General features: G+C 42.0%; 1 protein-coding gene across 1 annotated transcript; it reads left to right on the forward strand.

Moving 5' to 3' along the window:
- Window positions 1–15,420: 15,420 nt before the first annotated feature.
- fbxw4 (F-box and WD repeat domain containing 4) lies at window positions 15,421–116,641 on the forward strand. The gene is made up of 9 exons (XM_035172049.1): window positions 15,421–15,719; window positions 18,598–18,693; window positions 18,948–19,133; window positions 21,418–21,550; window positions 22,742–22,827; window positions 56,959–57,024; window positions 94,102–94,242; window positions 116,199–116,340; window positions 116,427–116,641. Exons 1-9 carry the CDS (start codon window positions 15,535–15,537, stop codon window positions 116,559–116,561), a joined length of 1,170 nt encoding a protein of 389 aa, XP_035027940.1. The 5' UTR covers window positions 15,421–15,534; the 3' UTR covers window positions 116,562–116,641.
- The last annotated feature ends 27,538 nt before the right edge of the window (window positions 116,642–144,179 follow it).

Raw genomic sequence — 144,179 nt, forward strand, 5'->3', positions numbered from 1 at the left:
CGTAGATATCCTAAACAAAGGTCGCTCCCGGTCTCCAGCCATTATGAAATTCCTGTGCAGACTCATCATTAATCTCAGCCCAATGCCAGTTCATCCTCAGGGCTTTTAATTATTTTACAATAAATACATTTTTACTACTTGCACCATGATGTATTACGTTTTACTGTCCTTTTGTTGTACCATTACACTTGTGAAGCACGTTGGTCAACAAAGTTGTTTTAAATGTGCTATATAAATACAATTGACATTGACATTTCAGAAATTCAGACTCTTGGCCCCAGAATCGGATACTCACGCCATACCAGTCCCACTGTTTTCAGCCACAGTTTATAGCTCCAAAGTAGGAAATCCATTTTCACACCTCCCAAGCCATCCTTAACTTCTTCACCCTAAGAACTCTCTCAGCCTACTTTACCAGCTGGAATTATTTCAAATGGTAAATGGTCTGTATATTCTAGTCTTGATGACCACCCAAAGCGCTTTACAGTACAGTTTTTTGCCATTCACCCATTCACACACACATTCATATTTCTATGAGGGGCCATTCGGGGCTCAGCATCTTGCCCAAGGACATTTGGGTATGCAGATGGGGAAGACTGGGATTAAGCTGCCAACCTACTCGTTGGAAGACGACTGCTTTACCCCTCAGCCACAGCAGCCCAAGGCATTCAAGGCATTTCACGCCTCATACCACCTGCCCTTCCGCTCTAGATGCCATGTCTATATGCAGTTTTATCACCCACGCTCATTCTATTCAAAAGATCCGGTCCTCAACCATCCAGACCTACTTGGCCGGAATCAACTTCTTTGTCAAATTGGCAATGTCAATCACGTGACAATGTCAATCAAAGGCCTGCGGAAACAGGAACTGGTCCTCACTGCTAAACACCTGCCACTCACTTCAGACCTTCTCAGCCTCTGCATCCGTTCTCTTCATTCAGGCTCTTTATCCCCACAGGCGACTTAAACCTTAGAGGTCATGTTTTAGTTAGCTTTTTTTGGCGTCTTGAGGTGCTCGGAATTTGCCCAAACTACATCTGTTTATAGCCCTTCTCGCCATCCCAGCCTATCAGACATCTCCATCCATACTCCTGACTCTCTCCTATTTACTCTCCGATGAAGTAAGACAGATCAAAGTTTCTTTCTCCATCTACATTTTTCGCCTTGATTCCTATCTCAGCCCATATGAGCCTCTGATCAAATACATCAGCTCCAGGTACACCACCATGGCATCGCCACAACACCCTCTCTTCGTCACTGAGACAAAAAAATGGACACCAGATTCTGGTTTCAAAAGCCCCTACTCTGCATTTCAGGCATATTGTCAGATCATTATTCCAGCCATTCCTTATGCATTAGATCGGCATCTACTTCCAATACAACCTGAATTTCCATTCCTGTGAATGTGATATTTTAGGACTGCCCGTTGGGGATTTCATTACGTCTTGCACAATTCACTTGGACTCATGGATGACCTGATTATATTTTGGTGGTCAAAGATCAAAAGGCAAGGTCCCTTTAACCTCTTAAAACACATATTTTGCTTTGTGAATTTTTTTAGTACATAGGAAAACATGGTGAATATCTTCCGCACTAGTTAAGATGTCAACCACCAGTGGATGATAGGGACATCTTCAGTTGGGTACCTTAGCGCCAACAGTTATTTTAATCACAAGACACCTTCTTCCAAGGCAGTTTCACCACAGGCTGATCACCACAGGACGAGTCGATGTTGGGCCGCATTGTAATGCAAGGCATTATTTTCTTCCTTTTCTCACCCATCTTATCAACACTTCCCTGTCAACTGGCTGTTTCCCTAACCCCCCGAAGGAGGCAAGAGTTAACCCTCTACTGAAGAAACCCACCCTCAACGCATCTGAAGTAAACAACTACAGACCTGTCTCTCTTCTTCCCTTTCTTTCCAAAACTCTCGAGCGAGCTATCTTTAATCAACTCTCCTCCTATCTCCACCATAACAACCTTCTTGACCCTCACCAGTCTGGTTTCAAGGCAAGCCACTCAACTGAGACTGCCCTCCTTGCTGTCTCTGAGCAACTTCACACTGCTAGAGCAGCCTCTCTCTCCTCTGTCCTTATCCTTCTAGACTGTTCTGCTGCATTTGACACAGTGAACCACCAGATTCTTATTTCCTCTCTTCAGGACCTGGGTGTCTTAGGCTCTGCTCTCTCCCTGCTCTCATCCTACCTCAACGACCGCACTTACCGGGTAACTTGGAGAGGATCTGTGTCTGAACCTTGTCCTCTCACTACTGGGGTCCCTCAAGGTTCCGTCCTGGGTCCCCTCCTCTTCTCTCTGTACACCAACTCTCACATGGCTTTTCCTACCACAGCTATGCTGATGACACTGAACTAATCCTCTCTTTTCCCCAATCTGAAACACAGGTAGCAGCACGTGCCGGTCTGACTGACATCTCTCAGTGGATGTCTGGACACCACCTGAAAATTAACCTTGACAAGAATGAAATAATTTCCTTCCAGGGAAAGGTTCACCCACCCACGACCTGACTATTACCTTTGACAACTCTGTGTTAGCCCCCACCCAGACTGCTAGGAACCTGGGTGTGACACTCGACAGTCAACTTTCCCTTACTGCCAACATTACTGCAACAACACGTTCCTGTACAACATCAGGAGAATACGTCCCCTTCTCACTCAGAAGGCGGCGCAGGTTCTGGTCCAGGCTCTGGTCATCTCACGCCTAGACTATTGCAACTCCCCCCTGGCAGGTCTACCTGCTAGTGCCATCCGACCTCTGCAGCTCATCCAGAATGCAGCAGCTCGACTGGTCTTTAACCTACCTAAATTCACTCACACTACTCCGCTCCTCCACTCCCTTCACTGGATACCAGTGGCTGCCCGCATCTGTTTCAAAACATTGGTACTTGCGTACCGTGATGCGAACGGATCGGGTCCAGTCTACATCCAGGACATGGTCAAACCTTACACCCCAGCCCATTCACTCCGCTCTGCATCTGCCAATCGGCTTGCTGCTCCCTCACTGCGAGCTAAACACTCAACAAAATCACGACTGTTTGCTGTCCTGGCTCCTAAATGGTGGAACGAGCTCCCCAAGGATATCAGGACAGCAGAAAGTCTACACATCTTCCACCGCAAACTAAAAACACACCTCTTCCGACTAAACCTTGAATAAAAAAACAAAACAAACAAAAAAAAAGTAGCGATTTAGTAGCACTTATATGGCACTTACCTATAGCACTTTGTAGTTTGGCTTTCTTGAAGAAAATTGTACTTTCTTGATTGTTGTTGTTCTGGGTTTGTACCCTCATGGTTGAATGCACTTATTCTAAGTCGCTTTGGATAAAAGCGTCAGCTAAATGAAATGAAATGTAAAACAGGCACATGCCTGTTTGAATGTACTCTGACACTTGTCTGCAGATATTCAGATGTACTGGTGCACAAGCAGTAAGGATAATTGAAATGCAAAGATGATCAGAGGGAAGCTTCAGTTTGACCCAGTATTTTGGACATGGTCTCCTGGAGAACAGAGCTTTCAAGAAGAGGGCATATCTTTAAAAAAGGAAAATGATCTGCATATTTCGATTATGTGGGATTGTGTTCAGCTGATCAAAGAGTTGCAGGAATGCCACTCGAAACTGAGGGACTCACAACCCTCATGATGTGAATGAGCACAAATTGATGCTTTTGATGTAAACAATTAGGCGCCTCATAAAATATCATATGGTCAATTAACCTTTTGGTAGTCATTTGACAGTGACACAACCTTGGCAGTTTAAGTGGCTAAATAGGGGCCAGTATAAACCTAATGATCAAAACCTGGATATTTATCTAACACTGTAAAAAAAAAATCATACTGGTATTTAATGGTGTCAACTAATCTTTTTTAGAAACTGATCAGAAAAACGTAGTTAAAGGGCCCATATTGTGTAAAATACATTTTTTGGGCTTTTACTATCCGGAATTACTTGAAGGGGGTCAGGGACCCTCAAAGTATGAAAACAGTCACTCCACAGACTTTTTCACTCAGTCCATTCGAAGAAATATGTTATTGAAATGAGGCGTTTCGTACTTCCTCCCCTGTATGAGTCATATGGGTTCGCACTCGTCTCTCAGCCCCTCCCAACCGGTACCAGTCCAGCCTCTGAGTCCTGAACCATCCCTTATTAATTCTGCTATAGGCCTAGACTGCTGGGGGAACTCTTATCATGCACTGAGCACTTCTCCAATTCTTTCTGTCTCTCTGGCCCCACATTTACTTATTTTACTACTACACTAACTTTGTGGGTTTTTTTCGTTTTTTTCTCTGTAGGTATCTCTCACTCCAGAGCTATAGGATTCAGACAAATATTATTATTATTAGTTAGTTTAGTTTTTTTTCTCCACAGTTGCCAAAGCTTGCTCATTGTGGGAACTGTTGGTTTTCTCTATGATTTTTAAGGTCTTGACCTTCTATGTGCCTTGAGATAATGTATTTTGTCATTTGGCACTATAAAAATAAAATTGAAATGAGTTGAATTGAATCTTATTTCTGGATCAGAAGGAGACAGCTGATCTCTCTCATCGCTTCAATAAGGAAAATAATAGAGCACTTGTTCTTCCCTGCTGCCATTGCCGTAACCGCCTGAGGAGTGAAATAGCGGTCCACCAGCATTTAGCCAAGGCTAAAACTACACTTTTTTAAAAAATTAAGGGAACACTTAAATCACACATCAGATCTTGATGAACAAAATATTCAAGTTGAAAATATTTACTGAGGTATATTGTATACTTTGTTGAGAGCAAAATGAAATGGAAACCAAAATCCTTAACCTATGCTGTATTCCCACAGCATAGGTAAATGCCTGTATGCACTCCCGACAACGCCTGGGTATGCTTCTGATTAGTTGGTGGAGGGTGTCTTGGGGGATCTCCTCCCAGACCTGGATCAGGGCATCAGTGAACTCTTCGACGGTCTGTGGCGGTACTTGGCGGCGTTGGATGCACCGATACATAATGTCCCATAGGTGCTCAATTGGATTTAGGTCGCAACAGACGAGTGCGGTTCAATTTAATGCCTTTTACCTTAGTACAGCCACAGTTACTGTTTTTATGGTCTGCCACACAGTGCCCACATCCTCTCCAGCACTTGGGTTGTAGTGTAAGTTTTGTATTATAAGCCCTAATAAACACCTGATACATATCTAGGCATAGATCCTTTAATGATCTTATCAAGATATTGCCAGAGTTGGAGATATCCATAGAAATCCTTTTGAACAAGGCCATATCTTTCTGACATGGTTTTAAAGTCTATACATTTCTGATCATCAACCAAGAGACACAGTGCTGTGGGTACTTGTCTCAACCATTGAATGAAGCCTCTGTCATTCACAATTGTCTTAAAATCTGGATCACGGTTGGGCCACGTTAGGATTTCTTTCTGAATGTTAAGTTGTTTCATTGACTCTGGATATCATATTGTTGGGCAACAAACTTTGTAGAGACCTGTCTAGCAACGACAGCTCCATGGCTTTCCATTTTGCAAAATAATCTTGATTGCACTAGAGCATCAATGGTCTTATCTGTGCAGCTATATAATAGTCTTTAAGATTCGCAAAGCCCATCCCACCACTGTGCTTTGGCAGCTGTAAGGTTTTGTATCTCACCCTAGGGACAGTGCCATTCCAAATGAATTGGGACATCATCGTATCCCATATTGATTATTAGGAATATGAATGGGTAGTGACTAAAAAAAGTAAAGTAATCTAGGTAAGATAGTTGTTTTTATCGTCATAATTCTGTTACCTAGATCCAGGGGTAAAGAGCCCCATCTATCAAGGTCCTCTGTTATCTGTTAATTAATACGTGCATAATTTTTATAGTACAGTCGAGATATGTCCTTTGTTAATTTAACACCTAAATACACTTAAATGTCCGCTACCAGAAGTAGCGAAGCTAGCGGACGTAGCCACATGATGGTGTGCCCGAGGGTCCGTGAACGCAACTCGTAGGAAGACATTAGGTATGAATGTCGGGCTTGCGGACACCTAGATGACACCACACGAGCAGTATGAAGGCATGTCATGTTTTTTCTGTAGTTTTATTACGTCTGAAGAAGCGGGCACAATTTACTTCAATTGTATTGGATTTGGCTGCAACTCTGTTTAGCCCTGAGACTCCAGAAGTGTAGGGTTAACCCACCAGTACTCTGGTGAGTAGATAATGAGTGAATTTTCATTTTATGGTGAACTATCCCTTTAAGCTGACCAAGACATCATCTGCATGAAGACATATTTTGTACTCTGTATCTCTCATTACTATTCCCTCTAGGCCTTGATCTTGTCTTATCGCTTGAGCAAGCGGTTCAATAAATAAATTGAAGAGCCCTAGACTGGCTGGACAGCCATATTACAGGTGAATAGTTTGAGACAGGCCTTCGTTGGCCATGTTTTGATGCTCTTAAATAACTTTTCACATTTTATGTATGAAATGGCATGGAGGCCCCCCCCCTTTACTGTCCTGAATTTGCCTACATCGAATAAATCCAGACTGGTCCTCATTGATCACGTAAGGCATCACTTCCTCCATTCTTTTGGATAAAATAGCTGCATATATTTTATAATCCTGATTCAAAACATGTATGCCCCACATTCTTTTAAGTCCTTACCCTTTTTAGGGATTACTGAGATGGTGGCCTTCCTCCAAGATGGGGGAAGGACTCCCTCCCTCAGAGTTTAATTGAAGCTCTTATATAGTATTGGTATTAATTGCTTCTTCAGTGACTTATACCATTCTCCTGGAAATCCGTCTGACCCTGGAGACTTGCAAGATTTTAAGGAGGGGATCACCCTATCAATTTCTTCAACTGATATTTATTTTATTAATTTGTCATTATGCATTTCCCCAAATGCGGGTCCAATTGGCTCAGAAAATCTTCAACCTTCTCTAAGGTTGAAGATTTGCTCTTAAATGCACTAAGAGCATCTTAGTTTCAGAATTGTCTCTGCTGAAAGTGACACAATAGTACTATCGATCCCTTTTTCTGAACCTAATGCCAAAATATATCGAGGGAAAGAAAAAAAAAATAGCTAACCCTTCGCAGACTTACTCTCTGGCTGCAACATGTGCAAATGTAACAGACCTTTTTAACAGCAGACATGTTGTCATTGTTTAGCAGGAAGAGTAAAGGTGTGATTAATAACAGTAACAACAGCTTCATCCCATCAGTTCGACATTTGTGTGTGAATCAGCCACTGTTGTGTCATTAGTTCTACCAATACTTTTACTGCTTGATCTATGTTTAAATGTCGTCCATGAAAAAGGTTTATAGACGTTAAAACAACTCACCATTACAATGGTGTAGACTTGCTATACAGAGCCTGGTAATATTTCTCAAATGCATTTTGTATTCACTGTAGTTCAAATGAAATAATTTAATAATTTTATTAACTGTGTTTCCAGATTGCTGTTTTCATAAACTCAAGGCTACAAAATGATATACTATCATCACAATATCTCTGTTTTGTGAATCTAAGCTTTTTCTTCACTTCGTCACAATAAATCACATCTATTTCTTGTTTAATTTTCAAGCAAAACCAGTTTCCCATATAATTTCCCCCCGCTAAACTGTTTTGTCTGTGCCACAGCATCACTGGAATCATATTGCCATCATCATTATCTTCCAAGTATGTTTTTAGTTATTTCTTTATTCTTTCCTTGAAGCCAGGGTTATTTAGCATACTTGCATTTAATCTCCACATTGTCATTTTAGGTCTGCTATCTAAATGTAGTTTTAAATGGACAGTGGAGTGATCTGATAAATCTCTCTGACTTATTTCACATTCCTTTAACCATTGCCTCTTAGAATTGGGCATGAATAAATAACCTTGAAAACGTATCATGGCGTTTTGAGTAGAATGTTTATCATGATTATGAAAATCTATCAAAACAGAGGTCTTAAATTCTTTTTTTAATCCATTTGTTAATGGAAGTGATTTTCCATTAAGATTAGTGGTTAAAAGCTTTGGATTAAAAATTATGTTTAGTACTCTCCTTGTCTTTAGTCTCAGATAGAAGTTCAAAATGAACCGAATTTGGCATCAACATAACTACACCCCTCTTGAGTCCTGTTTTAAAAAGATAAATAATAAAGATGCAGAAAAACTAGTCCATGCCTTTGTAACATCCAGACTTGATTATTGTAATTCCTTATTATCAGGCTCCAGCAGTAAATCGGTAAAGACTCTGCAGCTTGTCCAAAATGCTGCAGCAAGTATCCTGACAAGAACCAGGAAAAGAGACCACATTTCTCCAGTATTAGCTTCGCTACACTGTCTTCCGGTTAAATCTAGAATAGAATTTAAAATTCTCCTCCTCACCTTCAAGGCCCTTAATAATATGGCACCATTATACCTCAAAGAGCTGATAGTACCTTATCAACCCACTAGAGCACTGCGCTCCCAGAATTCAGGCTTACTTGTTGTCCCTAAAGTCTCTAAAAGTAGAGGAGGAGCCAGAGCTTTCAGCTATCAAGCTCCTCTCCTGTGGAATCATCTCCCACTTTCAGTTCGGGAGGCGGACACCATCTGTACTTTTAAGAGTAGGCTTAAGACCTTCCTTTTTGATAAAGCTTATAGTTAGAGCTGGTACAGGCTTGTCTTGAACCTGCTCTTAGTTATGCTGCTATAGGTCTAGAATGTCGGGGGACACATGACACACAGAGCTTCTCTTCCCAGCTTCTCCTTCCTCTTATCAATCGTTACCACATCAAAGAAATTCATATCTCATCAATAAATGTTACTGACGACTTCTTCCCCGGAGTCCCTTTGCCTTATCGTCCGCAGCTGCGGCCACATCGTGGATTATGATGGTGGATCGCGTATCAGAGATTGTAATGGTGGATCATGTATGGCAAATTCTGTATCGTGCTGGCTGACCTTGATAATAATGGCGGATCCTTTATCGTGTTGGCATCTGATAGTGGTGGTGGACCACGATTGAGGTGGCAGCTGATGGTGGAACCTGATGGCGGCAGTGGACAATGACTGTGGTCTATAGTGGCATCCGATCTTGATGGTGGATCATGATCGTGGTGGCTGCTGACCATGGACTATGATTACAACAAGACTGCTTGATATACAATATTTCTCCTCAGATACTCGACCATTACTGACAATAATCCATCAATTCATTGACCTTCCTTTATGCTACAAACTGTTTATTCTAATCAATGCTGCAAATACCCTTATCTTTCTGATGTTCTCCATTACACGTGGCATCTATTGCACTTCTGTCCGTCCTGGGAGAGGGATCCCTCACATGTGAGTTTTTTTTTTTGTAGTTTTTCCTGACTCTTGTTGAGGGTTAAGGGCAGAGGATGTCACACCTTGTTAAAGCCCTATGAGACAAATTGTGATTTGTGAATATGGGCTACACAAATAAAATTTGATTGATTGATTGAAATAATGAGTATAACTAAAGACCATTTTCTTTATTTTTTCATGTTCCTGACTTTTTGCCCAAAAAGTAATTTGCCCTTTTAAATTTTTTGCTTTTGACATCATTTTAGACCTATTGACGGGACTCGTCAACCCATGAATATTGAGGGTGATAACCTTAAATTCTTTATTATGCGTGTGTAAAGCAGAGGGTTTTTTTGACACTTGCATGTGGTCCCCAAAAACAAAGAGTAAGAACTATTAACAGTAAGCATAGAACAGCAATAGCAATGAATAATTAAAACTGGGCTTCCATCAAAGAGGTTGTCCCTAGACCACTTGTATAGGGGGATGTACCCGCCAAAAGGTAACGGTTATTTGTGTGTGTTGCTGTCATTTAAACTCTGCAGACTGACTACCTTATTCTAAAATTTCAAATAAAAACCTTGGCCAAAGAAAATCAATGAATGTCCACTATGGGCTGGTGGGGAGCTCGGTTGTAGTTCACAGTTTGGGAGAAAAAATGTATAAAAAGATTCAAGCATTTTGATAAAATGCAGTTTACAATCACTGTCCTGTTTCAGGTAATAAAGATGCAGATATCCTCAGGAGTTGGGAACACTAATATTACAGTGAATAAGTCAACAGTTCTCCATCGGCATAGTGGTGAGTAGGTAATAAGTGAATTAAAAATGTTATGCCATACTAAGGCCCCTTTCTTCTCCCCCTGGCATTGTTATGTGCTAATAAACACTTTCAAAGTAAATCTCCTAGATTGCAGGGGGGTTTATGGTAGTTCAGTTGGGAGCTGAATTTTCATGCGGCCATCTTCACCTTAGTGCCATCATAAGTTCCTCTCTAGTCCACACTCTTTATTCATGCCATCTTGAGTTTGCCAAGCCAACATCACTCATGTGATCCCACTGCCCTCTTTGCCCTCTACCTCTCTCTCTCTACGCACAAACACACACACATTACAGATACCACCTGCAGCAGCGGATTGGACTCAGATGGGACTGGTCTTTTTTGGTTGTGTTTTCTATCATTGATTGCTTTGGCATCCTTTGGTCTCTAAATCTGAATGTTTTTAATTACTTTTTAACATCCTATGTTGTATCAGTCACCTGTAAAGCACTTGATTTCATTGAGAGGTGCATTATAAATAGAGGTTGATTGATTTAATTACGGCTTGACTTCAAAAGTACAATGAAGAAAGCATGTTTGGACTCAGTTCAATTAAATGTATAGATGTGCACCTTACCAAAAATGGTCATCAGCTGCATTCTTCCCACTAACCACAATAATAGGGCAACATCAAACACAGTCATCTACAGAATACATCACATCTTGCAAACGAATTGTCAAAATGAGTGTCACTCTCTGAATAAAAAAAAATCCAAAGCCAAGGAAGCTGGCTGGTCCAGGAGGTGGGATGGTAGTTAGTCGCACACTGCAATGCAGTCTGTGGATGGTAACCAGGAAGAGAGACTGTTGCCCCCAATGACCGACAGAGAGCCTTTCATACCTTGGAGGTGAATTGTGGAACAGCCCTAATCTGGTTTGAATCCTACACTGTAACAAATTGCTGTAGTTTCTACAGTAAAATTTTACAGTAACTTCTTGTTCTGTCGTTTTACGATGTTTACCTGTATATCGCAATGCATCATGGGACAAATATAATTACAGTAGCTAACAGCATTTTTCCACAGTAACACATTGTAAAATTACAGGCAAGTTGTATTCTGACTGTAGATGGTGCATGTTACAGTTAAATACTGTTGATATCGATTGCGTTGCACGAGGCGGTTTGAAAGAGGACCTTGACATGAGAGCACGGGAGCAGAGGAGCAACAGCCGTGTCCAGCCACTACATAATACGTAAGTTGAATGTTAATTCCCTACAAAATTAATATGGGCTTCAACTTTGTTGGGATGTCATTGTAATAACATTGTTGAGATCTTAATTAAACCAATGCTATTGTTTGCAGTTACTAAAGTGACAACTTACTAAAGTGAATGACTTAAAGTGAATCAATGGCATTTGAAATTGAAAAGCAGTATGCAACCCTACCAGGATGCTTTGTTATGAGAGGAGCAGTTAAGCTCAGTAACATCGCGCTAAAACTAGCATGCTAACGCTAGCGCGCTAAAGCTAGCATGCTAGCGCGCTAGCTGGGTGAAATGGGATTGGGCCTAAATTGAAACTGCAGTTTCCCATTATAGTAGCTAAATCGTGTTTTGAACATAGAGACATTTGGCATTCATCTTGTCTACTTTATTGTGGGGGGGGGCAGTTGGCTGTGGAACTTGCTGATTTGGGTATTCACAGTTTAACAGAGGTGGTCCAGGGCTCAAACTACATGTGTGTTAAGCAAGAAGCTCTCCTTGATTATTGTCCATTAATGTGTACAAGCTGAATGGCACATCAGTGATTATATTTCACCACTCCCTCCCAGATATATACTGACATGTCAGTACTGGGGGAGGACATCAGACAAGCTGTGTTGGTGGTATTACCCAGCCTACCAGAGGACAAACTACAGTCCCAAGCATTGGAGTGGCATCCAGATCTGACCTGCAGTTCATCAGAGAGGAGGATCTCCCTGCCAACATCACACCTATCCAGTGTCGGAGGCTTCTCAGCGCTTGGCAAACCGAAGGTATGTCTTAGATTAATGTTTATAAAGCACTTAAAACAGAAAAGCTCATTTCATAAAATTAAAAGCTGTATATTGTGATCCACTATGCATGTTAATTTGCTAATTTATGTAGGCTAATGAATGCACAACAAATTATTTTACTGAAGGTTTTGGTTTTCATTTTTTGTAGTAGGAATGACCTGCTGTTTTTTCCCGCAGATCACTGATCATCTGTGAGCCAAATCGGCTGATACACTGCAATACCGTTTTTTTGTTTTGTTCTAGCAGGTATAACTTCAGGAAATCAGGAAATCTCCAACCAGAGGACCTGCTGCCTGAGGTTATGTTGATGCAACTATATCACTGCTGGTCAGCTCATGCAATCTTGTGAAGTTTTGCTTTTCATATTAAATGGGCAAATGATTATCTTGTCTTGAACAACCTGATGGATTCGGCTCCCTCTTTTAAAGGATCTGCCGCGCCGATTTTTCATGAAGTTTCTTTTCGTGTGATTTTGTGATTTCAGATGTTTCGTTGGAATCAATCCAACCAAAGGCACCAAGACGGCAAAGCTGGTCTGCCAAAGGTGGGAAGGTGCGTGAAAACAAGAACAACTCTGTCAGTCCTCACGTCTCTTCTCTCCTCAAGAGATTAATGGACTTTGAATGGCTTTGAGTGTAAGTCAAACATAAAGAATGAGGACTGTTCTCCTCCTCACTATGTGACTGGACATTGTTCTTCTCTTAACATTTTATTAGTATTTACATCTTTTGCTGATATATTAAGATTTCCAAACACACTGAAAAAAGGTCATCTTTTTTAGCTAGTTAGCTAAAAGTTAAATTATACCAAAAATTATGTGACCTTCTTCTTAATACATTTCTACCTCAGGTCCTGGTTTCAGATTGGGCCTTTAAGCCGAGTATGTTGTCAGTTTTAATAATGTTTGACTATGTTGAAACTCTGGTCAATGTGAATTCCAGGGTGTGCCGGTGTCCAAAGATGTATAATTTACGTTTAAGAGCTTTTCTGAAAAAAGGACACCATGTTCTTAAAACGTTGTGAAACTGTATTGAGTGTCAATAAAAGTTTTATTTTGTTGCAGCTCTGGCTCCGTTTTATTTAACAGGTGAAAAGACTTTAGTGCAATGTAGATGAATTTTGGATAAACAGTATGCCTGGTCTCATTCAAAATACCTCACAGTATGCATAATTTGCAAAACTGCTAATGTAAAAAAATAAAAAATAACTAAAACAATTATACAACATCATATTGTATTGTGAAGTATTAACAGCTATTTATTGGCAACTTTAGTTGCCAGGTAACTTCTGTAATCTGAATAGAATACAAGGTAATGTTGTAAACTAGATTACAGGTAATTGTGGTTTTCTGTAAAAAAAACAAACAAGAAATTGCTGTAATTTATATACAACAAAAAACTGTAAAACGTATCCTGTAATATACTGTAATTCTTTTTACAGTAATTTTACAGTACTTTATTGGCAACTTTTTTGCCAGGTATTTACTGTTAATTCTACAGTCAATTCTTTACAGTGTTTATCAGATCGATTCCAATTTGTACAAATTAATGATGAGTCATCTGTGCGCACCAAACTGAATCACTCTGATCCTCAGGGTTCTGTGCTCGGCCCAATTTTATTCACCTTATATATGCTTCCATTCTTAAACATTATCAGGACACACTGTAAATTTTCACTGCGATGCAGATGACAACCAGTTATACCTATCAATAAAACCAAAACAATGTTATCAACTAACTAAACTTCAAGGACATAAATACCTGGATGACCAACAATTTTGTCCTATTAAACTCAGATAAAACACAGGTCCTAATACTCGGCCCTAAACACCTTAGAGATGCATTATCTAATGACATAGCTATTCCAGATAGCACTTCACTTGCTTTCAGTGAAATCGTCAGGAATTTGCGTTATTTTTGATCCCGATTTATCCTTTGATTCGCATTCAAAACCAATTTCTAGGACGGCCTTCAATCACTTATGTAACATTTCAAAAATCAGACATGTCCTGTCTCAAAAAGATGCAGAAATGAGTCCCAGCCTTTCTTACATCCAGACTGGATTATTGTAATTCCTTATTATCAGGCTCCAGCAGTAAGTCGGTAAAGACTCTGCAGCTTGTCCAAAATGCTGCAGCACGTGTGCTGACAAGAACCAGGAAAAGAGACCACATTTCTCCTGTATTAGCTTCAAACTGGCTTCCGGTTAAATTTAGAATAGAATTTAAAATTCTCCTCCTCACCTTCAAGGGCCTTAATAATAGGGCACCATCATACCTTAAAGAGCTGATAGTACCTTATCAACCCACTAGAGCACTGCGCTCCCAGAATTCAGGCTTACTTGTTGTCCCTAAAGTCTCTATGCACACACACACATACGCACGCACGCACACGCACGCACGCACGCACGCACGCACGCACACACACACACACACACACACACACACACACACACACACACACACACACACACTTCGGCTGAGAACAATGACCTATCTCAAGTCTTTAAACACCTTATCTAAATATTAAATTATGTACTGAAACCTGTCTTTTTTACACACCGGCAAAAGATTATAGACGATAAAATATTAAGGTAATTTTAAACCTATTATTCGAATAGAAAATTTAAAAATTCAAGAACTGATTATTTTTGTGCAAGCATGTCAGTAGTCAAGTGTGCATAAGAGGGCTTTAGAGTGTGAGTAGACTCTGTTCTTAAATAAGAACAAATCCCAAACAAGAAAACCCTGGTGAATGTCAGAATTGTTCTAAAAACTGCACAAGCAGCTTTTACTGTAAGAAAAATATCTTTGAGAAGAAATGTTCTAAGGCCTTTTAAATTACAGTACCTAAAAATTAACCAGCAGAGGACCGGTGGGAACTGTATCTTAAGCAATAGCATATTGTTTGGTGTGACTGCTATACCAACAATTTTTTAAGTTACCCATAAAACAGCTATATAACTACTGGCAGTGTATCTGTTTCTATTATGATATTTAATGCGTGCCTTATTTTGTGTTTTTATTGTGATGATTAATACAATACACATGGTCCCTTTACACTATAGTTTTATAGTAATTGAAATTTAATTTTCAGCTGAAAGAAAGTTGTCAGTCAACTTCGTTGTTCATTGTATTATTTGTTGAAAAACACGAGGATGTCCTAAACATCCGTTTCATCTGAAACAATAAAAACAAACCCTGCTAGATCGGTCTTTGTTCTCGTCTCATTGACGGTGCGATAAGTAAAACGTGTCCGAGTTGACGGCAGATCAGGTCGGCGGATCGAGTCAGGCACAGTCAAACTACACGCTATACGTCAGGTCCCCAGTGACGATTCGCCGTCGTCCACGCTGTCAGCTGACTGCAAGAGCTGCTTCCGGTTTCCTCTGAATGATGGTGTTTATATTTTTTTGTGTAACTCCGTCTTGACTGGGCTCATTATGCTCATACTACAGTTACCAGAGGATGTCCTCTACCATATCTTGTCTTATTTGGACTGTAAATCTCTCGCCCGCCTCTCTCAAGTCTGTAAAAGCATTTACCGCTTTGTAAACCGCGACACTGTCTGGAGGAGCATCGCCAAAGAGTTTCTTAACACTGGGATCAGTCGGGACGGGACGGACATGTAAGATGTGCAGTAACAAGTGTGTTAGCTCAGTGTGTGTAAGCTTAGGCTGTCATTGTTAGTTGACACGCAGTATTTCTGTGTTGTGTAACCACGTGCTGCACCTGATTACCGAATATGTTGTGCTGACCACGGACAATTGAATACAAATTAAATGTAAATGTATTGGAGCTTTCAGACACAATAGGTTCTTCTTCTCTTGGTGTCAGTGAGACGAGAACAACAACCGATCTCGCAGCGTTTGCTTTTTTCGCTGCAGATGATACGGATGTTAGGAAATTGTCAAACAATTAAATTCTCCTCAGCTCTTCTCTCCAGTCATCTCTCCTCTCTATCCTCCTCAGCTCTTCTCTCCAGTCATCTCTTCTCTCTTTCCTCCTCAGCTCTTCTCTCCAGTCATCTCTCCTCTCTATCCTCCTCAGCTCTTCTCTCCAGTCATCTCTTCTCTCTTTCCTCCTCAGCTCTTCTCTCCAGTCATCTCTCCTCTCTTTCCTCCTCAGCTCTTCTCTCCAGTCATCTCTCCTCTCTATCCTCCTCAGCTCTTCTCTCCAGTCATCTCTCCTCTCTATCCTCCTCAGCTCTTCTCTCCAGTCATCTCTTCTCTCTTTCCTCCTCAGCTCTTCTCTCCAGTCATCTCTCCTCTTTTTCCTCCTCAGCTCTTCTCTCCAGTCATCTCTCCTCTTTTTCCTCCTCAGCTCTTCTCTCCAGTCATCTCTCCTCTCTTTCCTCCTCAGCTCTTCTCTCCAGTCATCTCTCCTCTTTTTTCTCTTCAGCTCTTCTCTCCAGTCATTTCTCTTCTCTTTTCTCCTCAGCTCAGAAAACTTCTTCCTTCTGTATTAATCACCACATTAGAAACAAAATAAGGCACACATGAAATTAGAAACAAACAGATACACTGCCAGTTGTTATATAGCATCACACAATCATATGTCATTGTTTTTTTTAAAAATGAGGTAAGTGTTAGTTATTGTTCCTGTATATTACCTTTCTTTAGGTACAAAAAGAGGTTTTGGCTTTTAACGCCTAACATTTATGGACATACGGAGCAGAAAACACATCTCAATTCTTAGAATAAAAACAAGACACGTCACTTTTTCAAGTAGGAGGTCAAGAAATTCCGACAACCGAGTTGTCTGGAATGCAGCAATAGACTGCATATAAAAAATGGACGTAGCTTCCCGGCTCCAAAAGATGAAGCCGATGCGGAAGTGCTTAAAAGTGTAATACCGCGGACATCTGGCAGGGGCTGGCTCATATTGGCTCCAAGAAATCTCTGGCTCCATGGACTACCATTCAGAAAACACCAACTTCCCACCAAATATTCCCACCAGTGAATTGTTAGCATGCTAGTTACTGTCCCAGTGAATGTCAATTACGATGCTAACCAAGCTAGCTAGTTAGCTGATAGCTTTGCAATGCTGGGCCTACCAGTTCTCTCAGGGCTGCTGACCTTAAGTAAAGCTTGATAAAAAGGTAAATTTAACCAACATTAACATGACACACGTTGGTTTTGTTTCTGCCACATGTGACTCAGTTTAAATGATGTGAGCTGCAATAATGTGAGTTATTAAAAGTCCATGAGGATTTGGTGATAGTTCAGTTTATCACAATATTTTGGTAACTACTTTTAATGCTCCTAAACAGTAGCATTAACTTTCTGTGTTTTGTTGTGATTACCTGCTGTATGTTTTAAGTTAATCAGGTAAAAAGTCGTGTGTAGGTTTATGTAGTTATGTAGTGAAGCTGTCAGAAGATACTGACTGTGTAGGAAAAATACACGGTAAATTAACTACATTAGATTCAGTTTTACGATTTCTTCTGGGCTTTAGATGTTGGATTTCTTGGTGTCAGGGTCTTTATTTCTATGCTGATCAAATTCGAAACTCGGCTTCAAAACAGCAGTTCACAAACCAATGGGTGACGTTACACTAGGTTGCCAATTGGGTGTTGCATGTGGGGGAGAGCAACTGCACGGTCTGACTGCAGCCGGTTCCCTCCCACGAGGCTTTAAGGTCACGTGACCTGGTGAGGTTTTGCAGCGTTGGATGAAGTCAGACAAACATTTTAACCAGCAGAAAATTCATTTTCATTATATGAAAAGTGTTGACTTTAAAATCTTCATCACAAATAAACCAAAGTTTACCAACTTCACTTTGAACCACAGACTGTATAAGCTCTACATATAATGTCCAGCACACAAACAATCAAAAGTGACTTTATATTATAGAACTGTTTGAGGAGGACTCACTAATGACAAGGAATAATACTAAAGTAGCTCCGAAGCATTAAACAGGCGGATTTAGAAGAGTCACTGCAATAGTGCAGGTTAATTTGGGATCCCAAAATGATTGTAGGTGTGAATGATTGTTTGTCTCTATATGTCTGTCCTGGCTAGACTGATAACAGACACAGTGACACAGTGTCTCTCACCCAATGTCATAAGATTAGCAGTCTAGCCAATGGACGGACAGACCTGGGGACTTTTTGCATTTTTAGTGTCAATTATCATTAATATGTTGTGGGACAATGATAATCCTCTGAGCTATTCTACTTTCTTTTCTTTTCCTACTTCATCTTCTGAGGGAACATTCATTTGCATAATATTGTCAAGGATGGATTTGCTTATTTTATATGAGTGTGTATTCAGTTCCTTCTGCCACTAGATAATGCCCTGATTATGTTTATTCTTTTGTGTTGTTAACAATATTGAGAAATAATTTAAAGTTAAAAAATTCCAGGTTTTTGCATACTATTGAATAGATATGATGGGTATGGTTTCAAAGGGTCAAATTGGCCTGTTAAAAATAACTCATACTATAAAATGTAGCCCCCAAAACCTACTGTAAATAGTAATGTTCAGTTCTCTCTGTTATTGCAGATATCCTCACATACCCCTGAAGGAGAGAGTGAAGATAGCACAAAACTGGTGTGATGGAGTCTGCAAAAGGGGAATTCCTCTCAAATGGAAAACAAAGTAAGTTAGTTATTGAGCTCGCTGTTTGAAGGCTGAAACACTGTCTTGATGTACTTCTGTGGGGGGATTCCTCATAGAGCTTGGCTAGGCTAACCTGATTCGAGCTCTGCATTTCCTTAAATGTTGAAATATTCCTTTAACAAAAATAAAATATTCTTTGCATACTTTACTTTAATATATCAGGGTGTTTATTTGGTAGTTATACTATACACATTTCTCCTAAATCTTGTAAATTTCTAATATCTTGTCTTCAGGCTGTTACCATGGTTGGAGTTGGATGGGGATGTACTCTTTCTATCTCAGGCTGCTGATATTGGAGCTTACCAGTTGCACCAAGACTCTGGGAGGTTGCAGCGTAACCCATTTGAAATCTACTCAGGCCACAATGCTGATGTGTGCCACTTTGTTCTGACGGACTCTCACCTGATAAGTGGTGGAAGGTAGATCATGTTCTCTTTGTTCTTCTTCTGATTTTATCTGGCATGGACAACATGCATTAGTCATTGCAGTACGTAACAATCAGACACTGAAGTAATCATTTGTTTGTTATTAAAGCATTTTGTGACTCATTAGTCATTTATCCATAAACCTATTGAGATTTAAAGAAAGCTTTTTCATTTGCTGTTTAAAAAAAACCCCACTTGTGCCTGTTTAGTAGGAAAAAAGTGACGTGTGCTGCTATGGCGATATGTTTTGAATAGAATTGAAAATCTCTGTAGTTCTTTTACAGTGGATGAAAAAGTAGTTGAAGCTGAAATAGGACAATGTACCGTGATTTGGGTATGCTTTGTGTTGGGGATTTTGTGCCATTCTTCTCTGCTGATTCTCTCAAGCTCTTTCATGTTGGATAGTGACTTTTCATGTCTCTTTCTTTTTGATTCACTTCAATTCACAGTTCTGGCTGGACCACTCATTCAATGAGTTGTCCCAAAAGCGAGTTGTCAGCTGTGCGCACAAGTCAAGTCAACTTAATTTATATAGCGCTAACCCCTAACCCTAATCATTGCTAACGTTATCTCAGACCACATTTTGTATACAGCAGGTCTAGGCTTAGTGATAGAGATGCAACAATTCCCACCATGAGCAAGCATTTGTCTGGTTGAAAAACCTTTTAAGAGGCAGAAACCACAAGCAGAACCAAGAGTGGGCAGTCATGTGCCTTGACCAGTTGCTTTGAGAGAGAGAGATTGGGAAAAAAGACCAGGAGGATTGTTTCATATAGAAACAAAGTAAAGGTCAAGGTTTATGATTATGGCGGTAATAATAATGATAATAGTAATAATAATGGGGGCATTAGTAGGCTTGCAATAACAGATCTAGACTGGACAGCATTGGAAGCGGAAAAAGAAGATGAGAGAGAAATGGAAGGATAAAAAAGATAAAGATTGGGGGGAGGACAGGACAGGAAGGAGAAAGAATGATCTTGAAGGAGCAAACAGGCAGAGTTACTGTTTAGTGGTTTTTAAAAAGATTATACTAATCTAATTGGCAGGACATGGACTATACTATGACTCAGACTCAGACCCATACGGCGCCCTATCCGGACACAGAGTTATGAGCTATTTTAACCAATGCAGCTACTCTAGCCTTTACAGCACTGCTTTAGTAGGGTTGGGTTCTTAACACTGTACCTATAAAGTTACCAACCAAATTACGTCGATACTACCGGGTAACGATTCATGTTAAATCAATCGGTGCCAAATTTCGGTACCTGTGAGCCCATCTGGGCGAGAGAGTATGTAAATGTGTGAGAGGGAACGAGAGAGTATATGTTAAATAAAGAGAGAGAGAGCCAGACCATGCGACTCACCCCTAGAGCGTGATCCAGCCAAGCGTATTTCTGATCAGTGCAGAATCCGAACAATGGCGAGTCAATGGAGCAGACACCCAGGGAGCCATGCATGGCACCAGGGCACAGACCCAGGGACCTTCTGCTCGCCCAAGGCAGACACCCAGGTAGCCATGCACAGCTCCACTATGTTCAACTACAATATTCATTTGGGTCTTTTCATACATGTTTGGATCTGTACCGGCTCTGTCAGCAATTTACTGCTCCTCTCTGTGTCTCCATCATTCACTCTGCGCACTGCACCGATCACACTGTTTGTGTGTCAGCGCGAGAGACGAGCTGAATTATGAATGAATGCGCAGCTATGAAGAAAGATTTGACTAACTGAAGAAAAGTGTTGATCATTATGTGTTGATATTGTTGCATTATCTCAAACAAATCAACCTTTCCTTCAAGTTCTGGGACTATAATGCTACTCTATGTATCTGTGAATCCCGTTGCAACAGCCCGTAACGGCCGTTACCTTACTTCTGTATGATAGTCCAGGCGTGCTCAGTTTGGCTCGATGCGTTTAGCAGTGTACAGAGTGACAGAGACACAGAGAGGAGCAGTAAATTAGGAGCAAGCCGGTAACAACTGTAGAAAAAAATAATGTTTACTGTCCAAACATGTATGAAAAGAACCAAAATGAACACTGTAATCGGACTTCGTGGAGCTGTGTATGTTTGCCTGGTTCCCCGGTACCTCTGCTTGGTAACCCCTAACCCTAACTTTTAAAAGTCTGAGTAAAGGTTGATGCCATGAGAACTAAGCCTGGAGAACTGATTTGAGCTGTGAATAGAAGAAAAATAAAAGAACCCAATAGATTGAAAACATCACAAATATCTTGAAATAAATACAAACCTGTGCCTTCTAAATGTCCTTTTTTCTGACAGTGATGGCAAGATCCTGGTCCACAGCAGGACAACTGACTGGTTGGTGGAGTTATCAGGTCATGACCAGGAAGTCAACTGCCTAGACTCGAAAGACGGACTCATCATCAGTGGTTCCAGAGACCAAACAACCCGGGTGAGCACACCTCAATTCAGATTTAGTCATGTGATGCTAGTGGTGTTTATAATCCACACTTGTTTCACAAAGAATACGACTGAAGGATATAAACTACATTGCTTTGAAACATTAGCAATTTTAATGTCACCTCAGATTCAGTTCATCATAAAATACACTAATCTCAGGTAGTATGTGCTAGGGGTGGGCAATATGACCAAAGATTTATATGACAGTATTCTTTTTTGAAGGTGGCCTATCATGTCATGGTATTACTAGATCAGGGGTGGGATTAACACCACTCAGTACCTACATGGACGACATGACAACCCTGACCAAAACAGCACCATGCACCAGACGGTTGCTAGGGACACTCAGAATCCATCAAAGTCAAGCATCAGCAGGAACAAGAGGTTTGGGACTAGGTCAGAGTAGACCCCTGTGGAACATGGCAACTCCTGCAGAGTGGTGAAAATTTGTAATCCTGGAAATCTAGCGTAAGGAAGAGACAGCAAGATGTGCAAATGCTGTCACTCAAGCAAGACGGGGGCAGAGGATGAAAAGGGAGAGCATGGAGAAAAGGAAGGTCAGCTGGAAGGACCTGTGGGGAATGGAAGCAAGCAGGATAAGCTTCCAGGAGTGGTCAGATGGAGCAAGCCCGAGACTGGGACATGTTGGTGGATGTGGGCAAGCAGCTTACAGTCCCATAACATATTGTCAATACCACCCTAAGACCAGACCTAATACTCTGGTCAAACACCCTGCGTGTCATCTACTTCATAGAATTGACAGTAACCTGGGAGGGTGCTGTTGATGAAGCTTATGAGAGGAAAAGGCTGCCCTATGCAGACATGGCATTTGAGGCAGAGCAACATGCTAGTTTGCCCTGTGGAGGTTGGCTGCAGACAAGCCCTGTGCCAGACCATAAAATAATCATTGCTCACTGCAGAATGCTGCAGGCAATGGCTCTCGATCAGGAGTAAAGATTCCAACTGGTCCCCGAGATGCTAGGGACATGCACCCAGGTCTGCAGACAGAAATTTTGATTTGCTATAAGATATGCTGTATAAGGTATTGCACAATCCATGTCTATCACACTATCACACCGGTGTTGACTAGGACACTGCTGCACCTCCCACCCCTAGTATGTGCCATGTACATATTATTTTATGTCTGCATATACATAATTATATATATATATAATTTCTCCAGATTTGGAACTTGACTTCCAACAGCCCCAGAGACACAATTCCCATGTATGACAGAGTGTGGTCTGTTGCTATTAGTCCCACATTGAGGTAAGTTTTTGCTCAGAATCAAGATTTTGATTATGACTGTGAATGCTATTTCTGATCTATCAAATATTGATTGTAATGGCTCGTCTCAAAATCAATTTAGTTATTAGAAGATGAAATTAATAGTAGCTTCACCCTTTAAATACTTGTGTATTTTATATTCAGATGGGTGAGAAAAGAAAAAGCAATGTAAAATGTCTCGACAAGGTTTTGGGCCCTCAGGGCCCCATGTCAAAGCAGCCTCAGTGCACCTGTGTATAGATTCTCGAAGTATTTGAACTAAACAGGGGTAATGAACACCAATCGTCCAAAAGATATTTCCTCATTTGTTCATTTGTTGTTTTGATAATTGTGATGGAGAGTACTGTCAAGCATGTCGATCCAAAATAATCCCCTGTAGAGTTTTAATCGGATTCAGTTCTGATGATTTAGAAGTCATAGCATATTCACATCTTTTACAACAAACCGTTTATGCCTCAGGTTTTTCCTTTGTGAGCTGTCTGTAGCACCTCTATGTTTTGTCCTCACACCCCTCTTCCCCGCTAGCCTGCGCTCATTTACACTTACTCACAATAAACAGAAACACTAATCAGAAGTTATTAGGACCTGAATAGTAGTGAAGTTTACTTTCTATTTGTTTGATTTGCCTGAGAGTTTATGAGACATGCAATCAAACACATTTTTAAAAAGTCCAACATTTTGTGTGCACCGGAACGATCTGGACGCATGATCTGACACCATCGATTAATAACTAAATAAACGTGACTGTCAGTTTGTGTGTGAAGAGCGACAAAGACGAGGCGACACGCACACAAGCGACACAAACAGCTGCACACAAACACAATTCTCGAGGAAACGCTGGAATAGTAACATAATACGATAGCTCATTTAATGAATATCCATCCTATCTTGTTTACATAGCTGGTCATTAATCTTGTGCCACGATTTTCTTCGATTTTTCAGAGAATAATTAATGGCTCTTGATGAAAAAAATCTTGCTTGTTTGAGGGATTGGTATTTATTAATTGTGTGTGCAATTCGGTGCAGATCCAAATAAATATCTGGATGTAGATAATATAAATGGTTTTATAAGGGGACTGTCTTTTCTGAGTGCCTTTGTAGTTATTGTTTATTCTCTGTTGCTACGACCCAATTTGATGTGAGAAATATGAAACTTGGCCAACTAACTGGAAATTGTGGAATGCCTCATCCCTCACACCAGATGTCCAATTGACTTAAAATTTGCTGACCTGCTTCGCCTGTCTCCTACTGTGGCTCAAAGCTGTGGTACTGGGGTCTAGGTGGGGGGGGCCCTAGCTTACCTCCTCAGTTGCCTGGTCGGGTACCACACCTGACCGCTGTAGAGATGTATGTTAATTACTATGATGTTTTTTATATATTATACATCATTATATTACATGGTATAAATTAATAACTATATATCATTAAATAATTAATATATATTTTTTCTTTTTTTGGTTTAATTTGAATTCATTTGATTTATTTGTTTATTTTCTGTTTTGCTAATATATATACAATAATGGTGATAGCAACAGTATTTATATCAGATCATATTGGTTTATTATTACTATTACGATGATGTCGATATTACATCATATTTATTATTACTATAGTATTAATATCTTATCCTTTAGTATCTCTGCTCTGCACTCTTACTTCAGATAACAACTAAACATGGACATGTACCATTGACTCATGCAGACATCGCTTGCATGCACACACTCGCATACACTCTACTCCAGAAAGCCTTTTTTTGTCATTGTCATACACATCACTTTAACTGCGTTATGTTTTGTCTGTATGTCCTTTCATTATGTACATATATCTGTGTAGATTATCTTGTATGTCACTTTTTTTTTGTCAATAGTTCACTAATAAAAAAAAAGAGAAAAAATGCTAATTTTGATATGATACTACAGGACCAAGATGCAAAATTCGATTAATTATTTTTAGTCTGACCAATAGTGAATGTGACAAATACCCAAAACATGTAGCTCAAATCCTGGTGGACAGAATTTCACTAAATGTGGTGGACACGCTGTGAGAGTATTAACTAAAATTTTAAGTGACTGACCCCGTTCAGACCTAGTATTAATATCTGTCTCAGCTCCAAGTACAGGTGTCAATACAAATGTGCATTGAGGACACATTTGAGATGTGATAGCTCAAAACACATGCACATGTGGGACACATGTGGACACATTCTAATAACAGTGTAAACACAAATGCACTCTGAGCCACATTGAAGGACCGCCTACTCACCGAAAGTCCTTTAACCCGCTACAGTTTCATAATGAACCAACCCAGTGTTACAACAATAACACCAAAACTCTGTTTAGAACTCTCAGCGTTTCTCAGTGTTTTCCTTCAACAATACCTGAGCCCTCTCCCCAGCTCATGCTGCCTGCTACTCCTTAGGGAGTTTGTGTTCGCCTGGCTTGACCGCTGCTGCCGTACTGGTCCAGTTGCATTGTGCTGCCCCTCCCTGCCCCCTGTTTTGGTAAAGTGAAATTCAGGCACCTACACCAACTCCACATCTGGATAAATGGTGTTAGATCCCAGTGTAACCCTGTACAGGAGTTACTGTCCAGCTCTCCGTTTAAAGGGTCAGAGTCTCAGGCTCCTAAGAGATTTACTCAAAAAGAGATTCACAAAAACTTGTTTAAGCTGGTGGCGAGGAGACACGCCTCTAACTGACTACATCCAAGTGTCTACCCTGCTTCCACTGTAATAGTCTAATTGTGAATAGCCTTATGAGAAAAATCGTATTTCAGTCACGCCTGTTAACGGCAGCTCTCCTCTCATAATCTGGGCACTCGTAAATTGCTAGGAATTGGTTGAGTGGCTTTGTTAAGCCCCAAGTAATTGTTCAATAGTGATTGGCAGAGTAACCTTTAAGAATCAGTAAGTTGTTAAAAATCACGAAAGAAATACATTTACTATCATACTGAGCATAATTCAATGTCCACAACTTCTCTTTCAATTAATCTATTTATTACAATTGTTTAGCACGGGCAAAGCTTACAGCAATGATTGAAATCCAATATTAAATGTTTAAAAAGTAAAGAGTAAAAATATAGAAGATACAAACTTCAGCATACTGTAATAAAATTGATAACATGATTAAAATTTGAATTACTCACCACTCTGGGTTAATTAGCCGACAGGTCTGTGTGTGATATGATTTACAGTACACTGTTTAATTTTTACCGTTCTTGTTAAAGCTCCTTTTGGAAAAAACTTGATTCTGTTAAATTTTATAGATTGGAAAAATTGCAACATCTGTGAATTCAATAATCCTGCAGTTTTGGATGATTAATATAAGTATAGGTGATACAACAAGTCAGCAGCAGCAACGTGTTATCACTCAGTGTATCTTCTTTTACCTCACTCACAGACACCTCAATGTCGGTGACAGAAGGTTGTTGGTGTTGTCCTTATTCTTCTCATCGCTTGATTCCATGATTCACCATAGAAACCCATTGGTTTGCAGGATAATTTAATATTATCCTATTAAATTAAAAGTTTCTTTGCATTGACCATTTATGGTTGAATGTGAGCTTGTAGAGGGCGGAATATGAGGCAGATCTATGTACGCACAATTCTAGGTAGAGTGTGATTTATAAAGGGAACAGAGCCTTCAGGTAGGCCATTTTGGGCTTTTGTGCGCATGCTCACTTTTTGTATGAATCCTACATGCACTTATAAATGAGGCCCCAGGTCACTGCATGAATTAACGAGTGATTTTAACCTGCACTGCTTCTCTAACAGCTCTAACAAATTACCAAAGAAAAAATCTATACCAGCATGATTAGGAAGGCTAAATTATTAGCTTATATTATTAAATGGATAGTTCACCGAAAATTGAAATGATAATTCACTCATTATCTACTCACCACAAACGCCGATGGAGGAGTGTGTGAAGTGTTTGAGTCCACAAAACAATTTTGGAGTTTCAAGGGTAAACAGCGTTGAAGCCAAATCCAATACAATTGAAGTAACTGGGGACCGATTCTTCAAACGTAAAAAAAATTATATTATTATATTAATCAATTAATTAATATATAATCAATACTGCTCCTGTTTTGCATTTTGCATTTTACTTTTTACTTTATTTTTTTATATCTTTTATATCTTTTTATTTTGTATTTGTTTGTGTAGTACTTATTGTGTTTTCATGTTTTATGTTCTTTGTATGCACCTATATACCAAGGCAAATTCCAGGTAGGTGTAAACCTACTTGGCAATAAATACTTCTGATTCTGTTGTGTCATCCAATTCTCCTTAAGCCTAAAAGGTCGGGGCTTACAGACACTTGGATGACAGGAGCAATATGGGGGCATTTTATGTTTTTTTATGTTGTTTTTTTAAGTTTGAAGAATCGGTCCCCCAGTTACTTTAACTGTATTGGATTAAGCTGCAACGCTGTTTACCCCTTAAACTCCAAAAGTGTTTTGTGGACTCAAACACTTCACCCAAAGTTAGATTAAAAGAATGCTAAAGCACTATTGCAGATAATCTCAACAGATATATCCTTTGTGAAAGTGTCCCAATTTAGCACAAATTTTAATCAAACCAGGCATGATTCTAGATTTATGGGGAAGTGATAAGAAAAAAATCGATGTCTCTGACTTCTACCATCCAGTATCTAAACTACCTTTTTGAGCAAAACTCTATCAATCATGAATTGAAAACTACACACTTTTATTGACTTGACTTTACTACAGCTATAACAGTGTGGTTTTCGTCCAGGTAATAGCACAATCACAGCTGTGGTTTCAGTAACTGATAATATTGTCTCCTTCTTGGATAAAAAACAATTCTGTACTTCCCTCCTCATTGATCTCTCTAAGGAATTTCATATAGTTGATCATAAAATCCTACTCCATAATCTACAATCTGTAGGTCTCTTTTACCTCACAGAGAGAACTCTGTTGTTGCTGAAAGTACACAGCTATTGTGCAGTCCACCGTCATGCAGCCCCATCAACACTTCAGCAGTGAAACTGTGTATTCAGAGATTCTTGTGATTGTTTTTTTATTAATTCCTATTGTTGTCAATCCTGTTTATGGAGCTGTTTTGAATATTCTTTGATTGTGGGGCTATTTTTGTTGTTTTGAATGTTTCCTTGTTCTTAAGTATCTCTTGAAAAAGAGATTGTAATATCAACGTTACTGCCTAATTAAATACTGACAAACACACACACACACACACATTGTCAACAACTTACCAATTATCATAATAGCTGGTAGATATGTTCATATTGTGTAGGGCAGTGGTCACCAACCTTTTCGAGCCCAAGATCACTTTTTAAATTCCAAACGTAAGCCGAGATCTACCACCCTGATATCTTCCAAACAAACCACTTAGCAGGGTCATATTTATTATTTTTTGCAATTTCTGTTAAAGGCTGAATGTACAAGAAAGAAATATACACATAGAAAGGCAGTTGTGCAACTTTTTCTATTCAATGGACAATATTCAAATTAATATCAATTTCATATTTACAATACACAATATGTAGCTACTCAGTTCCACATCATGTTCTGCAGAGGAGCTGCTACTGCAGCACAATGTTCTGTACATATAGGCTTTGATTTGAATATGGCCACAAATATGATTATTGCCTTGTATGAAAGAAGTCCCTTGCACTCAAATAAATACCAGTACTACACAGTGTGAAGCCGAACATCTTCCACTCCTGCAAATATTTCACAATAAAAAAACCTTTTTAAACAAGGGAATGGATTCCATCAACAGAAACGCTGGAGTGCTTTTATTTTGAAGAGGCATACAGAAAGTGTTGCAACCATTTGTTTGTGACATAAATTCATCAGATAAACATTAAAACTCAGGTGAAAGATCATTTTTATTCTGCTGTGAACCACAAAGTTTATCTGTTTATGACACAAATGTATTTACAACACTTTCCGAACCTGTTTCAGAGTAAAAGCACTCCAGCGTTTCACTTTCTGAATCCACTCATTTGTTCCAACGGGTCTTTGATTGTTATCGACAGACCGAAAGATGCGCGTCTTCATACCGTAGAGTCCTGACATTTAGTTTGGTACATAAACCAACTTGTTCTTGAAGGAAATGCAGGAGATAAACCTGCAACTCCACCGCCAGTAGCAGACACACAGCGTGTGTGAAAAACAGACAGCACACACAGCTGATCTGGCACGATGACAGCCAGTGAGTCCATAGAGTTTGGGGATCGACAGTGAAGACTGAGAGATCGACCGGTAGATCGCGATCGACGGGTTGGCGACCACTGGTGTAGGGGAATAGGCCTGTAAAAGCATTTTGAGTTTCGCTCATAGGGGTGCTAAACATACCCCAAAAAATGTAAGCACTAACCACTGGACAGGATTTCACCAAATTTGGTATCAATGCAAACCTTAAACCTGAACATGCTCACCAAGTTTTGTACAAACACGATGAAGCGTGGACGAATGGTGGAACCTCTAAGGGCGTAATTATTGCACTGCTCCATGCATTGAAATGATGCGACGAGTGACTGTTCTCACTTAGACTGAAGTAAACCAACTGAAGTGACTTTGCAATGTGAAGCCTGAAACCTGCTTTTATGTCTTCACCTGTATTTTTGCCAACTGAGCTGCTTCCATCTTCTGAACCCTCTCATTGCCGCTTGCGGCTATATTTTCCTTGAATGTTTTCATGATAATTATTTTTCTAGATGTTGCAGTAAAGGTATTAGAAGCAGCCCAGGTGCTTTTCATTTTCACATTAATTTAGCTGTATTTCAGTTTGTTGTTTGTTGTACATTTTTAAAGTTGAACTATTGAACTCAAAGGCATGGCAATATAGCTGTTTTCTGGTGATTTGCAGAACATGTTATTCCCTTAGTCATATTTGGCACTCAACGTTTTCCACGTGGCAAGCATGTTTTTACCTACTTTGTACGCCTTTCATATGGTCATATGTCACTCTCCCAGTGTCATTGCTGCTAATGTGACTGCATGATGTGACACACACAAATTATCACTAAGATTAAGTGATTATAAGATTCCATAAGATTGCATGAATATAATAATAATAATAATATTGGTTATTATTATTTTATTTCATTCCACAGTCAGCTTTAAGGTTTTAGTTATTTTCTTGTATTACATTAAGATTTTGTACACATGAGAGAATGGGGGATGAAATTATTACATTTAGTCAGTAATTTACTTACTTGTTACTTGCTTACTTACAGTTGCAATTGGAAATAGTAAACCCCCCAAAGATTTTAAGGATTTACCAATGTAAGTTTTTTCAAAGATCTAGATTGGGTTTTGGGTGACTCTTAATCAGTTGAGTGATACACGAAATTAACAAAGAAAATGTTTGATGTAGTTTTCATGAGTAACAGGACATTTTGTTAATATAGCCATGTCACAAGTATTCAACCCCTTAATAATATTGCTGTGTTTAAAACCTTCCGCTAGAAAGGCCTAATGTTGAGGTACAACATAATTAAGCATTTGGGAACTCTATAGCCATCCTCCTATGAGAGGTTCAATCCTCATCCTCATTATCCCTTAGGTCTGCGGATCAAGATCTTGTCTCTGAAGAAAAGTGTCACCTTCTCTTCAGATACTGACTACCTTTCATCCTCGATATTGGGTGTACCCTCAAAAATCACATTTTCTGCTTTTTGTGTGTATTCTACAGTCTTTGATTCAGCCAGTCTGTGTGTCATCATTTGATTTACAATTTGATTACTATTATTGGTGTTTCAGTTTAACTCTGTGTTTCAGATGTTGTCGGTTGCAGACTCGGTCCCAAATTAGCCATTTTCACAAAGCATCTGTGTCTCAGTGCGGTGATATACTGAAGATCTTCCTGAAAAATACATCAACCAAAAAACATGAGTTACTGTAATATGTCTGACTGTGTCATAACCACCTTTAGAAAACTATGAATCATATGGGGAAAAAATAAAATAAAAATGGTAAAATACTTTAATGTGATTCGAAACGACGTGCCTAAGTGGTATTACCAAGGCTGCCGACAATCTCATGACACCACCGAGCTGCTGACAGTCTGACGTTTTTTCAATCTGTCAGCTGTATAATGCATGATGTTGTTTAAGGAAATGCCCATGTTATCTGGTGATAGTCAGAACACAGATAAACGTTGCATAATTAATAACAAGCTTTACAAACTAATGATCATCTTTCATCGGAGACTCCGGGAGTTATGAAGAATACACACACGTGGCTAGCTCAAAGCAAAGGGCTTTTGTTTTACGCTGGTGGTCATTGCAATGCACACAGCCCAAACACGTGTCACCAGTCATATTAAAACATACCTCACATCACTGAGGTGGAAGCTTGTGCTGTGTTTTTGTGAGTAAAGTTAGGGAACATGCTTTTATTTGATCCTTTAAGATTTCATGTATCCTAGTCGCACTGCTTGTTAAAGTCAGCAGACGTGATTTTAAAAAGAAGATGTGGTCGATGTTCTTGATGATGAGCATGGTTCAGTCGTCTGAGAATGAAAACCCAAGTGCTCCTCAGAAAAGGGTTTGGATTTGACTACAATTTGTTTCTAGTAGTTTCTGTAATGCAAGTACTATTTATCACTCTGTAATCAACAGATGATCTGTCTGAACTGTGTCAACTGTGTTGTCAACATGACACGCATGTTTAACGAGGTAAATCTGGAACACTAACTTGACGTCTTCATTGTTGAACAATTTGTACTCCATGTATTTCCCTATTCTCTTGTCAGATTCGTGTCTGCTTTGTTGGAGCAGTGTCAGTCAAGGAAGTAAATAAAGTCCCCTGTTTAACTATGACAATTCTGTCTGAGTGTATTCAGTGATTGTGTATTTCATTTTAAATGGATTGTGTATGTGGTAGTTTCACGATATCAGCCCTCTTCTAGTCCCTTATGGTAGCAACTCATGATGTGGTCTAGGCATACACATTTGCAGCACTGCAGGCATACATGTGCCTCAGCTTTGTTTCTGAGAATTAACAGGCTGGGAAGCATTTTGTACACCAACTGGACAAGGAAATTCAGCAGTGTAAATCTGGGAAGTTCTAAAAGATCTCAACCCTGTTTTGACTCTGCCTGCTTCCACTGTATATCGTGTTTTGCCGCTCTTTACCTTGATTCCAACTTTGGTAACCTTCCAGTCACTTGACTACAGCACTTCACTAGTTCATTTTGGAGTTGTAACCTAGTGATTAAGCTCATAGAGAGAAATGGTGCTCAGAAACTTCAGTAGCCTCAACCATTTTCTGAGGTGGGAACTTATTGTTTCTCTCTAAGGTAGGGTTGGGGAACCTTTTTTCCATCAAGAGCCATATAAATTTTCATAACATCCTTTGAGGGCCATACTAAGTTATTGTTTATCATTAACATATATATCACACCAGGATTCCACACTAACGTTTTACATTGGTTACACTGGTGCGCACTAAGGTGCACCAGCATATAATTTAGGTGCACCCAAAGGTTTTCACTGCACCTTTTAGCACTGTAATAATACACCTTATTAAACTTGTCACGTTCTTAAAATGCAAAATTGTTCGCATCTGTGTTCTTATATTGATGAATGCCATGTGTTCGTAAGCGCATGTCAGTTTTTCCTAATTAGTATAGGTAAACACCCCGCTAATGCCCATAAAAGGGCATGAGAATGCAGTGCCGTGTGCACATAGAAATCACAGAAACTGAAAAGAACATTAAAGCCAGGAGTGATTGAATGAAGATCTAAAGACAGCTGGACTCAAACCGTAAAAACTTTATTTATTTTGTTTATTTTGTAGTGTCAGCAGTGGACATAAAATACCACAAAAAAAACACGTGATACAGTTACATGTTTAGTGAAAGCTGTATTGGGAGAAAGACGCATAAAAAAAGTACAAAAATAAAATATATATATATATATTGCTGCACATCATTGGAAGCCACCTGTTGTCTAAGAACAGACATTTTTCAGTTTTCAGAATTAATAGGCTTCACTTAACACATAACCTTTTAACTAAAAGCTGTAGCAGTAAAACTATGGAACATGTGACACATTGAATTTGTTAACACCAGTGTGTAAAACCTAAAGATGGGTGACTACTTTTGTGACTAAATATTCTCCTCTTCAACATGTTCACGTGTTTAAAATGTGTTATCTTTTGCTGTACAGACCAAATGTTCTGTGTGTGTGTTCTTTCAACATTTTTTTTAAGAGAAAATTATAAAATGTTATGGCAATTAAAATCTTATCTCACTACTGTAGAATTAAAAGTAAATGACACATGCATTTCAGTAGTCAAGAGTGCATAAGAGTGCTCTTTGCTGTTATTACATAACAACAAATCCCAGATAATAAAACATTGGTGAATGACTGGCTGGTGTGGTTATGGTTTACATGAGCTTTAAGGTTTGTATTGTATTAGGTTTGTATTCTAGCGTTCCGTGTGTGTGTGTGTGTGTGTGTGTTATTGTTAAAGTGTAAAGTGAGTGCAGGTCAGCAGGAGTGTGGAAGGAGCACATCCAGGCAGGAGACTCTGACACGGCTCCTCTCTCCTTAATTTCTTTAGACGCACAAATTAATTTCTTTAGATGCACTTCTCTGATATTTGGTCGCATGTGTACATTTTTGGGAATTCATGAATTTCATCACTGGCCGGATCAAACAATCTTGCGGGCTGCATATGGCCTGGAGGCCAAACGTTCCCCACCCCTGCTCTAAGGTCTCATGGCAAATTGTAGAGTGGAATAAGAGCTATGAAAATGGACATGATATGGAATTTACTAAGTGAGCCATTACAGTATGCCACTACACATATTTACCGGGACTGTATTTGTTTGTACATGCTACTATTTAAAAATCAACCAATATTTGGAAAAGCTTATAGCTGATTTTATATCTGCCCTGCTTATCTTTGTGTCTGTATCTTCCTGTCACTGCTCTTTTGCTCCTGCTGGATAACTTCTGTGTGGGTCGAGGCAATTGGAAGTTGGAGAGGTGATAAGCTTATAGCTGAATAGGGTGTTTCCTGTAGACACTGCTCTCACTCAAACAAGACCCAACAGTTTGGGCACCAGTACATGTGTAGTTGCAGGTCACTGCTGACAAGATTTCTTGGACCAGGCTAGGTTTGAGCTCAATGCTTGGCTGGTTGATTGTCCGGCTAATTGTTATCCTCTGTGAACTTTAAGTTTGCATTGGGAGATATCTCATTAGCTTTTTTCTCCCGGACTGCCAGTTTGCATCCATGGTGCAGTTAAGTATGACAGTGTTGGAAATAAAATGTTCCCTGAGAAATAGTTAAATTATTTTCAGCACAACGAAACAGAGGCAGGCATGTACATGTTAATGTAGCATTGATGGGCCTTCATACCAACTAGCAATAATGAATTTGTTTCAGTATTTTTTTTGTATTCTGGTTGAATTAAAAAGATTTGTTCCTTAAACATGGGTCGGTGACCTTTAAGGCAATAGTTACAATAGGAAAGGTGAGTAACAAAAAAACAGATTAATTAATTAAAAACTAAACCAATAAACATTAACTAAACTTAACTAATAACAGACAAGTTCTGTTTTTATTTAATTATGATGTATGTGGACTGTAACCCAAAAAATTATGTCAAACACAAAAAACCTGGGATAGCCTGTCTGAAAGCTGTAAATTGAGGTGATGTGGTTGAAACAAAAGATTAACAAGCAAAGTTAAATTCTGTTGTGGGTTCTCACCCACTTTGTCACAGACACCTACTGTATGTCTGTTTGGCAAGAAGCCAGCAGAGTTACTGTTCCTTTTAACAACAACTAAACAACAATTATAAAGCAGAGATTTTGTTGTAATTTAACTGTGATGTCTGATCATGCCAAGTAGTGCAGAGCCAGTTATGTCTGCATATTGACCTGTGCTTGTTTCTTGCCTTAGTCTGTGGGTGTCTTTACATGGAGCATGGGTGGGGCTTGGTCAGGGATATGCTACTCTGCCCACTAGTGCAGAAAATGGAGGCGGGCAGAAGCCAGTGAAGGGAGAAACTACTACTGAAGATAGGTGAGAACAGGGAGGGGGTTAGAATTGTTTTGTCTAGAATTACTCAAGCACAACTACAAAGATGTTGCCGGAGCAAAAAGGCGCTTTTGAAAGTTTCCAAAAGGAGAACATGATTGTTGGATAAACCATCCCCAATTTGCCACTTTCTCACCACTGCTGGGGGAGGATGACCTTTGACCTCTAGTATGAAAGTATCTGGTAACGCCACAGCAGCTACCCAGCCAGAACTGGGCCTCAATGACTGCACCTTTACCATCACAGCCACCACCACCCAAGCTCAAACACTTCAATTTCACCCCCGCTGCCCTGCCCCAGTCAACCACTAAAACCCCCCGAAATTCATGTCTTTCTCCTTGGTCTCTCTCAAGCCTTCCCTGTGGTTCAGGAGTCAAGAATTCAATTAGTTAAAAAAAGAGAAGAAAGGAGCAAGGCTGCAACAATGCAGCGATAAGGGGGCAGAATGTGCGTTCCCACACGCTAAATACAGGGCGCTTGGAGCCCACATAGCCAGAGGACCTGCACTGCAGGAGGCAAGAATAATCACAGCTCCCTCTGAACCCCTCATTACACACACACACGCACACCTTACATTCCTTACACACACAGATTCCCTTGAAGAGACGTACCTTGCAGACTCACACCCCACACTACCATACATAAGCACAACCACAGAGAAACTTCTAAAACACTCACATGCAGGTCTCTCTATAGTTGTGAGGACACTCATTGACATAATGCATTCCATAGCCCCTTACCCTAACCTTAACCATCACAACTAAATGCTAACCCTAACCTAGTTCTAATCCTAACCCTCAAACAGCCCATTGAATTTGTGAGGACCAGCCAAAATGTCCTCACAATGATGAATTGAACCAAAATTGGACCTCATCACTATAGATAGATACACACACACACACACACACACACACACACACACACACACACACACACACACACACACACACACACACACACACACACACACACACAAAGCATATAAAGAAACCTCTCATTACATCAGGTGCTCTCAGAGCTAAGGTTAACCAGACACGCCTAACGTCAGGCAAAGTTTGAACACAACTTAAAAACAACTGTCCACTTGCTTGTTGAATAACACATGGTAGGCATGAATGATTTTCTTCCATTATCTTTACATGTACAGCACATGCCACAATATACATGTAACAAGTTTTTATACTTTATTACAGCTAGATCTGTTCCACTTTCTAGTATAAATTTGATCTAGTATTGCATATTTAATTATTTGGTAAACCTGTTACAGATGTACAAGTTCAGTTTATCTGTGAGAATTTAATTGAGAATTTATTGATGAGTAATCATTCATCAACAATTTTGATGATCAGTTAATCAACCGTTATGTATCTAGCAAACTGCTAAATGTGCTCTTTTCTGTTTTTCAAAGTAAAATGTCTTTAACAAATCTTTATGTACCCATTCATTTTGATCTACATATCATAATATAATTAATTGAATAAGATTATTTAGATATTATTTAATTATTTAAATTTAATTAAGTGCGCCCCATAACAAACCTTCAAGCCTCTGCAGCGGCCCGGGTTCGATTCCAACTTGCAGCCATTTGCTGCGTTTCACCCCCTATTCTTTCTCTGTCCCCTTTTCACATCAACTCCTATCAAATAAAGGCCTCAAAAAGCCCCAAAAATATACTTACAAAAATTATTTAAACAAGTGTTTGATTGTAATCATACACAGTCAAGTAAAAATATCACAGATTGACAGTCGACACCTTCAAAAGGGGACTGATTGTGTCTGATGAAGAATGAGTGCTAAAAGCAGAGAAAGGGGTGGTGAGGGAATTAGGGGAAAAGTAGGGCAGGGATAAAATGGGTCCCAATAGTGAACAGCTTTTTCATGTGCTCATAGAACTCTGTTCTATGAGTGGGCAGGAGGGGGAAAGGGTCCCTAGAGATGAGGGTGATCTGAGTGGGGTTTGCGAGGGTAAAGAGTGTAAATCCCCAAAGGCGGTTGATGGTAGGGGTGCGTAGCACCCTCTTCTTCTTTGCTCTGATGTCTCCCATGATTAAAGCACATATTTGGTGGGGCGTGAGATGGCTTTCCTTAAGTGTATCTGCTGTTTTGTGTTGACCTTTTCCTGTTTTGACTCATCTTGTCTCTTGTTCTTGGCAGAGAGAACAGATGGGTGATTCAGGTAAAGAAATTGGTGAAAGGTTTTATTCCTGCCTTGTTGAGGGAAAGTCCATCGGCCTTAAAAAAATGTCTGTGGTCCCAGAAAAAGTTGTCAATAAATGGACAATACATGCAGTTGAAAGCCATGTGTTCAGTGCCAACAATCTCTGAATTTCTCTGCTCCTCCTCTGACTGGTGGTAGAGGGCCACTGACCAACACTTCAGTGTCCAGACAGCTGACCATGTTCAGCAGATCAATAAAATTCTTACCCTTGTCTGTGAGAATGAGAAGTTATGCAGGTCAATAGATGCCGATTCCAGTATCCTGCAGTAGTGGAGCAAATCAGTTCAGAAAGTTTGTTATTAATTATCCCCTTCCCAGTTGCCCACAGCAGTTTTCTAGTTCACTCACACCACACTGCTCCTCCACTACCTTCACTGGTTACCAGTGGCTGCCCGCAACCGCTTCAAGACATTAGTAATTGCGTACCGTGCTGCGGACGGATCAGGCCCATTCTACATCCAGGACATGGTTAAATCTTACACCCCAGCCAGTCCACTCCGCTCTGCATCTATCTGCCAATCGGCTTGCTGCTCCCTCACTGCAAGGGAATTTCTTCAACTTTTGATCAGTTGTCACTTGGACTCAAAGATAAAGTGATTAGATTCCAGTGGTCAAAGGTAAAGGTCAAAGTGACCGTGTATGAACCTGTAATACAGATTTTGTAGAAATACGTACACAGAAAAAAGATGATTAAAATTAAATAGCCATTTTATATATCAAAATTACATTTATATTTATATTAATAAAAAACAAATAGTAAATACAAATAGCTGAATTTCAATTCATAAAACTAGGCTACAATTTAGCCTAGTCTCTTGGAAGGAAATGTAGCTGCTAAATGACAGAAACACCTTTGTATTTAATTCAATTTACACTGCTCCAAAAACTTAAGACAACACTTAAATCACACATTAGATCTTGATGGATAAATTTTTCATGTTGAAAATCTTTACTGATGTACATTGTATAATTTGTTGAGAACAAAATGATGTAACAACGGTCAATGGAAACCAAAATCATTAACCAACTGAGGGCTGGATTCAACACCATACCAAAAATCAAACTAACAAATTGATCACAGGCAGATCCAACTTCCGTAAATTTCATCACTGCAACTCATAATGTGACTCCATAGTGTTTTGCCGCCGTGTGCCTGTATGCATTACAGCCAATGTCTGGGCATGCTCCTGATGAGTGGGCAGATGGTGTCCTGGGGGATCTCCTCCCAGACCTGGATCAGGGCATCACTGAGCTCCTGCACAGTCTGTGGCGGTGCTTGGCGCCTCCCTCATGGAGTCTGTAAACATGCACACCACTAGCCTGCTGGAGGTAATTTTTTATGGCTCTTTTATGTGCTTTTATGTGCTCCTCCTGTCCTCCCACTAAAATTGTTAAAGACTCAATCCTTAGCATTCATCTCTTGATATACAGAACGATGACAAATAACTTGATGTTTCTGTATGATCATGAACCATTGGTCAGCGGATAACATAATTATTGCTTTGCATTGCATTTAGGTTGAATGGCGGACTGGTGGACCATGACTGTGATTTAGGAATGTCAGTTGTGCGTTCGTTTATAAATCAGATTTTATAATGAGGCTTCTGGTCAAACACTTGACCAAATTGCCAGTAATTACTGCATGTTATCATTCAGCTGTCTGCCCATACAAACATGTCCCATGAGTTTAGTCCATAACAGTGTTTGTGTGTGTGTGTATGTGTGTGTCATGAGAAAGAGCAAGTGGGTCAGGCTGATGAATCCACAGCTAGGAAGAAAGATTTGACTCATTAAGTAAAGTATCAATGACATGGGTCTTCAAACAACATGTTTAAGTGGAGGTCGGATGGTCGGTCTGAGCAAAGATAATGTTCTCCCAAGTTCTGACTATCAAAGTTAACGTTATAGTAACAAGGATGATTTGGTACGGGACAGATCATATCTGTTTCCTTTGTCAATAACCAATATTCATCTGCCTCACCTAAATGTTTGCTTGGGATGAGCTGTAGTAAGTGTGTCAGGATCCGCAATTGTCCTCCTGTTGAAACATAAACTTTTGAGCCAGACAATTAGAAGGCAGAAAAAGCACTTTTCAAACTGATTCAAGCTGGGTCATCACAAAAGCGCTGTGTGGGGTCTGAGTCTGAGATCTCAGATGGTTGATCAGTACTCCATTCCAAAGGCCAGTAGACCCAAATTGTCTGATGGCTGTCTTAGTGGATCAATATGTGCTGTGCATAATCCTGATGTGTTATGAATGGTGAATAAACTTAAGCTTCAACTGAAGCATACAGAAATACAACATTAACCTGATACAAACAAATTCCTCAGGTTGGGATGGCTGTTATCTATTTATGTAAGTATTGCCAAATAATCATTCTTTGTGTTATAATTGATAATACTGTTCTTAGAACATAGACAGAAATATCTTAGTTTAGGTCTTCTTCACTTATTTTCAACCAGATGGGTAAACAGCCACCAGTGGTGTTAGTACATATTTCAGTTGTGTACCTAGGAACAGGTGTTCGCCAATCACAACACTTCTAGCAGCCAATTTAGACGTAAATCCCAATAAAATAGAAAATTGGAAATTATCAAACTTTAACATCAACATAAACTTGCATTATAACATAAGTTATATACATTTATGTACATAAACTTGATGCCTGCAAATGTAGCTGTGGTATCATCCTCGGTTCCGCGAAACAGATGGAAAACATCTCATCATAACTGACGGACACACCAAAGTGCGCTGCTCCGGTGCCGTGTGAGCACACGCCGTTACGCTCGCCCAGAGGCCAGAAAGTTCATATAGCCTAGTCTCTGTTTCAACTGTTGCCTGCCTGAAGTCGTAGACATTATTTTGGTGGTGTTCATTCATTCATAATTTCAACAGTATCCAAAAAGACAGATAGGATGAGGACTCTGTACTACATCAGAATTAGACCTTGACAATGTTTGGGCATGTATTTTTTGAATTTGTTGTTGATTATTTAATTGATCAATGGATAAGTCAACTCATCAAAACATATATGGTCTATATTCATAAATGGCGATATGAAACACATACATGATGAAGGTATTACAGAAGCCGACATACCACCGAATCAGCATTTGAATGTAACAATTTGTGTCTGCATTCATTGTACTTTAGATAAATAGTAGTGGTTACTGCCGAAGCAAATCATTATAACATTCAGACGCCTGCACGTATTTTCACAGAGGGTCTTCCTAATCATTTACTTTTGCCCTAGAGAAATTAAATTTGGCACACGTGTATCATGCCAAGAAACAAAAAATCCTCTTGCCACTCTTTGCCACACCCAACAGGAATTAGGCCATTTTGGATTTAACATGAGAATTTGGCTAGATTTTTGGCATTTTCACACGTGCAAAAAAAATCCTACTCCTCATACAGATTTCATCCAATTGATTTCACTTTGGGTTTATTTTTCTGTGAGTTTTCTTCAAGGGGCGTGTCTGTGGCATGGCGACAAATTACGATGATTTACCAGAAATCATAAAGAACTAACGTCCATGTATATTAACCAAACTGCCTCAGACTTCACATGTACCATAAAGGTCCAGCCCTGAACAGATTCATATATAATATATTTTAAAATAGTCATAAGGTTTTTGGTGTCCTGCGCCTAGGCCATTTACCTGATGCATGTGAAATTTGGTCAGGAGAGCCCAAAGGAGTTGGTGATGCCATACAATTAAACTTGTGAGTTTTTGCTGGGGATGTTTTCATGGCGTGGCATCGTCCTTCACTGTCTCGCATTATTTCCAAATCTTTATGCCAATATACTATAACATTCAAAGTGCCCTTTAGCTGTGATAGGAAGTAGGCTACCATCTTTTATACTTTTACATGCTACGCCTAGCTTTTTCATTGGATCCACGTCAAAATTAGTCATGGAAACCTTGAGACGTTCCTGATGCAATGTTGTGACACTTAAGCCTTTAAGTTGAATGGCAATGGCATGACCTTCGATGGAATACCAAAAAACAGGAAGTGGTTGTAATGTCACTTCACATGCTCCAATCTGTCTCAAGATGGACATGTACAATGAGAGTCACTATGTGAACACAAGGACAATATTTGACAGCTGAGGCAAAATGTTTCAACAACGCTACCTACTGGAAACTGCAAGTAGTCCCTCTGGTTCAAACTTCATTGGCATCTTACAACATTACAGAAGTTTAACTAAGTGATTAGATTCATCTGGCTTTATAGATAAGTACAGCTGGGTGTCATCTTTGTAACAATGAAAGTGTATGTGGTGCTTTCTGATAATGTTGCCTAAAGGAACGTTGTACAAAGTGAAAAGTATATCCAAGGACAGAACCTTGTGGAACTCAATGACTAACTGTTCGAGGGGTTTGAGTAGATCCAGCAGGACAAGATTAGAGACAAGTCAATTATCTGAGGCCATTAAAAGGTCAGCAAAGGTCTGCACATGTTTCTGTGCTGTGATGAATTCTAAATCATAATTGAAAGTTTTCAAACAAACCATTATTGCATAACTGGTAAGTAACAGTTTTGACTTGAAGGGAAGGTTTGCTATGGGTCTATAATTAGCTAAAATATCTTCAAAGAAACATTGGGCCTGTTCAAATTTTTCTTAAATTTGTTCTCTAAAAAACTGCATAATTGTTTGCACGTGTTCTTATATTGATGAGTGTCAAATATTCGTAAGTTTAAAACACGTGCCAGTTATTGCTAATAAGCATAAGTATCACGCCCCACCAATACCCAGAAAAAGGTATGCTGTGCACACACACAGAAATCACACAAACTGAAAAGAACATTAAAGATGTCAGGAATGATTAAATACAAATGTAAAGATGGCGCAGCACTGGACTCAAACCCTTAAAAAAAAAAGTTATATTTTGTAGTGTAAGCAGTGGACATCAATCAACCAAATTTTATTTGTACAGCCCATATTCACAAATCACAATTTGTCTCATAGTGCTTTTAACAAGGTGTGACATCCTCTGCCCTTAACCCTCAACAATAGTAAGGAAAAACTAAAAAAAAAAAACTTTTAACAGGGTTAAAATAACACACACAAAAACAATACATGGGATGCAGTTACACATTCAGTTAAAGCTGTATTTGGTCACACAAGTAAAGTAAAAAAAAAAGTTCAAAACAAATATTGAGAAGGGAGGGGGAAGAGAAAAGGAAAGGAAGGTGGACAGAGTTGGAAGCACAGCACCGGAGCTGAACCCTCAGCTGAGCACCTGCAGATACCCAACCTGAGCCCGGCGAGATCCAGGACTGCACATGCCAGGTCGGGATCAGAAAAAATTTTTTAAATCATATTCTGGTTCAGGTCTGGCAACGGTGCACGCATCCACAGACCTGGATGCAGTGCATCTAGTGAGCCATCTCTAGTCTCAGAACAGAAATAAACTCGGTTTTCAGAATTAATAGGCGACACTTGGATGGAATATTTTGACTAAAAGCTGTAGCAGTAAAACCATGGAACATGTGAAACATTTAATATGTAAACACCAGTGTGTAAAACCAAAAGAGGGGCGACTATTTTGTGAATAAGTAGTCTCCTCTTCAATATTCAACCATGTTCATGTGTTTAACAAGTGTTATGTAGGTGCTAAGTTTCCACAACTCCTCTCCAAAATGTTGCACTTAAAAGAAATTATAATATGCACTGAAACTTGTCTGTCTTTTATAGATAAAAATTATAAAATATGATGGTAATTTTAATTTAATTATTTAACTGGACAATGTAAAAAACACAATAACTGATTATTTTACACAAGCATGGGTTAGTAGTCAATCAATCAATCAAATTTTATTTGTATAGCCCATATTCACAAATCACAATTTGTCTCATAGGGCTTATACTAGTCAAGAGTGTGTAAGAGTGATCTTCAGTGTGTTCATCTAAGTGTCCGTAAGCCCCGAAATTCCAATTTGACTCAAAACTGCGACATTTACACAATGTTTTCAGCCTAAATGTCCTCTGATATGCTGCTTTCGCGCTTGGATCACAGTTAGGTTAAAAACATGGACTCAAACACTTCACGCACCCCTCCATCAGCATAGCGGTGAGTAGATAATGATAACATTTTCATTTTTGATTGAACTATCCCTTTAATTATCAGGCTGTCCCAATTAGTCTGCAGTTGGTCCAAAATGCTGCAGCACGAGTGCTGACAGGAACAAAAAGGAGAAACCATATTACTCCTGTCTTAGCTTCGCAGTGCTCTGCACTGGCTCCCTGTAAAATTCAGAATAGAATTCTAACTCCTACTCCTCACATTCAAAGCCCTTCTCCTGTGGAATCAGCTCCCACTCTGAGTTCAGAAGGCAGACACCATCTCTACATTTAAGGTTGGACTTAAAATGTTCCTCTTTGTTAAAGTTTAGTTATGGATGGATCCGGTGAGTTCCTAACCATCCCTTACGCACGTCTGAGTACGGTTCGCTTTAAGTCCCTGTTACATACCAAAAAAGAAAAGAAAGAAATAACTGTTTTTATTAAGCAATAAGCCTTTCATAGGAGGTCTGACAAAAAATGTTATTAACAGGAAAATGCACTGAATATTTAATCAATAGATAGATACTTGATTGATCCAGAGGGTAATTTAGGCATCCAGTAGCACACAAAACAGTCAAACACAAGAGCATAAGAATAATAAAAGGTCAAAATTTGTCAGGAATAGCTACACTGCAGTGAGATGAAAGTCTAGCCACCAGAACTACTACAAAGCTGTTCTGTAAAGAAATATGTGCTAATGGAGATATTGACAATACAAATGTTTTAAGTATAAGGTGATTGAAAGACACAAGTAAACGAGTATTGAAGTCAAGTAACTGAAGCCACACAAAGTTGTGAATAGCAAAGCAATTGTGTCAGTTTTGTCACTTTCATGTGTTGTATAAAGTGCTTAATTTTTAAATCAAGAGGTCCCGTGTCAGGTCAGAGAGGCTGTTCTGTCTGTACACCAGGCTCAGGGTAAGAAAAAAAAACACAGGACACATGTTCCTTAAAACTCATTTACCCATGTTACAATTTAAGAAATGAAATCTAAATGAAATATATGCATGCCCTTGTGTTGAAATCTTGTGGTGATATGAGGTAGCATGGCTGTAGTAACACATACTGGAAGCAGGTGATACTCATTACATAGATGAATGGGGTAACAGCAGGGAGAGAACCTACCGCAGGTTAGTACAGCAAACACTGCTTTTAACACACATTCCATTCAAACAGCTTTCAAATATGAAGCTTACTGAATGTGTTTTACACTGACTCGCATATGCCTACCAAGAGACTGCATTTTAAAAGTGATTGCCTGTGGTATCAAAACTTGTATTGCCGAATTGGTGAATTATGATTTAGCTTTTTCCTGTTAGCGTCAGCCTGAAGCATGTGGTAATCAAACATGCTGCTTATGGCCACACGGCAGTGAGGTAAAGTAGTAATGTTGACGGTTGGACTTATTTGAATGTAAATGAATGTCTCATTGTGTTGTGTATGTGTCAGCAATGTGTTCAGCAACTAGCTGATAAATATGCAGTGTGGGGCTATGCACAGTACAAAAAGAGATATGGGTTGTTTAACAGCAGTAAAGTGCAGTTACATTTAAATAAATAAATATTTTTTGTCTAATGACATTTTGTTTACATTTACCATGTTATGTGAAAAATCTATATTATAGTTTTTTACTTTTTTGTTAAAAAAATTATACAACAAATCAATGGTTGTTAAAAGAGTTTCTGGCCCCTTTGTGCTTATACAGGCCAGGTTTTAATGACACCCTTCACTGTGGATGGCGAGCTTAAGAACGTATGAGACCACGCAGAACCTCCAGCAACAAACTTCACAATATCCACCTTATCTTGCCAAGGCAATAGGATACACATTGCAGCAAAAAAAACCTCCATATTATCCTACAGATGTGACATAGTGATTTCAGCATAAAACCCATTCACATACACACTTTCCCAGCGCATGCCCCTGGTTTTTTATTTTGACCAGACACTGATTGATTTAAAAGACATTTGGACTCTACTCCCGTGCTGGGAAATATGAACTCTAATCATTCGTGTGTGTGTTTACTTAATGAGTCTAGAAGCGCTGACTTGTTTGTGAATTTATTTGTTGTTTAAAAGGATTATTGTGGACTTGTTTAAGAGAATGTTTACAAGTGCACTTAATAATATGCTAAAAGAAAGACTCAAAGAATTTGAGTTTATGTTTACCTTTGGAAATTTGTAATACATAATGACCAAATGCGAAGTAAACTATGATTTTTATATATACCTTCAGAAAATGTACCTTGAGCAACATACTCAGTCTCTTGAGTTTTCATTAAAAATGTCATCAGTATAATTACCTCCTTATTCGGCATTTAGAATTCCTCTGGTTGAACTAGTCCATATTGTGGGATTACAGTACAGTACATTAAATACAGTAAATATCTGCTACAGTACTGTTGGACTCAACTTCTAGCAGGGGCTTTCACACTTAGTATGCGTGTATTATTGCGCTCAAAGTCTATCTTTCTGACAGTGTTTTCAGACAAGAGAGAGTGTTTTAAATCTGTGTCCATGTGTTTGTTCAGATCAGTGATTTGTGCTTCGGTGTGTGTGTTTGTGCGGCTGGGTTCCCAATGAGGACTCAATTAGTTTGTGTGACCCTGTCACACACGCCCTTAGATAATACAGCCAGCTGACAAGGTTACCCAAATGGCAGCAGAGGTCCAGCATGCTGTTAATGACGAGAGGTGTAATGAGGGGGTTGCACATATTAGGAAATAGGAGGGGGAGACGTCGGCCCCACGCTAAGCGAGAGAGGCTTTAACCTTAGCAGCTATAATATCAGTTCAAGATCCAACCCCAGATTAGTCCTACTTGGCATTTCAGAGGAGTGTGGGAGTAAGGGGAGATGAGAGAGTAATCATTCTTTTATTATATGGTTGGTGTCCCCCGTCATCCCTCCCCCAGGACCACAACCCAGTGAGGGGTGAGAATTGTGAGTAATGGAGAGTAATATGTTCCAAATACTGGGTGTGACCATAACTCTATTGTATCCTGTGTCTGCCAATCAGAGGTCACCCACCACGCATACTGGTCCTGGCCCTGCCTGGCCCATTTGGGCCATGAATGAGTATACCCAACACCAATTACTGGGGGCCTACCAATGAGCTGAGCTTGTTAACAGGCCTGACAGATACCACTATGGCTCACTTCCTCACCCCCACCCCCAACACACACACTAGTGAGGCATAATGCATTCCCAAGCCCCTTACCCTCACCTTAACCATCCAAACTAAATGCCTAACCCTAACCCTTACCTTAACCTAAACCTAATTATAACCCTAAAACCAAGTCTTAACCCTCAAACAGCCTTTAGAAGAAGTGAGGACCAGCCAAAATATCCTCACTTTCCCAAAATGTTATTAACCTAATCGAATTTACAGTCCTCTATCAAGTTTTTATTCAGCACAATGGTCGGGTATTCTATAAGAATAACACCAGAAGAGATAATTTAGATGTACAAAGTATGACATAACCTTCGTTTCAGAGGGTCTGTCTGTCCGTCCATCCCATTCTGGTGAACACAATATCTCAAGAATGCCTTGAGGGAATTACTTCAAATTTGGCACAAATATTCACTTGGACTCAAGGATGAAATAAATAGAGTTTGGTGGTCAAAGGGCAAGGTCAAGGTGACCTCACAAATTACATTTTGTCTGTGAATGCGATATCTCTGGATGACCTTGCGGGAATTATTTCATATCTGGCACAAATGTTCACTTGAACTTGGATTTCATTTTGGTAGCCAAATGTCAAGGTCATGGTGGCCTCACTAAGTATGTTTTTATAACATGATATCTTAAAAACAGCTTTAGGGAATATCTTCAAATTTGGTACAAACATTCCCTTGGACTCAAATATGAACTGATTAGATTTTGGTGCCTGGAGGCCAAGGTCACAGTAAAGACTGCTTGAGGGAATTTCTTCAACTTTTGATCAGTTGTCACTTGGATTCAAAGATAAAGTGGATTCAAAGGTTCATATTAAAAGTGTACATGCGCACAAAAGCCAAAAATGTTGACGTCAAAAAGATTCAGATTTATAAAACCGTGCGCAAGCTTGAACCTGAACAATGTAAGCAGAGCTCCACAAAGAGAGGTATTAGGCGCATTTGCATATGTGGAGGTCCCCCCCTCCACATATGCAAATGCACCTAATACCTCTTTGGGCTACACACAAATTACATTACGGGTCATTTAGCTGCCGCTTTTATCCAAAGCGACTTACATTTAGTGCATTCAACATCTCTGAGGGGCCATTTTTGGGGTTCAGCATCCTGCCCAAGGACACTTCGCCATGGGCTGGGATTCGAGCTGCCATCAAAGTACTGATTCCAGCAAAAATTACAAACGACTCTGCAAGGAAATTGTACAAAGAGGAGCTGCTGAATAGCAGTCCAGAGACATAATTTGTTGACTGTCCGAAAAAGGGAAATAATCTCATTTTCCACACCGACAATCCCCCAGGCATGGCACAGTGCCATAATTATGAAAGATGGTTTTAGTGGAGGGTGGACACTAAAAATAAACCTGGATGATGAACAAACCACTGTACATCTCTGTAAGAAAGGTACAGTGATGATCCAGGGCAACCTAAGTCCCTTCGAAGAAGACTTCTTCAGAATCAGAGAGAGGGCAAAGGAGAAGAAAGCCCAATCTGGTGAGGACACCCACACCACAGGCCAACTCTACATCCCACCTTTACCAGACAACGACACAGAAATACCCCACTTAGAGTGTCACCAGGGAGCCGTACTCCTTTGTTGAATTTAGAGACAGATTTACACAGTTGGAGATAAGGCAAGTAGAGATGGAGCACACTCCACTCTGGACAGACATTCCAAAACAAAAACAACCCCTCACCCAGACTCAGCAACACAGAGGGGACTACAGACCTGGTGGCTCTCTGGACTGCAGTGAAAACACCTGCAAACAATGTTTAAATAAAACAAATTATTATTACAAATTATTATTGGGTTGTTTTTATCATAGTTTTCATTGATGAAATGAACATATTTCTAAGTATAAGGGCACTTTCAGTGAAATCCATACCCTCCACCAAGGCCCAACAGTCCCCTTATGGCACCACATTTAAGTTCATTAGATGCCAATTTTATTTGAATCTGCACAAAATTGCACATAGGTCCGTCCCCTAAACATGCCTGATCTTTTTTATCCATAAGATCCATGAATTATTCTTGGATAAATCAACTAAAAAACACCATATCTTGCAAAGTTAAATAAAGTTTAAAATTTTGCGAATCTGCCCCCTGAAAATGATGGAAATTGATGGAGTAGTTCTGCTAACCAACAAATGCAAATGCAAATTTAACCTCCTTCGTTAGGTGTTTAACATATATCACATAATTGGTAGCCTCTATCACAGAGGTCACTAACCGCGGTCCGGGTCCGGACCCAGAAGCCGTCCCGTACGGACCCGGACCTACAGCCAAAACAGAAGGTTATGATTTAAAACCTGACGGGGCGCTTCTATTTGTAACTGGCGCAGCTTTTGTAGTCTTTACGGTAGTGGTTTAGCGGATGAGGAAACGCACAGACCAATTGCATGCGAGATACAGAGGAGTGAGACGGAGAAAGGGAGAGAAACAGAAGTGAGACGGAGAAAGTTGAGAAACAGGAGTGAGAGGGAGAAAGGGAGAGAAACAGGAGTGAGACGGAGAAAGGAGAGAAACAGAGGAGTGAGACGGAGAAAGGGAGAGAAACAGGAGTGAGACGGAGAAAGTTGAGAAACAGGAGTGAGAGGGAGAAAGGGAGAGAAACAGGAGTGAGATGAGAAAGGGAGAGAAACAGAGGAGTGAGACGGAGAAAGGGAGAGAAACAGGAGTGAGACGGAGAAAGGGAGAGAAACAGGAGTGAGACGGAGAAAGGGAGAGAAACAGGAGTGAGACGGAGAAAGTTGAGAAACAGGAGTGAGACGGAGAAAGGGAGAGAAACAGAGGAGTGAGACGGAGAAAGGGAGAGAAACAGAGGAGTGAGACGGAGAAAGGGAGAGAAACAGGAGTGAGACGGAGAAAGGGAGAGAAACAGGAGTGAGACGGAGAAAGGGAGAGAAACAGGAGTGAGACGGAGAAAGTTGAGAAACAGGAGTGAGACGGAGAAAGGGAGAGAAACAGAGGAGTGAGCCGGAGAAAGGGAGAGAAACAGAGGAGAGGTGACGGAGAAAGTTGAGAAACAGGAGTGAGACGGAGAAAGGGAGAGAAACAGGAGTGAGACGGAGAAAGTTGAGAAACAGGAGTGAGAGGGAGGGAGAGAAACAGAGGAGTGAGCCGGAGAAAGGGAGAGAAACAGAGGAGTGAGACGGAGAAAGTTGAGAAACAGAGGAGTGAGACGGAGAAAGGGAGAGAAACAGAGGAGTGAGACGGAGAAAGGGAGAGAAACAGGAGTGAGACGGAGAAAGGGAGAGAAACAGAGGAGTGAGACGGAGAAAGGGAGAGAAACAGGAGTGAGACGGAGAAAGGGAGAGAAACAGGAGTGAGACGGAGAAAGGGAGAGAAACAGAGGAGTGAGACGGAGAAAGGGAGAGAAACAGAGGAGTGAGACGGAGAAAGGGAGAGAAACAGGAGTGAGACGGAGAAAGGGAGAGAAACAGAGGAGTGAGACGGAGAAAGGGAGAGAAACAGAGGAGTGAGACGGAGAAAGGGAGAGAAACAGAGGAGTGAGACGGAGAAAGGGAGAGAAACAGACGAACAAAGTGGGGGAGTGGGATATAAGAGGGGAAGAAAGTGATTCTAAAACTGTTCAATTGTTAAGATGTGTTGAGATTTATTATCTGTAAAATTGGTTGAGACTTTTGAGTCAAGATGTGAAACAGAAAAAGGGAAATTCAAGCTTTTGCTCCCTTTATTTTATTTTTCTGAAGTTAAGCCCTTTATTTGAACATGCACAATTTTCACATTTTATTTATTTTCTCTTATTTTGAAATGCAGCCCTACTTTTATTTAGTTAATGAGAGAACATTATATATATCTGCAATCATACATATATGTTCAGTTCTTTGTTACGTGACAATAAATATTGTCAAAGTTTTTGAATCGTACTGAATTAATTTGATTTGACAGTCAGGTATTTAGTACATGCAGATGTTGATACAACTACTAGGCTACTGAAATATATATCACACTAAATAGTTAGACATTATGATCTTTCGGACCTTTGCTTCAAGAATTTTTCTCTATCTGGACCTCTTTAAATTTTAGTTGAATACCCCTGCTCTATCACATTCTATACTAGGGCAGCGGGCAGTTTTTCTATAGCCAAAGCCGTCTGACCTTTATCGTGTTGGAACATTAAAGAGGCAAATGGAAAATCATTTTAAAACATGTTTATCTGTTTTAGTAAATCCAAACCGTCAGGCTGATGTAGGGTCTTCTTGTTGAATCATCTTTATCACAACATGAAGAAATAGAGTCTGTTTCCCATTCCATACCTCATGCAAATACAGGAGTATACACATGGTATGTAATATGTTTCTTTTCAGGCTTGGATACAAGAAATACACTCAGTTTATTTGGTAGAATATAGTAAAACTTGTGCAGTCCAATCTAACATGATAAGTTCTTCAATAAACCCTTCAAGAAGGTTTCGCTGTAGCTTTCGTTAGAATTGGGTCACAGACTCTCTTTCGTCGTGTTCCAAAAGAAATTCTACTAGTGACTGTGGAATGCCACTGCCAACTAAAATATTTAATACAAAATATTTGTTCACTCAAAACCAAGGGTTTTTGCAATGCCAAAACACCCAAAACAAAGGTTGGTGGTTGAAATCTTCCCCTATGAATTTGGACAGCACTTCAAGAAACCGTTACATCAGCAGTAGTCGTCTCGAAAACCCGACACATCATCAGTAGTCAGTGATGTAAACAGATGCGACAAAAAGTTTTGCCAGGGATGTCATTGTAATAACAATGTTGAAAAAAATAGATAGCATGCAAACGCTCAATTTCTTTTTAAGGTTATTGTGAAAAATTTTGCATAAACGTTTACGTTCCTTTTTTTAAATCATCATCGTATCAGGCCATCATGTGAAAAACCAGAAGCGAGAGAAAATGTGTGTGTGTGTGCTCCCAGACAGCGAACACACACACACAGGCCCCGGGGCTAGGCCCCCCGCCCCCACTCACTTGCTCAGAGCGACACACACAGTGAGACCAGATCTAGTTCACGTGAAGCAGGTGGTCAGTAACTTTGTTGAAGAACAGTGAAACAGAGTTTCTCTGGTCACAGCTGATCAGCTGATCATTTTCCTCTGCATGAACTGAACTTTGAACTAGTTAATTATTTTTTTTTTAACTTCTGTTTATTGGAATTTTACATGGATAATTCACAGAGTCAACATTTGAAATACATCCTACATAACTCCCTTCCCATGTGCCCTCCCCCCACCCCAACCCAGCATCCCTTTGACAGACACGCCACCAAATATTTAAATAAACGTCTGTATACAATATTGAGTAAATAACACACAAAACAAAAACAATGAATGAATAAACATGTAATGTACACTCCTTATAAAACTAAGTACATCAGCACTGTGCTATACTAAAGGAATTATGAATCCTCCCAGTCTGTTATTTGGGTTAAATTGTCATAGTATGCAAGAAAAGGCCTCCATACCCTTTCAAATGTATCTGTAACTCCCCTCAGTGTATATTTAATCTTTTCAAGCTTCAAATAGAACATGATCTCTTTAAGCCTATGTTTTTTGGGTTGTAGCATAATCTTTGTAACATGAATTGTGTCTTTTTATTGATGATTTTGTCAAATTGGAATTTAGCTTCTCTAATTTCTTTCGGTGTTTTATTCTGTTGTGGTGGCTGCATAGGAATTATGTAATTGTTTTTTTCTTCCAATTTGGTTTCTACTTCTTGATCTTTTTTTTTCTTTATGTGTTGATTACGAGATGGTTTTCTCTCTCAGTACTGCTTTGGCTGTTTCCCAGATTAGTGTTGGGGAGGGGATTGCTGAGTCATTGGTTTCCATAAAAAGTGTCCATTCTCTCTTGAAATATTAGTCAAATGTGTGTTGAATCGCCATCTTTGGTTGGTTTTAGTGTCTGTTTTGTGGTGCAATATGAAGCTGAATGGGGCATGATCTGATATGATTGGATGGATGGTGGGGTCAGAGATATCTGTCATCATAGAGTTGCTTGTCAGGAGATGGTCTATTCGTGATGATTGATGATTGATTCATTCATTCCAAAGTTTGTTCCTTTAATCTCCTTTCCTCTGCTTTTAACAGGTTGTTTTTGTTTGAAATGTTCAAATTTGGCGACAATCGGTCTTGGTTTGCTGTTGTTTTTGGCTCTAGTGCGGTTGACACAGTGAAAGGTTATGTTATTGATGGTGTCGTGTGTCAGTTTCACTGCTGAGTGCATAAAATATTTTATTGCTTGTTCTGGGTTATCTTGAGGTTGTTCTGATATTCTGGAGAAGATGAGATTGTCATGCATGCTGCAGCTCTGACGGTCCAGTATGGTTACTTTCATTATTTGGTTTTGGTTTGATATTGTTTCCATTTTGACGGAGAGTGTGTTGATGGTGAGTTTGAGCTTCTTGTTTTCCAGGGTTTCAATTTGTCACTGTGTTTATTCGAGACTGGCTTTAAGTTATTTTATGTCTGTGTGTAGTATTTCCACGATTGACAGTTTATTGTTTGTGGATTTGAGTACACTCACCTCAATAGTTGTGCTCCCGTCATCATCAGTTTCAGGGAACCAATCTCGGCATGGTCGTTTCTGTGGTGGACTCATGATGCATATTCTACAGAAATACTTTTCCACAAACTGTTCTAAATTATCCAGTGTTTGCGTTGTAATCCAGGGAAGATTACCGGTTGTGTTTTATTTGGTTTTGTAATTTGTTTTTGTTGCACTACCCTAGCAACAGGGTGTCGCCATGATGAATCTCCTATTGTCTCGCAAGATTATTTGTCACAGCGTTATCGTCTCGCCTCCTTTGGAGTTTTTATGACAACTGAAGGCTACCACAGGTAGCATGTTTGGAAGGGGAGGGTGAGGTGAGGGGTATTCAGTTGCAACATGCAAATTCACCACTAAATTCTACATACTGAACTTTGAATGTTTCCCGTTTCAAGAGGAAACACTACACATACTCAAATTTGGTCATAATTAGTATGTATAATGGACCTGTGACAAAGAAAATTCATTCACTTTGTTGTTTTGGAACTTTGTGGTGAGGTTTCGCAATTAATTTAACCATAATTTACAGTACTTAAATCTTAAAATGCACTCAGTAAAGTGCAAGTCAAGATATTGTTGCTTTTTAAACTCTCATGAAGTTCAGTTATATCCAAGGATAGTGGTACAGTTTCCACACAGAAGAAAGTGTGACAAGAGGACAGCAAAATTGATGTCTTGTTTAAGAAGCTAATTAAAGGTATAGACGCATGTCAGATTCTGACAGGGTTCTGAATCTATACTCTGCCACACCTGGAACTATTAGCTTGCCTCCCTTCCTTGGTTTAGAGACAGGGAGATAACTGTAGGGTGAATATTAATGTGATCTCTGGTTTGATTATACATACAGCCAGTCCCTGAAATTATCTTCAGAACTTTCTTTTACCTTTACACAGTAGGCCATTTGATTAATCCGCAGGTATACAGAAGCATGGTGTTTATTTTTCCCCTTTCTGTGCTTTGGTGTATTAGAGCAGAAATGATAACAGGTAATGGTTTGGTAACAAACTGTCCTTTGTAATTTCAGTTCCACAGAGCTTGTTTGAAATAAAATTTCCGCTGATTCAGTCGTGGTCTAAGACCACTCCTTGCAGCTTGCCAATACATGGGGCTTAATGGCTCATCTTAATAATTGAATATCAGTGTGGAAGTGCTGTGTGTACTTGGAGTTATAGTACATTAGGTGGCTTCAGACGTGTCATGTAAAACCCCAGAGCTTCCCAACACATATGGCTTTTAGTGCAGATAATGTGGAGAGAAGACGGAAATCAGTGTATTGTGTTATTATTTTTTAAATCTTTGAATATCAGGACACAATATTGGACATTATCAAAAAGTATTTTAGCCTTACGTTATGATATTTATTTGCTTTGAAGGGGAGATTTTCGCTTCTCCACCCACTTCATGATTACACAGACATAAATCTCTCTCTGTCTCAATCTGCAGTACTGCATCCAATGGGTTTTATCTATAACTACTTCTCTGTAAAAGGCAGGCCCTCCCCCCTGTCCATCAACCCTGTAGGAGGGCAGTAAGCCCTGAGACTCAGGCCTGGCCCAACAGTAGCCCCCCTACCACCAGCACCCTTGGTCACCACCCCACACTCTGCATAGTTTCTAACAGCTAAACAAACCCCATTAGCCTTCTCCCAGTGCTCCTCCCGTCTTCTTTCACCACGCCCACACCTCTCCACATGCGCGGCATTCATTGTGCATACCTAGGCTGCTAATTCTAATCTGCCACTCCAATCAAAGGATCACACGTGTTGTAGTTTTCTTCTCTTCTCTTCTACTGGGAAACAATGTGTGGTGGATGGAGGCAGGGAAAGGCTTCATTGAGTGCTGCTATGTGACAGAAATCTTTGTTTGATCAACAACTCTTCAATGATTGTCATGATAAACATTTTTTCAAGAAATTAAGAAGCTACAGTCCCAGAGTGCCTTTGATCTACTGTCTTTTTATTCATCTTTATAGAAAAGTTTATGAATCTCCATCCTTTTCCAGTGAGCATATTCAAGTCAATTCCAAACAACTTTATTTGTCCCCGGAGGACAATTGCAGTGTAGTGAAGAAATGTTTTGAATGTAGGTCAGTGTCCTTCTGTCACTGTAAGTTAACGTGAACAAACCAAACTAGTGTGACTCCTCTAATTTCAATAACATTTACCAGTTTCTAACAAAATCTAGTGGTCGATGGTGAGTTGAGAAGTCATTGTCTGAGGCCATGAGAAGATTGTTGCTAACAGAGGTACTGTTAGGATCTTGAAACATAATGGGCTTAGACCAACACAGAAATCTTTAGATCTTCATTCAATATTTCAGAGTAAAAGTAATATAAGAGATAGACATTGTGCTCCAAACTGTGTCAACACTGTGTCTATTCTGGCTCTCTCCTCTTATTCACCTCTCCAGTAACTGTCTTTTGTTATCTCATCTGTCACGCTTCTCATCTCCTCTGCTATTTCCAAAATAGATGCTTGGTATTAGGTTGGCCTACCCCATGAAACGGCTTGTGATACTGATATTTGACATCTGTCATCTGTGAATGTTTGCACCCATGTTTTAGCAAACCTCGCTCATTAGCAATTTACTCTTTGAGTAGTGACATTTTAACACATTCTGCACTGATTATGGCACCTTAGAAAAGTAGAAGGACAGCAGTCTGTTAACTACTTTGGAAGACACACATTTTAGTTTTTTCTCTTTAACCATTTCCAGTATGTTCACATCTATATAACTTGATGCACCTGACTCAGTTAGTGTGAGTAGATCTACTCCAGCAACATTAGCATAACTTAAATAGCAAATAGCATGTAACTCAGGACACTTTGTCCTAAATCATTGAAAATATACAGAGCAATTTCACCGGAACTTTTAACAAGATACACAAATGACTGCAGGAGCTGTAGCCAAGAAATACCATTCAATTTAACAGTGATCATTGACACCACCAACTCAGAGGGGCAGTTACAGGCTGAGATGAACCACAGAGTGGAGTAAAGCAGAACTGTCTGATCTCAACACCTCTAAAAAAAAAAACTAGTGAATGACTTCCACCTTTGACATCTCACTATCCGTACACTGTTGGTCAGTAAGTAGCCAATGGAGAAGTCATACAAATACCTAGAAACAATAATTGATCACAAACTCACCTTCTAACCCAACAGTGAAACGGTCTGCTCCAAATATCAGCAACACCTCTTCTTCATAAGAAAACTCAGCTAGGAGTTATCCAGCTTTCAGGACAATTTAACTTTAACCTGAAATTGTCATCCTGATTGCCATTGTTGGGTATTGATTGCTTTTGACACAATTTATATCAGCCAGTAAGGAAACTGCATACTTAATTAAAATGTTTGTAAATATTGACATGCTATATATTGTTAGAAGTGGTAGAAGCTAGACTCCACCCAGACTCCACAGATTCCAACAGTATCTTGCTCATCTTTTAATGACCAACACTCACTGAACCAGAAGCCAAGCAAAAGCAAGAAATTAGAGCAACATACTTGAGTTACATCTTACCTCTGTTTTGTCACAATACATTTAGTTTCAGTCCATCACTCTGAAAAAGCTCCTGATCCAATGTCTGTGTTCCTTTAAAACAACTCCAAGGTGTATACTGCCACCTGCTGTTGTTGTTCTTCTTCTCTCAGTTTACTGACGGTCCCTATTTAAACCTCTTTAACTTTGCTCCCCTTCACTTTATTAGGATACAATGTGGCACAAATAATGTGCAGATGTTGTGTAATGGATTACCAGCTACAACTGCATGTTTTCATGGAGGATATTCACTGTTAAAGTTGTGTTTATTAAATTAAATTAATTAAATCTTCGAATTGAAGGCTGTTCAGTCCAACGAGAAGTGAACAACGCTCAAGTTCATGTTAAGCAGTTGTAAACTGATCCGTTCAGTTCACCGTTCACAAAAAATATGAGACAGCTCAATACGGTGCTCTTTTACACCAGTCTAAGTAATTTATTTATCATTGGACAATTTTAATTCAACTTGTTAAAATGTTCCTCTCTCTCTCTCTTTCTCTCTCTCTCTCTGTTATAGCTCCTTTGTAACAGGAACTTCATGCTGCCAGAACTTGTCCCCTCTTCGTATATGGGATGTTGAACGGTAAGTCAGGAAGCTGTCCTGACATGCAACAGCATTGTTGTACATTGTAACAACTAAACAAAATATTGCTTGCTGTATGACAGATGATTTGTTATCCTTGCTGCTTCTGCACGTCTCCTGGTCAGTGATATGATATGTGATATTTATATACAGTACAAAGACAGCCATGATTCGGGTTATCTATAAATGATATTAAAGTGAGTTTTTTAACTTACATGTTATAAATGTAATATTATCTTTACTAATACAAGATCATCAGTAATTAAATACTAATCCATATGACAGGAGTACAAGTTGCTCATTACATGAGATGGCTGATGATGATTTGGAAGGGACATAAAAATGGTTAAAGATCCCATTTATAATTTTACGTTTAATCCGGGTCATTTCTATAACAAGCAGGTAGACTCCACAGTCAGCCACGGGTTTTCATGCCATCAGGCCTCATCCACTTACATCTTTATATCTATTATTTTCTTGAATTTATTCTTAAGGAGGTTCCTAAGAAATGACAGGTTTATGACATCTTTTTACACTCGTTCGCACCCGGGTTCATTGATTGATGAATCCCATTGTCTTCATAAATTGAAAGCTTGTGCCAGTTATTCCACATTAACAAATGTAAACACCCCACCAATGCCCATGGAAAGATGTTAGACTTCAGGGCTGTAAGCATACGCAGAAATCACAGCACTTTTCATTGATTCAAAAAGTTTTACCCCCACCCCAGATAACCGAACAGCACATCTAACAAAACCAATGAGAAATAATAATAGAATAAATAATAATAACAATAATAATAATAAAAATATATTCATATTAATTATTCGTAATAAAAACATGTCAATAAATCAAATGAGGACAAACAGGCAGTTCAACACAACACTGTCTTCAGTGCGTTACATATCATGTTGTGTGACCCATAACTGGAGCTATGGGAGGTGTCTTCCACTCAGAAAGGAGTTTCGCCCACAGAAGTACATTTTTCAAGTCAGTAGGTAAATAATCAAGGGAAGTTGACCAAACATTCATAAACAGCTCATCTTTACCCTTTAAGACAGCTTGTAACCGTTCATGGGGGAGGGTGTTGAAAATCTCCCTGCACCAAGGGTAATATTTGGCAAAGTGGGTTTGATCCAATTGTGCAAAATGAATTTTTGAGCAATTACAAGAAGTTTGTAGTGCAGGGAGATGTGAGGGAAGGCCTAATAGAAAAACATGAAGGTCATTAACATTTTTTTTTCTTAAATATCACTAATTACCAGAGCAATTAATGACCAGAGTCTGGATATTAATTTACACTTCTAAATGTAATGTATGGTTTGGATCCATTTTAGGGAGTCCCCGCAGCCCAAATCTCTGCAGTATGTCAAACAAGTAGCTCCACTCTACCCTATCAAAGGCCTTCTCAGTATCTAGTGAGATAGCCAGTGCCTTCTCTTTCTTCTGTGTAACAAACTGCACAATATTCAAAAGCCTTCTCACATTGCTGGTTAAGTAGCAACCATGAATGAGGCCTGCCTGGTCAGATTTGATAAGAATCAGAAATACCTTTTTCAGGCACCCAGCAAGAAGTCTTGAAAGTAGCTTGCTGTCAACTTGTATTGCCTGCCCAGGGACTACAGATGAAAATTAGCCTCTGTGGCTAACTCTGGCATATTTTCCGAAATGTTATTAATATCAATCAATCAATCAAATTTTATTTGTATAGCCCATATTCACAAATCACAATTTGTCTCATAGGGCTTGTTATGTATTCATTTATTGTGTCATAATTAAATGGAATGACAGGTTTCTAAAAAGACAGTATTTGTGATAGATATGCAGTATCTATCACAAATAAAAAAAAACTGAAATCAGGTTGATAGGTCTGTATGAGCCACACATGTCAGCAGGTCTACTTTTCTTCAAAATGTGATTTATTTGCAAGGTTTAAGGTAGGGGGAGAACAACCCTTGCTAAATGAATCCAAATACAGTGGAAACCAGATTTAGTAATCACGGATATATAGTGATCAACAGTTTATACGGATCAAAAAGCTTGGGACAGAATCATTCCCTTACTAATGCTGTTTAAATAATTCAGTTATAGTGATCAAGTAGTCCGCTTACAGTATTCATTTTGGATCTTGTCATACATGTTTGTATGTGCACTGCCAACCGAATCGAGCCAAACCGAGTGCACCCAGCCATCTCCTCCGGTTCTCCATACATAGTCTAAGTTTACAAATTCTGTATTTTTTAGCCAGTCTGAGTTTACACTTGTCTGATGACACTGTTTGTGTGTGTGTGTGTGAGGGCGTGTTGTGGTGTTTGTGTGTGCGTCAGCACGCTCGAGAGAAAGAGAGCGAGCAGAGTCAGGATGAGCTGAATTATGAATGAATGCGCAGCTATAAAGAAAGATTTTACTCATTTTTATTCATTTATTTGAGACAGAGCATGTTAATGAACATCATTTTAAAAACACTACATGTTAACATTCCCGAACCAAAAGCCCTGGATAAATGGTGACGTTCATGCCAAACTCAAAGCACGAACGGACACCTACAACTCAGGTGATCTGGAGGAGTACAGGAAATCCAGGTATGCGTTCCGCAGTGCTATTATCAGCACAAGTGGATTCTAACTACCAGGGAACATGTGGGCTGGACTAAAAACAATCACAGAGTACAAAAGGAAGACCAGCAGTGCTGAGGTGCTGTCTGCTCTGTCCCAGATGAACTGAACACCTTTCATGCTCGCTTTGAGAGGAACTCCCCGGCTGTGGAGGTACAAGATGCCTAGGAGGACCGCTGCCCACCTGTAATATCCAGGGCAGATGTGTGAAGATCACATAAACGGATTAACACACGCAAGGCACCTGGACCTGATGGCATCCCTGGCCGAGCTCTCAAGTTGTTAGCAGATCTGCTGGCAGATGTATTCACAGACATTTTCCACTTGTCACTGCTCCAGTCCATTGTCCCCACATGCTTCAAGGAGACCATCATTGTCCTTGTTCCAAAGAAACCCAAAACCCTCTGCCTGAACGACTATTGCCCAGTAGCACTCACCCGCTTCTGCAGGATGCGGAGGCTCAACATGGATTCCAGGATTCTCTGCAATTTCTACAGGTGCACCTTAGAGAGTATCCTGACTGGCTGCATCACTGCCTGGTACGGCAGCTGCACTGCCCTGAACTGTGAGGCTCTACAGAGGGTGGTGATGTCTGCTCAGCACATCACCAGGACGGAGCTACCATCCATGGATGACCTCTACACCCAGCGGTGTAGGAAGAAGGCCAACATGATCATTAAAGACCCATATCACCCCAGCAATAAACTGTTCTGCCTGCTGCCATTTGGCCGACCATACCTAGGCATCCGGAGCCAGCACCACCAGGCTCAGAGACAGTTTCATCCACTCGACCATAAGACTGTTAAACTTCTTCAATCTGTCATAAGACTGTCATTCCTCTAAACTTTGCACCTAATCAGTATTACTTACATTTATTCATTCATTCTACTAAGTAATATACTTTATTTTAGTTTATACATTATATTTTAGTTGTATATTTTATTATATTTTATTTTATATTTTTTCAAATATTTTTGAGCTAGAAGGGAGCCTGTGACCCAAGAATTTAATTGCCAGCAACTGCTGTATTTAGTTGTTGTGCAAATTATAAACAAAGTCTCAAGTCTTGAGTCTTGCCAGATTCTAGCAAGAATGCTAATTTACATCTGTTGTCCCTTGGCAGGTAACAAAGACAGACGCATCACTCACAACAACATATAGAAACAAATATAAACATCACACAAGAAAAGAGGACAAAACACAGCCTGCAATGTAGCCAATTAGAAGTGATGACAGTTCTGGTCAGCCATTGTTTAAGATGGATCTTAACAGTGGGATATACTCCCCTTTACTGACAGCACAGTTTGCCCAAATGTGGTGCACCTATATGGCACCTCACAGTCCCCTCTAGCGGTAGCACTGGTACCAATACCACTCCCAACCTTCTGTCTAATAAATTAATTTAAAGCAGATTTAAGGTTTACCCATGCAAAACCTTAAATATAAAACAAGCATATTTGAAATAACACAATTCTCAAAACTCAATAGATTATACTTTTCGAGAATGGTACAATGATGACAAGACGGTGTTTTTTTTATCAAGAACTTTTATGGCTTTCTTCTAAGAAAAGTAACGATCATTATGTGGTGATCCGTGATGATATTGTCGCATCATTTCAAATATATTGACGTTTAAACTGTAACAGGTCCAAGACATCAGCTGAGTCTGTGTCAGTGTGTGAGTGTTTGCGAGTCAGCGCGAGAGAGAGAGAGTGTGTGAGCTGCTGAGTCCGCTCTACCAGATGAGCTATATGCCACCCCATTCATTTGTTTTTAAATGATTTTTATTGTGAAATATTTACAGGAGCGCTCTCTCTCTCTCTCCATCTCTCTCTCTCGCTCTCTCAAACACACACACACATACTCAAACATTTATGGCCATTTTCAAGTCAAACCATATGTAAAAACATAGTGCTGGCAGTAGCAGCTCCGCTGCAGAACAACTGACAACACACAGCCGCTCCCGGTGTGACACATTGCTGGTGAATAGAGATATATTGATCTGATTAATGGATTATGGATTTATGGAACTCTTACTTAGACAATTTGATGTTTCAAATGAAGAGATTCATGAAGTCAGCACAAACAGATATATAGCAAAAGAGTGGTCTATTTTTGAATCTGGTTCTACAGTTGGCTCTATTGTTTCTGTACTGGACAGTGTATCTGTGATATTTTATATTTGATGGACCACATTTTATCGTTCTATTTTTTGGGGGGTTCTTATATAGCTCTGATTTAGTCACCAATATTCACACAAACTAATCAAAGTGTTTAAGACTGCGCATGCGTTGTGTGTACCATTGAGATGCTCTGTCTTGACTCCGTCTCGAATCGACATTTATCAAATCTACACTTATTTTTCGTACATGACCAGCTAATATCATAGCTTACAAACGCAATCCCTGTAGCAAGGCATCAGATCTCACCAACCAGATCCTAGGATCTTGAGTTTCAGACAGTTTGCACTGCTATCTCCAACCGACTTAGATATATTCTATTTACAAACGTAATTACTCTAGCATTTATACCGACTTAGAACCTGCATGTACGGGGCCTAAGTAAGTAATATTCTAGTTTACTAAACGCAATCACTGTAGTAAAGCGTAAGCTTGCGCCGCTACCTGCCCCGGCTTTTGCCGCTAGCACCACTTCCGGCTAGCTATACTCAACAATCCGCCAACTAGCAGGTATTTGCTTATTTCTTGTACTCGACCAGGTAAGATCTCGGAATATAAACACAATATTTGTAGCAAGACGTCAGATCTCACCGATTAGATCTCAGGATCTTGAGTTACAGCCTACGTTACCTGCTCCGGCCGCTCTCGTTAGCATATCCTCAACTCATCGTCACTTCCACCCAGTATCGCCTGCTGAACACGACAACCACATCCAGTCTACCTTATATTTCTATACTTGACTACTAAGCTAGCAAAACATTATGCCATCTGTGCCTTGTGACTGTGTCTCACTTCAGAAAGCCAATAAAAAGATTGCTGACCTTAAGGAGGACATCCGGCAGCTTTCGAATGAGCTGCGGAACAGAGACTCTGTCTTGAGCAGCTTCATTAATGAGCAGACCAAAATACTTGAGGCAAACATCCCTGACACAGTTCTTTGGGAGCCCTCCACATGTCCCCAGCTTTCATCCTGCTCTACTCCAAATCACCGGTCCCCTTGAGCTGAGGTCATAGTCTGCGGGCGCAAGAGGGGCTCTGGTGAGGCTGTCACACCACCCTCACTCAATCTTTCCAACCACTTCACCGGCCGGTCTGATGACTCTCATGTGGGAACCAATGTCACGGCTCATCAGCAGTCTGAGCTCACCAAGAAGGATTTTGAACAGCTTTTCAACTTCTTGAAAACTTGTCGCAAATCTGTCTTTATCTCCGTTCCTATCCCAACACTGGGCCGTGGAGTTGGGCGCTTTAGCAAAATCCTCAGCCTGCTCAGTTCACCACCTTGGCTTTGTTGACAACTTCGATTTGTTCTGGGGTCGCTCTTCTTTCTTCATAAACGATGGGCTTCATCCCAATGCGCTGGGCAGCCGAATGCTAGCGGCTAACATACAGCACGTTGTGCAATCTGCTGCACGAGACTGACTCTTTACCTTTCAGACATTCCCCTCTAGAAACTTCTTCCTCAAGTGCAGCACCGCAGAGTATTACCCCTGCTAGCTCCCCCAAACGGCCGCACCAGCCAGCAACTAATCAATATAAACAGCAAATTGCGCCCCTCTCCTACACACCGGGCGCTTATTATATCCATGTTGTTACTAACCATAGGCCAAACAAAAAACGTATAAATACAGCTCGCAGGTCCAATAACCTAATCTCTGTCCCCATATCCCCCTCTGCTGGCCAGAGTGTACCTGTGCGACTGGCCCTCCTCAATGTAAGGTCCCTTTCTAATAAGTCTTTTATACTGAATGATCTCATTTCTTCATCCAATTTAGACTTTTTATTCCTAACTGAGACCGGGTTGTCTCCTGGCGGTCACACCCAGCTGCTAGAGCTTTGCCCACCAAACTTTGAATATTAAAGCACTCCCAGGGATAATGGCGGTCTAGCTGTTGTTTTTTTTTAAATTGCTTCACTTGCTGCCCCATTACCACAGAGACATTTTCTAGTTTTGAGACTAGTGTGTTCAAAATTTGCAGCACTGCTCTGGTCCTTGGTCTAGTAATTTATCGCACTCCTAAACCAAATGTTAATTTTACACCCCAATTCTCTGAACTTTTATCTTTCATTTAAACTATGATAGAGCTATCATTGTTGTTGATTTTAATTTCCACATTGATGACTCAACCAATGGTTTTGCAACGGAATTCATAACCGCGGCCACACATTAGATCTAGTCTTTACCCTCAGTCTGAACATCAATTCCTTGACCTTAGAGGACGTATTTGTCTCTGACCATCTCTTCGTTAAGTTTGACTCCCTGTTCATGTTGCCCCAAAAAATATCAAATCCACTAAAAGCTCACACATTTTAAATGAACATAGTGCCTCAAAATTCTCATCAAATTTGTCCACAGGTCTTCTTGACCATAACCCTTACAAGTCATCCGATCCGAATATTTTACTCAATGGCTTTAATAATACCTCTCAAACCACATTAGATTGTGAGAATAATAACATTTTCGACAAATTCCAGTCAGGATTCCGCAAACGACACAGTACAGAAACCGCTCTCCCTAAAATTACTAATGATTTATTAATGTCTGCCGATGCTGGTGATTGCGCCGTATTACTGCTCCTTGACCTCAGTGCCGCATTTGACACCATTGATCATTGATCATCACCATTGAACATTCTAATCAGTCGGCATATCTGGCACTGCCCTTAGTTGGTTCAAGTCATATCTCTCAGATAGACAAATTTCAGTTTCCATCGGAAATAACACCTCATCCTTGGCTCTAGTGTTGTGTGGAGTGCCACAGGGATCCATTCTTGGTCACATCCTGTTTTCACTCTACATGCTCCCATTAGAAACGTCATCAGCCATTTTAATGGGATATACCATTCCTATGCCGATGACACGCAAATATATTGACAACGTCACCCGCATGTGTCCCGCATGTGTCCTAACAGAGTGCCTATCCGCCATTAAGGAATGGATTTCCCTTAAGTTCCTTCAGTTAAATTCCAATAAAACTGAAATAATAATCTTCAGTCCCGACCAGCTAGCAGGCTATCATTTCTCGGTCCCATGGCAGCCAATATTAAAACTATAGCTAAAAATCTAGGTGTTACATTCGATTCTCATCTGAACTTCAAATCATTAAATCATGCTACTTTCTCCTGCGAAACATTTCTAAAATCAAATCGGTTTTATCTCTCCCGGACTGTATATTGTGAACCAGCCAGGAGCAGTGCATCAAAGTATAAAACATGTGACTTCCTGTCGCCAGCAGGTGGCGCTGTGACGATGAGTCAATATTTACATATGGATCTGATCAGGGCGGTACTTTGATCGTGTGAAAGAGGTTTGAGGCTGATTGGACAATGTACAGAGGAGTTAGAACAAATCCCTTTTTTGGTGAATCATCAAACTTTGACGCCATGCCACGGTCAAACAGTTTCATGTACATTCAAACTTTTGATAAGTTTTATTTCAATGGAGTTAAGATGACACTCACTGAATTTAGTTTGAGGTAGATTGAACAATGTGCACTGAAGTTACATAAATTTTGTGTGTCACTGCGACTTGTTGAAATTTGACACACTACGCCACTAACATGGTGTTCGATGAAAACTCACAGTTTACATATGAGTATTTGACATGGTTGTGGTCAATGGACGAGGAGGAGTACACCAAAGTGTAAGACGTGCAAAAAACAGGACATTTTCCACCAGGGGGCGCTGTGATTTTAAGTCATTTTTGTGTAGTTGTCATCAGGCGGGGACTGTTGTCCAGATTGGACCATGTATGTCCGAGATCCAACAACCTTGTGTTTGGATGGCGACTCATCAAAATTTCACGCCACTAGGAGGAGTAAAATTTTGTAGCAGGTGTCAAAACGCCCAAAATCAAGCCGATTTCCTGTTGGGTGTGGCAAAAAGTGACAAGGCTTTTTTCTCATCTGGGCATGATACATGTGTGCCAATTTTCTTTACTCTCGGCGAAAGTAAAGGGGTAGGATGACCCTCATTGAAAATTTGTAGGGGGTGTTATCGAGCCATTTATGGACGCATGTTCAGACCTGATGCACCCGCGGAATTTGGAGAGTTTTCGAGTATGGTAAGGCCCTTAAAAAGGCACTTATTTTCTAAGATGAAGAAGAGGAATAATCAACAGAGATTCAATAGGGTTCTTGAACTGTTGTGCTCGGGCCCTAAAGATTCAGTTTAGTTGCACTTATATGGCACTTACATGTAGTACTTGTAGTCTGGCTTTTGAAGCAAATTGTACTTACTTGATTCTTGTTGTTCTGGGTTTGTACCCTCATGGTTGAATGCACTTATTGTAAGTTGCTTTGGATAAAAGCATCAGCTAAATTGAAATGTAATGTAATTATTAGACGGCGAGAGTTTTCAAATAATGAAATACAGCTCTGATGTTTTTCACTGCCCTTTCTGCCAATAGAAGGGTCTACATTACATGGTCGACAACCATGTAAAAGGCCATGTTTCAGTGAGGCAGAGAGGTATAATTTATTTCTGTGTTTATTGAATATCTCTAATGTTTCCCTACCTTTCATAATGAGAGCATAATGTGTTTAACTTAAGTGTATAACTTCTTCTGTTGTTCCTTGCTTTCAGAGTTCACTATTGTAAAGTGTGGCTTAAGCTGCAGAATAGCAACACACTTTCATTGTTCCTACTGCACAGGAACTATAATAAACAGAGCCCAGTTTTTACAGCACCTTAGATGACATGAGCACACATTCGCCCTTAAAGTGCACTCCGCTCCCCCTGAACAGCTCCCTTCTCCCCCTGACCAGCTCCCTCCTGCCCCTGAACTGCTCCCTTCTCCCCCTGACCAGCTCCCTCCTGCCCCTGAACATCTCCCTACTCCCCCTGACCAGCTCCCTCATGCCCCCGAACAACACCCTGTAATTGTAACTTGTCGACACTGAAAACTGAAGTTGAATACGAACAATTACAAAACACATGTGCGCCGAAGGCACACACACACACACATAGGAGAGATATTTTGCAAGTGTGTGCATTGTTGAAATAAATGGTGTGTTTGCAGTCGAAAAGACATTTTCTGGACCAGCACCACCCATCCATGTTATTGAAAGTACTTGTGGACCCACACAGAGAGTAATGTGTGAGGCTGATTGATTGATTGATACTTGTTTTGTACTACCTTGACTTCAAAAGAAAAAAATCTTAGAGGTAGAACTTATTATGGTAACTTGAAAGTCATGACTTGTTAGGACAGTGGTTAAGACTACTATAAGTTTACTAAACAACTGTTACATACGATACCATAGACGTTCAATTGAGCTAAGGTTAGCAAAAAATCAACTTAGCTTTGGTCTTGCCTTTCCTTGGGCTTTCCCTCACCATGGTCAATATCCAAATATTCCAAAGAAAGTGGAGAAAGCAGATGTCATCAGGGATCTCTTGATGGGGAGTCCAAACAAATCTGACCACATGTCATCTGAGCATCAGGTACTTGCACACAATACGTCCTAGTACATGTTAAACAGCCACATTAAAAGTGGTAAATTGTACCTATATGCAATTTAGAATTGTTGCATATTCACAAGAACATGCATGTTAGCACTGTAGTTCTGTAGGGGCAACTGTTCCTCAACCAGAAAGTCGACGGTTCGATCCAGTCTTCCTTATCTGCATGCGGAACTGTCCTTGGGCAAGATACTGAGCCCCAAATGGTCATCAAGAGTAGAAAAGCGCAATATAAATACAGACCTTTTTTTTTACCATTCTTAGTTTTTTCTTAAACTGTTGTCAATATCAAATGTCTCCAGATAATTCGTATATGTTACTTTTAAGTGAAGCTACTGTCAAGTGTATTGTTAGTTGCTTCTGCCTATGTTTTTTTTATATATAAGGCTTTGGCACTTTATAATTATAAAAGATATCAAGGCAACACCAAGATATTTGAAATTTGAGATTGGTGAGAGGTGTAAAAATGCATCTTCATGCACATTAACTCAAAGGTTTACAACTTGGAGAGCTACTAAAAAATCTATCTCTTTAGAGATGCAGATCATCAATTTAATTACTAAGATATAGCTAAATGTAATCTCTGAAATAAATTGCAGGTGACTAGTTTAAATTTTTGTGGCTGGTTAGAGTATTTCCCACCTATTCCCCTCTCTTATTTTCTGTGTCAAAAGAAAGAAAGTAACAATGGGTAAATGAACGGCCCTGACAAGATCTTCTACCAACTGGGAATTGGGATCTGGTAAAAAATACTCTCACAAAGCGATTATTGTACAAACTTGAATATTTGATCAAATGCCTGTGACAGATTTTACATTAATCTATGAAGTTTAATTAGATGCAGTAATCTGCTTATCTACTTTTCACAAAAACAATATGGCCTGGCTGAACTATGTTAGGTATAACTGGATCTAAACTGAGACCAAGTTTTCATGGGAGGTTGGAAGATTTGTATATACCAGGGTACATATACAATTTTCTTAATGTCATATTTATTTTTGATTTGTGTGCTCTGTGGGAGGAAACTTATGCCATATATAATCTATATTTGAGAAAGAATATCCTCTAGGGTAATATGTGTTTTCTCTTGTGAGGATTATTTGAACAACATAAGGACAGATTCCTTATACAATTTGGGAGGGCATGGTTTCTTGATCAAGTGGCTTTTGTCTTTGCAGTTTTATACATCCTGTATTACTGACTGCATGCAAAAAAATCCTCCTAAATTATAATTATAAGTATATAGTCATTTATTTTCATGGTCCTCTCCTAGAGGAGGAGGAGGATATTAACCTTAAGATTTAAACAAAATAAAATGATCTCTCAGCATTATCTGTTTGATGCCCTGTACATTCCATGAAAAGACAAGCAACTTTATTGAAGAGTATTGATTTCTGACTGTAAAACCAAAGTAAGCTCTAGTGATGATATTCTAAATGCTGTGTCTGCATAAACAGTCTTGGTCATCACATTATTTTCAGACACTTGATTGAAGTGAATGACACAATGCTGCAGGATAGTGAGTAGCATTTGGCATTTTTCACCACGGTTCAGTATTAATGTGCTTGAGTAAAGATAAGTGTTCCTTCTGACTTTAACCTGAAACAAACCTTAGCTCCAACCACTACCAGTTATTTCTCCCATACCAAACCTAAGACCTAAACCCAGGCATGGAAAACAGGACGCGGGCTCTTGGAGTTTAATTTTGTTCAGTACTTCCTTTTTCCCTCTGCAGCAATTAATTCTGTCTTTTGGATCACACAAAGAAGTCTTATGATCAGCCATAGAGAGAAGATCCCACACAAGTGGACCCATCAGAGCAGCACCCCACATTTTCACACTGTGTTCGCTCATGGCTACACACAGAGAGGAAAAAAAGCTTCAAAGAGAAAGGACTCTGACAATCACTTCCAACTCCCATGATTCCCCTCTGTTCCTTCAGAAAGGGAGCCCTCCCTTTTCACAATCAAATAGCCAGGCGATGATTCTTGACATTCCTAACCCTGAAAGGAACAGGGTTAAATGTCTGCAGTGGGCTGGATGCTCTGTTATACAAATTGCAGCTGTATTGTCTTTTGAGTGCATGTGTATATGTGACATTTTGAAGGTTGACATTGTTGATGGGTCCCATCAGCCAGTGCCCCCCTCTCTGCTATGTCTGCCTGGAAGGCTCACATTCCTGCTGCAGTGAGCTCAGAAGTGCAGGGTGAACTGCGTGGACATGCAGCAGGTTGTATGTCTCCCCTCTGTTTGGTTTAGCCAGTAAAAACCTCAGCAGGGCTCCTTTTTCTACCTGTCTGGTGGCTTTTGACGAGAACGCCTGTTTCTTAGTGTGTCCCCAGGCTCCTGTTTGGAGCTCAGACTTAGCTTTACAAGAGCCTCCAACCACTTCTTTACAAAAACACACACTGCATTTCTTTAGCAGTCCCCACACTAAAGGATAATGCCCTTAGCTTCTTCTACATTGTCAATTAATTAATTATTCCTTTCACTTTTTTTGTGTGTCTGTGTGTGTGGCCCCTAAAGCCAACCTGACTCCTGCAGTGAGACCAGACCGGCTTAAATCAGGACTTCATTCCACTGTGTCACAGTTGTTCCCTCATAACAATCACTAAGTATAATGCCCACTAGGACCACCAGTCTACCTATCTCACAAAGTAGCTGCCACACTGCAGCTCAAACTGCTTCATACTCAATCAGCAAAATTATTTCTTTCTAAATATTTTATTCTGATTGAGTCTTTGATATTTCAATGTAAATTTTTACATCGCACTGAATGACTCGGAGTTGGGGCATGAGTTAAAACCTGGGCCCTATTTTTGTGCTTAAGTTAGTAAATTTTATCTTTTATTTAGGGCTGTCAAACAATTAAAAGTCGTTTGATAACATTTTTACTAATTGATTAATCTGCATTTCTAAATGCCCTGAGCAAACATAGGATGATGTTATTTAGAAATTTTTAATCAAACTCAAAGATAGCCTTTATCCTAAGCAATTGGGGCATCTGAGCCTTTGCTTTTTTATTATTTTTGCAAATATATGATGGTTTTAAATCAAACAAACAACCAAACCTTTACACAATTAAATGTGAAATCTGAATGTGAGCCCATCTGTAGAAGCAGTGTTGTGCCAGTTCACACTTAAAAAGAACGAGTTCAAACTTCACTTCATGCAGATGAAAATGGACTAGTTCACGTTCATAGTAAATTTTTTATTGGGATGATTTAGGTGACAAACGTACTATCATGTGTTTGGTTATGAATCGATGGTGTCGCATCATGACTGTGTTTCGCGCTGCTCATTTTAACACTGAGTCCTGACTGTGAGCGTCACGTCTCGTGTTGTACTGAGCACAAAATGTTGACGAGTCATTTTCAGGATGTTTAAATGCAGCCTCATAAACTCAGGAGTGAATCAAACAAACACTAAGTTACTTCATGTACTGATCAGGTCCTGATAACTAGTGATGAGTGTTTATTAGTTCAAGTGAGAGGAGAGTGGAGGAGGAAACAGAAACTCCAGCTTGGTACAAACCAACTGCAGCTTCTGCTCTGATCATGATGCAGCTGATCACTGAGCAGCTGAGACCAGAGAAACTCTGTGTTTCACTGTTCTTCTACAAAGTCACTGACCGGCTGCTTCACATGAACGAGCTCTGATCTCACTGCGTGTGTCGCTCTGAGCGAGTGAGTGGGGGCGGGTATGGGTACATGGAGCGGGTCATTCTGCGCATGCGTTAATGCGTTAATTTTGACAGCCCTACTTTTATTGTAAAATTATCAATTCCAAGACAGTGTGCAACCAAGTACAATACAATCTATGTAAAATGATATCATCTTACAATAATACTATTTTCAGTGAAGTGTAGGGTATTTGATCCTATGTATAATTCAAAACAGAAAGATAAGAAAGAAACCAGATTTTGAGACTTATTAAAGATGTGAGATAGAATAAGAGCATCATTAGGCTTCTAAATATAAGCTGTAAGATAAGGAGGTTCAGGGTTAGGGTTAGTGAGTAATACTAATAAGAGGACACAACCCTCCTCCAGAAATTATGAAACATTGCAAAAAGACAGATGTGAAAGTGCTTCTGATGTGGCACAAGGATAATCTGTGGAATCTGGTGTTTCAGTCATTGATGTTCCCCTGTTGTACAGGTGTTGTTGATGTTCCTGCGCCTGGAGCAAATTATCACGTGACAACTGACCCAGTTTGTGAAGCTTTGACGTTTTGAACCACATTTTTACTTGGGCTCGGACCATCCTCCCAGTTTTCTTTAAGCAGGTCCAACACCCCTCTTGGTTTCCTGCCAAACAGCAGTTCAAAGGGAGAAAAATCCCTGGAGGCCTGGGGACCTCCCGCACTGCAAACAACAGAGGGTCTAGCCACCTATCCCAATTAAGGTAGTCCTCATGCACAAACTTACAAATCATGGACTTTAAAGTCTTATTCAGATGCTCAACCACAACGTCGGTCTTAGGATGGTACACACTGGTCCGAATAGTCTTGATACCCAGTAACCCGTAAAGTTTCCTGAGTGTACATGCCATAAACGAGGTGCCCTGGTCAGTTAGGATCTCTTTCGGGATCCACACTCGGGAGATGACCTGAAACAGTGCCTGCGTAGGCTGTGCTACACATCTAATATCAGTCCCTCAGCTGTTGCGCGTAGATGAAAGGACGGTCATTGGGTCCTAGCTTAGCGGACCGGAACCTGTCTGAGTATCCCCCGACAACAAGGGAAGCAGACACACAGCCTACTCCGCCGCCGGCCAGCCATACGCCACTGCTGTCGCCTCAAACAAATTTTTATTTAGGGCATATCACAAACATGGTACACATACAAAAACAACATACCATAAGAGGAAAAACATACATAAACCCAGACAACCCCCCCATAAAAAAAATTTAAAAAAATAAACCCACCCCACAATCCCCAGGACCCTGTGGACCGGTTACTGCAACATTAAACATTCATGTACAGGCACATAACAGGTAACATAATAAGAGGTCCCATTAAACAAATCACAGCCGGCTTTTCAGTACTTCTACCATTGAAAGCCACATCTTCACATTCACCTCTTTAGCCCCATTAATACGGGCTGTTGATAGTTCCATAGAAAACATCAAGAAAAGTTTAAATCCACTGCTTGATTGTCAAATTATGTGGATGCTTCCAATGCACTGCCACCATTTTCTTAGCGGCTGTTAGAACAGCAAGCACCATCCGTTTTTGACATTTAGGGATCTGAAGTGACGAAACATCATTCAACAGCAGAACTGGTATGGTCGCGGGTACTGTCTCGGACACGAATGCTGTCAGCTCCAAGGCAACACTCCGCCAGAACCGTGCAACAGGCGGGCACCCCCAGAACATGTGAAGAAATGTGCCTGGGGTCTTTAATGAACAAAGGGTACAACTGGCATCACCAATAACACTCATAAAATACAATCTGCGAGGAGTCAGGTAAGTCCTGTGAACAAAATTATAATGAATTTGTTGGTGGTCGGGATTCCTAAAGCAAATTTAATATTAACCCACACCTTGCTCCAATCAAAACCAGGGACAAGTCCCGGGAAATCCACCCTCCACACCCGATCCCGATGTTTTGTAGGAGGCTTCCATAATATATTGATATAGGGTTGAAACCATGCCCTTCGAATCTCCTTTAGTCATGAACAGCTCGTGAAGCAGATGTGTAGGCAAAAATATCGATCATGATCAGTGTTTATTGGCTGGTCTTTTCAAACAAATCAATGTTTAAACTGTTGCGGGTCAGAGACATCAGCTGAGTCAATGTCATTGTGAGAGAGATAGATAGAAAGAGAGAAAGTGAGTAGCAGAGTCAGAGTGTGTGTGTGTTTGTGTGTGCACCGTTACTTTTTTCTCAAGATCCGTGACTATCATACAGAAGCTACGCAATTTGTTTAAGAGTATTCAACCACTTAAAATTATCAATCAATCAAATGATGTGTGGGGGGAGGGACGTAGAGAAAATTAAGTTAATGTTATGGGGCAGAAGTGCAGCCGAGCAAACAATATTTGCACTCATTTACTGGAGGTTGGTTGGTGTTCACATGTAGTTTAAGGCAAGGAACATGGAACGACAAGGTTCCTGTGTTAGACCAGGCTGAGATAGTGATAGTGGGGATTTAGGAATGCCTTTGTATGAGACAAAAAAGCCTGTATAAAAATGTTTAACTTAATTCATTTAGATAATAATAGTTTACTCATACAATGCTCCTGGCGGACCGTAAGCAATATTGCTCAAATTGTTTTCTAATTGTATTTGTTTAATTATATATTCATTTCTGTCTTAATACATATACTTCCGGGTGCAGGGCGTAGGCCAAATGGAAGTGAATATGGGTCCTGAAAGTGTTGGCAACCAGCGATCTGCTCTTTAATTGGTTGTTGCAGATTTTCGACAGGACGTAGCCCGATGTTATGAGAAACAGAGGTGACTAACTGGATGTGGTGTAAGTAATGTTTTGAATTGCTTTCCCTGTTTGCTGTTTTGTGAGACCTAAAACATCTCTCTGAAAACTGCAAACGGCATGAAAGTTACCACAGTCACAATTAGGCTACATTTGGATGCAGGCTACAGGACTGGCATATTGTGTGTTGTGTTGTTTTTGTTGATTCTGACTTCAATTATTTAAATAGACTAAGGGATCACATTGGAATCTGGTACTGTTTTTAGCTCAATTTATTCTTATCTCTCTGGTAGGGAGTTCTCAACTGAAATTAAGGATAACTCCTCCAAGCCATCCAGATTAACCAGCGGGATTCCCCAAGGATCAATTGTAGAGCCACTCCTTTTTAATCTAAAAGCTACCCTTCGGTGATGTAATCAGGGGACACGACATCTCTTTTCATAGCTATACCGATGACACACAACTTTATGTGGCTTCTAGGTCTCCTGATGACACAGGAGCAATTCACTCCCCTTTTAAATGTATTTTAAATATTAATGCCTGGATGTCACAATACTTTCTACAGCTCAACGAGGATTATACTGACATTTTAGTAATAGGTTCAGAGAGAGAATCTGGTCACAAAATTTAATTCATTCTGACATACCTCAAGCCAAAAAGCATGAAGCCTTGGTGTTGTTTTTGATTCTGAGCTGATCTTTAAAGGGGACATAGCATGCAAATTCCACTTTGTTAGTGCTTCTACAGGTTAATGTGGGTATCTGGCATGTCTACCAACCCAAAAACTCTGGGAAAAAAACACTTGCGCGTTTTGTTATGGTTCCTCTAATTCAGAAACGTCATGCTTGAGTGACTCGAATGAGCTTCCTGGGTTTTGTGTCGTAACAAGGCACTGGAAGTCTCCCTACATGGCCTTGGCCCACCCCCCACCTCATCCCCCCGTCCCCCCACACTCGTTACGCCGGGTTTACACCGGACGCAGCGAGGCTGCGAGGCAGCGCAGCGCCGTTCCCAAGCACGCAGCCGCCTGGCTGTTCACACGGGACGAGCATTTCTCCGCTGGTCAGCCCGCGATTCACTCACATGTGGCATTTGTCTGGATCGTTGGGACTGGGAGGCTGCAGCAGTTGCTCAGGCGCGACCGCTCGCTCTCCCGTGCGTGAGCTGGAATTTGTGTCAACGCCACACAGCCAGCAGTGTGGAAGACTTCCGCAGTGTTCAGCACTACTGTAACACTGGCACAAACACACAGAGCCCCCCCACTCGTTACGCCGGGTTTACACCGGACGCGGAAGCGCCGCTGCAAGGCAGCGCCGTTCTCAAGCGCGCAGCCGCCTGGCTGTTCACACGGGACGAGCATTTCTCCGCTGGTCAGCCCCATAGACTGTATATATAAGGTCAGCCCGCGATTCTGCTTTCTCCGCTTGTTGTTGTACCCGTTGAATGTCGGGGTTCGGGGGTAAATGATGGTCTTCATAGCCCCCCCCCCACCTCTCTTTCTCTCTCTGTCTATCTGCTTGTGTGCTTGTAGTGGATGGGCAGAGGGGGACATTTAATTATGTGATTGGGAAAATTAAAACTCCAGGACAACAGAAGGGGAATACAAAGTATCGGATGCATATTTGATAATTTATATCATATAAAATATGTAATTTATATTGTTTAAAATCGAGGGGGGAGGGGGGAGCTGGCTCATTAGCATTTAAAGGAACAGGCACTCAAAACAGGTCACTCTGTGGAGGGCTGTTTTATACAGGGTAAAAAGGGTGCTGTTTTAAATGATCCTTGTGGTATTTTGACCAAAGTATGTTACAGACATTTCATTAAGACCCCAAGGAACCATATCAACTTGTGGTAAAATGGGCATGCTATGTCCCCTTTAAAGCTCATATAGGGTTTGTAACGAAATCTGCTTTTTGTCATCGAAAAAATCTTGCTAAAGTTTCTCTTAATGACTGATGTTTGTTCCATACTCTTCTACCAGTGCAGCCGTTCAGGTGTATTGATGATGGCAACCCCGCTAGCTAAAAAAACGAAGGCATGTGCATTTCAGCCCTCATGGGCAGAAGACTATGCTTTGTTTTTCATAAGGACTGTTCTGTGTGCACGTTATGTTTTGGAAATGTTGTTTGCCGAACATCCAGTGCTCCAGTGAAGCACCACTTTGAGACAAAGCATGAAAGAAGTTTCAAAGATCAGGCAGACAAGGAAAAGTCAATCAAACGTGCAGTGTCCAGGTATGGTAAGCAACCCAACTCTCTCAAAGTCTTTGCCACTGCCAAAAACCATGCGACTGAAGCAAACTATCGGATAGCTCACTGCATTGTGAAACATGGAAAGCCGTTTACTGATGGCGAATATATTAAGGAGGCTTTCCTCTCTAGCTCAGAGGTTCTGTTTGAAGGACTACCAAACAAATAGACAATTGAATCAAGAATAAAAGACATTCCCATATCAGCTATAAGTGTTGAGCGACACATCGAAGAAATGGAGAAAATGTGAAAATGTCTTGGCGCAGCAAACAGCAGGGATAAAAGATGCCGTGGTATGTAGCATTGCACTTGATGAGACCGTTGATGTGAACAATGTACCATGCTTGGCAGTCATGGCAAAATACTGGGATTCAACTGTAAGAGAGGAGCTCTGCTGTTTAAAGCCAATATCCGACACAACAAAAGGTGAGGACATAGCCAAGGTGTTTATCAAACATTTTGAGGAGCGAGGGATTGACATCGGTAAGATTTTTGCAGTGACAACAGATGGTGCCCCCGCCATGGTCGGGAAACAGAGGGGAGCAGTTAGATTTATAGAAGAAAAAGTTGGTCACCCCATCATGAAACTCCACTGCATAATACACCAAAAAACCTCTGTGCAAAGATGTCAAAGTCAGATCTTAATGAGGTTATGGCTACAGTGGTAAAGATTATTAACTTTATAGTTAAGCGATCTTCACTGATGCACCGACAGTTCCAGTCGCTGCGTGAGGAAATGGACTGCGCGTACAAAGATATCCCTCTCCACTCAGCGGTTCGCTGGCTAAGCTGCGGAAAAGTTTTGGAGCGGTTTGTCAGCTGCTATGATGCCATCAAGGCCTTCCTGGCTGAAAAGGGCCAAGACTACCCAGAACTTGAGGATGACAAGTTGGTTGTGAAACTGAAATGTAGCTGATTGAGATGAAAAGTTCAACACTGTGGGTGACTAAGTTTGCAGAGCTAGAAACCGCAGCAGAGCTTGATTACAGCGCCACCAAGTGGTTGATTGATATCATGTGTAACAGAAAGTTGATGGACATCAATTCCAGTTATTGTGCCAAATTTTGTGTTTCTAGCTCATTCCATCTCACAGGAATTTGCGACGAGGGCAAAAATCCTTAAGATCCCCCTTTTTACAATACGGTATAAACATATTTGAAAAGTTTCACGATGATTGGACAAATATTAGAGTTATGGCCAATTTCCTTCAAAGCCCCGCCCTTGGCAAAGTATATGGTTAATAACGGCCGTGATTTTTGACCAATCGGAATAATCTGACAAACAATATATCTGGAGGATGAAGTCAAACTGAAGGATGATATGATCCTGGACTTGTCAACTGGTGCTAGTGCTCAGGCCAAACCACTAAGGACACCACCATTCCATTGTAATGGTAATGGTAAATGGATTTGTATTTATATAGAGCTTTTCTCGTCTTGATGACCACTGAAAGCCCTTTAAAGTACAGTTTTGCCATTCACCCATTCACACATTCGTACAGTGCATCTATTAGCAGCAATCTTTTTTTTTTCTATGAGGGATAATTCAGGATTCAGCATCTTGCCCAAGCACACTTCGGCATGCAGATAGGGAAGACTGTGATCGATCTGCCAACCTTCTCTACCCTTCAGCCACAGCCGCCCCACGGTTCTGCTCTGTCACCACTGAAGCTCTGGTGGCTGCCCCTGGTCACGCTACTGATCGTCTTGGGAGCTAAACCCAAGGCCTCAGCCAGCTCTACTCCACGTGTTGAGCCCACTGAAGGTTGGACCGTGGTGGGCAGGGGTAAGCACAGCATCAGGCAGGTTAGCAGCTTCAAACATCATTAGGAAGTTCACCTCGAAAGGTTCTATCCCATTACACTCTGAGCTTTTAAAAAACATATCATACATGAGAGTGTCTTCAAGCCGCATTGATATAATTCCAACAAAGAATTATTTGTTCCAATCTGTTGGGCCCTGCTTACTTTCAGTTTTTAACAGTTCCTTGTCTGATGGCCTAGTCCCTGCTTATTTTAAAACTGCGCTTGTAAACCCCCTTTAAAAAACCTGGGCCGGATCACTCCCTTCCTGAAAACTACAGGCCAATTTACAAGATACCGTTTATATAAAAAAAAATTGAAAAAACTATGTCAATCCAACTAATGTCTGTACTAGAAAACAATCTTTGAAAAGATCCAATCTGGCTTCTGCAAGTACCACAGCACTGAGACTGCCCTGCTCAGGGTTACCTAATGGCAGCTAATGATGGCATTTGCTCAGTCCTGGTACTTCTGGACCTTAGCGCAGTATTTAACACAGTGGACCACAGCATTCTTTTAAACAGACTGGAGCACTGGGTGGGGATATCTGGCACAGGGCTGCAGTGGTTTGCTTTCGTACCTGTCTAAATGTAAGTTCTGTGTGTCTGTTAATAACTATGTCTCATCATTTTTAACTGTAAAGTTTGGTATGCCGCAGGGATCAGTCTTGGGGCCTATTTTATTTGTATTGTACATGCTCCCCCTTGGGAACATAATTCACAGGCATGGTGTCTCATTTCATTTTTATGCTGAAGATATGCAGTTGTACTTGCCTGTAAGACACACAGAACCGGGCATGCTGAGTTCACTCACTGATTGTCTCTAAGATATTAAAAACTGGATGTCTCAGAATTTTCTTCAGCTGAACTCAAGCAAAATAGAGTTTCTTGTCAATGGGTCCCAGCAAATGGCAAAACAAATACTGCCATCTGCATGTTCCCTTTTTGCCAAAATTAGGCCTGCGGCATAGAATCTGGAAGTCTGGTTTGACGACAAGCTACGTTCTGAGCAGCACACCACTAAGTTGTGCAATCATATTTTTATCACCTGAGAAATATTTCTAAAATACGATCTATGCTAAATTTTAAAGACACAGAGACCATTTTACATACTTTTTTCTCATCACGGTTAGATTATTGTAGCATCAGGTCTGGTGAAAATGTACATAATTTAATGTGGTCAGGAATGCGCGTCCAAAAATTGTTTTATAACGCCCCCCAGTCTTCCTACTCCTTTACTTTCACCTAGATTAAAGAAAATTGGTACACGTGTATCATCCTCTTGACACTCTTAGCCAAACCCAACAGGAAGTCAGCCATTTTCATTTGAAAATGAAATCGTACTCCTCCTAGAGCTTTCATCAGATCAATTTCAAAATCAGTGAGTGTCATTGTAACAACATGGAGATTAAAAGTTTGAGTTTTCGTCACACGGTGTGAAGGTGGCGTGGCGTCAAATTTCGATATCTCGCCATCCAAACAAGATGTTGTTGTATCTCGGACATACATGGTCCAATTGACTCCAAACTGGACATGTATGACAAGAGTCCCGGCCTTTTGACATCTACACAGAAATCATGACTTAAAATCACAGCAGTTTTTTGCACGTCTTTTATCCAAAGCCGTTTTACAACTTTAATCGATTTACATTATATTTTCTCCATGTGGTCTGCACTTGATGGCGTGGAAACCCTAACCCGTAATGCACGATTAGTGAGCGTGGTGTGGTGCCACGTGACAGATGCATCTATGTCTGCATCGCAATGCATCCCAAAAACGATTAATCCCCCACCTCTAGTATCTATTATATCAGCCTTCCTTAACAATGCACCTTTACCAGCAAGCTTGATGAAGTGAACCATCTACCGTTTTACTTACTTGCACTATAATCATGCACTATCATCAAGAGGGTCTGACAAATCCATAAACAGACATTTTTTTTCCTGAATATTTTCTAGATGCTATGACGATCACTATTAATAATTCACAAAGCAATGATTTGGCCGGACCGGGTCTTCATCCTGGTGGTAGGCGCATGGTTGGAGCCTTGCTCTTTTAGCAGGGGTGCTAATGTAAGCACAGATGGAGGCCTCTGTGTTTTGCTCTCTGCTACTTTTTTTACTTTTGTTTGTCTCTTCAGTTCTCAGTTCTCCCACTCTGATCACCTTCAGCATAGATTAAGTCCTAAACCTCCGACCAGCCACCTGTCAAACTTTTCGTTGAAGGAGCAGCAGCTCTCAAAGGGATTTTCCAGAGATGCTGACGCCGGGGGAAGCGAGCAGGAGAGAGTTAGACTGAGACAGTGGACATATTGAACTGTGCTGCCGTCAATCTACCTGGCAAATGTTCGCTCACTGTCGAACAAGATGATGAACTGCTGCTTCTCAACAGAGGAAACTGACTTTTTCAGATCCTTCGCCCTGTGTTTCACTGAGACCTAGCTGGGTGACCACATCCCAGACAGCTCACTACATCTACCGGCACATTAAGTGTCCCAGCAGGGAGAAAAACACACTGGACCATTTCTACACCGTAATGAAGGACGTTTTTTTGCTCTGTTCCCCGTGCCACTTTGGGACTAAAAAGTAAAATATGCCTAGTCTGTTGTCAAGACTTTGAAGAGATGGACCGATGAGGCAAAGCTGGAGTTACAGGCCTGCTTTGACTGCACTGATTGGAGTGTTTTGAGGCTGCTGCTACAGACCTGGACGATCTCACATGCACTGGCATCTTACGTTAGCTTTTGTGAAGACGTGTGTGCCGACAAATTCCTTCTGCACATACAACAACATTAAGGCCTGGTTTACAGCAAAACTCAGGCAGCTTCTTCAGGCCGAGGATGAGGCCTACAGGAGTGGGGACAGCATCCTGTACACACTGACAAAGAAGGTCAAAGTTGCAAAGAGGTGCTACACTGAAAAGCTGGAAAACAAACTCATTCCCTCTGACCTCCCCACCTGCAATCAGGATCTGTAAGAAGGTTGTGAACCAGCTCCTCTAGAGACAGGTGATCAGCAAAGCACCAGGCCCAGACAGCTTTCTCCAATCTTCACCCAGATCTTCAATCACTGAAGCTGTGTGAAGTTTACTCCTGCTTTGAATGCTCCACAATCACCCTGGTCCCCAAGAAACCCACCATCGCAGGATTAAATGACTACAGACCTGTCGCCCTGACTTCTGTGGTAGTGAAATCCTTTGAGAAACTAGAGTTGACCTTTCTGAAGGACACGGTAAATGGTCTGTATATATATATACCGATTTTCTAGTCCTGATGACCACTCAAAGCGTTTTGCAGTACGGATTTGTTTGTTTTTTTGCATTCACCCATTCACACACACATTCATACAGTGCATCTATGGGCAGCACTTTGGTGGACCCAGCTGCAGTTTGCCTACTGGGCAAACAGGTCAGCAGATAATGCAGTCAACATGGGATTGCACTACATCCTACATCACTTCGGCTCCCCCGGGACATATGCAAGGATCTGTTTGTGGACTTCAGCTTAGATACCCAGGTATGCTCCACTCCAAACTCTCCCAGCTCACTGTGCCAGCCTCCACCAGTTAGTGGATCACAAACTTATTGACACAAACTTCCTTCCACCCGGACAATCAGCACTGGTGCCCCCCAGGGATGTGTGCTGTCCCCACTGGTCTTATCCCTCTACACCAATGACTGCACCTCAGGACACCCGGCTGTTAAACTCCTGAAGTTTGCACATGACACCACGGTCATCTGCCTCATCCGGGATGGTGACGAGTCTGCATTCAGACGGGAAGTTGAACAGCTAGCCCCCTGGTGCGGTCAGAACAACCTGGAGCTAGACACTATCACAGTGGACTTTAGTACCATACTCAACAGCACACTGTCTGCTGTGGAGTCTGTCAGGTTTCTGGGATCCACTAACTCCCAGGACCTCAAGTGGATGTCCAACATAGACATGCTCATAAAAAAGGCCCAGGAGAGGATGTACTTCCTGCGCCAGCTCAGGAACTTCAACCTGCCTCAGGAGCTGCTGATCTAGTTTTACTCTGCAATATTCCAGTTTGTCCCCTGCACTTCTATCACTGGCTGGTTTAGTTCGGCCACTAAACAGAACAGGAACAGAATAGAACGGACTGTGAGGACTGCAGAGAAAATCATTGGAGCCAACCTGCCCTCCATCCAAGACAAAAACTCGTCCACAGTCAGGAAACATCACTTCAGAACCATCTCACCCTGGACACAACCTGTTCCAACCTCTGCCCTCAGGTAGGCGCTACAGAGCACTGTACTGTACGACAACCAGACACAAAAAACGCTTCTTTCATGGGCTGTTGCTCTGATGACTTAACCAGTCACTTGTATTGTCCTAGGGTTTAATGTATTATTGTATGTTTTTTCAAAATTAATGACAACAATTTCTTCTGCTTTTTGGTTGTTTGTGTTTTGTTTTAGTTTTCCTCTTTCTGAAAATGTTCTCACTTGTGACCGTAAAACTGAGGTACTTAACTGCACCCCTATTCATTACATAATCCACATGCTACATTTCCAGTGATTAAGGGTTGATCACTTCAACAGTATCAAAACCAAACCACCCTGTGACTTTTACCACTCACACCCAAACCCTTTGAGGGCAGTCTGTAGCATTGTAATGACTCGCCAAATCAGCTTATGGAACTCCAACTTTTATTTTCAGTTTATTTGAGTGTTTGTAACATTAAGAACACCTTTGGATTGTAATCCTTTTGTTTGAAGTATTTAAGGGGCTGGGGGTATGAATTAATAGTTTTACTGTTGTGATAGAGACATCATTATTTAATTACAAATGAACAGGCTCTCATCCCCTTGGCATGAATTAGTTTCTGTTTGTATGGCATGTGCTAAGCTCCTTGTTTTTAGTTGTTAGGGGAGAATGAGGGGTCACTACCCCACGCAGTCACAAACTCAGCCTTACCACAGACTCCCCATTGGCCCAGGCTTAGTCATGAGATCCTGGCAAAGAGAGCTCTCAACTAATAAGACGCCCTCTGGGGAAACCCTGGTCCAATAAGAAGACCCCCTGGGGAGAGGCTAGAGGATTACTAGCCTAAATCTTCAAATTGAGCTCCAGGGCGAAGGGGGGTGGTGGTGGTGGGTTGGGGGGCCAGCAGCAGACTTCTTTAAATGGTTGCTATGGGGCAGGTATCAAACATGCAAAAGTAGCACAGAGTCACGGTCATGGAGGGTATTAAATGGCAACAAAGAGACAGTTATTTTGCAATAATCTGCCCTGTTGAGTGCAAGTCATTCTCCAATAATCAGAAGGCAAGGAGCAAGCTTGAAAGAGCTGTGATCACGAGAGCATGGTACTGCAATGGGTCTGGTCTCTCTCTCTTTTGGTCTTGTTAACATAACATCTCAGGAATGCCTTGAGGTAATTTGATACAAACGTTCAGTTAGACTTAAAGGTGAACAGAGTAGATTCGGGTGTTCAGAGGTCAAGCTCACAGTGACCTCATGTTCTTGTGAATGTGATATTTCAGAAACACCCATAGGGAATTTCATTGCATCTAGCACAAACATCAAACATCACCGTATTATCTCTGGAGGAGGTGCATGTGTGAACACAAATGAGACGCGCCGCAGTTTCTAAAAACTTTCTTCGCCTGGCCTCCAGTATAATGTCCGTAGACACCCAGGAAAAGTGGTGTGATGTGTGAACTGCAGGGGATCCCTGCTGCAGCGCAAGCGAGTGGGGGGATTGATGATGAAAAATGCAAACAACAAAAAGAAACAAATATCTCTGGGTGAGCGGTGACACACACATATAAGACACCATCCAAGATATCAAGAGAGTTTGTGGTGATAAGAGCTGACGATGGTGTCGGGTTTCTATAAACATGATCACGTGATCTCCGGCAGGGTGATACGATACCGGACCTATGATGTATGTCTGCCCCAATCCTGAAGAAGCGATGGGCTGCCGCTGCAAAATTAATGTAGCGGAAACCCTGCCTTATTACTAGACATAATACGCGTTTAAAAGACATTTTAATGACAATTAGAAGTGACAAATACTTTTTAAGAGATTTTTTCACAGACCCTCCAGAATTTTGCAGTTAAGGATTTCAGGGGGTTAAATGTCAATCGAGGGGTCTCGAACCCCCGAGACCCCCTTATATTTTGCACCCAGCATCTAATCAATGATTAATGTTGAGATCAGGGAGTCTCTCTATAGTCTTGCATAATATAGAGGTGATGGCAATGGGCCGAAAGTAATTTGATGTACTCGCTCCTGGCTCTTTTAGTACAAGCTTGATAATTGAACACTTCCATATTCTAGGCGTGAATGCTATCTGAGGGGCAATTTGTGGGCCGCAGATGGTGGACCACCTCGGATAGGGTGGAGATTGATATTGGCTCAATACGGGTAAAGTCATTTAACACTGTCTCGGAAAGTGCTTTATTGCGTTTCATCCTCAAAGGAGAAACAGAGTCCAAGGTGCTTGTGCAGGTTGATTTAAAAAGAGTAATAAGCTCATCAGCACTGAGAACATCACATCCATCCAAGTTATAGAGCACAGTATCTTTAAAAACAGCAGAGAACTGCAACAGAGTTTGACAGTTAATTACACGCGGCAGCATGCAGGAGGAGAAGACTTGACCACAGAGCAAGGGACCGTAATCCTGTTCATGAACATGAACATGAACAAATAGGCCATAAAACAACACAAGGTCTAATATGTGCCCCCTTTCATGTTTGGGGCCAGACACTGGGTGAGATTAAAGGAATTTATAAGATTTAAGAAGTCTTTAGCCATAGGTTTAGTTTCTTAGCAAACATGTACATTAAAATCCCCACAAATTAAAAAGTGATCATAATCCTTTGAAATACCTGCAATGAAGTCAGTAAACTCATAAACGCATAAAATCCTTGTACAATTTTGGTGGTATACCACCTCAAAGCTAATGTAGGTTACATGTAGAAGAGCTGAAAAATGTACAGTTGGGAGGGGAAAAGCTCAGAAAAAGCTGTGGATTCACCAACATGAAGCCAGGTCTCAGTCAAGAGCATAAAATCCAGCTCACAAGATGTGAAAAAGTCATTCAGCACAAAAGTTTTGTTGGCTAGAGACCTAGCATTAATCAGAGCCATGTGAAGAGTTGAATCCATACCGATGGTCAGGCCGAAGCTCTGTCATTGGCACAGGGTTCACCAGGCCTGTGGCAGCCGAACACTCGACGTGTAATCTTCAGTATTTTAATAGAATACCAGTTCTCAATCAGGTTTAATTGGATAAAATAAACCTTCAAAGAGAAGCGTTCTGCAAATATAATTATCTTAACCCACCATATTCATAATCATTATAAAGAACCCTTTTCTGATTTATTATTCCAAAGAAATTCACACATCTTCTTCATAGGACTTAATAAAGGACTGTGATGGGTTTGGAATTGACACAGAAAATACAGGTGCAATTAAGTATGGTGACTTAACCTATTAGAGTTAATATCTTAATCTTAAATGTTTGCAAATTTGTATCCATCCTTCTTAATCTATTATAGTATTATACTGTACAAATATCTAACTTCTCTGGAATCACAATCCTTACAACATTAACAGGCCCATCAGGCCAAATAATTGGTCATTTACAAGTAATTTGTAATTTGTGCCTTTCAGCCACCATATCCTATTCTAAATCATTCATAATTTGCATTCAACCCTGAATACTTCCAAAAATTCCAAATGTTCAAACAGTGCTTGCCTAAGTGAAAATGTAGGGCTCAAAAGAAAACAAGTGTCATCTGTGTACACTGAAATTTTTGTTTGTATATCACCAATGTCAATTCTCTCTATGTCCTTATTAGACCTGACTTTAATAGCTAGCAATTCCTTAGCAATTATTAATGGTGACAAAGGACATCCCTGTATCACTCCTCTCAAAGGCACAGACTTTGAAATATAACCGTTGTAATCCTACAACTATTGTTATTGTATAATATTTAATATAGTGGTTAATCAAGGAATTACCAAATAAAAAAATTCTCAACTTTCAAAGATAAAGTCAAAATTAACCTTATCATGGGATTTTCTCCAAATTGGCAATGAAAATCACCCCATCTTTGTTACTCAATGCTCAGCTTTCAATTGTCTCGGCATTTATGTTGAATATTTTGCCAATATATTGACATTTATCTTGATTGATAATGTTTGTTTGCACCCTTTCCCTTTTATTATAGGCTATACATTTAGTAGTATCTTAACATCATAACATTGGAGTGTTATTGGTTTCTAATTCTTGGGATACACAGGGTCTTTAAACTGGCCATTGAGATTCTCCTCAAGTAACAGAGGAGTAAGGCAGTCTTTGAAGGAAATAGATAGGCCTCCAAAACTGTAAGAAATTGCAACAGAGGAACAATGTTTTTTTTGATTAAATAAAAAAAAAAAAGATAAACCTCAATGGGTATTCCATGCGCTCAAGGTGTTAACCCTAGTTTAGAGGACATTACAACAGAAAAAAGCTCCTCTTTAATATACCTCTCATGACTGTTTCTACTCAGCTATTTCTTTCTTTCTGCTAAGGCTCAGAAAACGTTTTAGTAGTTTTCTCCCTTTTATGACCATAACTTTTTAGCATCCAATCTTTCAACAAATTGTATAATTCATTTAGTCTATTTTTCAATTCCTCTTGTACAGGGGTGGGGAATGTCCAGCCACCTGGCCGTATGTGGCCCACAAGATAGTTTGATCTGGCCCACGAGGCAATTTATATATACAAAAAAGGAAAAACACACACACAGACATGCCACGAAAAATTCCTTGGTTGCATCGGTGCGCCTGCATTTAGGCTCACACTTTCACTCGCACTCTGACACACGGACAGTGAAGCAGAGTTAAGAGAGGAGAACTTGGTAACGTTAACAAGGCGGTAAATGTCGAACAGTGGCAACAAAATGTGTGATTACAGGGTTTCCACAAAGGAGCACCAATGATAGATTATTAGCGTCGCTGTTTAAGGATCAGAGCAGAAGCAGCTGTTGGTTTGGAGTGTTTGTTTGATTCGCCCCAGAGTTTATGAGACTCGTGTACACACACACACACACACACACACACACACACACACACACACACACACACACACACACACACACACACACACACACACACACACACAATAGAGGAAAAGCTGGAATACCAATAGATCCCATCTAGTTTACAGTTTACTGAGCTGGTAACATATAGCCTGTGTCAAATATTTAAAGGGGACATATCATGCAAATTCCACTTTGTTAGTGCTTCTACAGGTTAATGTGGGTATCTGGCATGTCTACCAACCAAAAACTCGGGGAAAAAAACACTCGCGCGTTTTGTTATGGTTCCTCTAAGTCAGAAACGTCATGCTTGAGTGACTCGATTGAGCTTCCTGGGTTTTGTGTCGTAACAAGGCACTGGAAGTCTCCCTACATGGCCTTGGCCCCCCACCCCCGTCCCCGTCCCCACACTCGTTACGCCGGTTTTACACCGGAGGCAGCGAGGCTGCGAGCCAGCGCAGCGCCGTTCCCAAGCAGGCAGCCGCCTGGCTGTTCACACGGGGCGAGCATTTCTCCGCTGGTCAGCCCGCGATTCACTCACATGTGGCATTTGTCTGGATCGTTGGGACTGGGAGGCTGTAGCAGCTGCTCGGGCGCAACCGCTCGCTCTCCCGTGCGTGAGCTGGAATTTGTGTCAGCGCCACACAGCCAGCAGTGTGGAAGACTTCCGCAGTGTTCAGCACTACTGTAACACCGACACACACAGAGCCCCCCCACTCGTTACGCCGGGTTAACACCGGACGCGGAAGCGCCGCTGTGAGGCAGCGAGGCAGCGCAGCGCCGTTCTCAAGCGCGCAGCCGCCTGGCTGTTCACACGGGACGAGCATTTCTCCGCGCCGGTCAGCCCCATAGACTGTATATATAAGGTCAGCCCGCGATTCTGCTTTCTCCGCTTGTTGTTGTACCCGTTGAATGTCGGGGTTCGGCGGTAAATGATGGTCTTCATAGCCCCCACCCCTCTCTTTCTCTCTCTGTCTATCTGCTTGTGTGCTTGTAGTGGATGGGCAGAGGGGGACATTTAATTATGTGATTGGGAAAATTTAAACTCCAGGACAACAGAAGGGGAATACAAAGTATGGGATGCATATTTGATAATTTATATCATATAAAATATGTAATTTATATCGTTTAAAATCATGGGGGGAGAGGGGGGAGGGGGGAGCTGGCTCATTAGCATTTAAAGGAACAGGCACTCAAAACAGGTCACTGTGTGGAGGGCTGTTTTATACAGGGTAAAAAGGAGCTGTTTGAAATGATCCTTGTGGTATTTTGACCAAAGTATGTTACAGACATTTCATTAAGACCCCAAGGAACCATATCAACTTGTGGTAAAATGGGCATGCTATGTCCCCTTTAATACTTATTCAAGATCAATTTTGGTTTAGAGGGGCAGAGAGTCCATTTTATTCATTGTTTTGCTTGTGTGTGGTTTATTTATTTATCTTTCATCAAGGATATTTAATTATTACAACATCGTTATACTGGCAAAGGATACTGAAAGAGGCTGTGCTCAGACGCTGTGGATCTCTTTCTTTCCCTGAACTGGGAGAGAATCCTTCATCCAAGTCTGAGGTCACTCCCTCCTCACATCACTCACCTGCACAGTCACCACTTCCTCAGTGGGAAGCAGATCAGGCTTACTCATGCCATGTGAAGTCACAGGTGGTTTCTCCTCGCCCCCTCTTCTCCCCACAAACACTGATAGTGGGCGATTCCATAATTAGGAAAGTCTGCTTCTTTATTGCACTCACTCATTGCGTCCATAACCCAAGTGATAGTTCACGTGGGAACCAACGACACGACTCGTAGTCTGAGCCCACCAAATAGGATTTCAATCACCTTTTTAACTTCTTGAAGACTTGCGGTACATCTGTCTTTATTTCCGGTCCTATCCCCACACTTGACCGCAGAGTTGGGGATACTCAAGCCCCGTACACACCTGGTATTAACATGTTGTTTTTGTGATCCCAACTCAAGTGGACCGCTCTGAATACAGGTGTGAACGCATTCACTTCATATAGCAATCCATTGCGCCACACCACATTCAGAGGGGGTCTGGACCACATGTGTCCACATTATTTTAACAGTGTGAATGCAAACGCTTCCTCAGCTCACAATCTTGGTTTTGTTGACAATTGACAATCTGTACATGGGGCACTCTTCCTTCTTCAGAAACGATGGCCTCCATCCCAGTGCGCTGGGCAGCTGAATGTTAGTGGCTAACATACAGCATGTAATGGCTATTTGTCAAAAGATGTTTCCATCAAAATAAATTTAACGAAAAGCCACGGATGCACCAGTTCAGTTGGGTTGTAGTCAGGCAATTAAAGAAGTCCATTGTCAACACAGAATTCACGGTTGGGTTGATTTATTATCACGTTCAGAAGCAAAGATACACATGTGCTTCTCTTCATGCTCTGGTAAAACACCATGTCCCTTCCTGGTGCTTCCCCTCATTAACACACCTGCTACCTTTATTGTGAATCCCACCTGGTCTGGTGCTTAGTGCCCCCTAGTGTCTACAAATATGAATGCAAAAATAACAAATAATAATAATTTGAATATATCAAACTAATGAAATAGCTCCTACACAGCATGTTGTACATTCTGCTACACAAGTCAGACTTTACTTTCCAGACATGCCCCCTGGAAATGTCTTCCTCGTGTGCAGTACTTCAGAATACTACTCTCACTAGCTCTCCAACTAGCCATGCCTGCCACCAACTAAGCAATGTAAGCAGCCAGTAAGTAAAATTATTACATTTCACTATAACTCCACTAAAATACCCACTAATATATGCATGCAAAACAAACACACTAATTACCTTGAATGAAGGCTGTGCTTCAGACTCCCCTGTCAAGTATCAACCATCACAAATCCTATCTGTATTCCCCCTCAAGCCACAAATAGTCTCGGGTTTTACAATTCCATCCCACTCCCATACATAGGGTACTTATTATATCACTGTTGTTATTAGGGCTGCACCTATCGATTATTATTTGTATCGATCAATGTAACAATTATTTTTTCATTGTTCGAATAATATAATAATGACATCATTTTTCATTTATATTTATTTAATAATCTTCTCTTAAATACAAGCAAATCTGACAAAAAACTAAGTATGCACTGCAAGGCATTATTCCACAATAAAAAATAGACCAGTCTGAACTGCTAATCTGTCTTTTACAGTCCCATTTTTCTCCAAAATAAAATTTGTGCAAGACCTTGTTCCATTCAAGTAAAGGGAATATATCAATCTACATTAAGCTTTCCAACAACAAAATAAATGAAAACCAAAGTAAAATTCAAGTAACTTTCGGGAGGAATATAAAAACACTGTGTAAATTCACCTATCAAAAAAATAATGAAGTAGTATGTATGAAGTCAAAAACTGACAAACTAACAAATAAAATTAAGTAAGTACAATTCAATAGTATTTCAACAATGTTCATTATTAATTTTCACACTGAACTAAACGGTACTTTAATAATAAAATAAATGTTATTTTCTTGTTTCAAGTAAAATAAGGTTTGCATTTGAAAATTAAATAAAAAGATATTGAAATAGACATCTTAAAATAAAGTGCTCAATTTTAGAAAAAATAAATGAAAAGATGTAGTTTGAGTTTGCCCTTTTCTTCTTTTTCCTAATATATAACTACATTTCACATATAAACAATCTCAACAAACAAACAACTAAACAACTTTAACCTTTTCTCTTTGTTCCCACTTTCTCTTTGTAACGAAGGGAACTTCATTACTAGTAACTGTAGGCGTATGCCTCGTAAATATTACACAATTTGGGTTTTGTATTAATTGCAATTTAACAAATATTTTAAATATGCACATAAATTAAAACTTCACACTTTCATAACAATATTGCCATTTTATTAGCAGGATTTGCACAGAACATTTTGCACATTGCATAATTGCAATTTTTTTATCAAGTCATTATGTATTGTTTATTGAGTGTTTGTGACTTGTTTGTGGAGTAGTTGACCAGTGATTGAGCTGTCGTCTTGCAGGTGCTGCAGTGTGTAGTCGGATTTGTCTGAAAGAGGAGGGAGTTAGATTAAGTATCCGACAACACCGGTTATATAAACATATATTTATAATTGATGAACGAAAGTTAAATGTGTGGTTAAAGTAGTTTGGTGTATGTTAAAGTGTGCATAAAAACTCACCCCTCCTTTCCTCTGTCTGTCCAGTCTTTTCCATCCAAAACAATCCCCAGGGGAACGAATACCATATAAACGTTTCGGGAGGGACCAAGTGGGAGGATAGGCGAGGTGGAGCTCTATAGTTGGTGTATATTTATATTTATTGTATTTGAATGTGGGGATGTAGTTTTTGGGTGAATTAACTGCAGTAGTGTATATATATATTGTAAATATGATGTTTCAAGTGCTTTATAAAATTGTGTCTACAAATCTAGCAGATACTAAGAATTAATGAGCACCTGGTAATGGTAGCGTCCAATTAGGTTAACCAGGGGAACAGTATTTAAGGCGCCAGTTTACCATCATTTTTGTGGCTGCTTGGATCACCTTTGGTTGCTGTCATTTTTGTCCTTGCTGCTAAAAAAATAAATCTTCATGTCGATTGGTACACCTTGCCATCGTTTCTTCCTCATGTTCTACTGCATAATCCAGCCACTAATTGTCATTCTAACACTCTTGTTCATTGAGAGAAGTAAACTCTACTGTGTGCTGACAGGATTTACTATCGTAAAGACAAAACTGTAAATGCGAGAAAAGTTGCGCAGGTTAAAATTGAAAAAGTCAGTCAAAATCGGATAACTGGTCTGGGTCCGTATAGAACGGCTTCTGGGTAGGTTCCAGACCGCCGTCCGACTATTGGTGACCTGTGCTAGATGATCGTGGGTGATTTATTCACTTCAGCTTGCTCTTCAGGTGAGTCCAGGCTTTGACTGTGCGCAGCCACCTTCGTTACGATGCATCGACGCACTTTCCGCGAGTTGACGTATTTACATAATCGATTACGTCGACGAGTCGACCCCCCGCTGCCCGTCAGCCATCATGGTTCGGATTTTTTTTTAATTGTACTTCCAACTAATTGCCACTGGTTGGCAGTGTATAGGGTGATGCACTAGTGTCCAATGTAGTGGCTAATGTGCAACTATGCCACCAAAGCCCATGCATATACAAGAAAAGGCCTTTTGAATAGCTGTTCACTGTAGTATCCTCTATGCATGAAAGGGCTTAAAATGTCTTACTTGTTGCCCCATTACTACGGATACATTTTCTAGTTTTGAGGCTGCTATGCTCAAAATTTGCCGCACTGCTCCTGTACTTGGCCTTGTGTTTTATTGCACTCCCAAACCAAACGTTAATTTTGCCCATCAATTTTCTGAACTTTTATCTTTCATTCTTTTCAATTTTGACAAAGCCATCATTGTTGGTGACATTATCCACATTGATGACCGAACCAATGGTTTTGCGGCTAAATTCTAGTAAACATTATAGTATCTATTAATTTAGTTCAGCATGTGTCTGGTCCAACTCATAACCACAGCCACACATTAGGTTTAGATTTTACCATTAGTCTGAGCATCAATTCTATGACCTTGGAAGATGTTTTGATCTCTGATCTCTGACCTCTGACCTCTGATCTCTGATCTGACAAGGTTGACTCTCTGTTCCACACTGGCCCACTGTGGTTGATGTCTTCACCTGGACAAGAGGCAGCAGCATCTCAGGTGTGGGCCCTTAAACAACTATCACAAGGTTGTTTCTGCTGAAATGCAATTTTAATTTGAACAGTTTTATACGTATTTATTTTTCATATTTCTCGGCTGTGGCTGAGGAGGATAGGGTGGTGGTCCTCCAACCAGAAGGTTAGCGGTTTGATCCCTGTCTTCCACAACTGCATGCCGAAGTGTCCTTGGGCAAGATACTGAACCACTAATTGCTCCTAATAGAAAAAACTGCTGCCGATAGATGCTGTATATGAATGTGTGTGTGTGTGACTGGGTGGATTGCAATAAACTACTGTAAAGCGCTTTGAGTCGTCATCAAGACTAGAATTTTTTTGTGTGAAGTTAACCGGGGGGTCAGGAAAGAGCAGGTGACATTTTACCCAGGGAGGCAAACACTGGCATGTACCACCCTACTCTTCCTCTGATTAGCTTATTCTAATATTCCTGTCCTAACTAACCAATCACTACACCTCATTAGCTTTTTCTGTCCTGGGAAAAATGGATTCCTGCACATTACTGAATGAAGCGAATCAGAGGTGAGGTCAATGTAATCTGCATTTATTTACGGCAGCTCTCTGTCTCCCTATCCCAGCTCTCTCTTCCACATTTAAGCAGGGGAGCAATTAGCTAACTTAGTGCCAATCACGCCCCTGCTGCAGCTGAAGGTGCTCATATGAGCCACCTCAACACCACCCTTACCGTCATAATTATAATTGGAACTAAAGAGTTTGACTGTAAAATTATGAGGTGTATTTGTATACTTATTTATAATTGCTTCAAATAAATGAGATATACAGTCTTTTACTGGAAAAAACTGTTAGTTGGACTTCCCAAAATTGCGTATTTGGCCCCTACTTTCAGCTACACCATTAAGTCGACTTGGCTCATTTATCATATCCAGTTAGTTGGCCAAATGTTGTCTCTCTAGCTTGTTAAAGCTCATGGCAAGTTGAGCTACAGCATAAGACTGTAATAATAATAAACATAGCTGCATCAAGGGCCCACCATGGGGATTCAAACCCAGCCCCTTTGTATCGTCAGGGATCATCCCTTACTGTCTTATCCACTACGGCTACATGTTTGCTGTGCACTTTCGGACATTTTGAGGCAAAGACATCGCAATGACATCATATGCAAAATTGGGGTATTTTAGATTTTTTTTAACTAAAAACATTTTAAAAAGTCACATTGGTGAAAAAATTATGAAAAGAAATCGCTACTTGTATTGCCATATAATTTAATGAAGTGTTATCAAACATGTGGCGAAATAGAACATTCTGTGCATGCAGTAGAAAGCACAGTGAAATGCAGAAGGTTTCTGTGGACTCATCTCATAACTAATTCCAGATATCTGTCTGTCTGTATTTGGAACACATATCGCAAGAACTGTTCATTTTATTTCAGCCCATTTATGAAAATAATTTCCACCTTTATTTGTTTGTTCTCAGGATTTACATATAGGCCAATGTGGTCACATCTAAAAACAAATACAATTTATTTTCTCTCTCTGTCTCTTTTCATCTTCCTCTATCCCTCTCTCCCCTACCAGGTTGGAGTGTGTCTGCAGTCTGGGCTCAGAGTTTCGCCGTGGGGCTGGTGTGTTAGACATGGTGTTTGAGTCTCCATTCCAGCTCTTTACTTGTGGCTATGATACCTTTATTCGACTATGGGACCTCCGACTCAGCCCACGGTAGATATTTTTTTTATCTATTGATTTATCGTGTTTGCATGCCAAAGTACATTTTCTAAGCCAGGAGCAATATTTGAAAAGAGACGATGTAGCTGGCCAATTAGGGTATCCCTGACATCCCAATCTCTAGCAATGCTTTCCAGCTGTTCCTGAGTAATCCTTAGGCTTTCCCTGGGCAGTTGGAATAAGTATTCTCTCCATCCTGTTCTGTCTCTGCCCAAATCTATCTAATAATCTCTAAAGGCCCAGGAGGCATCAAAACTGCATACCCTACCACTTAAAGTGTCCCCTGTAGACACAAAGGAGCAGTGGTTCTACTCCAAGCTCCCTCTGGATGTCTGAACTCCCTATCTCTATGGTTGATCCCAGCCACCTGACAGAGAAAACTAATTTTGCCCACTTGTATTCACAACCTTGTTCTTTCGGTCACTACCCAGGGCTTGTGACCAGAGATGAGGGTTGGAATACTGATCAACTGGTAAATCGAAAGCAATGCCTTGCAACTTAGCTCCTTCCTCACCACAACAGTCAAGCCTAAGGCCTGCATAATTGCGGAGGCTTCACTGACTTGCCTGTCCATTTGGCGTTCCATCTTCCCCTTACTTGTGAACAAGACCTGCACACACTTAAACTCCCTCCTTGGGGCAGAAAATCACACCCAACCTGGAAAGAGAAATTCTTTATTTTCCAGCCATGGCCTTGAACTTGGAGGTGCTGACTCTCATTTTGACCTCTTCATACTTAGCTGAAAACTGCCCCAGTGCAAATTGAAGGACACGGACTGAGGAAGTACCACATTATCTACAAAAAGCAGTGATTTAATTATGGAATTCCCAAGCTGAATGCTTTCCTCTACATGGCTGCGCTCCCACCAGGGAGCTTCTCAGCTACCTCGGTGATCTCTCCCAGGGATATGGGCAAGTCTTCAGACTGCCTCATCCACAGAGAACATGTTGGATGGGTTCAGGAGCTCCTCAAAGTGCTCCTTCCACTGCTCGACGATGTCCCCAGTCTGTGTTAGTAGTTTCCCTCCCCAAATGTATGCAGTTTGGCCAACCTATTGCTTCTGCAATGGAGGCCCTGAACATGGCCCACTTGGATTCCATGTCCCCAACCGGATAGACAGGGTTCTCGGCCAGGTTTTCAATGTCTCTCCGGCAGCTTTCCCCGCCATTTGAACTGAATCACCACCAGGTGATGATCAGTTGACAGCTCTGCTCCTCTATTCACCCGAGTGCCCAGAACTTATGGCCGCAGATCTGATGATATGGCCAAAAAGTCAATCATAGATTCTTGGCCTAAGGCACTGCTTTTCAAAGTGGGGGTCCCGACCCCCAGGGGGGTCGCCAGGGGGGGGCGCAGAAACTGTAAGGGAAAAGGGGGGACAATGTGACAATACAATTTTTCTTTATTAATTATTAAATTAAATATGTTTTTTAGATGTTTTTAATTACTGCTTATCGAATCTATGTGTCCTTGGATGCCGATCTTTTTTTTCTTCTAATGCCAATCTTTTAAAAAAACTAAAACACCCACCGCTCAAGCCAATCAGAATGGAGCAGCAGCTGCATCAGGAAGTTGCTGTGTGCCTGAAAAATAGGTAGCTACCTCCTGCTAAAGGCAAAAATGGATACATTTTTAAAAAGAAAAAGACCATCAGACAATCAAACTGAAGATGACTCGGCTGCAAAACTGCCACAACCACGGAATACCACCATGGCATCTAAAACTCGGAGGTATGAAATCTCTTCTTCTATTTGCCACCACATACCTCTGCGAGTCTGGCTGTTCTACATTGAAGGTATTGAAAACATAACACAGAGCATGTCTGCAAGTGGAGAATGACATTCGTCTGGCACTGACAGCCATAAATCCTAGAATAGATAAACTGTGTAAGAGCCACCAAGTCTACCCCTCCCACTAGTGAGGGACCAGGTATACACACAGAGACAAGCATACTTAAATGACAAGCACTGTTTATAACGGAAGAGAATGTATGAATAAATAACTAAATAGAAAAACTAGACTATATATAGTAACGGACTGGTAGTTAGGGTTATGTTCTGTTTGACTGCTATGTGGTCGTTATGACTTATGTTCAGCTAAGTACACTGTGTTAAATAAGTACTGAGATGTCCTGAGGGTCAGTGAACAGGTCGGGGTGGGGCATGTGACAGTTACTAGACCAATGGCTGTGGGGTTGTGTGGGATGACAGGCTCTCATTGGCTGGTCAGGGGTGAATGAGGAAGGGGAGTGGAGAAGACAAAGTTGTTGTTAGGAGTGTCGGAGTTAAGAACAAGAAGTGTGACATGTTCGTGTTGACTTTAATAAAGTTACAAATAAGAGAAGAAGTTCCGTGTCGTCTGTGAGGCGGGGACGCTACATTGGTGTCAGAAGTAAAAAGTTCACCTCCGGATCCCGCTACATACTCACAGCGGGCTACAGTGACTTTTGCCCTGTTAGCAAGATGAGCTTAAAGAAAATTAAGCGGGAGGAGGAAGCCGACTGTCGCAATACATCAGCGCTGACGAGGGCCAGGGTGCGGCCGAACACAGAGAGCGGGTGAGAGAAATGACCCGGAGAATGGCCGGAGGGGCTGGCTTCAATTGGGGGCAGTTGGAGGGAAGAATGACAGGCGACAGCTCGCGGGTGGAGCCGTGCAGAGAAGCCCTCCCGCCGTCAATGAAAACCCCCAGATACAACGGGAAAGCTAACTAGGAAGCATTCCATGCACAATTTGAACTGTTAGCCCAGGCTGGAAAGTGGTGCACGGAGGAGAAAGCCCTCCAGCTCGCTATGTGCCTTACTGGGGATGCTCTGACTAGCCTGTTGCTGCTAAGCCCCGCTGATAGGAGCGACTATGATGCGTTAGTGGGGGCTTTAAAGAGACGGTTCGGATTGTGCTCAACAGCCAGCCTGCTTCGCTCTGAACTGTTCTTGGGGCATTGGACTGTGTAATTAGTACAAGGAGGGGGACCCTCACTTTTCCAGATGGACACACTATCCAGATGTATCGGCGACCACCCCAGCCAGGCTGTCTTGTGACTCACAACATTACAACAGGGACAACTGAGACCGGGACAGACATGCCTGGGTGCTACAGTTCCTCAGAGGCGCTGCCTACGCCATCTTCCACCCCGCCTACCACTGGCCTGCACCTATGACCAGCCCCTGCTACACAGCCTGAGGGAGAAGAGAGAGCACTGGCGGTGAGGGGGGTCTGGCAGAACAACTGTGATGGACTAACCCCCAATGAACAGAGTCTGCTACTACAGCTTCTGCTGGAGTTCAAGGACTGTTTTTCTTTGTCAGAGAATGATGTTAGTCAGACTGATCTCATCGAACACAACATCGAAACTGGAGAGGCACAGCCCATTAGGATGAGACCACGACGCCTTCCCCTGGCCAGACAAATAGCTGCGGACAAAACTCTGTGGCAGATGCAACAGGCTGGACTCATTGAGCCCTCCTCCAGCTCATGGGCCTCCCCAGTAGTCATGGTCCCCAAAAAGCAGAAGGACGACATTTGATTCTGCGTGGACTTCAGGCCCCTCAACAAAGTGACCAAAAAGGACTCTTATCCCCTTCCGCGCATTGATGAGGCCCTTGATTCAGTGGCGGGGTCTTCCTGGTTCTCCTCGCTGGATCTGCGCAGCGGATATTGGCAGGTCCCTCTCGCCCCTGAGGCCAGACCCAAAGCTGCCTTCATCACCAACGGAGGTTTGTGGCAGTTTAAGGTCCTCCCATTTGGCCTCTGCAATGCCCCCGCCACGTTCGAGAGGCTGATGGACAAGGTGCTGGCTGATATTCCCCGCCTAGAGTGTGTTGTATATCACGGAGAATCCTTTGAGTCTGCCCTCAGATCCCTCAAACGGGTGCTGGAGAGGGTGGCAGCAGCAGGACTGAAACTGCATCCCCAGAAGTGCTGCTTCATGAGACGGGAAGTGACTTTCCTTGGTCACACGGTTGGCGAGGGCGGTGTTGGCACCATGGAAGAGAAAGTACAAGCAGTGAAGAACTGGCCCACCCCCAGTTCTGTACAGGACCTAAAGAGCTTCCTCGGCCTGTCCTCCTGCATAGCTGCGCCCTTGTTCTGCCTGCTGAAGAAAGGGGAGGCGTTCTTATGGACAGAAAAGTGTCAGACAGCGTTCACTTCGCTGCAGGAAACCCTGCTGGAGGCACCGATCCTCTCCCCGCCTGACCTCACTCTCCCTTTCGTTCTTGACACGGATGTCAGCAACGTCGGCTCAGGTGCTGTATTGGCCCAGGTGACACCTGGGGGAGAAAGAGTGGTGGCGTACTACAGCAGGACATTCAACAAGGCTGAACGTCGCTACTGTGTCACCAGGCGGGAACTGCTCACTGTGGTCAGCGCCATCCGGCACTTCAAATATTACCTGGGGGGCCTCCACTTCACTGTCCGGACTGATCATTCCGCTTTACAGTGGTTAATGTCCTTCAAGGAGCCGGAAGGCCAGCTGGCACGCTGGATCGAGGAACTACAGGCATATGACGTCACAGTGGTACACAGACCAGGTATGCAGCATGGCAACGCAGATGCACTCTCCCGTCTGCCCTGCGACAGCGACGGCTGCCGCTACTGCGAAAAAGGGAGGCACAGGAGTGCGAATGCTTAAAGACTGAGGTGAAATGTGCAGCTCTGGGACCTGGGGGTCTGTCTGCCGATCAGGGACTAGTGGCTGTGGATACAGTGGAGTGGAAGAAAAATCAAGAGGAGGATGGTGACATCAGGCCAGTATGCATGTGGGTGGCAGCACGACACAAACCGCGGTAGGAGGAAGTATCTGTGTTTTCTCGGGCCACAAAGGGACTATGGTCAGTGTTTGAAACCCTGCGCCTGTGTAATGGGGTTCTACAAAGGGGGTGGAAGGAACCAGCTACAGGAGAGACACGGTGGCAGGTGGTGGTTCCAGGGGCTCTGAAGGAGACTGTGCTCCGGGCGGTACATGGAGCTCCTGGATCTAGTCATTTTGGGATCTCTAAGACTCTCCGCCGCCTCCGACAGGGATTCTACTGGGGCCAACACAGGCGAGATGTGGAAGATTATTGTCGCCGCTGCGACAGCTGCACCGCACGCAAAGGCCCCACAGACAGATCCCATGCACAACTCCAACAGTTTCCAACAGGGGGTCCCAGGGAGAGAGTCGGGGTCGATGTTCTAGGGCCATTCCCCCGCTCGGAGAGGGGTAACTGCTACGTCCTCACCGTCATGGACTACTTCACCAAGTGGCCAGAGGCATACAGCCTGCCTGACCAGGAAGCGGAGACCATTGTAGATGCTTTGGTGAAAGGAATGTTCAGCCGGTTCAGGGCACCCGAGGTCATCCACACCGACCAGGGCAGGAACTTTGAGTCCCGTGTGTTTGCAACCATGTGCGAAAAGCTGGGCTCCCATAAGACACGCACCACACCTCTCCACCCGCAGAGTGACGGCTTGGTCGAGCGGTTCAACTGCACACTGGCGCAACAACTTGCCATAGTGACGGCTAAACACCAAAGAGACTGGGACACCCATATTCCCCTCGTGTTGATGGCTTACAGGTCTGCTGCCCAAGACTCCACATCCTGCTCCCTCGACCTACTCATGCTAGGCAGGGAAATCCGGACTCCGGCTGAAATGATGATGGGCAAACCTCTGGACACCCCAGTGGATCCTCCTGGGCCTGAATATGCCAGGAAATTACAGGACCGCCTGGAGTCCGCTCACAAGTTTGCCAGGGGCCAGCTGCAGAGTGCAGGGGCCAGGCAGAAGAGGAACTACGACGTACATACCAGAGGACGGCATTTCAAAGCCGGCGAGTTGGTCTGGGTGTACAACCCACAGAGGAAGAAAGGCAGGTGCCCAAAGCTGGACAGCAAATGGATGGGGCCCTGCAGGGTCCTGGAGAGGCTGAGTGAAGTTGTGTACAGGGTCCAGCTGCCGCTGAGAGGAAGGAAGGTTGCCCTCCACAGAGATAGACTGGCTCCCTATCGGGGCACGGCGACCCCACTGCGATTGGAGACTGGAACACAGGGTGTCAGGGACACTGTTCGATCTTCTCCCCAATACCCCTCTGATGTGCCGTGTTCCTTATCAAGTTCCCCACAGTCAGGATCCTTTCCCCTTTTCCTGGTCCCTGCCCCGGATTCCACGTTGGCTGGACCCCCCTCTGCTGCAGGGCCGCCGCGGCCGCAGAGGAACCGCAGACCTCCTGACCGCCTGGGAGTCTTTGTTGTTCCTTCGGGGACGAGGGACTTTGATGGGGGGAGGTAGTGTAACGGACTGGTAGTTAGGGTTATGTTCTGTTTGACTGCTATGTGGTCGTTATGACTTATGTTCAGCTAAGTACACTGTGTTAAATAAGTACTGAGATGTCCTGAGGGTCAGTGAACAGGTCGGGGTGGGGCATGTGACAGTTCTAGACCAATGGCTGTGGGGTTGTGTGGGATGACAGGCTCTCATTGGCTGGTTTGTTAGCGGGTCGGGTGAATGAGGAAGGGGAGTGGAGAAGACAAAGTTGTTGTTAGGAGTGTCGGAGTTAAGAACAAGAAGTGTGACATTCGTGTTCGTGTTGACTTTAATAAAGTCACAAATAAGAGAAGAAGTTCCTTGTCGTCTGTGAGGCGGGGACGCTACAATATGTTTACGGTTAATATTACTGTACAGAAATGACAAGGAATGTTTGTAACAGAAAAAAGACAGATTATTAGTTATTAATAAAAAAAAGGGAAATATATTAAGAAGCTGTATGTTTGATTTTGGATATTTGACATCATATTGCACACGTAATTTAAAAAACGTTTGCAACTGGGCGTTCCCCACCAGAGGCTTATGCTATATGAGGGCCCTTGGCTTGGAAAAGTTTGGGAACCCCTGGTCTAAGGTGTTCTGGTACCAAGTTCACGTAGGAACTACCTTATGTTCAAACATGGTATTTATTATGGCCAATCCATGACAAGCACAGATGTCCAATAACAAGACACTACTTTGACCACTGTTCAAGCAGGCTGATCTCCCAGCCTGTCCAGGTTTCTCCATTGTTGCCCATGTGAGTGTTTAAGTCCCCCAGCAGAATGACAGTCCCAAAGTGGAACGCTGTTCGGGAAGTCACCCAGCAACTCCAGAAAGGCTGGGTACTCTAAGCCTTTAGCTAACTTTTATACCATCACATTAAGGTAAAACTACTGTCAAACAATAGGTTGTGGATTGAGTCAAACAGAGGACAAAAGGCAGAAGCAAAGATATTCGAGGAGCGCCACATCCCATCAGTGAGAAGACAACCAGGCACAACAGAGGTGTCAGCAACAGCTTGTAAAGCAGCCGCGTCATGAATAGTGGGTACTTTTTCGTGAGAAGAGGTTGACATTTTACCACAAGAGAAGCAGGGGAAACATTCACTGTCTTGGCTGCAATGTCAGCTTTTGCTTTTGCCTGGGAAATTTTGTATTCTCAATACTTGTATCTGAAGTGAAAAAAAAACACGGTGCTTCCATAATGTATCAGTCATGCACAGCCCCAAAAGCATATTGGTTGGTATACAGTAAATGGTGTCAGAATAAGCTATAGCTAGGATGCAGGCTCGAGTTAAAGCAAAGACCCCGGTTGTTAAGCAGAGCATTGGGGGGTAGGGTGTGTGTGTGTGTGTGTGTGTATTGTGGTGGGGATAAGTGTGAAAAGGAAAAGAGAAGTGGGTTGTTAATTGGATGAAAAATGGATAGTTGATCAAGAATTGTTGTTGTTTGTAGACAAAGCTGAGGAAAAGACAGCTGTCGAGGATAGGTCATTGGACCAGAAGCCTGCTGTAACATCGAAAATATTGGTTGATGACACTTCTAAGAAGACACCAACGAAGATGGCAAGAGAGTTTGTGGTGATAAGAGCTGACAAAACTGTCTGGGTGTTAACATGATCACGTGATCTCCACAGCGGAGTTAATACGTCACTTCCTGCCTCTGTCTGCTGCACCCGGTTGCTCCATCTCTCGCCTCAATAATTTGGAGTATTTTATGCTGTTGTGAAGGCGTCTGTGCAGAGAACCTCCCGCTGTGTTGTGCATAAGTGAAAGGCAGACTGCGGGTAAACTCTATAGCCAATTCTCTGGATTTTACCCACAGGTCATGTATGAAAACGGCTCAACAATAATATTTGATAAGACGATGACAGAATATTCAGTCATGAAAAAAAACGTGTACGAGCCATGTCCATGGTCCCCTCACTATTACCTTCTTGGCAAGATTGAAAAGCGTCTTGGTGTAAACATCCTTTAAGAGAATCGGGTTTTATTGCCAAGCAGGTTACAAGGAATTTGCTGTGTTGTGTTTGTGCAATTATAAATATAGAAAATATAAAAATAGGAAACAAAAACAAAATATAAAAAAAAACATACTATTAGCAAAATAAAAAATACTATAAGTGGAGGGATTGTGCAAAATGTACAGTTATTGTAATTTTTAAAGGATCAAAGTGTCACAGTCCCAGGCAGGGACATCGGTGCAGTTTAGTTAAAGGGTCCTGGGCCTTATTGATAGGGCCAGCAGCAGTCCATGTCCTGGTTGGGAGGGGTCGGCCACAATCTTACCTGCACGCCTCAGAGTCCTGTTGACGAGGGCAAGATGCAGCTGATCACCTTCTCAGCGGAGCGAATAATGCGCTGAAGTCTGGCCCAGTCCTTGGCAGTAGCACCAGCATACGATACAGTGATGGATAAGGAGGATGGACTTAATGATGGCAGTGTAGAAGTTCACCATCATCTGCTTTGGCAGGTTAAATTTCTTCAGCTGTTGCATGAACTACATCCTCTGCTGGGCTTTTTTTGTGAAGGAGCCGATGTTCAGCTCCCACTTTAGGTCGTGGGTGATGAAGGTGCCCATCTAGTGCAATGACTCCATGGTTTCCACTGAAGAGTCACACAGGGTGATGGGGGCAGGCTGGACTTAGCTCTTCCTGAAGTCTACAGTCATCTCCACTGTTTTGAGAGCGTTGAGCTCCAAGTTGTTGTCACAGTTCTTAGTTATGCTGCTATAGGTCTAGAATGTCAGGGGACACATGACACACGGAGCTTCTCTTCCCAGCTTCTCCTTCCTCTTCTCCCTCATTATCACATCAAATAAATTAATATCTCATCAATACATGTTACTGACTTGACTTCTTCCCCGGAGTCCCTTTGCCTTATCGTCCGCAGATCCAGGGCTGCGGCCACATCGTGGATTATGATGGTAGGTCGAGAATCAGAGATCGTGATCGTAATGGCGGATCCTGTATCGTGCTGGCTGATCGTGATAATAATGGCGGATCCTGTATCGTGCTGGCTGATCGTGATAATAATGGTGGATTCTGTATCGTGTTGGTATCTGATTGTGGATAGTGGTGGTGGATCACGATCGAGGTGGCAGCTGATGGTGGATCCTGATGGCGGCAGTGGATCATGATTGTGGACTATGGTGGCATCCGATCGTGATGGTGGATCCTGGTCATGGTGGCTGCTGACCATGGACTATGATTACAACAAGACATTACAACAATTACACGTGGCATCTATTGCACTTCTGTCCGTCCTGGGAGAGGCATCCCTCACATGTGGCTCTCTCTGAGGTTTCTACATTCTTTTTACCCTGTTAAAAGTTTTTTTGTTGTCGTTTTTCCTTACTCTTGTTGAGGGTTAAGGGCAGAGGATGTCACACCCTGTTAAAGCCCTATGAGACAAATTGTGATTTGTGAATATGGGCTATACAAATAAAATTTGATTGATTGATTGATTGACTACACCAGGTCACCAGGTGGTCAATCTCCTACCTGTAAGCAGTCTCATCCCCGTCAGAGTTGAGTCCCATGAGGGTGGTGTCGCCCGAGAACCTCATGAGCTTGATGGACTGGTGACTGGAGGTGAAGCTGTTCGTGTACAGGTAAAAGAGCAGAGGAGAAAGAATGTAACCTTGCTGAGCTGGTGTGATACTTTTGGATAGGGGCGACATCGTGGGGGATGGTGTCAGGTCTGTCCGAATGTCTTTCAAAACGATGGTAGAACTTGTTCAGCTGGTTGGCCAGGCACAGGTCATTAATGGAGTGGGGGGCTGAAGGTTTGTAATTTGTGATCTGTCTGAGCCCTTTACAGACAGAAGCAGAGTCATTAGCTGAGAATTGGTGTTGAAGTTTCTCTTGAGTACTGTCATTTGGCATCTCTCGCCGCCCTGCTGTACTTGGACTCTTTAAACCTGTCCCTGTTTCCACTCCTAAAAGCCTTCTCCTTCACCAACCTTAACTGTCTGAGTTTGGCTGTGAACCAGGGATTGTCGTTGTTGTAACTCACCCGGTACGTGATGGGATACAGCAGTCCTCACAGAAACTGATGAAGTATGAAGTCACAGCCTCTGTGTATTCATCTAGACAGTTGGTAGCAGACCTGAAGACATCACAGTTAGTGCAGTCCAAACACACTTGAAAGTCCTCCATAGCCTCCCTGGTCCACTTCTTAGATGTCCTCACAACAGGTTTTGAGAGCTTTATTTCTGCCTGTATCTGGGAATCAGGTGGACCATGATGTGGTCAGAGTGTCCCAGTGCAATGCGGGGGGGCACCGTGATAGGCTCCACTGACTGAAGTGTAAAAGTGATCCAAAGTGTTCTCCTGTCTGGTCTGAAATTGAATAAACTGTTTGTATTTGGAGAGTTCATGGCTGAGGTTTCCTTCCTTCGGTCGGCAAGCATGCGCTGTGCGTCCTGCACGTGTGCCTGCAGTGGAATGCAAACATCGACCAGAATGAATGAGGCAAACTCACGAGGAGTGTAGAAGGGTTTGCCGTTTATGAAGAAAGTTTCCAGAACAGGAGAACAGTGCTGCTGGATCACTGTCACGTCATGACACTAGCTGCTGTTTGTATCGAAACAGATTCCCCCACCTTTCGTTTTGCTGGAGAGTTCTGTGTCTCGGTCCGCTCTGAACAGCGCAGAGTCCGGTATTGATTCACACATCCACGTCTCCGTGAAACACAAGACGGAAGATGAAGAAAAGTCTCTGACTCTAGCCACCAGGATCTGAAGTTCATCCAATTTTTGTGGTGAGCGCACCTTTATCTTTACATCCGGAGCAACCCCTCTCTACGGAGGCCGCCATGTTTTTTAACTTTAGCACAGACTGGACAAACTAAATATCACATATATATATACAATTTTATGTTTGGAAGGGTGAGGTGAGGGGTATTCACCTACAACATGCAACTTCACCCCATATTTTACTCCTTTCTGGGATTTAATTGGAGGTATTGGTACCCCTAAGATGATATATCAGTGGTTTAAAGTTGAAAAAACTGCTGCAATGTGTATTTTCCATGTGATGGAAATACACGTTTTCACCCTTTGCCTTTTGAGCCCCTCCTCTGATTGGCTGACTGCGCTTGGAGTGACACGCGACCAGGCCTATCACCGGTCTCATTCTGGCGCATTTGATGATCTCTGGCTGTAAACACAGCTGAAAGTCACGCTGTTTGATACCGCTATAGAAGAACAGCCACATATTTACAGTGGGTTACAACAGGATGTTTCTGAACGGTAAGTTACACCGTCCTCATGTTGTTTTAGCAGGACAGTCGGCCAATGTAGGAGTATCGTCGCTAGTTACAGTACGGAGTTTCAGTAACGAGAAACGTCTATGTTACTCCGTACTGAGCACAACAGAAGAAATAAAGCGTAACCGCTGGTCTCGAACACTAACGTTCTTAGGAGGAATGTGCACGGACACATTCTCTTCCTTGAATCCCTCCACGCTGCAGTGTTTCTTCAGAGTTGTTTGTTGTGGTTAGCCTGTGGTAGCTAACAAGCTGCTAGCTCAGCAACAAGTCTGCTTGGTGTCGCATTCAGTGTGGAGGGGTGGTGGGGCAGTGGGTTCGGAGCCTAGACTGGTACCGGCTGGGTGGGGCTTAGAGACGAGTGCGAACCCATATGACTCATACAGGGGAGGAAGTACGAAACGAGACGTTTCAATAACATATTTCTTAGAATGGACTGAGTGAAAATGTCCGCAGAGTGACTGTTTTCATACTTTGAGGGTCCCTACTGACCCCCTTCAAGTCATTACGGATAGTAAAAGCCCAGAAAATGTATTTTACACAATATGGGGCCTTTAAGAGAAAGGAGGATTTTGGTCATATGTATTTTCTGCCCATGAATTTTCCCCTAAAGTTTTCGATTCAGACAGATTGCGAGAGGCTTTTTTATTTGTTGGAATCATAGGAAGTTGAATCATCTCCTACACACACAACACAGGAAATTGGTTCAGTTGTTACACAGTCAATTAATTGTTTTAAAGTAATTACTAACGTCTTAGTTTCCAAATTTGTGATTGGGTTTATATTGAACGGTTATTTTATAAAAATTTCCATTAAAACTGCTGGTATAACAAAACACAACTAAAATCAAATAAGTGTCTCGGAACTTTATCTCTGTCATGGGGTCACAGGCTTCAAAATAGGGCTGTCAAAATATCAGAACTTTTATTATATTATATTATCCTTGACACAATAATTCACAATAACAATATAAGTAATAATATTATATTTCGGGGTCACAACTCCTAATGCTCCAGGGGGATCACATTTGATTTCACCTAATGTTACTGTCCACTGGGATTGCCATATCTATCACTACTTCCCTCATCTCTTCTTTTTCCATCACCACTATGTCTGGTTTGCTAGCCAGCAGCTATTTGTCAATCTGGAATCTGAAGTCCAGACTCGAGTTACAAGTAACTGCTCTGTCTTGGCTCCCCTGGTGTTACTACTGATTTGTTTCTGGGCCCAGCACATGTATTGAGCCATGTGCCTACTCACATTAGCTGCTACGATGCCTGACATGAGCTTCCTGACATGAGCTTTGTGTGCAGAGGCAGGTTATGGGCCAGTAGTACTCTGGGTGAGTCCCATCAACTTGCAGCTGGTTCTTTTGTGCTGCCAGGCATTCATGGACTGTGGTTATTTTCCTTAGCCAGTAAGTGTGAAGCATGTCAGGGTCTGGTGCAATACAACTCTTAATACTAGACACTCTTTCTTGGATGTCTGCCATCGTCAATCGCTTGGTCACAAGCTCTTGTTCTGGGAGTTTGCAGTGGTCTGCTATCATATCCACTAACCCCCATTGATATTATGGTGATTGTTGGCATACTTTGTGCTGCACTCATATCTTCTTACAGAATTTATGTACTTTATGACTTACCTTGGTAATCAGCTATGGAGGTTCCAGGTATCAAGCTTAATAGTGGTGGTCTTCAATGTCAGGTCAGCTGCCTTTGTGTTAAAGCTATCTGTGGGAATGATGATTCCCCCCTTTATCTGTCATCCTGACATTATAACACTGAGCTAGTAGTTTTTTTTTTTTTTACTTAGATGTTGGTTTTCAAATATCAATAGATCCTAAATATACCCCATCACAGGAGTTGCTTGTCTAGTAGCATTCCATAAATTCCATGTTTTCCGCCCTAGTCCTTGAATGTCTTGTTCCAGTGGCCCAGCTCTCATGAGGTTGCCCTGGTAACCCTTTTTCTGCTGGTGATCAGCTCTCGATTACTTTCTTGCAACCAAGAAGAACTTTACAATACCATCAGTCAGCTGCAGACTGCCCTCCCTGACTAGTTTTACATTATTGCAGGGGATTTCAACAAGGTAGGACTTAAGTCTGTGTTGCCTAAACTCTATAAGCAGGTGAACTGTTCAACAAAAGGAAATAACACACTGGACTTATTTACACAAACATTAAAAATGCATATAAAGCAGCCCCTCTCTTTGAAAGTACACAATGAAGCATTTTCAAGGATACTGCACCTTGATTACCTGCTCTGCACTCATTACATCCACCTGTGTCTTGTTAGTTCCCTCACCCACAGGTTTATACAGGGCAAACCGGTCTACAGAAGATGCTATATCCACCCTGCTTCACCTCCCTCTGACTCATCTGGAAGATAAAAAACCTAGCCAGGATCCTGCTAATTGACTTCAGATCAGCATTCAACACAGTCTCAGCACAACAGCTAGTGGATAACACCTAACACAGAAACGGTCAAAAGTCAGAATAGGTAGCAACACATCTGACTCCATCACAGTAAGCATAGGATTACCTAAGGGTGCATACTGAGGCCATTACCTTTTACGCTGCTGACACATGACTGTCCTGCAAGTTTCAATGCTAATCACAGTTTGCTGACAACACTACAGTTGTAGGCCTCATCAGCAACGAAGATGAGTCAGTGTACAGGAGTGAGGTGGAGCAGTTCATAATCTGGTGCAAACCACACAATCTCACTCTCAACAAAGGAAAAACCAAGGAGATGATTATTGACTTTAGGAGGGTGGATTAAAATAATCACCATCCATTGACCATCTGTGGTTCTGTTGTTGAGAGGGTAAAATGCACAAAGCTCCTAGGGGTTCATCTGACTGATGACATAACCCCCAGAGATAACACCACAGCCGTCATCAAGAAGGCCCAACGATGCTTCCACCACCTCCACAGAATTAGGAAGGCGGACCTCCCCACTCCAGCCATGACATTCTACTACCATGGCACCCTTTAGAGTATCCCTATATACTGCGTCACCTCCTGGTTTTGGAACAGCAGAGCAGAGGAGAGACAGTGACTGGAAAGAATAGTCAGAACTGCAGAGAAGATCATTGCATTACATCATTTAGCTGAAGCTTTTGTCCAAAGTGACTTACAATAAGTGCATTGAACCATGAGGGTACAAACCCAGAACAGCAAGAATCGTGTAAGTACATTAGCTTCAAAAAAGCCCAAACTACAAAGTGCTACATGTAAGTGAAATATATAAAGGCAGTTTTTATTTTTACAGTTAACAACTGTTATTAGACCATCATCTTCTTAGCCAAGGTGTAGTCGGAAGAGATGTGTTTTTAGCAAGCGGCAACAACCCGGGCGTGCTCCAAGTGGCCTGGACCTGATCCGTTTACAGCACAGTACGCAAGTACTAGTGTTTTGAAACGGATACGGGCAGCCACTGGTAACCAGTGAAGGGAGCGGAGAAGCGGAGTAGTGTGAGTTCATTTAGGTAGGTTAAAGACCAGTCGAGCTGCTGCATTCTGGATAAGGTGCAGAGGTCAGATCTTTTTTCCCTGTTAATAGGTTTTTTTTTGTATTTTCCTTACTCTTGTTGAGGGCTAAGGGCAGAGGATATCACAACTTGTTAAGCCCTATGAGACAAATTATGATTTGTGAATATGGGCTATACAAATAAAAATGTCATTGATTGATGATTGAGAAGAGTTTTTTGGGGTTGGAGAACGAGGATTTTATTTTTGTCTGATTTAAAAAAAACTTTTGGCTGCAGTAATAGAGGCAGAGAAGGAGGAGAAAAGAGCTTGATATGTAAACAGGTCATCAGGGTCTTTTGATTTCTGCTATTTCCTTTCTGATGCCCGTATAGTGCATGGCTCTGTCGGACAACCAAGAAGCTGGGGAGGACTTGCACACCTGCAGTGAACTAAGAGGACAGAGAGAATCAAGAGAGGAGAACAGAGTAGAGAGGAAAGTATCTGTGGCAGAGTTAGGATCATTGGTACACCGCTGCCATCTCCACTGGACATCCACGACCAGCGGGGCATCCGTAGAGGAGACAGCATTATAAATGATCCCACTCATCCCTCTCACAGTCCATTCTCTCTTATGCAGTCAGGGAGGAAATACAGGAGCATTTGCTCGAGGACAACAGGTCTAAAGAATAGTTTCTATCCTTCGGTGACCAGTCTGTTAAATCAAAACAGAAAGACTTATTTATTTATTTATATTATTATCTATAATTTTTTGTTGCACTATATTGTCTTTTTCTATTTGCTATGTTTTTCTTTCATGCGAAATGTCCTTTCGCAAGTTTTTATGTACCTACATTAAAGGAATCTTAATATTACTGGACAAGGGCATGAGACAATGCATTCCCCACACCGTTGTCTTCCCTCGATGTGGTAAATGTCCAGATTGTAGGACTGGAGAAACAGAGCCCAATAAACCAGCCTCTGATTAGGAGACTGCAAAGGACTGAGAAGCTTGGGTTTCCTTTTCAATCACTGAATTTTTCAGATTTCCTTGGAAAGAAACACACTGGCTTGTCCACTCCCAAGTTTGAAAACCATATTCCACCGTTTCATGCTCTCAAAAGCCCTCTGGCACTTTGCACACCAAACATACTTAACCTTAGCTTTCAATAGATTAGTGAGGGAGACAACCATAGTAGAAACATTTTTGCAAAAGCAGCGATAGTATCTCACAAGGCCCAACAAATGCATGAGCGCTTTCTTAGTAGGAGGTGGAGCATAGTCTTCAATAGCATGCACCTTTGCATGCTCTGGACACACTCTGCAATGCCCCACCACATGACTCTTGCAGTTTGACCATTGCAAACTCGCACTTGGCCGGATTAACAGTCAAGTTTGCATTAGCCACTTGACTGCACCAGCAGCACTGATACAGCTGCACCAGCTTTATCAGGGCTGTGTGTGAGATACATGTTTAAAATGCGGAGGTCCAGGATGGGACATAAGCAGTTTTCCCCTTTCTTTGTAGCACTATTAGTATTGCATTTTTGTTTAATAAAGCAGATATTTTTTCCCGTAACACCCGGGCCTACTCCACCTGCAAACGGGAGGGGATGAGACCGCTGAAATGAGGGGGCAATGTGGCGAATTGAAGTCTATTTGAAGTTTGAAGTCTGGCCAGTGTTCTCAACTGAGCCCTCGGGTGCTTAGGGATGTGGAAGACAGGGAACCTAAACTAAAGTCTGCTTGTTGGGTGGCTTTGCTGTAGCAGGTGTCATCACAGCCTCTCATAATGTGACCCTGCATGCCTGTGTGCACTCCCAACGTTCAGGCATGCTCCTGATGAGTGTCCTGGGAGATCTCCTCCCAGACCTGGAACAGGGCATCAGTTAGCTCCTGGACAATCTGTGGTGGTACTTGGCGGCATCGGATACAACGATAGTTAATGTCCCATAGGTGCTCAATTTGATTTTAGGTCAGGGGAACGTGAGGGCCAGTCAATGGCTTCAATGCCTTCATCATCCAGGAACTGCCTATAAACTCTAGTCACATTGATGCCGGGATTATCCTGCACCAGGAGGAACACAGGGCCCACTGCACCAGCGTAAGGTCTGACAATCGCTTATCCTGGTACCTAACAGCAGTCAGGGTTTTGTTGACTATGAAATTGAGGTCTGTGCGACCCTCCAAGGATATGCTTCCCGAGACCATCACTGACCCACCACCAAACTGGTCATGCTGGATGATGTTACAGGCAGCATAATGTTCACCACAGTGTCTCCAGACTCTTTCACTCCTGTCACATATGCTCTGTGTGAACCTGCTATTATCATGGAAGAGAACGGGGCGGACCAGCCAATTCTGGTGTTCTCTGGCAAATGCCAATCGAGCTGCAGAGTGCTGGGCTGTGAGCACAGGTCCCACTAGAGGACGTTGGGCCCTCATGCCAACCTCCTGAAGTCTGTTTCTGACCATTTGGTCAGAGACATGCACACCAGGTGGAGGTCATTTTGTAGGGCTCTGGCAGTGCTCTTCCTGTTCCCCCACCCAAAAAGGAGCAGATACCGGTCCTGCTGCTGGGTGTGTATACAGTGGGGCAAAAAAGTATTTAGTCAGCCACCAATTGTGCAAGTTCTCCCACTTAAAAAGATGAGAGAGGCCTGTAATTTTCATCATAGGTATACCTCAACTATGAGAGACAAAATGAGGAAAAAAAAATCCAGGAAATCACATTGTAGGATTTTTAAAGAATTTATTTGCAAATTATGGTGGAAAATAAGTATTTGGTCAATAACAAAAGTTCATCTCAATACTTTGTTATATACCCTTTGTTGGCAATGACAGAGGTCAAACGTTTTCTGTAAGTCTTCACAAGCTTTTCACACACTGTTGCTGGTATTTTGGCCCATTCCTCCATGCAGATCTCCTCTAGAGCAGTGATGTTTTGGGGCTGTCGCTGGGCAACACGGACTTTCAACTCCCTCCACAGATTTTCTATGGGGTTGAGATCTGGAGACTGGCTAGGCCACTCCAGGACCTTGAAATGCTTCTTACGAAGCCACTCCTTTGTTGCCCGGGCGGTGTGTTTGGGATTATTGTCATGCTGAAAGACCCAGCCACGTTTCATCTTCAATGCCCTTGCTGATGGAAGGAGGTTTTCACTCAAAATCTCACGATACATGGCCCCATTCATTCTTTCCTTTACACGGATCAGTCGTCCTGGTCCCCTTGCAGAAAAACAGCCCCAAAGCATGATGTTTCCACCCCCATGCTTCACAGTAGGTATGGTGTTCTTTGGATGCAACTCGGCATTCTTTCTCCTCCAAACACGACGAGTTGAGTTTTTACCAAAAAGTTCTATTTTGGTTTCATCTGACCATATGACATTCTCCCAATCCTCTTCTGGATCATCCAAATGCTCTCTAGCAAACTTCAGACGGGCCTGGACATGTACTGGCTTAAGCAGGGGGACACGTCTGGCACTGCAGGATTTGAGTCCCTGGCGGCGTAGTGTGTTACTGATGGTAGCCTTTGTTACTTTGGTCCCAGCTCTCTGCAGGTCATTCACTAGGTCCCCCCGTGTGGTTCTGGGATTTTTGTTCACCGTTCTTGTGATCATTTTGACCCCACGGGGTGAGATCTTGCGTGGAACCCCAGATCGAGGGAGATTATCAGTGGTCTTGTATGTCTTCCATTTTCTAATAATTGCTCCCACAGTTGATTTCTTCACACCAAGCTGCTTACCTATTGCAGATTCAGTCTTCCCAGCCTGGTGCAGGTCTACAATTTAGTTTCTGGTGTCCTTTGACAGCTCTTTGGTCTTGGCCATAGTGGAGTTTGGATTGTGACTGTTTGAGGTTGTGGACAGGTGTCTTTTATACTGATAACGAGTTCAAACAGGTGCCATTAATACAGGTAACGAGTGGAGGACAGAGGAGCCTCTTGAAGAAGTTACAGGTCTGTGAGAGCCACAAATCTTGCTTGTTTGTAGGTGACCAAATACTTATTTTACAGAGGAATTTACCAATTAATTCCTGAAAAATCCTACAATGTGATTTCCTGGATTCTTTCCCCCCATTCTGTCTCTCATAGTTGAAGTGTACCTATGATGAAAATTACAGGCATCTCTCATCTTTTTAAGTGGGAGAACTTGCACAATTGGTGGCTGACTAAATACTTTTTTGCCCCACTGTATATATATATATACATACAAGGGTCATCATGATCTTTGCTGCATCTGGCCCTATCCTCTGTGCTGGTGCTGGCAATAGGGTCCTCATGATGTGCTGGGTCCCTGTCACCTGGCTCTGACCCTTCCGCCACTCTCATTTCATACTCATAACTACACAGTTCAACACAACAAAAAGACTCATGTTTAAACTTTTTACCAGTCTAGATACGAGAGGGCTTTTACATTATAAATCGGAGACAAAAACTAACAAACTTAACTAAGAGTCAATGCCTCTGTCTGACTGTCTCTGCCTGTCTATGCCCAGCTCCTCTCTCTGAGTTGTAAAACATTTCCATAAGCACTTCCATTACATTCTATGGGGTCCTTATACTTACTTGTTATGGTGCAGTGAAAAAAGATTGACATTTTTTATTTAGTAAGTTATTTACAGTACCAATTTTTTTGCCATTTACCCATTCACATAGTCCATCTATGGGCAGCACTTTTATATAAGGGCCATAGCTGCTTGACTTCATTTATGATAATATTTATAATAATTGTGTTATCATCGAATCGTCGCCCTCTAAATCGGAATGGAATCGTGAGGTGCCTAGAGATTTGCACCCCTATCTTCTCCACAGTATCTAAGACCAAAAACTTGATATTGAATAAAAAAAATAGAATTTCTTCACAGCCTGAAAATAATAACCCAAAAACTGTTCAGCAAAACTCTCACATGCTAACAGATTGGGACAGAAACGTTATTTGTTTATGTAGCAACACTTTTTAAAATATTTTTTTTATTATTTTGGTCATGGACATTAAGGGCCAGCATTAACTTTCTCTGTAGCCTTTTACTTTTTGAATTACTCAAAGTTCTTACCCTTCTCTATGAGGATGAGAAGTCATGCAGGCCAATCAGGCATCCTGTAGAAGTGGAGCGAATCTGTTCTCCTTTTGTGCAATAAGTTTTTTGGAAGGTTTGTTATATGTTTTCCTTTTTCGTAGTTGTCCACGGCTGTTTTCTGCTCTGTACAGGAGTTGAAGAGGTTGATAAAGCAGGGAAGTTAGTCATTTTATAAATCTCTGGGTAATGGGTTCTCCCTGTTACTCACCCTCTCATGTTCCACAACGCATTTGGTGTCCCATTCCCATAATACGTTTCCAGTCATGAACTCCGCACAATACTGTCAGGAACTTGACTTTCACATATGAAGAACACAGCAGGAGATTTTCCGGTCAGACGCGTTCACAACAGAAAAGTCTCTGCAGCGTTTGGGCGGAGCTGCATGCAGGAGGCAAGACATAACATTATTTCTGCTGTGGTAATCATGTGTTTTCGTTTGCAGCACATCAACACCGGTGTTGACCTGTATCACCAAAACCTCTCGAATCTCTTCAATTTGACATCTTTGTTGGAGTCTTTTGCATGCATGGCACCTCTTTTTCATTCTGAGATATTTGTATTATTATAATTTTTTGCATCCATTGAATGTTAGAAATGTTATCAGTGCGCCCACTCGCTCCCAGTGGAGCAGGATAATTTCCTGCTTTATTCTCACATGGGCTCATTCAGACATTATCCAGAGTTTGTAATAGGAGCCAACAGGAAAAACTCTGCAGAGATTGTCTGCAGCCTCTGACTTGGGCATTTTCGTTCTCACATACATGGATACTATGAGGAGATTATCCAGAGTTCAGTGCATGTCTGAGAGCGGCTTCTCCGTCTCTCTCTCTCTGGCAGTCCTCATTCTACAGGTATCTCTGACTTAAGATCTATGATACTACTACTTGATGATTATGGATTATCCACATTATTATCATTATTGTTGTTATTAATTGGTACTTTTATTATTGATACAATTATGATATATACAAGTTGTCATAACAACCAGTCTGATTGATTAAATACAATGCACAACTGTTCCTGATTCCTCTCCACATTTCTTTTTTTCTTTTACAATATCCCTTGTACGTTGTACTGTACATCTTGTATGTTATATTGTACATACTGTTTGTTTATAATATGTATAATGAAATTATGTCATGTAAGTGGTCTGTTTTTATATGGCACATTGCTAACCACTTAAATTGGTTTAGAGTAAAATGTTACCATTTACACACACACATTAATACGGTACATGTATGTGCAGCACTTTCTCTGTCACACATCAATCACACACATTTGGGGTTTAGTATCTTGCCATTTGGCACGTAGAATGGATTAGACTGGGATTGAAGCACCAACCTTCTGGTTAGTGGATGACCTCTACCCCCTTATTTCCTTAGCCTTGTTTACCTTTAAAAAAAAGCTTAGCTGACAGTCAACAATTCAAATGTTCCTATAACCTTTGAAACCCAAGGTGGAGGATCACAAAGTTAAAATAATTGAAAGTGTGTCCCTGTTTTATTTATTTTGGTCTGTACAGTGGACAAGGTGCAGCGTAATCAAACAAACCCTCACAAATAGATTCCTATTTTAATTGATTTGTATTGATATTTTTTTAGAGGAGCTGTTGCATGTACAGGATAGTCACTTATACAATTAGCTTGCAAAATGAATCTACTCTCCAACAAAGACTCACCAAATAACTCGAGCCACATAACGTTTTTTCAGTCCATCCAAGTTGACACAGTCAAATATTATGTCTTCCTACTGCACAACCTACTTGAAATTACCTTTAATACCCGCAAATCTTGCTCCGACCTCTGATCATCTCATGATGTTTGTGAACTCTCCCATCTTTCCCAACAGGAAGTGTGTGATGGAGTGGGAGGAGCCTCATGACAGCACTCTGTACTGCATCCAGACAGATGGAAATTACATGATAGCCAGTGGCTCCTCGTACTATGGTGTTGTACGACTGTGGGACAAAAGGCAAACTGCATGCCTGCAGGTACACAAAGTTCAGATTGAAATAAATGTCAATGGTATGTACTTTGTGAATAAGTACAGTTTCTCATGTGGCACACTTTTGTTTAGTTCTTTCAGCTGAGCTCAGAGTCAGGCAGCAGCCCGGTGTACTGTTTAAGATTCAGCAGCGCACATCTGTATGCAGCACTGGCCACTGCCCTGCACTCACTGGACTTCCAACAGAACCCAATCTGCATAAGATGATTGACAAAGACAAACACAGTTTAAACTATCTGTTCAATGAAGCCATTTTCACAATAAAGGTTTTTACATTTTGAAAGGAACTGATTGAGCTTTGTCAGTTTTGTCTACTGTTTTTGAATTTAGAAGAACTAACGTGTTTGAAAAGGGCATTGCAAGGATGAAGAGCTCCATAAGATTTCCGGACGAATTAGCTGCTAACTTCTAATGAAACTTGTGCATTCATACATTAGAATAATCTAAATTGGTACAACATCACTGTCGAAAACAGAGGAAAAGGACTGTGTTATTATTATTACCTAATACAGTATGTGACCTGCTGTTACGTCCCTGAGCTGGTCTAGGGGTTAAAGGAGTATCATAAAACCAGATGAAGAGTCAGGGGTGACAATCTTTCATTTCTTTTATTGCCAGTACGAAGCACAAAATAAACATCAGGGAGAACCAAGCCTAAAACAACAAACAAAACGACCGTAACTAGAAACAAAGCAACTAAACTCCAGCCAAAACAAAAGGTTACAATACTAAGCTCCTTAAAGGGATAGTTCACCCAGAAATGAAAATTCTCTCATTATCTATTCACCACTATGCCGATGGAGGGGTGGGTAAAGTGTTTGAGTCCACAAGACACTTTAGGAGCCTCAGGGGTAAACAGCGTTGCAGCAGAATCCAATACAATTCAAATAACTACTGATCAAAACTTCAGACATCATACACACCACATGAGCAGTATGGAGGCATCTTGTGTTTTCTCTGTTGTTTTATTATGTCTGAAGCTTTGGTCACTAGTTACTTCAATTGTATTGGATTCTGCTTTACCCGTGAGACTCCTAAAGTGTTTTGTGGACTCAAACACTTTACCCAACCATCCATCGGCATAGTGGTGAGTAGATAAGGAGTACATTTTCATTTCTGGGTGAACAATCCCCTTAACAACACAAAATCAGGAGAAAAGTAAGGATTAAAAGAAAATGGCTGTTCTCCCCTACAGGGCATCATGGCGAAAAGTTCAAACAAAGTCCAACAATAACAAACAGAAGCTACAAAGAAAGTAACTAACACATACAGATCTGACAAAAAAAAAACACGTTAACACCGTGAAAATATATTCTCTAAGGGAACGTTACACACTGCAACTACTTACGTTATGTTTTATTTCCCTTACCATATAGTTACATGCATGTATGAATATTAGTAATCTTTAATAATGGTATAATGGTTATTTTGCTTTTATCAAAATGAATTCTGATTCATCACCTTTAAATAATCTACACTTGTGTTATTCACTTTCTGCCTTACATTGTTTTATATTTACCATACAGTGAATTTGTATTGGGTCATGATGGAGATAGAATATGCAACCTTGCCCTTTAGACTTTTGGTTACACAATTAAACAATGCAAAATCACCATTTCTCCTCCAAAACAGAGGATATAAGTGTGACTGTCCCCAGGGACGTCCGACTGACCCGCTTGGGAGAAAAACAGTGGTCACACAAAGACACTTTTCACTTTCATACTTCACCTTTTTTGACTTACACTTCATCTTTTTTCTTTTGCACTTTTATTTAACTCCTTACCCATCTCTCACACTTAGTTAATATAGTGTCTCACCATTCGAATGTATCTACAGAAATACTATATAATGCGTTTTTAAGTAACTTTTTATTTTTCTTTAAGCAAAATCAACAGTCAGTTTATCAGACTATTATTGCACTAAATAATCTTTTTGTTAATCTTTTTAATTAACCTCATCAAGACTTTGTTTAAATGTTTTTCACGATTTTGTGTGGTAAAAGGCAATTTTGGCGATTTTTATAACAAATACGAGTTTAGAAATTTATTTAACCACAGCAGTTCCGACATCAACCAGTCAGAAATATGCAGACTGCCGTGCTTGCACCAGAGTGATCTGAGAGAGATCCAGGTTCCAGGTTCGGTCCAATTATTCCATTCTGCTATTAATGACTAGGTTGATGTCGTTACCAGAATTACAATCTCTACATTCCAATTGAAGATCAATTCACTCACTTTCTATAAATCCAGATTTTTCATTAATTCCATTTTGCATATTCATCATCCTAATATTCCTTTCCTTGTAGTTAATAGTCAATATATCTCATATATGTTTTTGTCTATTGCTGCATTGCAAGTAGAGAACGGCGATGCATTGAATAGAGAATTCATGACTTAATGATTTGAGACTGATTATTATTTAAATTCTATAAATTTGGCCCAATAGGAGCTGGTGCCCCCTTTTTACAATGAGTACAAATTCATCTTTACGCTACAATAATTAACAATAGCTTACCTGTCCTCGTCCCACTTCCTTACCACGGTTGGTGACGGTAGCGTTGTCGCATTCACACTTGGCCAGGTTGAGTGTCAAAGAAGCTGCCTCCATTCGACATAATACAGTCCTACATAAATATAACAAAATCATCCAGATACACATTGCAGTTTGGAACATCTAGCAGCACTGTGGACATTGGCCTCTGGAAGGAGCCGGGAGCATGTTTCATCCAAAATGCCATCACTGTATATTGTAGGATATGGTCAGGTGTACCAAAGGCTGAGATGTCTGAAGCTCTCAGAGTAAGTGGAATTTGCCAGTAACTAGGGGTGGACAGATCGATCGCAAAATATTGATACTGTAGGAGTCGATGGGAAGTAGTCAGGAGATTTCCCGTTTTGTGCACTTCTCGGTGTGCGTTTTATTTCCAAACATTTTACGGCTACAGAGAACTTCCGGGTGTCACCAAAACATCCGCTTTTAACCCCTCCCGGTGCCCTTGTTACCATGGTAACCCCACAGCTCCTTACAGAGTGTGTAATCATGCAAACCACATAGTGCAAATCAAATAGTGTAAACCACGTCAACAGCCTTTGGTGAATTCTGTCATTCACATGTGTCCACTACAATACTACCAATACTCCGTACTACTTGTGAGAATTGATTCTGGCGCCAATGGGTTCATAGTTTCAGTTTCTCGTCTATGTTGTACCTGTGCATAGAGGAAATGAGCTGTCCACTCTAAACACAATCTTGTCATGAACGCGTGTAAACCTACTCTTTCCTCCTCCCCATTGTCTGTGTGTGGGCTGCTCTTGTGTCTAGGACTAGATGGTGAACATCCCTTGTACATTTGAAGCTCTTCTGCACAATTTATGTTACCAACTAAAAGTAGATGTTAGCAGGTCTTAGCAGTCGTCAGCGGATGTTAGGGACATAACTTCAGTTGTGCGCCTTCAAGTGTTTTGGCCTTGTCATCAACGATACAGGCCGAACTTGAGGGTACGCTGAGGCTAAAGGTAAATTTGACTGGCTACTGGCTTGTAAGGCAGTACTAATATAGCCATGTGGCCTGCTCAGTAGATCAGACATCATTACCTCTCTGCCTTTTTAAACTAAACACTATAGTGTAATGGAAAATTTCACTGATCAGTGTCTCAATACTGTGATACTGTCTGCCTGACAGGATGTAACCTCAAAGTTCATGCCCTTATTTGGCAATGCTCCTCGTGTTGACCTTGACTTCTGAAATCGATTCCTCTATTCGTAGAAGCAACAGCAGATGTTAGTCTGTCTACCAAATTACATGTGACATCAAACAGTGTGTATGCCCTTATTTGGTAACGTTCCTTCCAACTGCCAAAGCAGACAGACACAGCAGATAGACACAGGTGACGATTTCCTGTCTGGTTTTCATGATATGTTTCCTATGTATAAGTACCTGCTTTTTTTACTTTAGAGGCAGTTCCACTTTGAGCACCCGTGCTTACTGTGTAACCTCTGCAGAGCTTACTATTAAAAACTCAAAGGCAACTCCAGTCTGAGAATCTCATTATTTCAAATCTCGAGATGAATTTCCATCACAATCCCATTTTAGAACATAGGACAAGATGGAAAATATCTCTTGCATGTTCTATCGCACTAATTATTGCCTACAACCAGTTGATGTTAGCGCATGTTAGTGACCACCAGCGGATGTTATGGACATATCTTCAGTTGTGTACCTTAGCGTCATCAGGTGTTCTGGCCTTTTAATCACAAGACACTGTTGGGGATCGAGCTCAGACAAAGGGCCATAAACGAGGCCTGTAGGAGCTTTTCAAGGCCTGCCTAGAGTTGCTCTCTGTCAGGAGACAAAACCCCGGAGTTTCGTCAGAGCATCCATGTTTTTTTTGACCGCCGCCCGAGGTCAAACTCAGGCCTTCTATTGGCCGATAGCCAACAGACCCCCGGCCCTCCCCAGGAGGGAGGCCGGACACTTCTCACCGAGAGCTCCCCCAAATCATTGCTTATTCCCCGTGCACTGAAGATAGGACCAGAACCTCTCCCGGTTCCTCCAGATGATCCAGACACTTAAGGGAGCAACCACCAAGCGTTTGTAGTTTTTTTTTTTACTTTAAGTTCATTCAACTTCTTTTGTTTTTCCACTTGAACTTTATTCTGAAAGGACCGCAGCAAAAGTCGTATACTCGCCGGCCGAGTTATCCCCAGACTTTTCCTCCGCTCCCACAAATCATAGCTGCTCCGCCACTATTCATCCCTGCAGAAGAGCAAGATAATATTCGCCAAGGCATTGAGACTTTTCGCCACGGAGAACGAGACCGATTCTCTCCACTTTCCGGCCCGCAGCTCCTTTCCTGCTGCCATCGCACGAAGTAGCTGATCACTGCTTCCAACGGCCAAGAACCCAATCCACTCGTCTTCCCGGAACGCGCCGCTCGCGCACGAACCAACCGCGGAACATCGACAAGTAAGAGGCTTATGTCTGGGCAGAGACTAGTTTAATCATTAGTGTGTTATTATTTGAGCGTACATTTGTTTGGGACCGCCGTGTCCACTTTTGTCCACATTGTGCCAGCGCGTCGTGACGTATCGGCATTTCCGGCCACGTCACCGCATTGTGTTACCGTCAGACTAATTTTACGGAGACTTTAACCCATTGAAAGATCAGTACACAGCGGAGCGGATCTTAGTTCGTCCGCTTGGTTACCGAGTGGTAGAGTCCCCGCAAAGCTGTCTCTGGCGGTGGTTGAGATCTCCTCTGATCAATTATTGCATATCTTTTCCTTCCTCTCTCTCTTCTCTCCTAAACCCGCCTGCACACACGTCCGAACTGCATCCACACACATCACGTCTTATATACATTCTATAATCTAGATAGTGCTGTCGCATCTCGACGCCATTCGGCGCTTTGAACCACGAGATAGATCAAAGTAACCTTTGTCCTCCATTTCCTTTTGGTCAAACCACATGGTTGCACCGCCATTTTGTATTTCGTAACACCTCGTGAACGACTTCGTACGCCATTTTTGATTTTGTAACACGACACCACTTGCACGGCTTCAGACGCCGTCTTGTCGCCGTCTTCCCCGTACACATACACACACACACCCACCCACACACACACGGACACACAGACACACACGCACACACACACATACCCACCTCCGGGTATACACATTGGAGGTATTACATATGTGTTACGGTTGTGATAGATGCTTGTGGTGTTTTATCTTTGATATAGTGGGTTTTGCTGTGATAATAGTCATTGATTGACGTTGATGTCATTATCTTAAATAAATCCCCTTTGTAATTAAAGTACCGGTATTTTTGTGATTCTTTGTGCATATGTATGTGAATACAACTGGATTATGACTGCCTGTGCTCGAACTTAAAACCTTCACTGTTCATGATATAATAATTAATAGCAAATATTGAGATTTCTAATTGAACTTTTCAGATTATGAGACTGATCTTTATCGACTGATTGTTGGTCCCTGATACCAGGGTGGTGCCCCGTCTTTGATAAATTATAATCACAACTTTTATTATTCTTAATTGATAACTTTATTGTTTTTCATTAATTATTTCATTATTCTTAATTGATCACTCTATCATTTTTAATTAATTATTTTATTATTTTAATTAAATATTTTTTATTATTTTAATAATCATATTTTATGATTATTGAAAATTAGCCAACATCCAGTCTACCTACTATTGCACAACATTGCCTTCCTCTTTGTCATTTCCATTCCACGGTGATTAGCCCTGTGGTCCGTTGGTGAGTCGTCTTCCCCCCCGACTCTTGGGGTATTTTTCCTTTAATTGCTTTTGTAGCCATTAGTGGGTGTATCCAAATACCAATTTGTATTGGATCTTGCCAGTATGGGTGAAGATGGTGAATATCCCTTGTACATTTGAAGGTCTTCTGCACAAATTTAGTTACCAACTACCGGAAGATATCATCCACGGACACAAGTGACCTGCAGACAACTGAAATTGAGACTACTATAGTCCATTACACTAAACTTGACTTAAGTAAAGCCAAGTTCATCTGTTCCTGAAGAAAGTGACTCTGGAGGGCACCAAAGCTACTAATGTGCGATAGGGGAATCGGAAAGATATCCTGCCAGACCCTGACCTCGGAATTGGTCCAGCAGAACCACCCACCAGAGAGCCACGGAAACCAGCTGAAGAAGAAGAAAAGCCCTATGAATGGATTCTGTGGATGAAAAAAGGGAAAAGAAAATAAGGCGTATAGGGGCTTTATTCCAGTAACACTATAACAACGTATTGTCCCAATAGATCACTTCTCTTCCCAAATACAGGCTCTCTTGTGGTTCCTAGAATCAGAGCCTTCAGCTACCAGGCTCATCTCCTGTGGAACCAGCTCCAACTCTGGGTTCGGGAGGCAGACATCATCTCTACATTTAAGGTTAGACTTAAAACATTCTTTTTTGATAAAGGTTATAGTTAGGGCTGGATCAGGTGATTCCTGAACCATCCCTTAGTCATGCTGCCATAGGTGCAGGGGGACCTCCCATCTGCTGGGGGACCTCCCATCATGCACTTCTTTCTATCTCTCTGCTTCCACATTTATTTGTTTTACTACATGTCACTAACTTTGTGTTTTTTCCCTCCCATCATCTCTTTCTCTCTCCCTCTTTTTTTGCAGGCATCTCTGACTCCAGAGCTGCAGGATACAGACATCAACAACAATTATTATTACTGTTATATGAATTGTTGTTGCTATCATTAATATCATCTTTACACTTTTATTGTTTTCATTATAACTAGTCAGGGGTGAAACCCACAACTTCTGGTCTCTCTCTCCCTCCTGCCAAATGAACACACAGGAGGTTTCTCCTCCCCCTTTTTTCCCCCCACAAACACTTATAGTGGGCGATTCCATAATAAGGAAAGTCTGCTTCTTCAATGCAGACACTCATTGCATCCCTTGAGCTATGGTCCCAGTCAACCTTGGAAAGCTCCTGGGGCTGTTGGGCTCACTCCCATACCCTGACTGGTAGTTCATGTGGAAACCAACAACATGGCTCGTCAACAGTCTGAGCTCACCAAGAAGGATTTCTAACACCTTTTTAACTTCTTAAAAACTTGTGGTAAATCTGTCTTTATTTCCCGTCCTATCCCCACACTGGACAGGAGTTGGGCGCTTTATCAGAATCCTCAGTCTTATCAGCGGGCTCCAGCCCGCCTGCTCAGCTTACTGCCTTGGCTTTTTTGACAACTTCAATCTGTTCTGGGGGCGCTCTTCCTTCATCACAAACGATGGGCTTCAGAGGAATGGTGGAGACAGGCTTGATAAGGGAGCTGTGGAAAGGTTGTGGACTTATGTTGCCCGAGCCTCCCCCATATCCTCCGGCAACAGCGCAGGTGGGAATGAATGGAGGGGACAGCCACGTCCTCCTCCTGGGAAGGAAACAAGGGGGGTTGAAATCCATACATGACAGTGAAAGGTCATACCTGTGGCAGAGCTGGTGAGGGAGTTAGAGATACATAGGGGACATAGAGGCGGTTAGGAGGACCGTTACCTGGGCCTGGGTCAGTCTGCTGGCCTCCTCGACCCGGGACTCAACCTCCCAGAACGCAGCGGCCACGACACACGAAGGAGGGAGGATGGGCTCAGGCGGCTTACTTGGGGACTCCGGGGCTGTCTGATGGGAAAGGGCGTCGGGTTTCTGATTGCGGGAACCAGGTCTTTAGGTTAAAGGGCCCATATTTTACACCTTTCTGGGTCTTATTTTGAGGTATTGGTACCCCTAAGATGATATATCAGTGGTTTAAAGTCGAAAAAAATGCTGCAATGTGTATTTCCATGACCTCTCTTCTGCCTCTCTCTGGTGCTCCAGAAAGAACAGGCTGTTTTCGCCTGCATTATTAATTATTTATGAGCCCCTACTCTGACTGGCTGACTGCACTTCTAGTGACATGCGACCAGGCTTATCGCCGGTCTCAATCTGGCGCATCGACGATCTCTCTGGTAAACATAGCTGAAAGTCACCTTTTTATGTTTAGATACAGCTATAGAAGACCAGTCACATATTCACAGCCAGTTACAACAGGATGTTTCTGAACTTTAAGTTACACCTTCCTCATGTTTGTTCAAGTTTTAGCAGGGCAGTCAGCCAATGTAGGAGTAAGTCCAGATTTAGAGTACGGAGTTTCAGTACGGAGTAACGAGTAACGTCTACGTTACTCTGTACTGAGCACACCGACATGGCACGTCAGAAGAAATAAAGCGTAACCACTGGTCTTGAATAGTAATATAGTAGTAATTTTCAGTGTTGTTTGTTGTGGTTAGCCTGTGGTAGCTAACAAGCTGTTAGCTCAGCAACATGTCTGCTTGGTGTTACGTTCAGTGTCGAGGGGAGGAGGGGTGGTGGTGGGGAGCGGGGGTGGTGGGTTCGGAGGTTGGACTGGTACCGGCTGGGTGGGGCTGAGAGAAGAGTGCGATTCCATGATGACATCATACGGAGTGGAAGTACGAAACGCAACGTTTCAATAACATATTTCTTAGAATGGACTGAGGAAATACGATGGGAAAAACGGCACAATGGTGCAATTTGTTATCCTCCGGAGAACGCTGGGAGAGGATAGCCCCCACCCCGGTGTCCAAGGCATCCACCTCCACCACACACTTTTGGGAAGGGTCTGGGTGTATAAGCACAGGAGGTGTGGAAAACAGAGTCTTAACTCTTTTGAATGTCTCGTTAGATTCTTTAGACCAGGTGAAAAGGACCTTGGGGCGAGTTGAGTCTTGTGAGGGGTGTGGCAACCTGACTGTAATCCCTGATGAAGTGCCGATAGATGTTGGTGAACCCCAGGAAGCGTTGTAGTTGTTTCCTGGTCTTGGGGGTCGGGCCACTCCCTCACAGCCTGTACCTTGGCGGGATCTGCCCTGATACGTCCCTTCTCAACAATGTAGCCCAGGAAGGAAACAGACTGAGTGTGGAAGCTACATTTCTCTGCCTTCACAAAGAGTTTATTCTCCAGAAGTCTCTGGAGCACCAACCTCGCATGTTGCCGGTGTTTTTGTAGACTTCTGGAGAAGATGAGGATGTCGTCCAAGTACACAAACACAAAGCAATTCAGCATATCTCTGAGTACGTCATTCACCAGGTTTTGAAACACGGCGGGGGCATTGGTGAGGCCAAATGGCATCACCTGGTACTCGAAGTGTCCTAAGGGGGTGTTAAAAGCCGTCTTCCACTCATCGCCCTCTTTAATACGGATCAGGTGATAAGCATTACGGAGGTCTAATTTGGGAAATATGGAGGCTTGATGGAGAAGACCAAAGGCTGAATCAATAAGAGGTAGTGGATACTTATTATTTGTCGTGATGTTATTAAGTGAACGAAAATCAATGCAGGGTCGCAGGGAACCATCCTTCTTTCTTTTTTTTTTATATATATATATATATTTTTTGAGCATCCACATTACTAGCTATCCATAGAACAAAATAGAAGAGAAAGAGCGATAGATAATGCTAGACAACGTTTGTTTTTTTGTTGGTTTTATCCCCACCCCACCCCTTGAGAACCCACCTGCCCACCCCGTCTCAAGGTGACAGATTCAGCAGAAAAGAGCAAAAACATACAGAGGGAGAGAAGGACAAGGAAAATAAAATTAAAAAAAATGGCAACATTAAATAAAGAATAAAAAAGGGGGAAATATATATATATATATGTATATATATATATAAATAATAATAATTAGATAAAAAATATAATGTAAAAATACCTCAATGCTCAGCGAACCAAATCCTCAGGTACCACATCAAGAGAATCTACACACGTGGACAAAATTATTGGTACCCTTCCGTTAAAGAAAGAAAAAACCACAGTGGTCACTGAAATAACTTGAAACTGACAAAAGTAATAATAAATAAAAATGTACTGAAAATTAACTAATGAAAATGAGACATTGCTTTTGAATTGTGGTTCAACAGAATCATTTTAAAAAACAAACTAATGAAAATGGCCCGGACAAAATTGATGGTACCCTTAACTTAATATTTTGTTGCACAACCTTTTGAGGCAATCACTGCAATCAAGCGATTTCTGTAACTCTCAATGAGACTTCTGCACCTGTCAACAGGTATTTTGGCCCACTCCTCGTGAGCAAACTGCTCCAGCTGTCTCAGGTTTGAAGGGTGTCTTCTCCAGACTGCATGTTTCTGCTCCTTCCACAGATGTTCAATAGGATTTAGATCAGGGCTCATAGAAGGCCACTTCAGAATAGTCCAATGTTTTGCTCTTAGCCATTCTTGGGTGTTTTTAGCTGTGTGTTTTGGGTCATTATCCTGTAGGAGGACCCATGACCTGCGACTGAGACCAAGCTTTCTGACACTGGGCAGCACATTTCGCTCCAGAATGCCTTGATAGTCCTGAGATTTCATTGTACCCTGCACAGATTCAAGACACCCTGTGCCAGATGCAGCAAAGCAGCCCCAGAACATAACCGAGCCTCCTCCATGTTTCACAGTAGGTACAGTGTTCTTTTCTTTGTATGCTTAATTTTTGCGTCTGTGAACATAGAGCTGATGTGACTTGCCAAAAAGCTCCAGTTTTGTCTCATCTGTCCAAAGGACATTCTCCCAGAAGCTTTGTGGCTTGTCAATATGCATTTTGGCAAATTCCAGTCTCGCTTTTTTATGATGTGCTTTCAACAGTGGTGTCCTCCTCTGTCGTCTTCCATGAAGTCCACTTTGGCTCAAACAGCGACGGATGGTGCGATCTGACACTGATGGACCTTGACCTTGGAGTTCACCTCTAATCTCTTTGGAAGTTGTTCTGGGCTCTTTGGTTACCATTCGTATTATCCGTCTCTTCATTTTGTCATCAATTTTCCTCTTGCGGCCACGTCCAGGTAGGTTGGCTACAGTCCCGTGGACCTTAAACTTCTGAATAATATGTGCAACTGTAGTCACATGAACATCAAGCTGCTTGGAGATGGTCTTATAGCCTTTACCTTTAACATGCTTATCTATAATTGTCTTTCAAATCTCCTGAGACAACTCTCTCCTTAGATTTCTGTGGTCCATGTTCAGTGTGGTACACACCATGATACCAAACAACACAGTGACTACTTTTCACCCTTTAAATAGGCAGACTGACTGATTCCAAGTTTGAAGACACCTGCGATGCTAATTAGAGGACACACCTTAGTTTAACGTGTCCCTATGGATGGTCAAATTATTTTCAATCTTTTCTAGGGGTACCATCATTTTTGTCCAGGCCATTTTCATTAGTTTGTTTTTTTAAATGATTCTGATGAACCACAATTCAAAAGCAATGTCTGATTTTCATTAGTTAATTTTCAGTACATTTTTATTTATTATTACTTTTGTCAGTTTCAAGTTATTTCAGTGACCATTGTGGGTTTTTCTTTCTTTAACGGAAGGGTACCAACAATTTTGTCCACGTGTGTATAAGGGACAATACAGGGTTCCAGACTTTCTTCAAGGAGCCTCTAAGAGAAAACCTTAACCTCTCCAGATTTAGATTTAGATCCTCTCCAGCTTTAGATTTGCAGAACCTCTTTGATCCACTGATCATAAGATGGGGGTAAAACGTTTTTCCAGTTTAAGAGAATTTGACGCCTGGCTAGCAGGGTACCGAAGGCGATGGCATGTTTTGCCTCAGCTGAGAATTCTTTGTTAGGTGAGATACCAAATAGGGCAGAGAGGGGGTTTATAAGCCGTCTGAAATGTGTTGAATATTTTAGACCATAGATTAGTCAATTTTGGGCATGACCAAAACATGTGCACCAAGTTGGCGCCAAGTTGCTTCCCTAGTTTGAGGGGGAAAGACTAAAATGGTAGAGTCCATGGCTCCACAAATATAGGAAATAATGCCTCTCTGTTTGGGATTCACTGTAAAAAGAGTGCTAATTTAAGTTTTTGGGGTGGGGGGAGATTCGGAAAATGGGGATACTGGTTCTGAGCAAAATGTCTAATTTGAAAAAAACGAAAAAAGGTGGGATGTTGGTAGCTGAAATGTAGTAACCAAGCCTGTGAAGGACATAAAGAGCCCATCGCTATACAGGTCATTAATTGACACTATGCCCTTATCGTGCCAAAGTTGAAAAGCGGAATCGATGGTAGAAGGTTTAAAATTGTGATTGTGAAATACAGGGGCAAGAGTGGAGGGGCCCTGCAGGCCAAAATGCTTTCTAAACTGCAACCAGATTTTAAAAGAGTGAGTGACTACTGGACTAGTGCTAACAACAGTGGTAGACATCAGAAGTTGAGAGCACAGCCACGACCGTAGTGAGATCTGAGTGGAAGAATGCTCCATTTGGACCCAGGCAGGCTGATCAGCAGTAGATTCGTCCATCCAATATAGGAGTTTTTTAATATTAGCTGCCCAGTAATACTGTAAAAAATGTTGGAGGGCTAGGCCCTACACACTTTTAGGAAGCTGCAAGATTTTTTTCTGCATACGAACCAGTTTACTGCCCCAGAGGAAATTTGATATTGATTTGTCTAATTTGGCAAAGAACGTTTTAGTAATAAGTGTGGGAATATGTTGGAAAAGGTAAAGGAACTTGGGCAAAACCGGCATTTTAATGAGATTCACCCTGCCTACCAAGGAAAGTAGGTAGGGTAGACCATCTGGCAAAATCTTCTTTTACTTTTTTGAATAGAGGGACAAAATTACTATTGAAAGTATCAGCTAGATATTTTGTAACGAAAATACCTAAATATTTAAGAACTATTGGGAGTGACGTAGAAGGATTCGGTACATAAAGGAGTAAATCATCGGCATACAGTGACAGCTTATGTATCGTTCCCAAGCGGGAAATGCCCTCAAATTTTACCTCAGATCGAAGCCAGATGGCCAGTGGCTCAATGGCAATAGCAAACAGAAAAGGGGATAGCGGGCACCCTTGTCTTGTGCCACAGTGTAGATGAAAAGGGGATTGAGATAATGTTATTTGTGCGTATGGAAGCTACAGGGGATGTAATGTACTGAGAGGTGTAGGACTCAAATGCTCGACTCGGAGACAGAGATGATCGAGAATAACTTTTACTGTATGGTTACGGTACACGGAGTGGCAGTCCAGTAACAAACACAATATTCCAATAAGTGTCGGGCAGCAGCAGAAGTCGAAGGAGATCCAGTCCAGGTTCGATACACAGGTGAGGCAGTCCAATAACAAACACACAATTTCGAAGAGGGTCAGGCGGTAGCAGGGTTCGGTAAAGATCCAGTCCAGGTTCGGTACACGGGTAGACAACAGTTTAACAGGCAGAGGTACCGACAGGGAGGAAGCAAAAGCGGAGTCGATTACACAGACCGGGGTCGGAATCACTAGAGACTTAATAAACATGGAAATCGCTGGGACGCTTGAAACACGGGGAAACAAAGACGAACTGGCAACACGACACAGGAACACACAGACTAAATACACTAGGTGATGAGGAACAGGTGCAAACAATCGGGGAGGAGCAGACAATCAACAAGGTGGAGCACACACACAAGGCAGGGAGTGAGGAGTCTGAAACGAGAGGAGAGATGAGTAACCAATCACAACCCAGAACAGAAGAATAAACGATAAACATCAGGCCAACTTAACTAGTACGCAGGGCTGGATGTAACAGTACCCCCTTAGGGACGGCACCGGACGTCCCAGGCTGGTCAGGATGAAGGCGGTTAAAGTCTTGAATGAGGGTCGGATCAACAATGTTCTTTGTTGACACCCGCCCTCTCCTCAGGACCGTACCCTCCCAGTCTACCAAGTATTGGCGCCGCGACCGCGGTGGCGAACTGCCAAGAGGCGTTTGACCGTATACACCGGACCTCCATCGATGATCCTGGGAGGAGGAGGGGGCTTGGTGGGAGGGACCAATGGACTCTCCAATGCAGGCTTGATCCGGGACACGTGGAAGGTGGGATGCACCCTCATAGACCTGGGAAGCTTGAGTCGCACTGCAGCGGGGTTGATGATCCTGGAGATGGGGAACGGACCAATAAACCGGGGGCCAACTTGCGGGACTCCACACGTAGGGGAATGTCACGGTGGACAGCCAAACTCTATTGCCAGGTTGGTACGTGGGTGCAGAAGTCCGTCGTCGGTCCGCCATCCTTCTTGCACGGACTGAGCTTCTTAGGAGGACCTCACGGACCCCACTCCAGACCCGCGGCACTGATGGATGAACCTCTGGGCAGAGGAGCGTTGACTTCCTTCTCTAGGTCGGGAACAGTGGTGGTTGGTAGCCATAGGCACACTGAAATGGGGAAAGTCGGTAGATGAACTGGGTAACGTATTGTGTGCGTACTCTACCCAGATGAGATGATTACTCCAGGTAGCCGGGTTTTGGGAGACAAGGCATCGCAGTCCGGTCTCCAGTTCCTGGTTCATCCGCTCCGCCTGGCCGTTGGACTGGGGATGGTATCCGGAGGAGAGACTGACTGTGGCGCTGAGGAGGGAACAGAACGCCTTCCAAAACTGGGAAACAAACTGTGGACCCCGGTCTGATACCACATCCTTCGGAAACCCATGGATGCGAAAAACATGCAACAGGACAGCCTCCGCAGTTCCTTTGGCAGAAGGTAGCTTGGGCATGGGAATGAAATGAACCATCTTAGAGAATCGATCAACAACTGTTAAGATAGTGGTGTTACCTTTCGAGGAGGCAACCCGGTAACAAAGTCCAGAGAGATGTCAGACCAGGGCGATGGGGCACAGGAAGTGGCTGCAGAAGCCCAGAGGGTGGACGTCGCGAGCTCTTGTTCTGAGCACACACGGCACAGGCAGTCACATATTCCTGACCTCTCCCTCCATGGATGGCCACCAGAAGCGTTGTCTGACCACAAAGAGAGTCCGCCGTATCCCAGGGTGACAAGAAACCCGGGAGGTATGAGCCCAATGGATGACCTGGGAACGAAGTGGAACAGACACAAACAACCGGTTCGGGGACAGCCCTCCGGCACCTGACTATTAATATTTTCCTGTCTGACCTTTTGTTCAATTCCCCAGGTAACGGCCCCTACCACACAGGATGGAGGCAAGATATTAGAGGGGAACCTCGGGGCAGAACCAGGGTCAAACAAACGAGACAGTGCATCTGCCTTAGCATTCTTGGAACCAGGGCGATATGACAAGGAGAAATTAAATCGATTAAAAAACAAAGCCCACCTGGCCTGTCTGGAATTGAGTCGTTTGGCGGACCGGATGTACTCAAGGTTTTTGTGATCAGTCCAAACCAAGAACGGCTGCTCTGCTCCCTCCAACCAATGACGCCATTCCTCCAGAGCCACTTTAATAGCCAGCAATTCCCTATTCCCCACATCGTAATTTCGTTCAGCGGGAGAGAGTTTCCGAGAGAGAAAGGCGCAGGGATGGAGTTTCTTGTCCACTTGTGATCTCTGAGAGAGGATCGCCCCAACTCCTACGTCAGAGGCATCCACCTCAACCATGAACTGAAGACTAGGGTCCGGGAGTGTGAGGACCGGGGCAGTAGTAAATGTCTCCTTCAATCTTTGAAAAGCTCTCTCAGCCGGTAGTGACCACTGAAACTTCATGTTGGAGGAGGTCAGTTTATGCAATGGGGAAGCAATAGTGCTGAAGTTTCTAATGAAACGTCTGTAAAAATTAGCAAAACCCAGAAAGCGTTGGAGATGTTTGCGAGAAGTAGGAGTAGACCACTCCGTCACAGCGCTAACTTTTGCCGGATCCATCTGGATGTTGTCTTGAGAGACGATGAACCCTAGGAAAGCGACGGAGGACACATGAAATTCACACTTCTCTGCCTTTACAAAGAGTTGGTGGGTGAGAAGACGCTGGAGAACCTGGTGAACATGCTGGACATGAGTGTCCTCATCTGGGGAGAAGATGAGGATATCATCCAAATAAACAAAGACATATTTATTCAACATGTCGCGGAGTACGTCGTTAACCATCGCCTGAAATACCGCTGGCGCATTAGATAAACCGAATGGCATCACAAGGTACTCATAGTGTCCACTGGGGGTATTAAAGGCCGTCTTCCATTCATCCCCTTCTCTTATCCTCACCAAGTGATAGGCGTTCCTCAGGTCCAGCTTGGTGAAGACCTTAGCGTTCTTTAGTAGCTCAAACGCAGAGGAGATGAGGGGAAGAGGATACCGATTCTTGATGGTTATCTCATTCAATCCCCGATAATCAATACAGGGGCGGAGTGTCTTATCTTTCTTGGCAACAAAGAAGAACCCAGCTCCGGCAGGAGAGGAGGACGGCCGAATAAGTCCCGCCGCCAGGGAAGAGTCAATATACTCGGTCATAGTCTTTACCTCGGGAAGACAAAGAATAGGCGCCCCTAGGGGGTGAACTACCTGGTAGCAGGTCAATGGCACAGTCATAAGGTCGATGAGGCGGTAGAGGTGGTAGCCCGAGTCTTGTTGAAGACTTCCTTGAGGTCTAGGTACCATGAAGGCACTCTGGAGAGATCTGGGAAATCGGAGTCCAAAGAAGCTGAGCAAGGCGAGGTAACAGCAGAACGAGAAACAGGAAGTTCCAGACAGCTGGGAGATGAAACATCAGAGGAGTGAGATACTTTGGAGATAGAAACGGCACGAATGCAGGTGACAGAACACTTCCTGTCCCAACCTGTTACTTCCCTGTGATCCAGTTCATAATGCATCTTCCTCACGGACTCGACGTTGACGCTCCTCTGGACTGAGCTTGGTACGACCCAGCTGCATGGGCTCCTCCGTACCCGCAGAGGCGCTGGTGCGGCGAGGCTGGAGTGGGCGAGCCGGAGCTCGCCAGGCGGTTGAGTGGTAGTCGACTGTCCTCTCTGGAAAGGTGCAGAATAGTCAGGCCTGGATTTCCCACGATCCTGAAGACGTTTATCAATCTTGACGACCAGTGCTATGAGAGAGTCCACATCTTCTGGCAATTCGCGATTGATTAACTGATCCTTTATGGGCTCCGCTAACCCATACAGGAACGCGTCAAACAAGGATTCCTCATTCCAGCCACTATCGGTCGCCAATGTGCGAAATTCAATGGCATAATCAGAGACCCGCCGATTGCCCTGGCGAAATCCCATCAGTGCTCTCGCTGCCTCTCGACCTGGGTTAGTGGTGTTGAAGATCTTGCTCAGTGTATTCGTGAACAGCTGAACCGAGGAGCAGACGTGCGAGTTTCTCGCCCACTCGGCAGTTGCCCATCTCTCTGCCCTGCCAGAGAGATATGATATCACGTAAGCCACTTTGGAGCGTTCTGTCTGGAAAGATGGTGCATTTAATTCAAAGTGGAGACCACACTGGACCAGAAAGGCCCGACAGTCTCCAGAATCCCCAGAAAATCTCTCGGGACGGGAGAGACGTGGTGGGATAGCAGGCGGAGCAATAGTGGGAAGTGAAACTAGAGCGGGAGCTGTGGCTGAAGCTGGAGCTGGCTCTAGAACAGCACTCGGAGCGGTGAGGGTGTCAAGACGATCCATGAGCTGTTGGAACCGATCAGTCAGAAAACTAACCTGACTATGAACATTCTCCTGGCGTTCCGACATCCCTTGCATCTCGAGGCGAACCGCGTTAAATTGTTCCTCCGTCTGATGAAGTCGTCTGCCTTGTGCCTGCAGTGCAGCGCGCACGGAATCGGAGTCGGCTGAATCCATCTTTATGGCCAGTTCGTACTGTAATGTACTGAGAGGTGTAGGACTCAAATGCTCGACTCGGAGATAGAGATGATCGAGAATAACTTTTACTGTATGGTTACGGTACACGGAGTGGCAGTCCAGTAACAAACACAATATACCGATAAGTGTCGGGCAGCAGCAGAAGTCGAAGGAGATCCAGTCCAGGTTCGATACACAGGTGAGGCAGTCCAATAACAAACACACAATTTCGAAGAGGGTCAGGCGGTAGCAGGGTTCGGTAAAGATCCAGTCCAGGTTCGGTACACGGGTAGACAACAGTTTAACAGGCAGAGGTACCGACAGGGAGGAAGCAAAAGCGGAGTCGATTACACAGACCGGGGTTGGAATCACTAGAGACTTAATAAACATGGAAATCGCTGGGACGCTAGAAACACGGGAAACAAAGACGAACTGGCAACACGACACAGGAACACACAGACTAAATACACTAGGTGATGAGGAACAGGTGCAAACAATCGGGGAGGAGCAGACAATCAACAAGGTGGAGCACACACACAAGGCAGGGAGTGAGGAGTCTGAAACGAGAGGAGAGATGAGTAACCAATCACAACCCAGAACAGAAGAATAAACGATAAACATCAGGCCAACTTAACTAGTACGCAGGGCTGGATGTAACAGGGGATGAATATAACAACTTAACCCATGAGATGAAACCTGAACCAAGACCAAATCTTTCCATCATTTCAAAGAGAAAGTCCCACTCCCCCGTGTCGAAAGCTTTCTCTGCATTCAGCGACACCACTAACTCTGGAGTGCTGGAGCTAGGTACACTTATTGTGTTTAAAAGTCTCCTGGTGTTCCCGAAGGAATGTCTCCCCAGCATGAAGCCTGTTTGATCTGGTGAGATGATCTCTGGTAAAACATGTTGGAGGCGGAGGGCTAAAATCTTTGATAAGATTTTGTAATCTACATTTAGCAGTGATATGGGTCTAAAGCTACTACACAGTAGAGGGTCCTTATCTTTTTTTTAGAAGAAGCGTAACTGCGGCATTAGTCAGGGTTGGCGGGAGATGGCCAAGCGACAAAGACTCATTATACATGTCACGTAGAGGTGGAGAAAGAAGTAGAGCAAATGACTTGTAAAATCCAACCGTGAATCCATCCATACCAGGTGATTTGCCACTCTGTAAAGTTCTAATCGCATTCATAACCTCATTTGTAGAAATTGGCCTGCATAGATCCTCCACCACCTCGCTGTCGACTCTAGGAAACTCAATAGTGTTCAATATATTATCTGAGTTGACTTGAGTGCCATCCGAGGTGTATAAATCAGAATAAAATTTGGCAAATGTTTCATTTATGGATTTTGGGTCGGTGAGGACAACACCTGATGGAGATTTAATACTCGGAATAAGCCTGGACGTAGCTACAGCCCTCGCTTGTTGAGCCAGAAGCTTGCCCGCTTTATCCCCTGATTCGAAAAACCGTGGATTTGCGTAATTGTAGTTCTGCTTCATTCGTAGTTAAGAGGTTTAACTCTGTTTGAAGCTGTAATCGTTTTTTTGTAAAGTGATGCGACTGGGCAGTTGGCATAGCTACTATCCACCTCCCCAATTTTTTGAGACAATTCTCATTGTCTGGCGAGTGAGTTGTATAGGAGATTATATGGCCTCCTAAGTATGCCTTAGAGGATTCCCATAAGGTTCTTCTCGACATATCGGGAGTGTCATTTATTTAAAAAAATAATTTTATATTAGATCTTAAGCAGTCTACAAATGGGTCGCTGGTGAGTAAATGTGAATTAAATCTCCATTGTTTAAAGGTGGGGTTGTGATTAGGAAAACTTAAATCTAGTGAAGTAGGGGCATGGTCTGAGATTACAATACTATGGTAGTCACATGAATGTACATTAGAAAACAATCTGTTATCTAAAAGAAAAAAATCTATTTGAGAATATGAGTGGTGGACGTGTGAGAAAAAGATGAACGATTTTTGGTCGGGGAATTTATGCCTCCATGGATCAGACAGGCCCAGCTCATTCGCTAATGAAATTAGTAATTTAGCCGAGTTGGTAAGAGAATTTGTTCTGGTAGATGATCTGTCTAAATCAGCATCCTGTACAAAACCCCCCGATGATGATGTGGTAGGTATCAATGTTGGGAATAGAGCTAAAGAGCCTGGAGATGAATTGCTTGTCGTCCCAGTTAGGTGCATAGATGCTTGCCAAAACAACCTGAGTATTGCACAGCCTGCCTGATACGATGACAAACCATCCAGTGGAGTCAGTTATGGTGTTTTCTAGTTCAAATGGAATGCTACTACGAATTAGAATTGCAGCCCCCCTGGCTCTAGCACTGAACTTTGAATGATATAAATGATTGAATCTGCCCCTTTTAATACGTAAAATCTCATCACTGCGGAGATGTGTCTCTTGCAAAAACACTGTCTCCTTTCAGCTCCTGAAGGTGTGACATTATCTTATTTATCTTAGTTGCCCGATTGGCCCCTTTAACATTCCTAGATAGAAAGCGAATGTTATTCATAGATGACATGATCTTATCTGTCATACATGTGGCACTGAGTCAACTTAATGATTGTGCATTTTAATATCTGAGTGTTAAGGCAAAAATATGTAATAAATAATAATAATCAAAAAAGGAGAATAGGAAAAACAAAAGAAAGAAAAAAAGAAAGAGAAAGGGGACAATGTAATAGGTTGGAAATGCTTAGTGACCAGTGAAGGTATCCAGATAGACCATAAAGATCTTGAGGCAGTTCAACATTTGAAGGATAGAGAGCCAAAGAATGTAGGCGAGGTCAGAGCTCTTCTAGGTTTTCTAGGCTATTATCGAACCTTCATACAGGACTTTTCCCGGATAGCCAGGCTACTGTTTAAACTCATAGACAGTACAAGTGAGTCTAGCCAGATAGCCAGCGAAGTTAGATCTAGCAAGACTAAGGCAAAGGTGTTACAAAGTGGTCAGTTATCATCCAAGACCCCTGTCCAGTGGACACCAGAACACAGTGCTGTGGTGTTGCGCCTTGTTGACATGCTCATCAGTTCACCCATACTGGCCTACCCAGACTTTAATTTGCCCTTTGTCCTCCACACTGATGCATCAAATGAAGGTCTGGGAGCTGTGCTCCATCAACAACAGGGAAAGAAACTCTGTGTCATTGCTTACGGGTCCAGGACCCTCACGCCGGCTGAAAAGAACTATCACTTTCACTCAGGCAAGCTCGAGTTCCTGGCACTGACGTGGGCCATTTGTGATAAATTTAGAGATTACCTTTATTATGCCCCCACTTTCACCATATATACGGATAATAACCCCCTTACTTACATCCTGAGCACCGCCAAGTTGAACGCTGTAGGACACCACTGGGTGGGTGAGTTAGCCGACTTCCATTTCACCATTAGATATCGGCCAGGCAAGTCAAACGCAGACACTCACACCCTGTCAAGATATCCAGTGCCACTTCATAACCACCTTCAAGAGTACACAGAGACAATGCCCCCAGATGTAATCTCTGCCATCTGGCAGGGGGACAAAGCTGCGCGAGACAGTGATGTACCCTGGGTGGCCACACTGCAGATGAATCCGGTTGAGGATGAACCACCTCATGAAGGCATTCCAGTTATCACTCCTGAAAGCATCAAAGCTGCTCAGAAGGAAGATGCTCCCATCTGTGAGGTGATAAACCTGAAAAAAAGAGGATGGAATCCTAACGACAAGCACAAGCGACAAATGGGTAGAGAGACACGCAGGCTAGTCCACGAGTGGAACAAACTTACACTTGACAAGGGAATATTGTACAGGCAGATAGGGCAAAGGAAACAGTTGGTTCTCCCCAGTAAGCTTAAATCTACTGTACTAAAACATCTTCATGATGATATGGGACATGTTGGCGCAGATAAAGTCATCCACTTGGTGAGGGAGAGGTTTTATTGGCCCTTTATGCAGCGTGAAATCGAAGATTACATCATTCGCCAGTGCCAGTGTATTAAACAGAAGCAGCCAGGCATTCCAGAGAGAGCACCTATGGGTTCAATAACAACCAGTGCCCCCTTTGAGCTCATCTCTGTTGACTATCTCCATCTTGAAAAGAGTAAAGGTGTTATGAGTACATTTTAGTCCTAGTAGATCACTTTACTCGCTTTGCAAGCTCAGCATGCTCCAGAGAAAAGACGGAAACAGAGAAACAGTCAGGTTCATCCCAGTGAAACAGTTGACAGGGAGTCTGAACATTCAGATGATGAGGAAGAGTCCACTTATTGTCTCAGGTCAATACCTGTGTATGAAATGAGAAAAGTCAGTGCCTGGTCCGAACTAGGGAATGAACTCAAAGCTGTAGCTCCTGAATTTCAGCCAGTGAGACGAGTGACTGAGACAGCTCAAATGCAACAGCCACATGAACTTGATCCGGCTCCAGTGCCAGGGTCAGTACAGATAGCAATACCGACCACTACACCACCAGCTGAGGAACTGCATGAGGGACAAGTGAGGGATGATATTATGGAGGCAGTGGTAGAGGAGCAAGGAGACTGTGAACCCGTCACAGAGCTGCCAGAGGAGGAAATGCCATCGGTGAGGAGGTCAACCTGAGCAACGAAACCTCGAGAGATGCTCACATACAACCATTTTGGACAGCCTTCATACCAGCCCTGGAGGCCAGGAGTAAACATGATGGTTGCCTGCATTCCTTACCCCATGTCGTGTTACCCAGCTATCCCTGAATCCTGTTACTACCCTGCACCAATATGGACATACTAGTCAGGTGACGACATACTGTGACTTAATTGACATTTTGACACTGTGACAGACTGACCATTGACAATCAGACTTTCTAGACTTTTGACAGGTGCACTTTACTTCTGTTAGTTTGGTTCTAGATGCCGGGAGACATCTCTTAAAGCAGGGGAGAGTGTAATAGGTTGGAAATGCTATGCATTAGTTTTAGTTTTAACAGATACCCCCCTATTGTCAGTTTTCACATGACAATTATACTCCACGTCAGTAGGTGGTGCTGTTGGTACAGCGGTGGATCCTGAAGGGAGACCGTAAGCCCAGGCTCAGCGCATGCGCAGCTCATAATAAATGAGTTCAGCCTGAGCAAGACGCTAAACTTAGTCTCCTCCCTTCTTCAATCCACAGGTAATACAAAACTCAGTTTTACAACTTAATTTAGTTTCAGAGTCAAGTGTGGATGTTATGTTGGTTGTTAGATGAGTGATGATGATAGTGAGAAGTGTGGTTAAAGTACAAATAAAATATAGTTTGGTGACTCGTCGTCCTGACGGGCTTCATCATGGCGGGTGCACGTACTTTTTCATGAACTTTGGTTTCAGCCACTGGTGTAATAAGTCCGTGTAACAGATATTCCACTTCTGTAATGTAACATTTGTTCTAAAAAGTATTTGTAGCCAGCTCTTGGCGCATGTTCACGAGTGAAACGTTAAATGCTAATTAGCTTCACTTTACCGGTCACAGCCGGGTCACGCCATTTTGTTAGATGCTGTTGATGAGTTTAAGTCTGTTTGCAGAGTGCAAAATGGTGATATATATGATTGAAGGAAGTGCTAAAAACGTGAATTTGTCATTTCATTTTTGTATTATTTTGGGTATAATGTTAACAGAAAGCACTTTAACAAGCAAGTGGAGAATTGAGATGACTGATGTGTGTAGATCTATAAGTTGTCATATTACATAATAAATGAGTTCAGCCTGAGCAAGACGCTAAATTTTGTCTCCTCCCTTCTTCAATCCACAGAGACTATATATATGTATCTATTGGTTACGCAGTGCTCCCTAGCCTGTGTAACCCTTGCTGCTGGTCCAGATTTCCCCTAGGTCTGGCGCCGGTAACAACAACAGCAATAACAAAAACAGAGCGATGCCCTCCACCTGAGTACCCCCCATCCCCCACCCCCAGGACACCAACTGATGTGTCCGTGACTCAAGAGTGCCATGCTGCATCTTTAAAAAAAAAAAACTTCAGAGGTTCCTTCCCCCCCCTTATGCCCACCCCCCATCACACAGTCATCAAAAATAAGAAAATAGAATCAACTTTCAAACTCTGTCATCTCTTGGCCATTAGTTTCCCCCACAGCGGCGCCCGTCATTCGGAGTCAAGCTCCTAAGAGGGGTTCTGTGTGTTACAAATCGATAATAAATAGTTATAAACAGGCAGAGAACCCGCCCTACTATTAACAGCGCGACTCAACAGCGTTACATACCCACAACAGACTTGCCCGTCATGAACATAATTCACTATTCAAATTGAGTGGGTTAAGTGAGAAGAACAGCGTTCACTAACAGAACTAATTTCCCAATGTGTTTATCAAAAATTTAAAGAAAAAGAAAGTACCTTACATGTAGTAGCCTGTCCCCAGTGACAGTAAGTTAGCATGTCCACTCTTTCTGCTACCATTACAATTTTCATTTTGTCCATGCCGGTTAGCAAATAATTAAATGGTTAAATTAGCACTCATATTCTTAATCAACATAACCTGCGTAAGCGACCAATGTATGATTGGGATCAATCCTCCTCCGGCGGGAACTTGTGCTTCTTAGCGCGGCCAAAAACTGTTTGGCCGCGCTTCTTTACCGATGACAGACGCCGTCTGCTCCCATCTTCGGTTGTGATTAACAGCCGCGCTGGATACAGCAGTGAAGGCTTCAGGTTGTGACTGTGCAGCTGATGCATGACTGATTGAATTCTGTCACGGTGATTGCCAGACGTAATAAGGGTAATGGGAATGGTTTGGTGGGTGACTAGTGCCAGGTGTCTACCATCTAGAGCAGGGGTCTTCAACGTTTTTCAGGCCAAGCTACCCCCAAACTGATGGAGAGATGGAGCAGGGACCCCCCTACTATATTCATTGTATAAAATTGTGTTTTATATTAAACTGGGCCTAGTGCCATGTATAAACATAGCTACCCTGTTATTGTGCATTCAATACTAAGCTATTCAAATAATACACAGGTTCATATATTCACGTTTTTATTATAAACATGTGCAAGGTATAGGAGCTGCTGTGTGTGCATTGCTGACTGAAAGATAACGTCTTCTGCCTCCATTTATCTGTTTGCTACAATATGTTGGATTCATGTTAATGTGTATTTAAAGACATTTAAATTTGTGGAAAAAAATTGGTCACACACTCTGGGTCAATCCGACCCAAGAACAACACAAGGGTTATTATTGGAGGATTGTGTTTGGCTCAACAGGGTGCCTCCTCTTCCTGAAGAGCCTAATCTTTTGGCCTGCTGGTGCACTGGGCGAGGGTGTGGCCAGGCTGGCCGCAGTATAGACAGAGCCTCTCTCTAAACCTCTGTTGTCGCTCTGCTGCAATGAGTCAAGCCCTTCCTAGTTGCATAGGCTCCTCAGGAGAGGAGAAAAACAAGGGAAGGGGGAAAAACACCGTGGGGCACAGAGGGGCTGTGACAGTAAGGTCTCTTTGTAATAAGTGCTTTATACTCAATGATCTCATTTCCTCATCCAATTTAGACTATTTATACCTAACTGAGATCTGGTTGTCTCCTGGTGACCACACCGAGTTGATAGAGCTTTGTCCACCCAACTATAAATATCTAACCAAATGTTAATTTTGCCCTTGAATTTTCTGAATGTGTATCTTTCATTGTTTAAAATTTTGACAGAGCCATCATTGTTGGTGATTTTACTATCCACATTGATGACCCAACCTATGGTTTTACAGCTGAGTTCTTAAACATTGCAGAATATTTTAATGTAGTCCTACATGTTACTGGTCCAACTACCGCAGCCACACGTTAGATGTAGAAGTTTTTACCCTCGGTCTGAGGAAGACATTTTTGGTCTTTGGTACCGATCAGCTAGCAGGTAAACTTCTATCATATCTGGCCCCCTGGCAACCAATATTAAAACAAGAGCTACAAATCTAGGTGTCACATTGGATTCCCATCTGAACACACATTAATGAAAACATTAAATCCTGCTACTTCCATCTCCGAAATATTTTCAAAATTGAATCAGTTCTATCTCTCCCTGACTTAGAAAACCTAATACATGCCTTTGTCTTTTCCCGTCTGGACTATTGCACTTTATATATGCCTTAGTCAAATCTTAGTAACTTGTTTGCAGCTTGTTGAAAATGCTACTGCTCGTAGTTTAACTAAAACAAATTGTAGGTCTCATATCACGGCAATCATTGCATCCCTTCACTGGTTGCCAGTTAAATTCAGGATTGATTTTAAGATTCTTTAGTAACTTTCAAAGCTCAACATTGGCTGGCCCCTACTTACATTTCACAGCTGTTGACTCCCTACAATCCTAGGTGCAACCTGAGATCGACTGGCTGGTCAAGGTGACCGAGGCTCTGGAACTCCCTGACGAGATTAGGCTCACCAACTCACTACCTATCTTTAAATCACTGCTCGATCCAAAATGGTGGCCTTCCTGTAGGGTGTGGCTAAGGGTAAGTCGAGGATTTTTTGTTCGTCTGGGCATGGTACACATGTGTGCCAATTGTCATTACTCTAGGCAAAAGTAAGGGGGTAGGATGACCCTCATTGAAAATTTCTAGGGGGTGCGATTGAGCCGTTTTTGGACGTATGTTGCTGTAAAATTTGTAGATGTTCACCAGACCTGACGCGCTTACATTATTTGGTGAGTTTTTAAGCATGTGCAGTGATGTTACAACCACTTCCTTTTTGTTGGCATTCTGTCGAAGTGCACGCCATTGTCAATCAACGTAGAGGCTTAAGTTTCACAATATCCCTTCACCAACGTCTCAAGGCTTACCTGACCTATTTTGTGGTGGATCAAATGAAAAAGCTAGGAGTAGAATGTCAAAGTATATACATGGTACTACCTGTCACAGCTAAGGGGCGCTGTGACTATTAAAGTATAATTACATATAGAACTCTTCGGGGCGTGTTCATTATCACACAATTTGACAGTAAACAGCTACTTGAAGGCTCTTGGCGAGACATCAAGATTCGCCACCATGCCAAGGACACGCCACCTGATGAAAACTCACAAGTTTGATTCTATGGCATCACCAAATCCTTCAGGCTCTCCTGGAGTGGCGGTGGACTAGTGGTAGAAAAGACGGACATCAGACTGGAAGGTCACTTGTTTGAGGCCACGGACTGACAAAAACATACCTGGATATGGACCAGACCTGGATTTGTTCAAGTCCACTGTGTAAGGGCCCCTGAGCAAGGCACCTTACTCCCCCAACATCTGCTCCCCGGACGCCGTGGCCCACTGCTCTGTGTGTCTTGTGTCCTGCTGTGTTCACATGGATGGGTCAAAAGCAGATCCCCCATTTGCATGTAGTGTGTCTGTGCATGTGTGTGGGACCAATAAAGGAATCTTGAATCTTGACCAAATCGGGTGGACGGGCTGGGTGCAGGACAGTTAAATGTAAAAGATGACATTTCCTGTTACAGCTAGGGGGCACTATGACTATTATTAAATATCATCATAAGGAGCTGACAGTATATTGACAGATTGAACAATAGGTGCTCATAATTAATTCTCAATCCCTGCTCTATATAGTCACATTTAATATGTCTGGGGGCCACTGAGTCCACATGGCCAAAAATGTTACTTTCAGATGATACAGCTCAATAAAAACAACAATTTAAACAACTGGACTAATGGAAGCGAAACACAAAATAAACTCTTTCAAGGCTCATTTTACTCTTAATCATGAACTAAAGTTG

Source organism: Hippoglossus stenolepis, chromosome 12, assembly GCF_022539355.2.
Source record: "Hippoglossus stenolepis isolate QCI-W04-F060 chromosome 12, HSTE1.2, whole genome shotgun sequence".
NCBI classification, from domain to species: domain Eukaryota; kingdom Metazoa; phylum Chordata; class Actinopteri; order Pleuronectiformes; family Pleuronectidae; genus Hippoglossus; species Hippoglossus stenolepis.

Excerpts from the sequence above, each read along its gene's own strand:
- fbxw4 (XM_035172049.1), top strand. The coding sequence starts at position 15,535 with ATGCTCATACTACAGTTACCAGAGGATGTCCTCTACCATATCTTGTCT. Across the intron at positions 15,720-18,597 it reads AGTCGGGACGGGACGGACAT|ATATCCTCACATACCCCTGA; the intron begins GTAAGATGTGCA and ends CTGTTATTGCAG. Across the intron at positions 21,551-22,741 it reads CCAGAGACCAAACAACCCGG|ATTTGGAACTTGACTTCCAA; the intron begins GTGAGCACACCT and ends TAATTTCTCCAG.